Source organism: Somniosus microcephalus, chromosome 5 (assembly GCF_052327205.1).
Source record: "Somniosus microcephalus isolate GS21.2 chromosome 5, FLI_Smic_1.0, whole genome shotgun sequence".
NCBI lineage: Eukaryota > Metazoa > Chordata > Chondrichthyes > Squaliformes > Somniosidae > Somniosus > Somniosus microcephalus.
The window spans coordinates 165,707,873-165,852,051 of record NC_140991.1 but is presented as its reverse complement, the minus strand read 5'-3'; the positions used below and the strand labels follow the sequence as shown (position 1 = coordinate 165,852,051).

At 44.8% G+C, this 144,179-nt stretch overlaps 2 protein-coding genes across 3 annotated transcripts; one reads left to right on the top strand and one right to left on the bottom strand.

Annotated features, from left to right (window-relative positions):
* The first annotated feature begins 3,648 nt into the window (after positions 1 to 3,648).
* Positions 3,649 to 15,850, top strand: LOC147117428 (anterior gradient protein 3-like). Its single transcript, XM_085988412.1, has 8 exons — positions 3,649 to 3,755; positions 3,934 to 4,110; positions 4,266 to 4,329; positions 5,738 to 5,790; positions 5,955 to 6,031; positions 12,026 to 12,089; positions 12,202 to 12,285; positions 15,588 to 15,850. Exons 2-8 carry the CDS (start codon positions 3,963 to 3,965, stop codon positions 15,635 to 15,637), a joined length of 540 nt encoding a protein of 179 aa, XP_085844538.1. The 5' UTR covers positions 3,649 to 3,755; positions 3,934 to 3,962; the 3' UTR covers positions 15,638 to 15,850.
* A 26,033-nt stretch (positions 15,851 to 41,883) lies between these two features.
* On the bottom strand, positions 41,884 to 142,520 carry tspan13a (tetraspanin 13a). Of its 2 annotated transcripts, none has more exons than XM_085988409.1 (6): positions 142,243 to 142,520; positions 110,552 to 110,719; positions 103,271 to 103,351; positions 87,572 to 87,685; positions 49,934 to 50,044; positions 41,884 to 43,437 (listed from the first exon to the last, which is right to left on the bottom strand). In XM_085988409.1, the coding sequence occupies exons 1-6, from the start codon at positions 142,303 to 142,305 to the stop codon at positions 43,363 to 43,365; spliced, it is 612 nt and encodes a 203-aa protein (XP_085844535.1). In that variant the 5' UTR covers positions 142,306 to 142,520; the 3' UTR covers positions 41,884 to 43,362. The 2 variants fall into 2 exon arrangements, with proteins under 2 accessions (XP_085844535.1, XP_085844536.1); XM_085988410.1 differs by lacking the exon at positions 142,243 to 142,520 and adding an exon at positions 113,108 to 113,173.
* Positions 142,521 to 144,179: the final 1,659 nt, after the last annotated feature.

Here is a 144,179-nt window from a genome sequence, read left to right as displayed (position 1 = left end):
CTCCGCCCTTATATCCTCCGTTTTTCCCTCCCCTACTTCACGCCAACGTGGCCGACTTGCTGCTCGTCGCTGATCGGCTTACCCACCACCGTGATAGAAGGGATGATCACTGCCTGTTGCTGATGGAAGGCTTCGTGTCAGAATTCTTCCTTTGCTCTGCAGACCCGAGTCTTTTCTCAGCAGAATGATGAGGGCGGATGCCTCCTCTCGACGCCCGTTAAACTGCCTTGGATGTATCTCTGCCGCAGGGTAAGATCGTACTCGTCGCCACTGTTAAGTCTGTGTGTTATATTGAGAATTACTGCACAGACCACAAGAGTAAAATTTAACAGGTCTTTACTAGTCGAAGGTCAGGGCGGAACTGCCCAATAAATCATTACACAGCACTTATATACCGGTGTGGTCACCACCGGTATTACAGTATACAGCAGCCAAGATAAAGTAGTGCAACCCTTAAAATAGTTCTCTTAAAGGTGGAATGGTTACATACACTACAGTAGAGGGGTTTAGGGAGGGACCTTACAGGAGGAGGAGGAGGTGGAGTGGCAGAGGGGTTTAGGGAGGGACCTTACAGGAGGAGGAGGAGGTGGAGTGGCAGAGGGGGTTAGGGAGGGACCTTACAGGAGGAGGAGGAGGTGGAGTGACAGAGGGGTTTAGGGAGGGACCTTACAGGAGGAGGAGGAAGTGGAGTGACAGAGGGGGTTAGGGAGGGACCTTACAGGAGGAGGAGGAGGTGGAGTGACAGAGGGGATTAGGGAGGGACCTTACAGGAGGAGGAGGAGGTGGAGTGGCAGAGGGGTTTAGGGAGGGACCTTACAGGAGAAGGAGGAGGTGGAGTGACAGAGGGGGTTAGGGAGGGACCTTACAGTAGGAGGAGGAGGTGGAGTGGCAGAGGGGGTTAGGGAGGGACCTTACAGGAGGAGGAGGAGGTGGAGTGACAGAGGGGGTTAGGGAGGGACCTTACAGGAGGAGGAGGAGGTGGAGTGACAGAGGGGTTTAGGGAGGGACCTTACAGGAGGAGGAGGAGGTGGAGTGACAGAGGGGTTTAAGGAGGGGCCTTACAGGAGGAGGAGGAGGTGGAGTGACAGAGGGGTTTAGGGAGGGACCTTACAGTAGGAGGAGGAGGTGGAGTGGCAGAGGGGGTTAGGGAGGGACCTTACAGGAGGAGGAGGAGGTGGAGTGGCAGAGGGGGTTAGGGAGGGACCTTACAGGAGGAGGAGGAGGTGGAGTGGCAGAGGGGTTAGGGAGGGACCTTACAGGAGGAGGAGGAGGTGGAGTGGCAGAGGGGTTTAGGGAGGGACCTAAGCAGCTGAAGGTGATGCGCAAAAGGTCAGAGTCAGAGGAACAGAGAGTTCTGGGAAAAAGCTTGTAGGGCTCGAGGAGGTTACAGAGGTAGGATGGGTCAAGGCCGTGAAAGGATCTAAATATAAGAATGAGAATTTTGAAGCATTGTGTGACCAGGTAACAATGTAGATCAGTGAGCAGGGTAATGGGTGAACGGGACTTGTGTGGGATAGAATACAGGCAATAGACTTTTGGATGAGAGGCCGTGTGAAAAAAAAATTGCGGCCAAAGGGAAACAGCAAAAAATGTTATCAACAAATTAGGAAAAGAGAATCATTGAAGAGGATTTGGACCATCTCAGAATTGAACATAGGTAGATTATGATGGTTGAATGAAAAAGTTGATTAATGAATACTTTGCTTCAGTACTTAAAGAGTGAAGGAAGTCTTCAAAGGCATGCAGTTGAGGAGGTTAAAATTGCAACCAATTGATATATGTATTAAAAAATAATAGGGGACTGGTTCTTAATAGTCTGAGGGCCATTAAATGTTCAGGACCAGAAGGTATGTGTTCCATAATACTGAAGGAGGTCACTGAGAAAATAGCAGATGGACCAACCACGTTTTTTCAAAATTCATTAGAAATAGGAGCTATGCCAAACGACTGAAGGGTGGCAAATATCACACCTCTGTTCAAAAAAGGGGGGTGAGATAGTCAGGTAATTAAAAAAAACAGTTAACCTTGCATTAGTGGTTGGAAATTATTAGAGACCATTATTAGATAAAATAATTAAATAATTGGAAAAGCATAGACTGGTCACAGATTTTCAATATGGATTTGTGAAGGGTATGTTGTGTTTGACTAGTCTGATTGAATATTTTGAGACAATAATGGAAAGTAAAGATGAGGGAATTCAGTAGATGTAGTTTTTGTAGACTTTCAGATCTAGTTGATAAAGTGCTGCGTAAGAAATTGGTTGAGAAAATTAAAACAGAAAATGGCAATATGGACAAAGAGATGACTGAAATCAGATAGCAAAGGGTTGCATTAAATAAATGCTTCTAAGGCTTGGGTCAGTAGCTACTGGAGTTCCCCATGGATCAGTATTGGGACCACATTTGTTTTTTACGTATATAAATGATCTGGACGTAGACAAAGATGGGTGCATCTCAAAGTTGGCTAATAATGCAAAACTGAGAAGAGTAGCAAACTGTCAGAAACATTGCAAGAGACTACTAGAGAACATAAACAGGCTGGGCAATGGGCAGATAAGTGCCAGATCCAGTTTAATAGAGAAAAATGTGAGGTAATATAGTTTGGGAACATGTATAGAGAATTGAAATATACCTTAAATGGTAAATTTCCCAATGCATTGGAGGAGAATAAGGATCTAGATGTACAGATAAAACATCCTTAAAAGTGGGTGGACAAATGAAATTTTAGGTTTATATTGAGGGGTCATATTCTCAAGATATGCATTGGGAGTAGGAGTTTAGAGGATATTTTTGTATACAAAGAGATACTGGAATGTGGAATGCTTCCTCACAAGTGGTACACATTGCTAAATTGATTACAGCATTCAAAAGGATAGTAGGTAATCACTTGAAGAAGAATATAAAAGGTACGTGGAGAACATAGGACAACTGGACTGTAAAACCAATCCCTGAGATCGGTCTAAATTCAGCACACATAGGGAGAGCCAATTGGCCTCCTCCTGCACTAAAATATCTATGTTTCACCATACAGAGGCATTACAACAATGCATGTGGATAAACTCCAACCATAGGCAAAAGAAGACACTGAAACCAGGCCTGAATAAATGCTTAATGGACCCCAGTTGTTGGCTTTAGAAACCATTAAGTGAAAATAGAAAATAATTTTTAAAAATACTTTTTGTTTAAACATAAATATTGTATTTGTCAAATAAATTAGATTTTCTGTAACAAAATATATAATAGATCCATAAATATTAGAGAGGCAATATTGGGGTGTTGCCACTGTTCATTTGAAACCAGATCTAAAGTTGTGAATCAGCACAATAGTCAATTGGAATGTAATTTTTAAATATTAGCATGCTGCCTGTAAAACTTTTAGCCAATAGCAGAAAGACCAGTCAGCTTTCAGAGCAATCAACAGACACTGATTTGAATTGCCCAATGATTTGAACAGGTGCCAAGTTTTCTAAATAATTCACTATCTCTGTTTAAACTTGCAAAACTGCACCTAAGAAACTTTACTTTGAAAATTCTAAGCTCAAAAGTTATAAAATGAACATATCTACTTACAGAAGTGACGATAAATAATCTAAACAAAGCCCATTCTTCCTGCATTCCCAAATTGGGGAGGGCGATGAAAGGATGGTGACCAATGGGGTGGCGAACATTCAGGTATATATTTGGGAACATAACACCACTGAATCACAGCACGGTTTTAAGAGTACCCAGCTCGGAGCCACTGTTAAGCCGCCGCAGGTAAGCAGGAGATACAGCCTTCACTTTTGATTTTTACTCAAAAGGGGAAATCATTTTTCACAATCTAAAAGATTTGCTAAACTTTTTTTGTCTCTCTTTGGAATTATTCAGTCGCGACTTTACGTTGCAGAATTGTCAGAACCCATTATTTTGCTAATTCTGCGTTCTGTGTCTCTAGTAATCTGCTTGAAGTTGAATCTCCTCAGGATGGCTGGTCTTCCGCTTTCCCTTCTGGTGCTGCTGGCGGCTGTCTCGTGTTGTCTGGCCAGAGGTACCAGTGGATCGAAGACTGTGAGTCCTCCGTCTAAGAACGAGAGTGCAAAAGAGAAGGCCTGCCCTCCCAGTTTTTCCAGAGGTAAGGTCGCTGCAACTTCTCACATCGCATCGGGCTGGCTTCCATCGCTTGACTAGTATTTTTCTATCTGCAGTTTGTTCAATGCACTTGTTTCCCTCACACTTTTCCTGTGATATTGTCTACAGCATAATATTTGCATATCTTATTTATCGTAGGATGGGCCGACGAAGTTAATTGGGTTCAGACCTACGAAGAAGGGCTGTACACAGCCAGAAGGAGGTAATGAATGCAGGCTTTCTAACCAAAAGCGCTCTCTGGTGTCTGTCGGTACTGTTCCTACATCTCGGCGTACTTCTCCCTTCTCTCGATTCACTGGATTTTCATATATAAACACACACATCACATTAGCTGTATGAGTGGAATAAGGCCAGGGATGATTGATAGACAAGTGGTACAAGCGGCGGTACCTGGCGAGGGAGATCGCAGGAATGAAACTTAAACTTTGGAAAACAAACCGCACTTTTCTGGTGAGGAGGGGGGTGGGGTTAACAGAAGGAAATAGCAACAGGCGCTTCAAGGTACTGATGTGGGGGGGGGTTACATACAGAAGGGAGGAAAATCCATGAAATGTATAGTTAGAAGGGGATATTGAAGTGCCAACGGGCAACCATTTGAAGAGATCATAACTAAAACAAGGAAATGTAGCTCTTGTCCCCGCCCAAAAAACTCCGCAGAATTTGCAAAAGTGGATTGTAGGAGGAAATAAATGTGCAGAACATTCTCCGAGAAATACCAGAAGATTATGCAAAACATGAAGTGTAGCATTGTGTACCTTGATTTGTTGCTAGTTTCCTGGTCTAGGTTTTCTTAAGTCATGAAGTTTGTGCAGTGTCTTGGGAGTCTTTGTGGCACAATACACTAACAGGTATAGTTTAGCGCCCCTGGCATGGTGAATTGTACATGGTTTGTTGAAAGCACAAGTTTGGTAAGTTGAATGTTTTTTTTGTTCTGTAATGTTATGCCCCCCTGATCCCCAATTTTGTCTATTGCCACGAGGAGCTCAGAATCCCTAAAATATTAGGCCCTGCCACTCCTTGGGGAGAGAGAGTGACAGATGCCACTCTAGGATCTTCTGGCACATACTTATAGCAGTATTGACAGATGACTGAGTGCAATTTGTCTGCTGTCTCATGGCTAGGGAAAGGTGCATACTGTGGGAAGACTCCCAAAAATGGGTACAACCGACCTGCATCCTCAATCCAAAATCTTTTCTCAAATAGGAACTGATTTTTTTTTGACCCTGGAAAATCTACCGAGGTCAGGCCATGGCCAAACAGGCTGAGGCGAAGTTTGCCATAATGCAGATAACCAGGTAATCATCGATGAGGAAGGCCATTTGGCCCATCTTAATTCATCGATCCAGATAAATCTTAATTTATAGAATATGAATTTGAAGTTAAATAAGGGAAGCCAATTGTGAGAAACTATTTAGATCTCCAGTGCTGACTGAGCAACAAAAAAAAGTCAGCTCTTTCCCAAATTTAAACTTTTAAATATAAATATGTATTTCATGGGGTTTAAACATCAAAGTATGTGAAATTAATTACAGTACTCCTTAGTTTATTTGCTTCTATTGGCTAGATAATTTTGTATTCAAAAAAAATGTATTGTACTTTTCCCATTTTAGCAACCGACCTTTAATGGTCATCCACCACTTAGAAGACTGCCCATACAGTCAAGGTGAGTGATCTCTTCAACAAACAAGTTAATTCCCTATATTGTTATTCATCATGGTTTTTCAGTAAAATAGCTGCTGAAAATGTTTTGGTATGAAAAAATTCACTACCACTTCATCCAGAAAAGTTTGTTGCATTGACTTTCCTGTGACTTTTTTTTCCTAACAGCCCTGAAGAAAGCATTTGCCAAGAGTCAAGAAATTCAGAAAATGGCAAAAGAAGACTTTGTTATGCTTAATCTTGTGGTAAGTATGAAAATAAGATATTAAAAAGCACTTAATTAATAACAGCACAAATTCCAGAAACTATTAGGGGTATGAAGGTAATTATGAATGTTTTATTTTCTAAAACTATATAAACTTGTCCCCTTATCCTACCCTTGCAGTTTAACTTAAAATAATACTCCAAGATTAACTCTTTCCATACACTTTACCATTTTATATACCTTTAACATCTCCTTTCCAGATCAAAAAGCCCAGTTTCTCTAGTCTCTCATAGTGCATACTTTTGATACTAGGGATCAGCCTTGTGGCTCTTCTCTACAGTGTCCCAGTATATTTTCTTTCTTGACGAGCAGTACTGGACACAGGTGCTCCCTTCATTGTGTCTGGGCAACCAGAGCTGAACACAATAGTCAAGATGTGGTCTGACCAGAACATGGTATAATTTGATCACAACGTCTTTTTAACTTTTTGGCTTTTGAGTTCAACATCCGATTGGCGTTATTCATTGGTGTTCTACATTGCTTGAACATGTTGAGCTTTCAGACGCCTAGGTCTCTTTCAATTTCATCCTGAGCTATTTCAGCACTTTGGAGAATGAAATATGTATGTTGCTCAGTGTGCAATAGTTCACACTTGTCTGCAATAAATGTCATCTGCCATTGTTCACCTGCTCACATATATTTTGTTTAGCTCATTCTGTAATATCTGTGCTGCCTCCTTTGATTCCATTGCCTCTCCTGGTTTGGTATCCTCGGCAAATTTGACTAATTTACAATGAGTTTCTGAATGGAAGTCACTGATGTAAATTAGAAATAGCAGTGGTACAAACACTAAGCCCTTGGGCACCCTACCTCAACATGACACCTTTTTGTTATTTACCTTTCAGACAATTTCTTATCCAGTTCCAAGTTTTTCCCCTGTATCCCCCCCAGGTTCGATCTTAACTAATAGCTTTTCATGTAGAACCTTTACGAATGCCTTTTGAAAGTCTAGGTACACAGTACCGTAGGGATTAACACAATCCATTCGGGTTGTCTCTTCCTGAAAGGTGGTTGGTCAAGCAGGATTTTCCCCATCTAGAGGTGTCAGTTGCTGTTGTTGTACAGATAATCCTCAAGTGGATTCCCAATAATTGATTCTCCATTAAGACTAGGGCTGGATTTTGTCAATGGGGGTGAGTTGGGGGCGGGACTGCTGGTTGTCGGGTTTCAGTCCCGCCCCAACGACATCCAGCCAACCCCTGCTATTTTCCCTGATTGACCTTGTTAAGCTTGCCCAGCGGGCTTAGCAGGCCAATTAAGGGAAAGCTGGTGACAGAGGAAGTCAGCATATGACGTTTCATCTGTCAAATTTTTTGACAGATGAATTGACAGCTTTCAGAATCTGTCAAACACTGACCATCTCTGTTCTAAGGTGAGCCCTTGTACTGAAGGCTCACCAAACCTCTTTCCTCAGCAGAAATCAGATGGCTGCTGCATCTGAGAATGCCACAGCCATTCTGTCATCTCTGCCACTGAGATGAGGCACCTTCGGATCCCCAAGCGTTGAAGCCTGCAGGAAGAAGCAAAGGTAAGTTAAGCCCCTTCCCGCCTTGGAGATGGGTCCCTGCATGAGTCGGGGACCTGCCTCCTGGGAAGATGGCACGGAGGCGGGCTGGGAGCGGGGTTGGTACCGGCTCCCAATTTCTGCCATTTTCCCAGCAGGCCCACCTGCATACCCGCCTCCCAGGGGCTGACAAAACTCCCCCCATGGTATTTAATTACCTGTGTCTGTTTTGTCACCCCTTTTGAATATAGACCTCACATTAGCCAGTTTTCAATTTACAGGAAATTCCCCAGTGCCCATTAACTGCCTCAATAATTGTTAATGATTCACAAATAGTCCCTTGGGGATTATTGCCATCTAACCCTGGAGATTTATTTGTTTTAAGCTCCTTCAGTTTGTCTAGGACTTCCTTCTCATTTTAAATTAAAATCATTGGTCTTAGGTCACTGGTCTTGCAGTCAGAATCAGGGGAATTTATAATGGGGAACAAAGAAATGGCAGACCAATTAAATACATATTTTGGTTCTGTCTTCACAAAGGAGGACACAAATAACCTCCCAGAGATGTCAGGGAACATAGGGTCTGATGAAAGGGAGGAACTGAAAGAAATCAGTATTTGTAGGGAAATGGTGTTAGGGAAATTGATGGGATTGAAGGCCGATAAATCCCCAGGGCCTGATAATCTACATCCTAGGGTACTTAAGGAAGTGGCCCTAGAAATAGTTGATGCTTTGCTGATCATCTTCCAGCATTCGATGGAATCTGGAACAGTACCCATGGATTAGAGGGTAGCTAATGTTACCCCACTATTCAAAAAAGGTGGTAGTGAGAAAACGGGGAATTACAGACCAGTAAGCCTGACATCGGTAGTGGGGAAAATGCTAGAGTCCATTATAAAAGATGTACTAGCAGAGCACTTGGAAAACAGTGACAGGATCGGACAAAGTCGACATGGATTTACAAAAGGTAAATCGTGCTTGACTAATCGACTGGAATTTTTTGAGGATGTAACTGGTAAAATAGATAAGGGAGAACCAGTGGATGTGGTGTATTTCGACTTTCAGGAAGGCTTTTGATAAGGTCCCGCATAAGAGATTAGCGTGTAAAGTTAAGGCACATGGGATTGGGGGCAAGGTATTGACTTGGATAGAGAACTCGTTGGCAGACAGAAAGCAAAGAGTTGGAATAAACGGGTCTTTTTCCGAGTGGCGGGCAGTAACTAGTGGGGTACCGCAGGGATCTGTCCTTGGGCCCCAGCTATTCACAATATATATTAATGATCTAGACAAGGGAACTAGATGTATTATCTCCAAATTTGCAGACAACACAAAGCTGGGTGGGCGTTTGCTGTGAGGAGGATGCCGAGAAACTACAGGATGATTTGGACAGGTTGGGTGATTGGGCAAAAGCATGGCAGATGCAATATAACGTGGTTAAATGTGAGGTTATCCACTTTGGTGGCAAAAACAGGAAGGCAGATTATTATCTGAATGGCAATAGATTGGGAGAAGGGGAAGTGCAACGAGACCTGGGTGTCCTTGTGCACCAGTCGCTGAAGGTAAGCATGCAAATGGCATGTTTGCATTCGTAGCGAGAGGGCTTGAGTACAGGAACAAGGATGTCTTGCTCCAGTTGTACAGGGCCTTGGTGAGACCACATCTTGCGTATTGTGTGCAGTTTTGGTCGCCTTATCTGAGGAAGGATATTCTTGCCATGGAAGGAGTTCAGTGAAGATTCACCAGGCTGATACCTGGGATGGCAGGAATGACATGAGGAGAGATTGGGTCAATTGGGCTTGTACTCGCTGGAGTTTAGAAGAATGAGAGGGGATCTCATTGAAACTTATAAAATTCTGACAGGACTGGACAGACTAGATGCAGGAAGGATGTTCCCAATGGTCGGGGTCCAGAACCAGGGGTCACAGTCTAAGGATAAAGGGTAGGCCATTTAGGACAGAAATCAGGAGGAATTTCTTCACCGAGAGAGTGGTGAACCTGTGGAATTCTCTACCACAGAAGGCAGTAAAGGCCAATACATTAAATATATTCAAGGAGTTGAATATATTTCTTAAGGCTAAAGGGATCAAGGGATATGGGGAGAAAGCAGGGACAGGGTACTGAATTTGGATGATCAGCCATGATCGCATTGAATGGCGGAGCAGGCTCGAGGGGCCGAATGGCCTACTCCTGCTCCTATCATCTGTTATCTCTGAGGGGGGCATGTTGCTCATGTTTTCCCCTGAGAATACTTTAAGAAAAGAATAATTTTGAATGTTTGCTATTTCATAATGGAAATATTAAGTGACAGTGAGAACAGGAAATAAGGTTTTGTGCAGTGTATGCAGAGGTGAGATTTGTAATACGTTACATATTTTGTGTGTATATAAATGTTTTGCATCTGACACATCAGTGGAGTGCGGGAAAGTCTTGATATGCAGAAATATTTATAGGGAGCAAAGCATTCTGATTTGTCTCATCAGCAACTAATCAAAAAACACTTATCTCACTGTCCTTGAGCACATCTCTTTCAGAAGTTGCTTCCAAGTCCTTTCAGTGGCCGAGATACTTACTCATCCAAACCCCTCTAGACCCCCTAAAAATACAATTTGACATATCAAATACCTGAGAAAATTATAGAAATATTAAATGAGTCCAGAAACTCCCCATACTATCTTCAAATGCTTGCCAGACCCATCAACCTCCAACCCCGCCCCTTTCCTCTAGGGCCTATACTATACTGTTCCCAGTGCTGCAGTTTTCCATCTGGACCTTCCCTCGATGACTTTCCTTCTTCCATGCATGCACAGAAGTGCCTGTTTTGGAATGTCACACACCCATGGAATATCTATTCCCTGCACTACTGTTTTCTATATTCATGAAAGCCATGCATTGATTCACACCCTCTCCAAAAATGCTCCCAGTACTACCCTTCCTGCTTGAAAATTCTCAATGCCATTTTCATCTAAGGTGACTTTCCCCAACACCCAGCTTCATATTTATATTTTTTATACCTCAAAATTCTCTACCATCCCAAACATACTGTGAGTTGCAGTTTTGATACCCATTTCACAACTGACTTTTTCTTTCTCTGCTATGTAGAGATAATTAGAGGTTTCAATCTGCCCTTCCAATTTCTCTTTCTGCAGTAATAGTAGGCTTCAATGGTACTGACATTTCACACGATGGAAGAACAGAATGATAATTAATAGGATTGTGCTGGTTGAAATGCGAAAGAACAGAGAAAAACATTTTCGATGCCAGTTCAGACAAACATGAAAATTTTGGTAGCTAGAGATTGGCAATGTTGACCTTTACCTTATACGTCATACAGCACAGAAGGGAACCATATACGTCATACAGCACAGAAGGGAACCATATACGTCATACAGCACAGAAGGGAACCATATACGTCATACAGCACAGAAGGGCACCATATACGTCATACAGCACGAAGGGAACCATATACGTCATACAGCACAGAAGGGAACCATATACAGCACAGAAGGGAACCATATACGTCATACAGCACAGAAGGGAACCATTCAACCCATTGTGTCTGTATGAGGATTGGTTCCCCACCCCCCAACCCCCCCAGGGTTTTGGGGTGGAATTTCCATGGGTTGCTTTGAGTATATAACTGTGATTTCAAACAATAACTAACATAGATCTTTGTTTTTCAAATACTAAATAATAGTGTAATGATAAGAAACCTTCCTGAAGTTTACTTTTGAAACCAAAGCCATGCTAACATCTTGGTTAGATCGGGTCCACAGTGCAAGGCTGCCCCATATGCACTTTCTATGTATGATTGTGGGAACGGTGGAAAATGTGAGGGGCAAGCAAAATAAAAAGTACAGTAATCAAGACTCTATTTTGAATAGAATTGCATTGTTCTCTACACACTGACCAGTTCACAGTTTTTGGTGCAACCTACTGGCTATAGAACTAGCATGTCATAGTCTTCAGTAGGGCACTTGTTGGAATCTCAGTCTCCGGTGTATTTTTTTTTAAATTTGCTTATGGGACCTGGGCATTGCTGGCAAGGCCAGCATTTATTACCCATCCCTAATTGCCCTTGAGAAGGTGGTGGTGAGCCACCTTCTTGAACCGCTGCAGTCCGTGCGGTGAAGGTACTCCCACAGTGCTGTTAGGGAGGAAGTTCCAGGATTTTGACCCAGGATTTACATGTGGGCTTCCCTGTGTGAATTTTTCAGTCAGCTGGGCCATTTGGGGAATAAAAGAAAACCAGACGAGGAGGTATCCATTCATGCTACATCTCTTATGCATGCCCCAGCACATTGATTAAAGAGCAGATTGGTGCTATCTACAGACCGGTTTATAAGTTGCATCCTTTTTTTTAAATATGTGCTTTAGTATTGTTTGCATTACTGATTGACACTGCTATATGTAACTTTTGATTCTAATTTATGACAAAACTACTACTGCAACTAAATCTTCATTTTCATTACAGTTTGAGACAAACGACAAAAATTTGTCCCCTGACGAACAGTACGTTCCCAGGATAATGTTTGTAGGTAAGAATTGTAAACCTATTTTGTTAATGATGGATATTGGTATGTTGATTAGTATTCCAGTATTTAACTACTGTATGTGTAAGTATTGAGTGTCTTTTTTCTTTGAATACAGATCCTTCCTTGACCGTGAGAACAGATATCGTAGGGAAGTATTCCAATCGTAAATACACTTATGAGCCTGATGATATTGACCACTGTAAGTTTAAGTTGCTTCTATTAAACAAATGTAAATATATTTGTTGTCACAATCCTTAATGTTTTACACCCAGTTATCTCTTTTCAATTCTGAAATGCACACTGGGCATTTTTGAGAAGGTTAGTGTCTGTAAATATTATTTAGAGGTACTTTTCTGAAATTGCATTCCCGGCATAGAGCCTCGCTCACAGGAATGCACATCTCTCTTCTCGCGCCCCCCCCCCCCCAACAATTTTCACATATCACACCCAAATTCCCAATTATACCCTTCCAGCAGGCAAAGCTCCATGCTGGGAGCTCCGTTTCATCAAATTATCCCTAAGGTTTACAACAGTACTCCTAGCTAAGTGTATTTGTAACGGTTAGTAGTGAATCAGTGTTATTGCATAAGAGTAAATTTTAAAATTAGTACTCCTGGTGTAGAGCTGCACCAATTGGGAATTCAGGTGAGGTCAGTGGACCTTCCCAGATTTTCTAACCATTATAAAGAGTGGATGAAAAATCTTATGTTGTCTGCAAGCTTAAAATTCCGATATGTAAACACAGCAGGTAAAACTGCATCGCAAGCACAAATAACCTCTACCCTTCATTTTCATGTCTGCAATATGTTTACTTCCTATAATGGCTGCTTTTACCTGATGAGGTAATTAGTCACCTTAAGCCACTCGGTGTACCTATTTTGAGTTATATAATTCAGATGGATTCTGGGTTTGACCTTTGGTTTCAGACCTGGTCTCTGCTTGTTCAGCCAATTTCAGCTGGAGTGGTAATTGGGATGCTGCAGTTTTAAGTTTCCTTGGGTTATAGAAGGTAGAAAAAAAATCCAAGGTACCTGCTCCTGCTCCTGATTGTTATTCAGTAATTATTGTTGGCAGTGTAAATTTAAGGTGATTCAGGATTGGTCTTAGCTGTGATGTCTACTGGCAATCACCGCTTCAGTTTGCACAAGGTACTAGAGGATTACTAGTGCCTGTGGGACCATGTCCAAATGGCACAAACCAGACATAAAATTGTGGGGGACACTTGTGATTTCCTGATATGTGCTTCCAGCAGGCAATGCGCCAAGCTAGGAGTGCACATTAGGAACGTTGACCTTCTAGGTCTTCCTCAATGGAGTTGCATTATTTGGTCAACTCCTCAGGGTGCATTATAACCACAGTTTTTTTTTTTGCTTGTAGAAGTCACTGGAGAAAATTGCATTATTCTTTAATTGATTTAGCAGGTCTGCGTTTTGACTGTTTAACATTTCAAAATTTACAATCTCTTGATGGCAAAAACTAGGCTAAAAGTATCCATGGACTATTTAAAGCTATTCAGTACTTTGTATTTTAAAATCTGTGATCTGTGTAGTTGCATTACTTCATTTGTTGAGATTAAAGAAACTGGGGCTCTTTTCATTAGACCAGAAAAAGTAAGAGGTATTCAAACTATGAAGGGTTTTGACAGGGGAACAAAGGGGGGGGGGGAAAAAGGTTTCTGCTGATCAGTAGGTCAGTAATTAGAGGTATACATTAAGATCATCAAAAGAACAAAGGTAGAGGCTAGAAGTTTTTTTCGTATGCAGAGGCTTGTTAGAACATGGATGCTCTACCAGAAACAGTGGTGAAAGCAGAATCCATAATAGCTTTTAGAAGGGAAATGGACAAACATCTGGGAAAAATAATTAAGAGGGTATGGGGAAAGGGTAAAGGATGAGACTAAGTGTATAGCTTGTTGAGTGAGCCAACACAGATGCAATGGGCTGAATGGCCATCTTCTGTCCTTGGCCATCTCCTGTCCTGTAAAAATTTTATGATTCAGTGATTTGGCTTCATAAAAACTGAAGAGAAAGGCAAGAAATCTAAGGCATTAGCCTTAATGCTGCAATGTCAGATTGCCATTCATTGAAAATGGGATTGAATATAGAGTGCAACTAGTGTCCAAATTCAGTACCATCTATGGCTAAACTCTTAGCTAAACTATATTGTAGAGCACCTCCTGCTGGCAGGAGTATTATCCCACCATATTACATCCACCTCATCGCAGACAATACAAAGTGGTGCTGTCAGATTTTGGGAAAAGAAACCTGTGCCGCAAACCATTCCATGCTGTCAGTTGAAGTAGAGTGCGCAAAAAAGAAAACTGGATTTGAACTGCGGTTTAAACTAGGCTTAAAAGATAGATATCTGAAATGTGGATTCTCTACCTCGTATGCCAAAAAATCCATCCTGAGTTTTTCAAATGTGATATTTTATAAACCTCTATTACATTTACACCAGATTTCTTCAGGTCCTGCATCACTATCAGTCCCATAACCAGGCTTGAGTCTCTTTCAAACTGGAGTGTGCCTTTACCAGGCAAGATCTAAAAGTAGCACAAACCAGGGGTTGAATAGAGAATCCTTATGACTACATTCCAGTTTACTGGAATATCTTGCATGCTGCCACCATGATCTCTCCCACTCCAGAAGACCAAATACATTCTATCAGATCATAGCTCAGACTATCAACAAATAGATACACTTATCGTTAAGCAGGTAAATGATCAGTACTCAGTACCTGTAGCATATTTATAGTAATTACAGACATTACTACTTTCCTCACTATATCAAAACAATAAAGGTGTTTCACCTGCACTGACCCTCAACATCAAATTGATCCTGGAAACATGATCACCACTTCTTACATAGTAGAACACTACTATGGAATCTTTGATTAGTTTCATACCCCTGATGGTCTCAGAATGAATGAGTGACTTCCTGTTGCAATGTAGCCAAAGATTAACCACATTTCTATGATGATATCCCAGAATAAAGGGAATTAAAAGCAAGTTCTTCTAATAACTACATTTTGGTGGTCAGACATTCACGGGATTTAAAATGGTGTTTTCCCCACATCAATACAACCACCAGACAATCGTACTGTAAATCGTCCACAGAATGCTTGTAATTAATTGGAATGGCTTGACTTTTCTGCATGAGAAACTCAACTACTTAGAATCCTGAAATCACAGGTTAATCAAACACTTGCCCAGGTAGTTATCAGGGATATTAATTGAGCCTGCAGTCAACAGATGTTAGCATTATTAAGCTGCCCTTTTGTTCCACAAGAACAACCATTAGGCTCACATTGATGCCGATGGTCTACAAGGCTGGGATTTGAGTTCTCTACAGCCTACAGAAATAACAAGCTGTAACCAATTTAACAGAGATCAGAGAAAGAATCCAATAAGTAATCTGCCACAGACAAAAATGCTTCATTTTTTTGTCACAACATTTAAATTATACAAAATATCTGAATAACTTATTTTCTTTTTATCTTTAGTGATTGCAAACATGAAGACGGCCAAAATACTGTTGAAACATGACTTATAAGAAGTTGAAGTCATCTATCTACCATAAGCGTTATTAATTATTTCTGTTCAACACTTGTAACCATAACAAGCTCATTGTGTAGAGTCATTGTATGTCATTGCCCCAATATTGTACTGATGTGTGCAGAAAAGGTGTAAATACGTTCTCCCAATATTGGGCATTTCAACTTGTAAGCAATGACATTTTAATAAATCTTTTTTGATACCAATGCGAGTATGTGCACAGCTTCTATCATTCTTAAGTGAAAAGACTAAGGCCTAGAAATTCACTTGGGCGCGGGCAGCTCGCTTGCGCCCAAAAGTTAGCGCTGGGCGGGGAGGCATTAGCGCACGCCGTATATTCGTCTTCTGCGCCCCAATTCAGAAGCGGGCGCTATACCAGGGTGTGCCCGCCTCCGTTTGGGGCGCTGCAACTGAATATCGGCGCGCTAGTTGCCGCAGCGCCACCCGATGCGGTGCGGCAGGCTGCGGTACTGCAGGCCTCCTTCTCTTAAGGGGGAGGTGCCTGCAACGGCCGGAGCCACGACCGCGAGAGCTGGCAAAAGAGCCCGGCACAACGGAGAAGTGCCGGGCTCCACGGAAACCAGCCGGCAATGCCGCGGGGGGGGGGGGTGGAGGAGGCCGGGGAAGGAGGTGCGGGCAGGCGGCCGCCGAAAAAGCGGCCGGCCGCACCTTCCGCTTTAAAGCGCCCCACTATGGCAGCAGGACGGCCCCGTTTTCTGGTCGCTGTTTGCGCCCGCTTCGGAGGAGGTGGCCGCAAATAAATATGGGGATCGGCGCCGTTACGGGCCACCGCGCACACCGATGACGTCATCGGTCCCGGCGCAGCGCTAACGGCTACCGCCGCCAATACCGCTGTACTCAATTTCCGCGCTACCACCCCGCCGGCGCAAAAGACCTCTTTAGGCGCTAAGTGGGCGCAAGGCCCACTGAATTTCTAGGCCTAAGAGTTTCTATTATGTGATTTTGTGGTCTATTTACAGTTTAAAATATGAAAAAAAACTTGCATTTATATAGCGCTTTTCATGACCTCAGGATGTTCCAAAACATTTTACAGCCAATAAAGTACTTTTGAAGTATAGTCACTATTCTGTGACATGCCTCAAACTGATAACCATTAATACTTGTTTTTAAAGATGGGTTAGCAAGTAATGCTTAGTGATTCATGATCCTTATAATGGAGAATACAATTACAAGATGATTACATTCTTTAATAGTTAATTTTTGTACATCACATTGCAAATAATAATTTGTTTATTTTCCTCAATTACCCATCCCTTTTAGCAGGTATAATGCAGCTTTTAATATTTTGGATGTTTTCTTTTAAAACATTTTACTAGATAGTGCTTCCTAGTGTTTAAGTCAGATATCAAATGGATACCTGACTGAAGAACCTAAATTATGGAACAAAAGAAATCCTATATGATTTTTCAGTTATTAATGCATCCCAATGTATTTAATCTCCTGTAAAATTAATTGCTACAGATGAGATTGGAGAAACTGGAGCTCCACTAATGGTGGAGCAAAGGTGGGAGGGAAATGATTGGATATGCCTTCCAACTGTCACAGTGGTATGGCAGCAAATTAACCTTGAACAACCTCTCGGGTTACCGAGCGAGTTCCCTGAATAGCAAGAATAAAAGAATCGATTGATAACTATACTATGCACAACAATACGCCTCCCAAACAAACTATTATATCCACAATTGTCCTGGTCAAGTACACACATAATTCCAGCATCACACAAACAAGGCAGCTCCCTGATATTGTTACTGTTTTCTATGGCGTTTATGCCAAATTTCCTGGGGCCTAGAAATTGGGTATAGCCCCGCCAGCACGTTTGCGCCGAAAATTTTGCGCCCGCCGCAGAGCCAGTTGTGCCCGCCCCATATTCACTTTCAGTGCCCCAAAGCGGAACCGGGCGCTGGTACAGGGTGTGTCCGCCCCGCTTGGGGAGCTGAAAGTGAATTTCAGCGCTCCCGGTCCCGCTGCGCCACCCGATGCGGTGCGGCAGGCTGCTGTACTGCAGGCCTCCCCCTTCTCTTAAGGGGGAGGTGCCTGCAACGGCCGGAGCCCCGATTGCAAGTGCCGGCAAAAGAGCCCGGCACAACGGAGAAGTGCCGGGCTCCACGGAAACCAGCCGGCAATGCCGCGGGGGGGGGTGGAGGAGGCCGGGGATGGAGGTGCGGGCAGGCGGCCGCCGAAAAAGCGGCCGCCCCGCACCTCCACCTTAACTTGCGCCGCTAAGGCTGCAGTAAGGACCCGGTCTCCCGATGTTGTTAGCGCCCGCCACGGAAGAGGCGGCCGCTACTGAAGATGGGGATCGGCGTGGTTTCGGGCGGTACCGGGGCACTGCGCACACCGATGACGTCATCGGTGCCGGCGCAGCGCTACCGGCTAACGCCGATGTTAGGGCCCACCTAATTTCGGGCACAACGCAACTTCCGGCGCAACCCACTCTTTCGCCCCTAATTGGGCGCAAACGCAACTGAATTTCTAGGCCTGGGACTTTGCAGCTCTTCTGAAAAAGTTGTAAGATTATTATTTTTGTTTGCCCCTACATTTAGGGAAATACCCCTATTACTAGTTCTAACCTTGAGTGGAGACAACAACCATAGAAACTGGTACTAAGCACTTTATGTAAGGAACAGCTATTAGATTCATAGATGAAGTTTGACTCTTAGAACAGAAATTAAACTGCAGTCAGGAACAGATGGGGGAAGTGTCAGCAAGGCCAATTAACAAACGCCAAAATGATAAGGTCATAAAATGCAAGGAAACATGGGAAGATCACACTAGCTAGACAATACGAAGCCATAAAATGCCCTTGAAGAAACTTGACAAAACATTCTTCAAAGAGGAAAGGCCTCGGCAGCCATGCAGAAAGAGAGAGATGTTTTCCCGCATCACACTTGGGATATAGATTAAGTATAGGTGACATTAAATAAATCACGGCCCACCGAAATAACTATAAATATAGAGGGCTGAGAGCAGAAGTCAAACAGTGAGGGGGGAAGGCTTCTTCGAGGTGGAAATCAATGCTGGCTCAGGTCTAACACCTTGACTAAGTTTAGCCTCTGAGGTGGATCAATGCTGGCTCATGCCTAACACCTCCAACAGCCAGGGGGACGAATCAGCAGAGGTGACTGCTGTTGCTGACTGCAGAGACTTGCTGACCCAAGACCTCCACGCTGCCTCATCAGACATCCAACCAACCGTCCATCCAGTCGTGGCGTTCCACTTCAGGAGTCGTAGATCACTTTCTACTGTCACGGGTTGTATGTCTATTATACTCCGCTTAAACCATATATAATACCTGATTATGCTTTAAAACTGTAGCTCTTTAATAAGAGCCTTACAACTTCTAAGCCCTGTTGGGTAATCTGTGTGAGCCTGTGATCCTAATCTTACATTTATTCAATTGCCGAACGACAATAAACAACAAATCTAGATAAATAAAACACAGTTCAGAACACAGGGTGACCAAACCATTTTGTTCTGAAGGAGGGAGCCCTGGAGTGTCTACCGATGTGATTCTTTCTCATCTTCATCTTATGCCTCTTCATGTTGCCTTTCCTTGATGATTGCCTCTCCTCTCCCGAGAATAGATCACTTTGTTCTACTTTTTATACAATTTTGAAGTAACCTAAGCAATAACTAAATAAGGAGATTTTCTTTGTCTCAGCCTTGTGACTTCTGGCTAGCATAAAAAAAGGTTTCTTCTGCCCTCCTGCTGATGGCAATCTATTCCGGTTTCTTATCAGCAGAAAAAGGACTGTGGAATGTGGCTATCTGAACAACATTGTCTGTTCAACAGCTTACTGTTTTATTTCCATTTAGCCTACTAGTCCAAGGAGTCTTTGGGGGTTATTTTGGTGAAAGGGTGAAAACAGGTGCTAAATGGGTGCTGTGTTAATAAGTCATTCCTGTTTGAAAGTCTGGTTTTAGCACACAATTTTGGTCCTAATTGCTGATTACCATAATTTGAACTTGCCTGGAGATGCTAAATCAGACACCTGCAGGTTTAGCACTCGAGTGCTGATTAGACACAATTTTCGTGGAGCAGTATACGTGGGCTCCACGCACCCACTTCCACTGAAGGCGTGGAGTGGGCAGGCTAACACACGGCCACACGTTTCAGGATGGCTCACGGGTCGAGGGAGAGGGCGCACAGGTTCTCAGATGCGGTATTGGAGGTCCTGGTGGAGGAGGTCCAGAGAAGGAGGGATGTCCTGTACCCACAGGGGGGAAAGAGTCCACCGTGCCTTCCTGTCCCTCTCTCTTGCAGCAGCTGGTGCTGCTCTGCTTGGCCTCATGTCCTCCTCCCATTCCTCCTGCAAGCCAAGGGAGGCCCCTGGCAAGATGCCGATGACCAAACACTCCCTTTTTCCTGGTGACTCTAAAGTGCCCAATAAGGTAGTGTAGCACAGCACTCACTCTTTTTAGCTGAAGTCATCAGAGAATTTCTGTAATAAGTGTTGATAGAGTGTTGGTGAAGTCGTGCCAAAGTGTCCCAGAAAGTCTCCCGATGTGTTTCAAACGTCCTCTTCAAACCACCAGCAGTAAGTGAAAGGTAAAAGGTGATATACCTTTAAGTAGCGCTCGAAATCCTCAGCAATGCCTTGTTTATTCCCAATTAGCTGGCCGCTGTTAGGAGAGGATGTTCGGTCAAGCACTAGCTACCAAAATGCTGTGCAGCCTCCTTAATGAGCACTAGTAGGCAATTGAAGTGGCAATCAGCCCCTTAACAATCCTCTGGGTGGCCGTTCCTAGGACAAGCTCAACTCCTTTACTAAGATGGCGTCTTGTGCTAAACATGGGCTAAATCGCCCTAAGATTCTTACAAATTGGCCATGCTAACGTTCACCAAAAATCCTGCACCCTACATGGTGGACGAACAGGAAGATCCTGTACAGAAATTCACCCCCTTGGGATCAATCTCATTCCCCTTCTTCACATCACCTTGGATTGCTTTCTTTGTACCTTGGTGACTAGAACTGAATGCAGTTTTCTGGACATTTTGTGCTTTCATAAATTACCAAGATTAATGTTGTGAGATTCCCATGCTACCAACTCTACATTTATTATACCCATTATAAAGATATGAAATGAAAATAATCTAACACACTGCTTACAAAACATTGAGCTGAATAATTTGATGATGAATCGGTATCCAGGGGGTTTCATAATCATAATAGAGTGGTCATCATGCATGAGACAATTTACAGGCAGACACTAGTTTTATTTAAGAGTTAATTATCTGCTTAAGGAATGGTCACAGGTATAGGAGCATTAGATCACCGAGATACAGAGGATATGCAGTGGAGAGCCAGAGGTTTACCATTGATTGACATCCACTGTATAATTCATGGATGCCAAATTCTAATATCCCAGAGGGTCACTGGTTCGAAATGATTTGAGGTTGACCCATATTGGAGACAGTGATTTAACTTTATTCCGCACAAGCAAGACTTAATACGTTACAGTATTCGAGCAGCAGTTTACAGAGTATAATTGAGACTTATATTACCACTTATACTCTAGGTAGAAGCCGCAACCATGATTAAGCTGCACCCTGTGTCTCTTGTCTCTCTTCATCTCCCGGGTGTCGCCTTGATTCTTCCTGAAATATTCTACTCTTTGTGAAATCTTCTATTCGTGAAGTCTTCTACAATTTATGGCTGTTAAGAACCCCTTACTCTCATTCAAAATCTATGGAGTCCTCCTGAACCAATCACTGGCTGACACCCAAATCCAAAATCCAATCATATTGTATGTCCGCAGCACCTTGTCTTACGCAAGTTTGACACTCGTAGGTCATCTGTTTTTGACCATCAAGACTCCTATCTGAGGTGGTTATGGCAGTACAAAAGGAATATGTCTCTTTAGGTTGAGATACGGCCCCTGCTGTTGGCCTTTGTTTTTAATTCACTGCGGATGTTATAACATTCCAACACAGTTGTAACCACACATGATCATGCTTCACAGGCTAAATGCCATCTATTCGACCGTAGCAATCTCTTTCTTACCCCAGGTTGTCTGGTTACAGCTTAATCACAGACTTTTAAGCATATGAAAAAGGGTTACATGTTATACATAATTCAGGTTATCATTGCATGCAGTTGATGATTACAAACTTCTACATTTAATCCTTACACATGATTATAAATCTATTCCTGATGATTATAAGCTATTAATGGTTATAAGATATCAAAACAAGTATTCAAAAAAAAATTAACATATAATTCATAACAATCTTACAGTCCCTGCCTCTGATCTTAGTCTCTGGAATTCCATTAATTCTTTCAGCTTTTCCCACAGACAGGCTATCAGCTTTGCTAACAAGGCTTGCTGAGGTCTGCATTTTTAATTTAGTCAAGGAAAGCCCCGCACCCTGCTTTCTTCCATTTTAAATCTAATCGGGTCTACCCAAGGCAGATTACACTAGATTAAAGCATGATTATTCAAGAATCGCCGCGCATTGCCTAACAGTTACATAATACAAACTTAAACCTATAACTAATAATGCTTACTTCATTTAGTCCATGTTAGGGGGAATCTGAAATGTAGATTTCTTAGGATTCTTACAGCAGGGTTCAATACTAATGGTCTTTTTTCCATGAATTACTGGTCCCAATGTGTATTCTATTGATATAATACAGGTTGCATACGATTAATATTTGTTTAAACAGTTTTATCGTAGAGTAGAATGCAATTTCTGAACACACAATCTGTTCTGAGTTTGAATAATAATGGCCCAGGTACAGAACAAGAAATAGAGGGAAAGAAAGATTGGATTAAGAGAGAGAGAAAAATGAGACAGAAAAGAAAAGTAAGATTTTTCTTTAATTTTAAATTTTAAAAATCTCTAAGAACAATTTACTACTTGCAAAAATGAGGTTCCACAGTTTCAAATGTTCCCTTTCTGGGCCGGAGAGGTTGAGTAGCATTGCAGGAACATAAATCTCATAATTAAAATAGTCCTTACACTGTTAACTACCAGCCCTAACTTTCCGTGGTGAGTGTAATTCATAATGAATGTACAACTGCAGCAATTTCTTGAAACGGGGAGATTGATGTCGAGCTGCCATTACCGCGAGGCTAACAGCGGAGCGGCGCAAATTCTCCAGCAATCTGTGGCAATTTGCAACTCACAGGATATCTCTTCCTCACCACAAATTGCTGGATGATATACACACTAATAATGGCGTGCGCATTAAACTCATCATTATTTTCCCAGCAAATTCAGGCCCAAAATTGTGAGGCCAGATGATAGAATGCAGCACATTATTCCGGCATCGGTCGGGAATTCAGAAGAAACTTCTTTTCGCAAAGTGTGGTGAGAATGTGGAACTCACTACCACAGGAAGTGGTTGAAGCGAATAGTGTAGATGCATTTAAGGGGAGGGTAGATAAGCATATGAGGGAGAAGGGAATAGAGGGTTATGCTGATAGATTTAGATGAGGAAAGATGGGAGGAGGCTCGAGTGGAGCATAAATGCCGGCATGGACTGGCTGGGTCTGTTTCTGTGCCTTATATCCTTTGTAATCCTATGATGTTGCAGGGTGAGGTTGTACTGCACACTGCAGGGGAGAAAATTCGATATGGCTGGTTCTTGGACTTGTACGCAATGCATGCATGATTTACCCGTCACATTTGGTATTCAACTGCTCTTCATATTATAATTTCTTATGCACTTTCAGGCCTTGTGAATATTCACATGACACAAGTACAGTTGAGAATGTTACAGTGATCATTCACATAAACCACCAAGTTAAAAGCCACACCTAATGAAAAAGGAAAGGTAATGTTTATAGTTAGGTGGGCCAGATATATATTCCTTACTGAAAAGATTGAAGGGATGCCAGAAGTAGACTTAACCAGCTTTGGGGCAGTATGGGACATGTCCTGGGCATTTCCAGGTATTGTTAGAAAAAGTAACAATAGGTTATGTGAAGTCAAATAAATTAATTGCCTAAAACTTACACTTACATTTCACATTTGCTGCCAGCATCAGAAAGGTAATGATATTAAGCTTACACCTTTATTTACACTAGAGGTGTAGCTGAAGGAGCAGAGATCATTGCCAAGTGCCTAAACGATTGCATTTGTTATTTGACATTTGTTATAAAGAGAGTTGTCCCACCCATACCAGTTGTAAAAGTCAGTTAAAATCAGTCTGACTCATTTCAACTTCCTTTTAGTTTTATCTAGTATGCACTTGTTCACAGGGAAGCAGAAAAAAAGGGAAAGGCAACTTGTGCTGTTCTCCTGCCATCACCTGTAGTGACACTAACAGTGGGCTGGAAGCAGATTACTTCTCCACTCTGTCGATCAGGAATTAGTGTGTACCTGTTGCCTACTATCTTCCTGTGTACCACGGGTTATATAAAAGGTAAGAGGTGAAAATCAAATATATGGATAAAGGAACATGCAATAATAATCAAGGTCATTTATTTAAAGTTTTTCTGCACAAGTGTACAGAATCACAGAACTCAATGCCCAAAATGCTGGTTAAAAAACCCATAATGCGATGCAATAAAACTGGAATTTGCCTTATTCAGTCACCTTAATAAGTAATTGGTCATAATAATATAGCGAACGTTCCATGAGAAAACATCACTATCGTTCTAAAAGAACATCTCCTCTGGCTCACCATGATCAATGCCATAGCAGATGGTATAGCAATCCATTACATATTGGCCCAGAATTTGCTGGGAAAATAATGCAGGTTTAATGCACAGGCCATTATTAGTGTGTAAATCGTTTGTGGTGAGGAAGCGATACCCCATGAGCTGTGAGTCGCTACAAGTCGCTGGATGATTCGCGGTGCTCCGTTAGCCTTGAGAAAAATGGCAGCTCGCCCTCAACCTCCCCATCAACCTCAAGAAATTGCTGCATTTGCGCAGTACATATGAATTAACTGCACTGCAGAACATTAGGGCTGATACGTAACACTGTAAGGACCCATTTTAATGATGGGATTTATGTTTACTGCAATGCCATTCAACCTGTCTGGCACAGAAAGGGAACATTTGAAACTGTGGAGTCTCAATTTTGCAGGTAGTAAACTGTTCTATATATGGGGAGAAGGCAGGGACAGGGTACTGAATTTGGATGATCAGCTATGATCTCACTGAATGGCGGAGCAGGCTCGAAGGGCCGAATGGCCTACTCTGACTCCTATCTTCTATGTTTCTATGTTTCTATGTTCTTAGAGATTTTTAAAATAAAACATTTTAAGGGGGCGAAATTCCCATCATTAGTGCCTCCGGGCCTCTGGTGGGAGGCGCTAACGGGACGCAAATGGCTTTTCACCCCCCAGAGGCGATAACCGCGCCTCTCGCAAAATTCCACAGGAGGTTAGCGGCGGCACTACTGGGTATCGCCCCAATCTTCTGCGCCCGGAGAATATGACGTCATCTCCAGGCGCAGCACCCCGTTAGTGCCTCAGGAGAAAAATTCCCCCTCACACCCCGCAGCAGCGCCAGGCGATGTTACCGACTGCTGCAGGGGTCGTGAACAGTGAGGACGGCCAATCACAGGGTGCCATTTAAAGGCACGGTGGCCGACCGACGTGAAAAAAATATTTTTTTTAAAATTCTGAGCACCGTGATCGGTCAATCCGGCACTCAGCTTGATCGCGCGGCACTCCCGCACCCCAGTGCTCCAGCAGATGCCAAAAATAATGCAGAGCTCGCAGCAGGAAGCTCTTCCATTTAATTGAGGGAAGAGCCCCTGCAATGTGGCAGCGCCATGTGTGGCCACATGTGGCGCTGCTGAGCACATCGCCCCGGATCGGGACATTTCCCGCCTCTTGCGCTCCAAGAGGTAAGTGAAGTGCTTGATTTAACGCTCCATTCCCTCTTGGAGCAAAGAATGGGAATTTCTCAAATGTTTGCAAAGGTTAGCACCTGCGCTAACTTTTCAAATGTTTTTGACTTAGTGCCCCAAATGGCCCTCCAGGGGAATTTCTCCCCCTAAATGTTTTATTTTTTTCTTGCTTTTCCTTTCTGTTTCATTTTTCTCTCTCTCTTAATTGAATCTTTCTTTCCCTCCCTTTATTTCTCTTTCTGTACCTAAGTTGACACAAATTCACCCTATTTCCTTTTCCGGCATTCCTCTATCCTTAAATCTCATTGGTTAAGGAGATAGGCTGTTGATCCCATCGTTCACCAAGATCCCTGATGCAAACTCATATGGGGTGAAATTCGACTTGGGCAGTTGCACAGAATGAGCGATAATGAATTGCTTCAATAGAAAAGAAAATCAGGCAGACTGTAAAATGGGCTGCAGATTCAATTTTTTTTTCAATTCAAATGCTTTATTGGCATGAAAGTTTACAGGGAACCATGTTGCCAAAGCTTACATAACAAAAAGTACAGGTTTCCAACATTCTGTAGGTGTCAAACATTTTTGACCCTCGTTGGGTACAGACAGTATTAATTTAAACAGTCGTTGACCCTCGTTGGGTGCATTCAGTATTAATTTAAAACAGTCGTTGGGTACATTCGGTATTGATTTAAACATTTTTAGCGTATATATGCTATGGGTGTGCTCGTTAGTCACTCAATGTTCCTCAGGTTGTGACATGTTGTTACATATTGGGCACCAAGATATGGTCTGTCTCCCTCCCCCAGGACTATTCTTAATTTTGACAGGTCATCCAATTCTTTGAAATCTGGGATTGTAAGGCTGAGCTTGTCAAAATATATGTTTCTTGTCTCGTTGAATTTTTCGCATTTTAGGAGGAAGTGCACCTCTGTCTCAACCTCGCCGGCCAGACAGTGATCACATAATCTATTTTCTTTAGGTTGCCAGGATTTCTTGTATCTTCCTTTTTCAATTGCCAGTTGGTGGTCGCTTAGTCTGTATCTGGTGAGGGTCTGTCTCTGTTTTGTGTCTCTGATGGTCGAGAGATAGTCTGCCAGTTTATATTCTCTTTTTAGGGCCCGGTAGCATTCTAATCTGCTTTGGCTTTTGGTTATTGTGTTCCAATGTTCCAGGTAGGTTTCTTTGCATTGTTTAATGATTTGGTTCACTCGGATTGGTGTTTGGGGAGCAGTGTTGGTCTGGGACTGGTCAGGGTCCGGCTGGGTAGGAGAACTTAGTTTCAGTAACAACTGACTCAGGGGACTCGTTTCTGGGTTCAGCTCTTGGGTCTGGAGGGCTTTAAAATGAAGGGTGTCTGGGGAACTAGATTTGAGGTGATTTAGAAAGTTTAGTGCTCGTTTTTGGATGTTTATTATCAGTGGGTATCTGCCTAGTTCGGCTCTACATGCACTTGTTGGTGTTTTCCTTTGGGTGCGAAGAATGCTTCGGCAAAATTCTGCATGTAGCGCTTCTATTGTGTGTTTTTCCCATTTAGTGTAGCTATGGTGATTGAGTGGGCCCCATACTTCACTACCATACAGCGCAATGGGCAGGGTTATACTATCAAATATTTTGAGCCAGATTTTGATTGGAATTTGGATGTTGTAGAATTTTCTTTTTATTGCATATAGGGCTCTTCGGGCTTTTTCTTTTAGTGCATTCACTGCTATGTTGAAGCTCCCTGATGCTGTAATGGTTAGACCAAGGTAAGTGTAGCTCATAGTGTGTCCTATGATGGTATCACTGAGAGTAAACTGGTATTTGTTTTCCTGACATCTGGGCCTTTTTTGAAAAATCATGATGTTGGTTTTCTTTAGATTTACTGTCCAATTTTGGCAGTATTTGTCGAGTAGGTCTAAATGTTGCTGTAATCCCTGTTCTGTGGGAGACAGCAGAACCAGGTCGTCTGCATAGAACGGGGCTCGTTTTGCGCTGCCGCCTAAGATGAACTTCACCCCTCTTATCTACCTGCTGTATCTGCTTCTCCTGTATGTGACACTGTTACAGGCCTTTTCAACATCAAAGGTAACATGCTATGTGACATGCAATAGCTGCTTTTTTCTGCTGAGAATATCTCACTCTGTGATTGCACAATCTGCCCAACAAGATCCCACAAATTACTCAAAATACATTCTGAATGGCTTTCTCATCTGCCATTTTTCCTCTCATTGAAACTTCTAAGTCTGAAGTAAGAGATTAAACAGAATAAAAATGCCAAAGAAATATGTATTTCACAATAACATGATTATATGTATCTGAGGATCCTCACTCGCTTGCAGCCCACCTTTGACAGCCTCATCCCCATTGGACCCTAGACACTCTCCTATTCCACTGCTTCCCTGGTACAATAGCCATCTCTTTGATGTCAAATCATTGGGCAATAACTTTTAATATACTTAGCAAGGTGTGGCTGTTCATCACCCATCATGGCACAACCATTTCAAGCTCTACCATTGGTCTCCTTGCACCTCTAAATCCACATACTACTCCAAAATCATCATGGAGAACATAAATAAATCAGGTTCTTCTTCTCTACCGTTAACTGAGCTAGATTTTGCACTATCGCCTGCCTGTTGTAGCGGCATATGTTGAATGGCCAGTAACAAGAAATGGGCAGGAGTTTTGTCTCAATGGAACTCCATCCACTTTGCACCATGGTGTAGTTTCCGAGCAGTGGGTTGAAAGGATTAGAGCATAGAGCATGTCTCAAACAGGTGGATGCTACAATTAAATATCAATTTGGATGTGGAGACAGCATGCACGCCATTTCCCAATGAGATCATGGCTGATCATCCAGTACCCTGTCCCTGCCTTCTCCCCATATCCCTTGATCCCTTTAGCCTTAAGAAATATATCTAACTTCGTCTTGAATATATTTAATGACTTGGCCTCAACTGCCTTCTGTGGTAGAGAATTCCACAGGTTCACCACTCTCTGGGTGAAGAAATTCCTCCTCATCTCTGCCCTAAATGGCTTACCCCTTATCCTTAGACTGTGACCCCTGGTTCTGAACTCCCCCGCCATTGGGAACATCCTTCCTGCATCTAGTCTGTCTAGTCCTGTTAGAAATTTATAAATTTCAATGAGATCCCCTCTCATTCTTCTAAACTCCAGCGATTATAATCCCAATCGACCCAATCTCTCCTCATATTATGTCATTCCTGCCATCCCAGGTATCAGTCTGGTGAATCTTCGCTGCACTCCCTCCATGGCAAGAACATCCTTCCTCAGATAAGGCAAGCAAAACTGCACACAATACTCAAGGTGTGGTCTCACCAAGGCCCTGTACAACTACAGCAAGACATCCTTGTCCCTGTACTCAAACCCTCTCGCTACGAAGGCCAACATACCATTTGCCTTCTTAACCGCCTGCTGCACCTGCATGCTTACCTTCAGCAACTCACAGAATCACAGAAACCCCACAGTGCAGATAGAGGCCATTTCGGCCCATCGAGCCTGCACCGACACATATCCCACCCGCTCCCCGTAACCCCTACACCAACACATATCCCACCCTATCCCTGTAACCCCATGTATTTAATCCCCCTAACACTAAGGGTCAATTTATCATAGCCAATCAACCTAACCCGCACATCTTTGGACTGTGGGAGGAAACCGGAGCACCCGGAGAAAACCCACGCAAACACGGGGAGAATGTGCAAACTCCACACAGACAGTCGCCCGAGGCCGGATTTGAACCCGGGTCTCTGGCGCTGTGAGGCAACAGTGCTAACCACTACAGCAACTGGTGCACAAGGACACCCAGGTCTTGTTGCACTTCCCCTTCTCCCAATCTATTGCCGTTCAGATAATTATCTGCCTTCCTGTTTTTGCCACCAAAGTGGATAACCTCATATTTATCCACATTATACTGCATCTTCCATGCATCTGCCCAATCACCCAACCTGTCCAAATCATACTGGAGTTTCTCGGCATCCTCCTCACTGCACACACGCCCACCCAGCTTCATGTCATCTGCAAACTTGGAGATATTACATCTAGTTCCCTCGTCTAGATCATTAATATATACTGTGAATAGCTGGGGTCCATGACCGATCCCTGCGGTACCCCACTAGTCACTGCCTGCCACTCGGAAAAAGACCCATTTATTCCAACTCTTTGCTTCCTGTCTGCCAACCAGTTCTCTATCCAAGTCAGTACCTTGCCCCCAATCCCATGTGCCTTAACTTTACACGCTAATCTCTTATGCGGGACCTTATCGAAAACCTTCTGAAAGTCCAAATACACCACATCCACTGGTTCTCCCTTATCTATTCAACCAGTTACATCCTCAAAAAATTCCAGTAGTCAAGCACGATTTACCTTTTGTAAATCCATGTTGACTTTGTCCGATCCTTTCACTGTTTTCCAAGTGCTCTGCTACTACATCTTTTATAATGGATTCTAGCATTTTCCCCACTGATGTCAGGCTTACCAGTCTATAATTCCCCGTTTTCTCTCTACCACCTTTTTTGAACAGTGGGGTAACATTAGCTACCCTCCAATCCATGGGAACTGTTCCAGAGTCTATAGAATTTTGGAAGATGACCAGCAATGCATTTACTATTATGCTCTCTCTCCTCTGAGTTCTCTAGCCTCCTATCCTCCCTTAATCTCTCCCTCCATGTAAACTCCCCAATCCATATTCACGACCATCTCTCGTGGCCTCGCTACTCCCATCGTATCAATCACAGATACGGTCATCTCTGACCACTTCCTCGTATTGCTCTCCACCCACATCCCACTCCCCGCACTCCCCCCTCCCCCGCAACCTTACTTCCTTCTGTGTCCACCCCTGGAAAAAACTCTCTCCCAACTCTCTTACAACTGCACTTACGAAATCCCAACTGTCCAGTCTTTGGCCCTCCATTCACCATGACATTTCTGTAGCTACCGATCTGCTCAACCACACCTTCACCACCACCTTTGATGCCCTAGTCCCTATTAAAACAATTACTCTCTCTCACCCTGGCCATTCCCCCGGTACGAACCTCACCTTCATTCCCTTAAGTACAAGAGGCGCAGACTTGAACGGATATGGTGAACAACTGGTTTAGCCATTCACTGCCAGATCTGGCAGGACCACATAAAGCATTATTGGGTGCTGTTCTTGTCTGGAAAAATTGCTCACTATTCCAGAATCATTCTGGAATGCAAAGATAAACCTCGGCTTCTGTTCTCTGCTGCTAACCATCTTCTTAAACCTCTCTCCCCTATCTCCTCCACCCTCACCTCCGACAACAAGTGTGAGTAGCTCATGGACTTCTTTATCTCTAAGATTGAGACCATCCATTCAGTTCCCTCTGCCACTCCCTTCCTTCCCTTAGCCCACCGGGCCAAACGTCCTCTAAGGTTCTGCCCTGCACTAGCCCTGAACTCAGATCTTCCTTCAGTTTCTCTCTGATCGCTCCTCCTGGCCTCTCCGCGCTCATCTTGTCCATGAGACCCACTTCCTGCTCCCTCGACCTTATTCCCACCAAACTGCTGACCACCCAACTTCCTTTTCTGGCTCCCATGTTAGCTGACATTGTTAATGGTTCTCTCTCCTCAGGAACTGTCACCCTCTCCCTCAAATCTGCCATCATCACTCCTCTCCTCAAAAATACAACCCTTGACCTCTCCGTCCTTGCAAACTACCGTCCCATCTTCAACCTCCCTTACCTCTCCAAAGTCCTTGAACATGTTGTCACCTCCTAAATCTGTGCCCATCTTTCCCAGAACTCCATGTTTGAATCCGTCCAATCAAGTTTCCACCCCGCCACAGTACCAAAACGGTTCTCATCAAAGTGTAAGAATGACATCCTTGGTGACTGTTATTATGTCCGTGTATAATTGAGACACGGACTGCAGGAGTTGATTATAACAAGTCTTTACTGAATGGAGACAACCTGGAAACTGAAACTACAGAAGCCTGCTAGGGCCTTTTATACAGGGGTGGTCACTGCCGGTACTGCAGTCTGAGACCCGTTATTCCCTTAAAGGTACATACACAACAACTGTGACAAAGGTAAAGTATCCCTCCTTGTCCTTCTTGACTTGTCTGCAGCCTTTGACACAGTTGGCCACTCCGTCCTCCTCCAATGCCTCTCCACCATCGTCCAGTTGGGCGGGACTGCACTCGCCTGGTTCTATTCTTATTTATCTAATCATAGCCAGAGAATCAACTGCAATGGCTTCTCTTCCTGTTCCCGGATCGTTACCTCTGGTGTCCCCCAAGGATCTATCCTTGGTCCCCTCCTATATCTCATCCACACGTACACTGACGACACCCAACTCTACCTCACCACCACTTCTCTTGACCCCTCCACGGTCTCTAAATTGTCAGACTGCTTGTCTGGCATCCAGTTCTGGATGAGCAGAAATTTTCTCCAATTAAATATTTGGAAGACTGAAGCCATTGTTTTCGGTCCCCGCCACAAACTCCATTCCCTAGCCACCGACTCCATCCCTCTCCCTAACAACTGTCTGAGGCGGAACCAGACTGTTCGCAACCTTGGTGTCATAGTTGACCCTGAAGTGAGCTTCCGACCACATATCCATGCCATAACTAAGACCACCTATTTCCAGCTCTGTAACATCGCCCCTCCCTATATTGTTATCTCCTCCAGCTCCACAAACCCGTCCCTCCCCCCCCACCCCCCCCGAGATATCTGCACTCCTCTAATTCTGCCCTCGAGCATCCCTGATTATAATCGCTCAACCTTTGATGGTCGGGCCTTCTGTTGCCTAGGCCCTAAGCTCTGGAATTCCCTCTCTAAACCTCTCCGCCTCTCTACCTCTCTTTCCTCTTTAAGATGCTCCTTAAAACCTATCTATTGGACCAAGCTTTTGGTCACCTGTCCTAATTTCTCCTTATATGGCTCAGTGTCCATTTTTTGTCTTATAATACTCCTGTGAAGTGCCTTGGGACATTTTACTATGTTAAAGGTGCTATATAAAGTTTAAGTTTATTTTTTCCCCCTGGACCATTACTGGTACCAATTAGTTTCCTGATGGGAATTTTCACCACATAAGATGCTTGGAAGAGGAAAATAATTTACAGAGAGGTTCCAGGCAGATGAGGTTGCATTAGTGAAGCTCTATTCCAATTTACCTGGCAAAGGCTTCCAATTAGCGAACATGCCTACTGAGCGTTTCCATAGACTGAAAGATTTTTGTACCCCCGATTCTGACACCTTCCCTTAACATTTCCCACGTACAATTTTCCATCCCCACCACTAGTGTGTTCCCTGCACCTATATGAATCTGCACTTGTATCTTCACAAGTGAGCAAAGCTTGGACCCTCATACCTACATCTCCAGACAATGGTGGCCAGATCTCGCTTTGGCAGGTAATTAGCGCATATAGAGACTCCTCTTCCCAAAGGGGACTGGGACAACAGACCCAATGAAACTATTAAGATATGTGACTACCTAACCACAATGTCAGATGCTTCCTCAGAAGCACATCAATCACTATGTAAAAATGTCAGTGCGACTGCATAATAAAAACGTGCCAGGTTAATCAACAGGTAGCGTACCCTGATTGAGTTGCAAGATGCTACAAATATGTCTGCAACTATTACTGCACATATCTGGCAATAATGATGAGGAATGAACTATCTCTATAGGGTGGTATAGAGGGCCACCCTCCTTGCAATCATCTCATGCAGTACCAACAACAACTTGCACTTATATAGCAGCTTTAACGTAGTAAAACGACCCAAGGTGTTTACCACCTCAACTTCTGCAAACTGGTCCTGGGCTGATTAATCACTTATCTGCAGACTTGTGCATGCACCTCTGGTTGCCTTATTCTTCATTTTCGCCCGTCACTTAAAGACACCTTCTCCTTCAGCCTGGCAAAGGTCTCTAATTGGTTGAGATGCATTCTGAGTCCTTCCAAAGACTTTCAGAATTTTGTCCCACTATTCTGACACAACCCTTTAATTGTCCCCTTAGCTTTAAATTTCACTTAAATTACAGGTTTCTGCCTCCACCACTCATGCTCCTAGAATCCATCCAAGTCTGCACTTCAGGCTTCATAAATGCACTTTCCTTAGAAAAATTGGGTACAAACATCACACTTCTATTTGAATCTGTCTAAAACCTGCCACTAGCCATTCAGGTCTAAACTGCACCCATATTAGAAAAAAAGACTTGCATTTATTTAGCACCGTTCACAACCTCAGGACATCCCAAAGAGCTTTACAGCTAATGAATTACTTTTGAAGTGTAGTCACTGTTGTAATGTAAGGAAACGCGACAGCCAATTTGTGCACAGCAAGGTCCAACAAATAACAATGTGATAACGACTAGATAATCTGCTTTAGTGATGTTGGTTGAGGGATAACTATTGGCCAGGAGACCGGGGAATACTCCCCTGCTCTTCTTCGAGATAGTGCCATGGGATCTCTTACTTTCACCTGAGAGGGCAGATGGGGCCTTGGCTTAACATCTCATCGCAACAATGCAGCACTCCCTCAGTACTGCTCTGGAGTGTCAGCCTAGATTTTGTGCTCAAGTCACTGGAGTGGGATTTGAATTTACAGCTTTCTGACTCAGAGGCAAGAGTGCTACTACTGAGCCACAGCTGACAGATAAACAGAAAACCTAGGATACTGGTTCCTCTGTCCTCGCTCCACTGCATCCTCACTTGTCCTAATGTCTCCTTCTTTGGGCTGAGTCCTGATCACTGCAATGAAAAAAGTACATCCAGACATCAATCTTGTCTGATCATGCTCTTGTGAAGCGCCTTGAGATGCTTTGCCACGTTAAAGGCACTATATAAATGCAAGTTGTTGTTGTTCTGTACAAGAGCAGCACAGTTGAAATGTAAGTCATGTTTGTGTCTTTTTACGGCTTTGTGATCTGTGTCCCTTCTCTTTGGGAGCTCCAGGTGCTGTTATTCAGCAAAACATTCGTTTTTCTCTTAGCTAATACTGCTACAGAAGCTCCAATGCCAGACATCTCTGCTGAAAATAATGGCGGTCATTTTCATTTTTAATAAGTTTATAGCTTAAAAACTCTCATCAGCAGAAAATCAAATGAACTGTCTTGTAATTGATCTGGTCTTTCTGATTGGTTGCTCTGATTTTGTTCTAGAGTCAACAGTTGATATACCATTGTAATTTACAACCATTGATCTGTAGGTTTTGTGTTCAGTTTACTGTCTGGCCAATCAACATATTGTTTTTCTTTTGTATAGTATATATATATAGAAATATATATGGCTCTGGTGCAGTTTTAATTCAGTCTATCATCGTGCACTAAACACACCTTTTAACATTTCTGTTTTGGGTGCAATCAGCAATCTGGGCACTCACAATTGCATTTGTTTTCCGGTGAAGTTATGGTTCAAGTTTCCGCTCAAATTCATTTGTACAATCACAAATGTAAAATCTTCCATGAACCAGCGCAATTGAGCCACGTGTGATAATGTCATTGTTTATTTTTTCTTTTGCATTAAAAAATATTCCTTGATATATTTAAGAGTGGTAACCTGGTGCAGTTTTATTCATACAGCTGAAAATGGGTCCACCAATTGTGAGTAACCAGATTTTAAATAACAGGAAATGACTTTAAACAAAACTATACAGAACCATTTACTAGCTTCATTGGGGTACACTAGACAGTTTTAGTAAATTAAGTATTTTTTAATATTTAAAAACTTTAAAAAGGTGCCTATTAGTGCCCTTGCGCCCAAAAAATAAAGCTTAATTTTAAGAGCCTCCTTGAAGGACTGCAAATGGGTGCAATTAACGGAAACTCGTCATGGTAATTAATTTGAGCTGAGAGAGTGTCCAGTTTTGTGGGTGGGGCCGGCTTCCAATGCAATGTTTTTCAAACCAGCGCAAAAGATTGTGGAAACTCGATTTGTGCTGGACGTAACTTGTGCTTGAAATTCCTTGATCTTTTGCGCTGGTTTGGCCGATTTCGGGCGAATTGCGCTGCGACCTCGTGGAATCTCTACCTCAATAGCTTTGACTGTCTGCTAGAAAGGCATGATCTTGATGCACCACTAGGGGTAACCAAATCAAAACCTTTAAATACAGTACAGGTTGACTATCCCTTATCCAAAAACCTTGGGACCAGCTGTGTTTCGGTTTTCGGAAATTTTCAGATTTCAGAAGGTATTATTTCAGACTGGGAAACTCTGAACATTAAATTAATTTGGTAATTAGTATTTGTATTTAATATAAATTTTTAAAGTTCAGGCTACCTCTTGCGACTGTTCCGTGTCTCATTCCCCTTCCTGCTTCTCTGTGCTGCCGCTCCCAGTCTGTTTACAGCTCCCCCTGCTCCGTATCTGGATTTGACCTTCATTACTTTGATTGTCAAGAGACTATGGGGGCTGCACTGATTCGGGGCATTGTCCTGCGCCTGCAGAATCGGAGGCAACAGAGACGCAGAGAGTGGCAGTCATGGCCAGACAGAGAAGGGCCAACAGGCCTCTGCACAGGAGACCTTACCCTCCCAGGATATTCCGGGAACAATTCTCCTACATTCATTTGTGAGGAGCAGTGTTTGCACAGGCTGCGCTTCAGCAAGGAGGTGGTCACTGAGCTCTGCCACTTGCTTCAGCCAGATCTGCAGCCTCAACTGAGGACCAGGATGTCTCTGTTGGTGGCAGTGAAGGTCACAGTGGCTCTGAATTTTTATGCCACCTGCTCCTTTCAAGCAGCTACTGGGGACATCGCCAATATCTCCCAGTTCGCGGTCCATTGCTGTATCCGTTAGGTCACAAATGCCCTCTATAAAAGGAGACGCCAGTACATCTTTCCCAATGACCCGGGCCAAACAGCATGAACGCGCACTGGGCTCTGTGAGGATAGCGGGCTTCCCCATGGTGCAGGGCGCCATTGACTGCACGCATGTGGCATTGCAGGCATTGCATGAGAATGCAGAAGTTTTCCAAAACCGCAAGGGGTTACACTCCTTAAACGTCCAATTGGTCTGTGACCACAGACAGCTGATACTCGCTGTCAATGCCCGCTATCCTGGCAGTAGCCACGATGCTTTCATTCTGTGCCAGACTGGTGTACCAGACCTTTTCCAGGCACCGCAGGGACAAGGGTTATCCACTCTGTACCTGGCTGATGACACTGCTCTGTAACCCCAAAACCCCTGCTGAACTGCAGTACAATGAGAGTCATGTCATTACCAGGAACATCACTGAGCACACAATCGGCATGCTCAAGCAATGGTTCCGCTGTCTGGACCACTCAGGAGGAGCCATGCAGTACTCGCCTGAGCGAGTCTCCCTCTTCATAGTTGTGTGCTGCATTCTTCATAGCCTGGCAATCCTCAGGACCCAGCCAATGCCACCAGGCCTTGGTGCACCACTGGAGGAGGAGGAAGAGGAGAAGGAAGAGGAAGAGGAGGAGGATGATCAGCAGCAGCAGCAAGGTGGGAGGGAGGCCCACAATGTTGAAACTGCAAGGGCCGTCTGTTAACGACTGATAACAAGCCATTTCTAGGCCCCTACTCAGGAAATGGCTTCGGGCATGGAGAACAATATGAATGAAAGCAACCCGCAAGCCCAAAGCCGGCCAAGGCAACAATTTCAAAGGTCAAACCTGTACATTTTGAATACAAAAACTTTTTTATTTTACAAACTGTGTGTGTGTCATTTCTTCATGACAAACTAATAAAAACAAACACAAAAAATCATTAATTAACATAACTGGTTCTCACAACATGGAGATAATGGCCAAAACATTAAACAAAAGTTTGAACACAAATTAATAAAAAAATTCCCAACATTGCATCACACCTCCTACTGTTTGCCCTTCAAGAGTGATCTCCTTCCCTTGCGCACTTGTCCCCTTCCCACCCTACTGCTCCTCCGTAATGGGGCCCCAGTGGCTGCAGCAAGGCTGGTGGAAGGCTGCTGATTGTCAGAACCTGAGACTGCAGATGCCATTAAAGAACGGCCTCGACCAGTGCTGGGCCTGGAGGGCCCGGCTGCAGACTGCACCAACTCTGCATGGGCGGCAGCAGTCTGGCCTACAGGTGGTGGGAAGTGCAATGGGGAAGTGACAGTGGTGGCAGCAGGAATGCTGTCATCCTGAGAGAGGACAGCGACTCCCTGCCCGACTGACACACTGGCACTCCCACGGGGCAGCACCTCAGCATCTGGAGCAATCTGCTCGAGCAGATTGCTGGCCTGCTGCAGCGCAGTGAGAGGCCCAGGGAAATGTGTCTGAACCAACGACAACGGCAGCAGTCAGTGCTTGCGTGGCCTCAATCTGAGACTGCATGAGACCAGTCTGTGATTGGATCATGGCAGCCAGTGACTGAATTGCAGCACTAAGCATTTGCGTGGCATCCGCCTGTGCTACAGCGTAGTGCTACACACTCCTTGCCAGTGTATCAGTGGTTTTTGGCACCCTTCCCACTGCACCCATGAGCTGAGTGTGCATGTCCACCGCCTGGGTGTTCATTTCAGCGATGAGCCGCTCCTCCTCTGTGTTCAGTGCAGCAGGACTCGCTGGCCTATTCTCCCTCCGGGGAGAAGGCCCCCGAGCTTCCCGAGCCACATCGCGCTGCTGCAGCCCGCTGGGTCCCGGAGCTTCACCCTCATCAGACCCTTCACGCCTGCTCCCCTCCAGGGAAGACGTGTTCCCAGTGTGGGCATGGGCTTCCTTGGGAGAGGGTGGCGCTGAGGCTCCGGTTTCCTCTTCCTCCTCGCCTGCGGCTTCGCTCTCACTGGCAGCTTCAGGGCCCGTCTCCTCAGCTGGTGAATCACCATCTGAAAGTAGGGAGGTACAAGAGTGGCTTTAGCATGAGAACAGGGGGGCAGTAAGGGAGGAAGGAGTGGAGCAATTTAGTAAGTTGGATTGAAAGTCAAAGGCTAGTGTTGTGAGGGACAAGTGGAATGAGAGAGGAAAGCTGATGACCTTGCAGTTCCGAACAGGGTTGACCTCTCCAGGGGCGACGGGACCGATCACCTGGCTTACCACAATCCTGTGGACACGCGCCTCAAGATTGCTATGGGGTTGCAGCGGAGGCCGCCCTCCACCCATCCGTTGTTGCTGTCTCCTGTTATGAGATAGCTTGGCCTGCAAGAAAAAGGACGGCGTCTGGGTAAATAATACAGCCATGGGCTTGCCTGATGTGCCTCCCATAGTTGAATAGCCCTTACTATATGCAAGGTGTGGAATGTGCATGTGTGTTTCATGAGGGGGTCATAGGTGTTGGATGGGTGTTGGGTGTTCTGCCTTATAATTGCAGGTGTTACGGTTTGTTGCCGCCAGTAGATGGTAATGGCCAGTAGGGTTACTCAACAGGAACAGGAAGTAGTATAGTGATAAGCAACAAAGAGGTCACATCAGCATGAAGTGTGCTGCAAGTTAATCTGCTGTAATCTTACATTGTTACGCCTTCGAAAGCATTGCCTGTGAGTTGAATGGTTTCATTACATATTCATGTTTAGATGTTAGTTATATCTCATGTATGTAACAAGGTGCATTTTTTTCTTTTTTCTTTCTCAGTTTTACTCCAACCCAATACCACTGATTTGTATTGTTTCATTGACCTCATGCAAGTGTGGCATCATTAAACACCGGAGCTTGGACACTACATCCTGACTGCCATGTCGTTATTGAAAGGAGTTTGGCTGGCTGTCTAACTGCATACAGACACCTACACATAGGGAGGACGGTACATTGGGGTTTTAAGGCCCTCTGGCCGTAGAGCGAGGTTGAAATGGAGGGATGGAGAGGTATTGAAAAAAAGTGAGATCATTGAACTTTTTGCGACATGGAGTATGGGTCCTGGCCACCATGCTCCTGGAGGAGACGTGCTGAGCCACCTCCCGCCACACTCTTCTCTAGTCGCGCAGCAAAGGCCTCCTGCAACTCTCAAGGTATAGATCTTCTGCGCTCCACCGCACCAACCCGAGCCTCCAAGGCCCGCTTGCTGAAGCGCTGAGCTTGTTCTCTCACCCGCTCCCTAGTCCTTGGCTGGTAAATGTAGGCACAGGTCTCTCCAGGCCGAGATTCAAGGCTCCAATGAGCAGGGTGTGGCTGGATAGCAAGATCGACCCTCCCCTTTAAGAACAGGCGGGCGCCAGTGTGTCGGTGTTCCATCGTTAACTGACATCACCTGCGCTGCACCCGCGCTTTGAGTTAGCGCCTCGCTCCTCGGCCTTTGCACCTTTAGACAGGTGCGCAGCGCCTGATTTAGTGCTACAATCACCTCCGGGGCGATAAAAGCCAAGTTTGCAGTCGGAGGCAATAATTAGTGCCAGGTGCAAAACTTTGCACCCGGCCGATAATTGCACCCCAAATGGGGCGATATCGAATTTCTCCCCCAATGAACCTGCTGTACCAGCTTACTGTTAAGGGAACGGTAGCATAGTGGTAATGTTACTGGACTAGTAATCCAGGGACTGCAGTAATGATCTGGAGACAAGAGTTCAATCGAGGCAGCTGTGGAATTTAAATTCAGTTCAAATAAATCTGGAATTTTTTTAAAAAGCTAGCATCAGCAATGGTGACCATATAACTACCAGTTTGTCATAAAAAACCTATCTGGTTCACTGATGTCCTTTAGGGAAAGAAATCTGCAGCCCTTCCCCAGTCTGGCCTATATGTGACACTTAAATGTCCTCTAAAAATGGCCTAGCAAACCACTGTTGTGACGGCACTGGCTCACCATCACCTTCTCTAGGGCAATTAGGGATGAGTAATAAATGCTGGCCTTGCCAGCGATGCCCACATCCCATGAACAAAAAAAAAAGGCTGGCTAAACTTCAGCAATACACCGGGGTGTACTTTTGGAACCCGAAATCTTGACTCATGCCAATTCAAGCTATCTTAATTTAGGGGCATGGAAAACTATGTACTCCATATTTGACGAACAGAAGCTCTACCTGTGTGTATTTTGCTTTAGAGATTGTTAGGTTCTGACACTTGTGGAAACCATTTATTGTGCCTACCACATACAGCTTTATTAACTTCATATATTCTCTATAAATTTTAATATCCTCACCTATTATTCAGACTCATACTATTCCTGTATGCCCTTCCATCATCTGAATAATTTCGTCCTGGATTGCGTTTTATCAATCACTACGCTTAGCCTCATTGAGCCAACTGTTCTCCACAATGTCCTCAATTAATTAACTCATCTACCCACACAACAGTCTAGTACTTTAAGATCACTGAAGTCATCAGCACAGTGCATCACCAGCAGAAAAGAAAGAAAATAGGATCTAGGACCATATAGTCCAAAGAATACAACACGAATCTGAAGAATTCTGAGCTTGTGCAGAGCACTGGTCTGGTCCGCCTGGAATACTTTGTGCAATTCTGATCAGTGCAATGAAAAAAATACATCCAGACATTAAAGAGGGTACAGCAAAGGGCATCTAAATTTACAGCTGAGATTAGGTGCCTGAGCTAAGAGGAGAGAATGCAGAAGTTGCAATGTTTACACTGGAAAAGAGATGGCTCAGGGCTGACCTTTCAAATCCTCAAGGGAGTAGAAAAGGTAAATGCCACAATCATAGATTCCACAAGAAAGCATAGCCTCGAATTTAGAAGAGGCAGAGTGCTAAGACAGTTTAGATTTAACTACTTTACACAGAAATAATGCAGTGTCTGCCAAGGAAGAGAGTGGGGGCTGGTGGCGTCAACAAGTTTAAGAGATGGTTGGGCAAGTACCTGGAAAAAAATTGATTAGAGAATGTGACCAAAATCATGGCAGCAGGTGATGGGGCTGCACATTTTCTGGCCCTGTGTATTTCAATGTAATGCCATTCAGGACCCACCTCATTCAGTGAGAAGAATTTTTATTATGGCAGTGTAAGAAACAGGCAAATCTCCTTAAATTAATACTGACAAACTTATTCAAAATTCCTTGCAGTGGGCTCCCTGCTAAATCCACTAGGTATTGTGCTACGGAGCCATGAAGATGTCAGGTTCATATCCTCACCTGCACTCAGTTAGCTGATCTTTGCCAGGAAAAGTAATTGTGGTCAATCTAAAGGACACACTGTGCTTTTCTTGGTGGAAGGGGGAGAAAGTGAGGCAATGTTAAAAAGTCAGCGAGTGTTCCTGCTCTTGTTTATTATCCAGTGACCCATGCTGGACAGTGCATGTGTAGATACTGGGTAATTGATAACTGTAATGCCCAACAGGAAGAAACATTTGAACCTCTGAGCCCTATGTAGCTTTTAGATGTGCATGTATTATCTATCTATCCATTTAAACTATTATGTATAGCAAATTTCCACAGCTGAATATTAAAGCAACATTAAGGAAATGCAATTAGCCACAATAAATAGTCATGCGTTCATTATTTTGTTGCAAAAATACCCCTAACAAGCAAACTATAGAAATAAACTAGTTAAACACACGAAGAAAATAAAAGAAAACAAGAAAAAGAACATTCAATTCACTCATTCACATAAGTGAAACTTTAATGGTTGGAGTCCACAATTTACCCATGGTCGCTTAAATTTTATGAATCCCATATAGTAGTAATATTCTCCACATTAGCATTTATCCCATAAGACATTTTAAATCACCGTTTTGTTTCGCTCCAATGTTGTATTATGAATGATCAATGCTTTGACCTGTACACGTGGACATACCGAGATACCAAGCTGTCAAATATCTTCAAAATTCTGAATAGTTATGCCATGAGCAAAATTGTACACAACTGCACAATGATCAATAATTTAAATAACTGAATAAAAGGAGTTTCTCAATCATGTGCAGAGAAAAACAAATATGACGAATGTGTTTCCAGATTAGCAACATTTTTAACAAACCAATTTTACTATGTGCACTGAAAGCAAAACATAGGTCTTATTAATCAAAATGTCCTTTAAAATCAGTGTTAATAGATTAAAGTATTATCACCAAATCACAACAATCACAAAAGTATATTAAATTTATCAATGATCTTCAGGGCGCTACAGTGCTACAACAGAACTTCACATTAATCACACTGGCAGGTGTAAAGGCAGGATACAAGCTTTCCAAATAAACTAGGCAAATAGTAGTCAGAAGCGATTGATTGATCAAGGAAATGAGCTTTTCACACATACCCACTAAATCCTCCAAATACTCTAGAACTCAAAAGATCTTTAAGCAGAAAGAAATGCATTTCTTCAGGCTAGTATTGCTCACAGTGGATCAAGAGATCCATGTCTAAAACCTCCTTAAGCTTCTCAATTTCTTTTGTCCAGGACAGAAAACCAATCTTGAGATGTCTTCTGAAAAATCCACAAAGTACAATGTGAAAATGTTATAATAATGAAGTGCTCCACCAAGCCATTACATAAAAAGAAAATGCATTAGAGTTCCTATTTATTTATATTCTAACTGGTTCAACATTAACCGTGGTTATCTCCCAATCAAACAAAATATCTTTAATCTTAGCTAACAATGCACTTGTGGAAAATGGAAAAATTAAAAGCTAGAATTATGTTATTAGACACCGCAATACTCTAAGGAGCTGGGATGTTAAATAATATTGTAAGTTAATTGCCTCATTTCCTTGGAAGGTAATTTTCAATGTTATCAGTGCGATGCTACTCTAAGAGTGCACAAGTAGGCAATTTTGAAAGACAGCTGTCAAAGAAACCTCTTGTGCTGACCAAATGCCTGTGACAAGGATTAGGCTACAGGCAGCAGTAATCAGCAGTGTGTTCCTCACAACTTTGAATGCTATGAGGGAACAACCAAGTTCAGTTCTCAGTTTCATTACAGAAAGCAATAACAAAGAAAACCCTTATCCCAGGAGAAAGACATGTTTGCAAGCAGGTGGAGTTAGATATAGAAAGTCTCAACAACAGCAAAAAACGCAGGTGGCTTTAGTGCAGTGTTTCAGAGGTGTGGCATTTCTGAAGGTTTCTCCTACAGGAAAGCACTTGGATTTGCTCGTGGATCTTTCTGGTTCCTGTATCTGTGTGTTAACCATACTCCCAGGATCTGAAACAAACAACACTTGCAAGTTATAAAAGCAGGTAATGTGCTAGTACAAATTGTTAAATAAAGTTAAAGTTAAATTATTCTTTTTTTAAATTGACGTTCTAGTTCCAAGAGAAATGTTAAACTTTTTGCAATACAATTACATACATATATACACAATCACACTGGAGGTAATTTTAACTTTTATTGCCGGCTGGAAAATGGGTAATAGCAAATCGGCTGCCCATTTTGCATCTCGCAGTGGAAAAGAAAATCCAGCCGATTCCCTATCACTCGTTTTATGCCCAGCAATAAAAACTAAAATTACTCTCCCTGTGTTTGGATCATTTTTACTCTGGATAGAAAAATATTGACTGAATTTGTGTACAAGTTTCACCCACGAGTGTGCAAGTTTTAAAATATACATCAAGGGTGCTTTCTCATAATGTGCATATAGGATCCAGAGCGACATGATAGAATCACACTTCACAAAGAAACGAGACCGGAGTCTGGAAGAACTGGTGTAAATTGGCTCTCCAGAACTGCAGCAGGCTCAAGAATAGTTAACTTTTGAGTCACTTTGTACAGTGCACTTATGCTCTGCATTTTATGATTTTTTTAAAATAAAAAAATATCTTTTCAGAAATATTAAATTGGTGAGGTAGTGATCCAATCAGTAGCACATTACAATGCGCTGGTTAATCAATCCCAAGTTGGTGTAATGTTGGCACATTTTGGTGATTATGGATTGTATGCCAAAGGGATTTCAAACTTTGGTTGTTTTGGAGAGTGTGATATATTATGAATGTTTATTACTCTTGGACTGAAATTCTAAGTGGAGTTGGCTGAAGAGTAACCACATTAGGAGAAAAAAAATTGCAGTTCATGTGAAACAGTGGCTAAGTTGTTTCTTTTTAAATTCATTTAGTCATTGAGTGTAACAAATCCAATAGTAATCTTATTTTTCTGATATTGCCTCTCAAGCTGTATAGTTAAGTGCAACAACTTTTCCATTACTGAGCATATCTCTGCACAAAAAAACACTGAGGCCCACAAAAGACTACGGTCCAAGCTGCAGCAAATAGCACATCTGTTACAATGCAAACCTCCAAGGGCAATAAGGTAGCAGCAAAACAGAATTTTTGGTAACAACCTGTTTTTCAACAACTGAGCTTGTCTAAAACTTTCAAGAAGGAGCAATTGGTAACTTTTTAAACTCATTTGGGGATAGAGTTCATGACAATGCTTACTGTATGGGGTCCACTGGAAGTAGTCTGATTTTTTTTTCTCATGCGATACCCATCACTTTTTGAAATCCTCCTGAATACAGAAACTATGGGGGAAATTTTAATAGAAGAAATGGGTGGGTTGGAGGCAGGGGCAAGTTAAAGTTTAAAAAAATCTAAATCCCGACCTCAACCCACCCACTTTCAACTTTTACTCAGACGGGACAAGGGGGGGGGGGGGGGGGGGGGAGCCAACCCGCTCCCAGGAGAAGGTTGGCATTTTAAATATGATAATGAGACCTGAAGCGTCTGCTTTATCCTGCTGTGCAGGTTTAACTGCAGCCAGCCAGGAATGCCGGGCCTCGGGATTCCCAGTAGCTGCAGCGAGGTGAGCACAGCCTCAGGAACAATCCCTGTGGGCCGGGAGGAGGAGTGCTTCCTCCCGGACCCCCAAACTCACCCACCAGCAGCCCGTCCCTTCCCGGGGTCAGGGGCGAGACTCTTTCTCTCTCTCTCTCTTCCCCCCCGCCCCCCCCACCAACCGCCCCTCCTGCGGGTCGGGGAATGGACCCATTGATGTGCCTCAATAATCCCGAGACTCGATGTTAGCGGAACAAAACAAGGCTTTTATTAACTTAGAAGATAACACGCAGTGGAGAGAGGTATCTTCCATCTGGAGCTCTGCAGTACTGGATATGAGGCCAGACTGAGCTGGCTTACATAGAGGCCAGGTATGGGCGGAGCCCTACACACAACACATTCCATACATTCCAATATACAATACAGTGGTGAGGAGAAACCTGAAACCAACCACAGTCACAGGCAGTGATGAATGGAATATTTCATCACATTCACCCCTTCTATAGATTTAGTCTGTTCGGGGGTTTGGTAGTCCTCTGCGACCGACGTGGCTGTTGTGGTGTCGCGGGTGTCGGCTGGGTGTCCCCGGTGGCCTCCTGGGTCTCTGCCGGGGGTGCCGCCAGGGTTGTTGAAGGGGTAGTTGGTCGATGTTCTTCCGGGGGTGATGAAAGAGTAGTGGGTGGGTAAGAGTTGCTGTGGTCGTTGTTGCTGCTATTGCCGTGGTTGTTGTCATTACCGGCTGGGGCGACGTCTTTTATTGACACGGTGTCCTCCCTTCCGTCGGCGTGCCGGACATACGCGTATTGGGGGTTGGCGTGGAGTAGGTGCACTGGCTCCACGAGAGGGTCCGTCTTATGGCCCCTCACATGCCTTCGCACGAATACCGGACCTGGGGTGGAGAGCCATGACGGCATGGATACGCCCGAGGTGGATTTCCGGGGAAAGCTAAACATTCGTTCATGAGGCGTGGCATTAGTGGCAGTACACAATAGCGACCGTATCGAATGGAGCACATCTGAGAGGACTTCCTGCCAGCGGGAGATAGGGAGGCCCTTGGTCCTTAGAGCTAGAGTGACTGCTTTCCATACTGTCCCGTTCTCTCGCTCCACTTGACCGTTACCCCGGGGGTTGTAGCTGGTGGTACGGCTCGTGGCGATACCCCTGGACAGCATGTACTGGCGTAGCTCTTCACTCATGAAGGACGCCCCCCTATCCGTGTGGATGTAGCTCGGCATACCGAACAGGCAGAACAGGCTGTTGAGGCATTTAATGACCGTGGCGCTGGTCATGTCTGGGCAGGGGAAAGCGAATGGGAACCGGGAGTATTCGTCCACAATGTTCAGGAAGTAAACATTGCGGTCGACGGACGGGAGGGGGCCCTTGAAATCTAAGCTGAGCCGCTCAAAGGGCCGTGTAGCTTTGATTAAGTGGGCTCTATCAGGGTGGGAGAACCGAGGCTTGCACTCAGCGCAAGTGCGGCAGTTCCTGGTCAGAGACCGAACTTCCTCAATCGAGTAGGGTAAGTTGCGGGACTTTATGAAGTGGAACAGCCGCGTGACCCCTGGGTGGCAGAGGTCGTTGTGGAGGGTCTGTAGCCGATCCCCGGTGGCGCTGGCACACATCCCTCGTGAGAGGGCATCTGGGGATTCGTTAAGGGCCCCTGGCCGGTAAATGATGTCATACTCGAAGGTGGAGAGCTCGATCCGCCACCTAAGAATCTTATCATTTTTGATCTTCCCCCTCTGTTTATTATTGAACATAAACGCTACCGACCGCTGGTCGGTAAGTAGGGTGAAGCGTTTGCCGGCTAGGTAGTGGCGCCAGTGGCGCACTGCCTCCACGATGGCTTGGGCCTCCTTTTCCATGGAGGAGTGTCTGATCTCGGGCCCTTGGAGGGTCCTCGAGAAGAAAGCTACGGGCCGCCCCGCCTGGTTGAGGGTGGCCGCCAAGGCAAAGTCAGACGCATCACTTTCCACTTGAAATGGAGTGTTCTCGTCCACTGCCTGTAGCGTGGCCCGCTCAATATCCTGCTTAATGCTTTTGAAGGCGGCGTGGGCCTCAGCAGAGAGCGGAAAAGAGGATGCTTTCAAGAGGGGGCGGGCTTTGTCGGAGTAGTTGGGGACCCATTGGGAATAATAAGAAAATAACCCCAGGCACCTTTTCAGGGCTTTGGGAGTGTTGGGCAGGGGCAGCTCCCGTAGGGGGCGCAATCGGTCGGGGTCTGGTCCGATTTCCCCATTCTCCACCACGCTGCCTAGTATGCAGAGGCGCGTGGTGTTGAAAACGCACTTGTCCTCGTTGTAGGTGAGGTTGAGTTTTTGTGCGGTTTTCAGGAACCTCTCGAGGTTCGAGTCGTGATCCTGCTGGTTGTGACCGCAGATGGTGACGTTGTCGAGGTAGGGGAAGGTTGCCTGCAAGTGGTGGTCATCGACCATGCGGTCCATCTCCCTCTGGAAGACCGAGACCCCATTCGTCACCCCAAAGGGGACTCTGAGGAATTGGTAGAGGCGTCCGTTCGCCTCGAAGGCGGTGTACGGGCGGTCCTCTGGTCTGATAGGGAGCTGGTGGTACGCTGACTTGAGGTCGATGGTGGAGAACACCCGGTATTGGGCGATTTGGTTCACCATTTCTGATATGCGGGGTAGCGGGTAGGCGTCTAGTAGGGTGTACCTGTTGATCGTTTGACTATAGTCGATCACCATCCGTTTCTTCTCGCTACCCCTTACCACCACCACTTGGGCGCGCCACGGGCTATTGCTGCATTCAATAATGCGCTCTTTCAGGAGCCTGTCTACCTCGGTCGCGATAAACCGCCTGTCCTCCCAGCTGTACCTCCTGCTTTTGGTCGCTATTGGCCGGCAGTTAGGGGTAAGGTTCGCGAATAGCGAAGGCGGCTTTACCTTCAGGGTAGCCAGGCCGCACACTGAGGGGCGGCTGGGACCCACCGTACTTGAGCGTGATGCTTTGGTGGTTGCACTGGAAATCCAGGCCCAAGATCACGCTCGCGCATAGATTCTTCATGATTAATACTTTAAAATTATCGTATACAGTCCCGTTAACGGACAATTGTACCGTGCAGTAACCCAGAATGGTCGATGTCTGGGTTTTATCAGCCATAGAGATGGTACCCCGAGTAGGGACCACCTTTAGGGAGAGTTGTTGTGCCAGTTCAGGGTGGATAAAACTCTCCGTGCTTCCGCTGTCAATTAAACATTTAACCCGGCACCCGTTTACCTCGATGTCCACCATTGATTTGGATAGCGGGTGGGGCCTGGTCTGGTCCACTGTGACCGATGCCACTGTAGGGCCCTGATCGAGACAAGATGGCGTCCACGCTGTCTGCTCACAAGATGGCGGACCCCACGAGGTCGGGCAAGATGGCGTCCAAGATGGCCGCTCCCACGGCGCACACGCGGCGGGTTTTGGTTTTCCGGCGGGGTTCCCTCTGCACACCTTCTTACCGCACTTAAAGCAGGTGGTGCCTTTCGCCGGGCACAGGTTTCTGGTGTGCTTTGGCTGCCCGCAGAAGTAGCAGTTGGGTCCCCGACGCGTCGCGGCTGTCGTAGGGCTTCTGGGGGGAGAGCGGGGCCCCGACGGTGTCGGGCTGCCGGGCGGGGAAGATGCCTTCCAAGATGGCGGCGCCCTTGGTGCACACGTGGCGGCGTGGACGGCGCGGGCTGAAGAGTAGGCGTCCGAGTTTCTCTGGGCCACATCCAGGGATCGCGCGGTGTCTGCAGCCTGTTTCAGGTCCAATCCCGTTTTTTCCAGCAGTCTTTGCCGGATGTAAGTGGAGCTGAGGCCTGTGATAAAGGCATCGCGAACAAGCTCGTCGGTGTACACTGCGGCTTTTACATCTCGGCACTTGCAGTCTTTGCCAAGCATTTTCAGGGTGCCTAGGAACTCCTCCACCTATTCCCCAGGTCGCTGTGCGCGAGTGGCGAGCAGATGCCTAGCATACACCTCATTCGTAGGCTGCTGGTAATGCGCCTTTAAGATGTCGCAGGCGGCCAGGTACGTGTCGGCGTCTTGGATGAGGGGGTAAACCCGGTGGCTTACCCAATTCCGCAGAATTCCGAGTTTCATACTCGCAGCGTCCGTAGCGTCTTTGACGGCTGCGGAATTGTCCAGGAAGAATTCCATACACATAAACCAGTGTCCGAAGCGTGCTGATGCGGCCGGAGCATGCTGATCCAAATCCAAACGTTCGGGTTTCAGGAGTTGATCCATTGTGTTGAAAAATAAGTTAATAAAATTGATGTGCCTCAATAATCCCGAGACTCGATGTTAGCGGAACAAAACAAGGCTTTTATTAACTTAGAAGATAACACGCAGTGGAGAGAGGTATCTTCCATCTGGAGCTCTGCAGTACTGGATATGAGGCCAGACAGACTGAGCTGGCTTACATAGAGGCCAGGTATGGGCGGAGCCCTACACACAACACATTCCATACATTCCAATATACAATAGTGGTGAGGAGAAACCTGAAACCAACCACAGTCACAGGCAGTGATGAATGGAATATTTCATCACACCCATATCCCCCCACCTCACCCCCAGGCTTGGAACCCATCACGTACCTGTTGTTGCGATGTCCTGTCCAGCCAGCATTCTCTGCCCGACTGGAAGCAAGCCTGGTCAATCAGGCTGGCTTCCTGCTGGAGAACCTGCCCATGAGGTCACATGCACGCTGTGGAATTTAAAACTCCACAGCGCATGGTCAACCTACCGGCTCCCCCGCCCCTGCCTCCCTCCCACCAGCTCTGGGCGGGCCAGAAACTGGAGAATCCAGCCCTATATAAAATAGCTTTGGAGCAATGTCATTATTTTGTTAAAAGTGTATTAACATTTTTCAAAGTTTGTATATTAATACCACTGCCCTTGTTGACTGAACTACTTTGTTGTTTTTTTTTTTTTTTTTAAGTTTTACTGACCTCAGTGAAGCTGAAGAAAAGACCTATACCACCAACAAATCTCAGTACTTCTCCAGCATAGGTTTTTAGGATCGATCCACATGGGTTGCATTCGTTAGCAGCAGCACAATGCTGGAACAAGAAAAAAATAGCAGAGATTATTTTTCTTTACAATTAACATTTCCTTCAATAGTGAAGTATGCATTTTTGAAAAGAACTTTCAATAAAACTTAAGCAAAATACTGCAGATGCTGGAAATCTGAAATAAAAACAGAAAATGCTGGAAATACTCAGCAGGTCAAGCAGTATCTGTGGAGAGAGGAACAGAGTTAACGTTTCAGGTCGGTGACCAGTTCTGATGAAAGGTCATCGACCGGAAATGTTAATTGTTTCTCTCTTCACAGTTGCTGCCTGACCTGCTGAGCATTTCCAGCATTTTCTGTTTTTATTGCAATAAAACTTGTTGACTTGTTGGGAAGGTTGCAACAGTCTACCCTCCCCTTAATAATTCAAAGCAATTGTGTGCAAATAATAGTGCATAGGGGTTAATACAATGGACATTTTGCCTGCTTGCTTGCCAACAACTTCCCAAAAGAGTCAGTGGTGACTCCAATCACCATTTGGCAAGACTTCACAACACTGGAATCAGAAACTGCAGCACAGGAGATCATTCAACGCATTTTGACTAAGCCAGTGTCCGCTTTCTGTATGTACTTATTACAAAGAAAACATTCAGATAAATATTATGAGGTCCCGTGACTCCTACAGGGCCTCACACATGCAGCTAGTGCATAATCGGAACATTCTAGAGCACTGAAATTGATGGATAAAAAATTATGAGCAGCAGCCTTCAATTTCCACTTTGCACTGGTTGCCTGCAGGCAGAGCTTTCCAAAATGTATCCTTAAATTTGACAAAAAGTCAAATCTGAAGTGGCTAAAATTTCAAACACACTGACATGTATTCGTGTATAAAACCTCACCATTATGCCAAGACACATTTACACCAAATATCACCAATAGCTTGTTCATTCAACTGAGTCCATATTTTTTGTCTACAGACTACTGAGAATTCACAGAATCAAGGGTTTCCCCAATTTCCTGGCAATGAGGTTCATTAAATAACTCAAAGAGATGCTGTTGCTGGATCCTTCTAAGTTAAATAAAACTATAAAGGGAATTATGATAAACAAACAGTTTGATTTGGCCTTCACTTGTATTGCCGTAACAGATTTAAAAAAAACTTACAATATATCTGTAATGTTAAATTCAGCTGGTTATCTTAACATTAAGCCAGTGGGGCATGAAACCAGGCTGCCTGCCCTGGTGATTTGAAGTGTTGATTAGCTCAGAATCATAGACATTTACAGCACAAGAGGAGGCCACCCAGCCCAATCTCACTTTCCAGCTCTTGGTCTTTGGCCTTGTAGGTTATGGCATTTCAAGTGCATATCCAAGTACTTTTTAAATGTGATGAGGGTTTCTGCCTCTACCACCCTTTCAGGCAGTGAGTTCGAACCCCCACCACCCTCTGGGTGAAAAAAAATGACAACTCCCCTCCAATCCTTCCACCAATTACTTTAAATCTATGCCCCCTAGTTACTGACCTCTCTGCTAAGGGAAATACATCCTTCCTATCCACTAACTAGGCCCCTCAATTTCATACACCTCTGTCAAGTCTACACTCAGCATCCTCTGTTCCAAAGAAAACAACCCCAGTCTATCCAATCTTTCCTCATAGCTGAAATTCTCCAGTCCTAGCAACATCCTCATAAATCTCCTCTGTACCTTCTCTACTGGAATCACATCTTTCCTGTAATGTGGTGACCAGAACTGCACGCAGTACTCTAGCTGTGGCCTACCTAGTGTTTTATGCAGTTTTAGCATAACCTCCCTGCTCTTATATTCTATGCCTCAGCTAATAAAGGAAAGTATCCCCTTTGCCTTCTTAGCCACCTTATCTACCTGTCCTGCTACCTTCAGGGAAATGTGGATATGCACGCCAAGGTCCCTCTGTTCCTCTACACTTCTTAGTATCCTACCATTTATTGCATACTAGCTGGAGTGCCCGGCGGTGCCGAGGCTTTTTCGAGGGCATGTGGTTGTTGGAAGAGAGAGAGAGAGAGAGAGCGCGACTGGCGGGGGGAGAGAGAGGGGAAGAGGGGGTGGCAGGGAGAGGGGGGAGAGAGAGAGGGGGGGGAAGAGAGAGGGAGGGGGGGAGAGAGAGAGGGAGGGGGGAGAGAGAGAGGGAGGGGGGAGAGAGAGAGAGGGGAGAGAGGGGGAGGGAGGGGGGAGGGAGAGGGAGGGAGGGGGGGGAGAGAGAGGGAGGGAGGGGGAAGGAGAGAGGGAAGGAGGAAGAAACCGGGCAGCCCAGACTAAAGATGGCGCTGTTCGGGCCCACATTGAAGTACCGCCATGATCAAAGATGGCGTCACGAGGAAATTGTCGTGCCGCCAGGATCAAATATGGCGCTGTGGTGTCGCTGCATTGAACTGCTGCTAGGATGAAAGATGGCCGGGCCCAGTTGCTGGGGTAACCCTCCTCCCCTCCCGATCTCCAGAGCCGGTTGCCGGGTTAACCCTTGAGAGCGCGCGGGGGGGGGGGGGGGGGCAGGGGGGAGAAAAGAGAGGGGATAGGGGGCGGGGGTAGAAAGAAAAAAAGCTGTCTGCCAGCCTTCAGGGCGGGTGCGGCCAGCCTTGAAGGTGCGTGAAGAAGCCGGCGGCCATTTTCTCATGTCGGTTGGAAGCACGGAAATTTTTTTATTCTTAATTAAAAACTGCAAAATTTCTTTACTTTTAAAAAAAAGTAGCTGCAAGTTACAAAATCGGAAATCTTCTAACTTTATATGTTCTTTCCTTAAAAACTTTCGCCTTTTGTATATCTTCTAACTTTATATCTTCTTTCGTGAAAAAACTTTCGCCTTTTGAAAACCGAAAGTTTTTTTAAGGAAAGAAGATATAAAGTTAGAAGATATAAAAACTGAATTATTTATTCTCTATCTCTTCACTTACGTTGCAATAGTTGCTGCAGTCACTCCAGTGCTCGCGAAGACTAAAGTAACTTTTATTTATTCTGTCTTATTAAGCATCAGGCCCCGCCCACACACGTGATGGTTGACCAACCTATGGCGTAATGGGGGAGACCAAAGGGGGGGGGGGGGGGGTGTGAGGGGTGGGAGGAGCTTGCCAGAAAACAATTGCCTAGGGTTCAGCATGGCTGGCAACAGACGCCCAGGCTTAGAGGCCTACCTGCAAAAACGGGGAAAGGTAGGAAAATTAATGAGATTAGATAAAAGATTTAGAAAGTAATTAACTTTTTTTTAAAAGAATTTCTGTTTTAAAAGGAACTTTTTTTTTTTTTTTAAAGACACAGAAAGCGGGAAAAAGGAAAAGTTTGGAATCAAGATGGCGGCGACTCACCTCGGTTCAGAACGATAAGGCCCGCCTCCACACGCACCGATTGGTGGACTGTCAGGTCACCGAAGCGTAGGATTGGTCAATCGTCCCGTCACTCGACCGTAGGAGGGCCCAGCCGCACGCACCAGGAACCCGCCGTACGATTGGTCGCCCTCGACGTCACTCGATGCTAATGAGCGGAATGTTGAACGATTTTTGGATACCGCGGGCGCAATTTTTGTCCGGCCGAAACGTAAATACGCTTAGGACGGTTCTGAAATCGTCAGCTTTCTTTCGACGTAACACACGTGTAGGTACGCTCTATAACTTTCGAGTTAATTCAAGACAGACGGACAGAAAGACAGACAGACGGAATGAGACACAGAAGTATCCTTTTATATATAGATAGAAGATTCCCTTGCCTGGTTAGCCCTCCCTAACTGTATTACCCACACTTCTCCAGATGCAATTCAGTTCTCTGGCACCACCCCCGTACCTAAGGAGGATTGGAAGATTATGGCCAATACTTCCGCAATTTCCACCTTTACCTCCCTCAACATCCTAGGATGCATCCCATCCGGTCCTGGTGACTTATCTACTTTAAGTACAGCCAGCCTTTCTAGTACATCCTCGATCAATTTTTATCCCATCCAGTATTGCAACTACCTCCTCTTTCACTATGACTTTGGCAGCATCTTCTTCCTTGGTAAAGACAGATGCAAATACTCATTTAGTACTTCAGCTATGCCTTCTGTCTTCATGCGTTGGTCTCCTTTTAGGTCCCTAATCAGCCACACCCCTCCTCTTACTATCTGTTTATTATTTATATGCCTATAGAAGACTTTTGGATTCCCTTTTATGTTAGCTGCCAGTCTATTCTTATACTCTCTCTTTGCCCCTCTTATTTGCTGTTTCACTTCCCCTCTGAACTATCTATATTCAGCCTGGTTCTCATTTGTATTCTCAACCTAAACACCTCCCACTGCTCTGACACAGATTTACCTTCAAGTAGCTGTTTCCAGTCCATTTTTGCTAAATCACATCTCCGCTTTGTAAAATTGACCTTTCCCCAATTGAGAACTTTTACATCCGGTCGATCTTTGTCCTTTTCCATAACTATGCTAAATCTAACTGATTTATTATCATTACCACCAAAATGCGCTCTCACTGATACCCCTTCCACATACCCAGCTTCCTTCCCCAAAACAAAGTCCAGAACTGCCCCCTCTCTTGTTGGGCTTGCTATGTACTGGCTAAAAAAGTTCTCCTGGATGTATTTTAAGAATTCTGCACCCTCTATACATTTTACACTAATTCTATCCCAGCTATTAGGGTAGTTGAAATCCCCTACTATTACTGCCCTACTGTTTTGGCATTTCTCAGAAATCCGCCTACATATTTGCTCTTCTATCTCCCTCTGACTGTTTGGGGGTCTATAGTACACTCCGAGCAGTGAGAGTTCCCCTTTTTTGTTCATTTCAACCCATATGGCCTCATTTGATGATCCTTCTAACATATCATCCCTCCTCCTAGCTCCAATTGTTTCTTTAACCAATATTGCGTTCCCCCGCTCCTTTTTTATCCCCCTCTCTATCTCATCTGAACATCTAGTAACCAGGAATGTTGAGCCGCCATTCCTGCCCTTATTTAAGCCATATTTCAGTAATAGCTAATGATATCATACTTCCATGTGTCTGTCTGTGCCCTCAGCTCATCTGCCTTACTCACTGGACTCCTTGCACTGAAGTATATATTAAGCACTGCCAAACCCCTTTGTTGTCTATTTTCTAGCATTTGTTACCTCTGCTTTCCAAACTTGCTTACTAATTTTCTGCCTTCCATTTTCAGCTTTGCTTCTCTCCCTTCTAAATCTACAAGTTCCCATACCCTTGCCAACCTAGCTTAAACCCTCCCTAGCAGCACGAGCAAACCCCCAACCTTCCCAGAGAGAATGTGCCAACTGAGATATGCCACTATTGATGTTGTTTAATTATGCAAGTTTTTGTGACTATGAAGCAATGGAAAGACCACAGGAGTTCAGTCAGTTGAAATGGCCAGTTACTAACAAGCATCTTAGGCTATCAACAATGACTGTTTTCATTCAGTGTTGATAGTTAGTTATTCTGGGCTAATTAAACAACAAGGCGAAAGGTCATCGACCTGAAACGTTAATTCTGTTTCTCTCCACAGATGCTGCCTGACTTGCTGAGTATGTCCAGCATTTTCTGTTTCTATTTCAGATTTCCAGCATCAGCAGTGTTTTCCTTTCATGTAAGATATGTTATTTACCCACTGTACTAAGGGGAGGCCGAATCTGGAGCCCTTGATAATTGACAGTTCCGCAGGCCAAATCCCCATCCACTTAAGGCTGACGAGAAGGAACTCGCTCGCTTTCTCTCGGACAGTATGGGGGAAGGGCCTTAGCAAGCAGTAAAAGAATAGCCAGGAAGAGCCAACGTTGGAACAGCTTAGCTTGAAATTAGGCCCATGTCTAAGGAATCGGTAAGGTTGCATCTTTACTATTTTTTGATATACAGGTAATTAATTGTCTGTTACAATTGTATTAATTTATTCATGAATTTTATGTTAAATAAGCCAGATAAGAGCGCTTTTCAGTCTGCCTTCTGGACATTGTGCAATATGTCAGTAGCTGGTATATGGAGCAGGAGTTCTATGTTCCTATCCCCAGATCATGTTATTGTTTAACTAGATATTGGGCAGAGAAAAAGTACCTTCTAGTTCGTAGGGCAAGCGACATCTGGTTGCACAAATGATTGGGGCTGCCGAACCTGAGAAAATATCTATCACAAAACCCAAAAATTGTAACAACCAAATTTATGCTGAAATTTGTAGCAAATTCATCCCAAAAATCTTGTGGTTTATCAGAAATCAGATTGTGACCACCGCCTGAGTGGTGATTTCCAGGCTACCTCCACATCCATTTTCCAACAAAATACAGAATAAGCTTATGAATTCTTATAAATGTGATCACTATCATTTAGAAAATGGTTACAAATATAGACATCTCAATTGCCACAGGTCAAAGAAATCAACTACCAAAACTTTGCAATTGCTTTTAATGGGCCTTTACCTCTTATCTATACTTCAATGTACAGTACTTTTATAAAGTGAAAACATATAAAGAGAGCAATGCTTTGAATATTTAAAGGGTAAAAGAAAGTATCTTTTAACACTCCTTTTAACAGCTCAGGCTCAAATGAAAATATCAATGCAAATTAGAAGATGGTAATTGTTCTAAGGGAGTAACATGGAAATGCTCTGGAGCGTCATTATTGCAAAATTGAAAAAAGTAAGAAAAACCATGGAATTACTGAATAAACTTTTTTTTATTCATTTATGGGACGTGGGTATAACTAGCAAGGCCAGCATTTATTGCCCATCCCAAATATCCCTCAAGATGGTGGTGGTGAGCCAGCTTCTTGAAGCACTGCAGTCCATGTGGTGAAGGTACTCCCATAGTGCTGTTTGGTAGGGTGTTCCAGGATTTTGATCCAGCGACAATGAAGGAACGGCGATATATTTACAAGTCAGGATGGAAACTTGGAGGTGGTGGTGTTCCCATGCACCTGCTGCCCTTGTCCTTCTAGGTGGTAGAGGTTGCGGGTTTGGGAGGTGCTGCCAAAGAAGCATTGGCAAGTTGCTGCAGTCCATCTTGTCGATGGTACACACTGCAGCCACAGTATGTCGGTGGTGGAGGGAGTGAATGTTTAAGGTGCTGGATGGGGTGCCAATCAAGCGGGCTGCTTGGTCCTGGATGATGTCGAGCTTCTTCAGTGTTGTTGGAGCTGCACTCATCCAGGCAAGTGGAGAGTATTCCATCACACTCCTGATTGGTGCCTTGTAGATGGTGGAAAGGCTTTGGAGAGTCAAGAGGTGAGTCACTCACCACAGAATACCCAGCTTCTGACCTGCTCTTGTAGCCACAGTATTTATGTGGCCGGTCCAATTAAGTTTCTGGTCAATGGTGACCCCCCCAGGATGTTGATGGTGGGGAATTTGGCAATGGTAATGCTGTTGAATGTCAAGGGGCAGGGGTTAGATTTTCTCTTATTGGAGATGGTCATTGCTTGGTACTTGTGTGGCGCAAATGTTACTTGCCATTTATCAGCCCAAGCCTGAATGTTGTTCAGGTCTTGCTGCATGCGGGCACAGACTGCTTCATTATCTGAGGAGTTGCAGTGAACATCCCCACTTCTGACCAATGATGGAAGGAAGGTCATTTATGAAGCAGCTTAAGATGGTTGGGCCAAGGACACTGCCCCGAGGAACTTCTAAAGTGATGTCCTGGGGCTGAGATGATTGGCCTCCCACAACCATCTTCCTGCCCAATTTGACAGAAATGATTACTCTATCAAAGTACAGAAATGCATAAATTACCCATCTTCATTTGTCTAAAGTTCTTTAAATCAGTATTAATGACAAGAGAACCTAATGGGGAGAGTTATTGAGCCAGACGCTAGAGAGACAACAGTAAATTGCTACAGAATTCTTCAGCAAATCTGTAATTTCAACTCTCAATTCAGTTCCATCATGCTGCGGAATTCACTAACTTTGCCACTCAATGTTCTCAATCAGGTTATTAATTTTGTTTGCTCAATTAATACCATCAATAATAAGCAGGGGAAAAGATGTTGAAGCCAATTTAATTGCTGTAGTCCATTACATGAAATTCACAGTTTAATTCAGATTTTACCTGGAAATTCATATTTATTACAAAACAGTGGTTTAAGAAAATATTGCAGAATAAATTGTGAACTTGTTACTATGATGGTGGTTCAAAAGTAAATCATAGCTCCTTATTAGATCCGGAATTACCTAAAATATGTAGGACATTATAAATACAGTCATAAAAGAATGAACAAACCTGGCTTTATATAGCACCTCATCATTAATGGGGATGTCCCAAAGCACTTTGCAACCAATAGATTATTTCTGAACTGCAATCACAGTTATGTAGTCAAACGCAGAAGGTAAGAAGGGCAATAGGAACTCCCGACTCCACTTCAGATAATACCACAGACTCTTTTACTTACAGTTGAAGAGGCAGGTGGGATCTCAGTTTAACGTTTTATCTGAAAGGTGGCATCAGACAAGGTATCACTCCCTCACTGCTGCACTGAAGTGTCAGCCTATATTATGTACTCAAGTCTATAATGAGGCACGAACATTGAATTAATGGCAAGAGTGCTTCCACTGAGCCAAGTGAGGCAAGATTCCCTCTGTTCACTATTTCTACTGAAACTGTAAACACCGTCTGAATTTATGATTTTGAATTTGAAATTCTAAATTCACAATTTTGCATGAAATAGAAACATAGAAGATAGGAGCAGGCCAGTCGGCCCCTCGAGCCTGCTCCGCCATTCAATGTGATCATGGCTGATCATTCAAGTTCAGTACCCGGTGTGGTAAACCACTTTTACCGTTTACTATCGTTACACTATAGTTATCACTGTTAGATCGTTTCCCTATAGTTATCACTGTTCACATTGTTGTATCACTGTACGAGGTCGCCTCTTGTCACGCTGCTATACCTGGGCTGACCACTACCGACTCCGCCCATGGCTCCACCTACCCGCCCGGGTATAAAGGTGGTCGACTGGCTGGTATTCCTCCTTCTTGGATCCGATCACCCACGAGGGTGGGCTCTGTTATTTAGTCAATAAAAACCTATAGTTACTTTCTTAACTCGTCGCTTTTCATTGGACGAATTGATAGGTATATCACCCGGTCCCTGCTTTCTCCCCATACCCCTTGATCCCTTTAGCCTTAAGAAATATATCCAACTCCTTCTTGAATATATTTAATGAATTGGCCTCTACTGCCTTCTGTGGTAGAGAATTCCACAGGTTCACCACTCTCTGGGTGAAGAAATTCCTCCTCATTTCTGTCCTAAAAGGCTTACCCCTTATCCTTACACTGTGACCCCTGGTTCTGGATTCCCCGACAATCAGGAACATCCTCCCTGCATCTAGTCTGTCCAGTCCTGCCAGAATTTTATAAGTTTCAATGAGGTCCCTGTTACGTCCGTGTACAATAAGAAACGGACTGCGGAGAACGGTACAATAGGTGTTTACTCAACGTGGCTCAAACTGCAACTGATCTGTACAGATTACTACTCAGCGTTATATACAGGTGTGGTCACTGCCAGTACTACAGTATACATGAGCTGCAAAAATTAGTTCCCCCCCTTAAAAAGGTACATACATTACAATTCCTCCCCTTTTAGATTAACAGTACCATAAACACTCATTTAACAATTAAATATCAAACTAATTACAATTAACACTTTTAACATGCAACATTAGCTGAAAATAGTCTTTATAAATTCAGTCTTTGGGGAGGCTTCCTGATCCTTTCTGGATAGCGCCTTTCCCGAGTGTCTTGCTCTTGGTGCGGAGGCGATTCTGGCCCCCTGTCGTCGGTTGGTTCATCAGCTTCCGATGCTACTGTTTCTGGGGTAGATGCTACCTGTACGTCGGGTTCATCACCAGGTACGTAGGGGTGAGGCATGGGGTTGACTTGTTCCTGTGACTCTAGGATCTGGTCAGCATGGCATCTCACGATGCTCTCCCCAACGTCCACTGTGTACATTAGTGGGCCCTGCCGTGTGCATATCGTTCCTGGCTGCCATTTTTCTGTTCGGTAGTCGCGGGCCAAGACTGGTTGCCCTACACTGAAGCTCCTTGTTGGCTTCTCGTGGATGTGCTGGAATTGCTTGCTCTCAACATCTCTTCGTACGTTTGGTCTGAGCAAATCCAAGCGAGATCTTAACCTTCGGTTAAAGAACATCATGGCTGGGACCTGGTTGGTGACTGCATGTGTCGCATTCCGGTAGGCGAACAGGAAATTGTCCACCTTGTGCTGCAGCAGAATGTTGTCATTATACATAGCCTTTATTGCCTTCTTAAAGGTTTGTATGAACCTCTCAGCCAATTCATTTGTGGCTGGATGATACGGGGCGGATGTGTAATGCCGTACCCCATTCTTTTTCAAGAACCTCCGGAACTCTTCGGACACAAACTGTGGTCCGTTGTCGGAGCAAATCTGTTCGGTGAAGCCATTCCTGGCAAAAATGGTCCGTAGGACTGCAATAGTTTTCTCCGTGGTGGTGGAGGACATTTTGATGACCTCAGGCCATTTCGAGTGCGCATCCACGGCTGTTAAAAACATTGAGTCCATGAATGGACCAGCAAAATCAATATGCACCCGTTGCCATGGAGATGAGGGCCACTCCCATGGGTGTAGAGGGGCCTGTGGTGGTGCATTTTGGACTTTCTGGCATCCTGAGTAACTCTTGGTCAGGTCCTCGATTTGTTTATCGATTCCCAGCCACCACACAAGCCCTGGCTAGGCTTTTCATTTTTACCCCTCCCACATGACCCTCATTGAGCACTCTATCCCTTAACGGGTGGAATTACCACTCGGGATCCATACATCAAGGTCCCCAGGCACACTGACAGCGGTTCTCTCCTTGTCGAGAATGCTGGCAAGTGAGTCGCCATGTGCTGGCCATCCCTTCACCGTCAAATCATATACCCGAGACAGTGTCGGGTCATTTCGGGTTTCCTTTTCGATACAAGCGTTAGTTACTGGTAGATATTAAACTATAGTCGAATGGAATATTTCGACAGGATCCACTGCTGGTGCTTCCTCCGCAGTAGGCAGTGGCAGGCGTGATAGCCCATCAGCATTTCCATGCTGTTTCGTGCCCTTATATTCAATCTCATAGTGGTGCGCCCCTAGAAAAAGTGACCATCTTTGTAGGCGTTGCACAGTCATCACCGGAACGCCCTTCTTCGGATTAAAAATGGAGACAAGAGGCTGGTGATCAGTCAGCAAGGTGAATTTCTGCCCGTGCAGATAGTGATTGAACTTTTTCACTCTCCACACTAGGCCGAGTGCCTCCCTGTCAATCTGGGCGTAGTTACGCTCGGCTGAGGTTAGTGATCGTGACGCAAAGGCTATTGGCCTCTCTGAGCCGTCTGAGAATTTGCGCGACAGCACCGCTCCAATGCCGTAGAGTGACGCATCACATGCCAACCGAATTGGTAATGCTGGGTTGTAATGGGCCAATACCTCTTTCGATGTGATTAGTGTTTTGCTCTTCTGGAAAGCTCGTCTACATTCGTCACTCCACTTCCATGGCACCCCAGTTTGCAGTAGGGTGTTCAGTGGGTGTAGTATTGTAGACAAATTTGGCAAGAACTTATGGTAGTAGTTTACCAGCCCGAGGAACGACCTCAGTCGTGACACATTTTCCGGTGCTGGAGCCTTGACTACTGCCTCAATCTTCTCTGGGGACTTATGTAACTCCTCTTTATCGATAACGTGGCCACAATAAGAGATCTGTTTTCTAAAAAAACTCGCATTTGGGGCGGTTAGCTCGGAGCCCATATTCCTGCAATCTAGTGAGCACCTGCTCCAGGTTGGCAAGGTGATCACTGTCATTTTCACCCGTGACCAGGATGTCGTCCAAATAACACTGGGTCCCTGGGATCCCTTGCAGGACTTGTTCCATTGCCCTCTGCCAAATAGCCGGAGCTGATGCTACCCCGAATACCAGCCGGTTGTATTGGTAGAGACCTTTATGGGTGTTGATTGTGAGGTGTTTTTTTGATGCCTCTTCTACCTCCATTTGCAGATATGCCTGGGCCAGATCCAGATAGCGAGGAGAAAATATCTTCAATCCGCAGATGTGGATATTGTACGGTGTGAAGGACCGGGTTCACTGTTACATTAAAGTCCCCACAGATGCGAACCTTCCTTGGTTCCCCAGGCGTGCTGCTCAATGACTTTTTCATCACAGGGACGATGGGTGTAGCCCACTCGCTCCAGTCTACCTTGGACAGTACACCTGAACGTTCCAGACTCTCCAGCTCTGCTTCGACGGCTGGGCGGATCACATAAGGTACCGGTTTGGCCTTAAAAAATTTTCGGCTTGCGTTTTCTTCAATTTTAATCGTCACTGTCATGCCTTTTAGTGTTCCGAGTCCTTGCTGGAACACTTCTTTCGCGTCAGTTAGGATCTTTGACAGTCACCCAGGTGTGACGTCGTCATCCTTTTTGTCAGCCACAGTCAGTGCCTGTATGGAATGCCAATCCAGTTGTATTTTCCGGATCCATTCACGTCCCAGTAATGGTGGTCCTCCATCTTGCAATACATACAGGTTCAGTTTTGGTGTTTCCTTACCGTTATATATAACGGTCACCCTTATTTTTCCTTTGGGGTAGACTTTTTGCCCCGTGTACGTCTTCAAAATAATTCCATTTTTACCTGGACTCCTGCTATCTTGAGAGTGACCCAAATGGTTCGGTGATCCTCCGTTGTGATCACATTATGTAGTTTCAGACAACTCAGTTCCCTGCTTTCGGAGTCGTTATCACTCTTTTGTTCGTCTGAACTATTCTCCGTCATCTTATGTACCTTCTTGTACTATTCTTTGGTAGGTTTCTTATTGCTGGTTTTCTTTCCCGACCTGCAGACTCGTGCTATGTGTCCTACTTTTCCACACTGTCTGCACACTTTGTCTTTGAACCAGCAATCATTCTGGTCGTGTGTTGTTCTGCCGCAGCGATAGCACTTCTGTTCCATATGACATTTCTTTTGTGCCATATTCTTGCGGTCTCTGTTGTATCTCTGCAGCGCCCCGTGCTGCTGCTTCATATACCGCAATGCTGAAAGCCTTTTCCAGCATAAGGTCCTTTTCAGATAAAAGCCGTTTCTGGGTTCCTTCACTTTGAAGCCCACACACAAACTTGTCCCTTAAGGTATCTGCCAGTCCCGCTCCAAACTGGCAGTGTTTCGATAGTTTGCGCAGTTCTGTTAAATAATCAGCATTGCTTTCATCCTTATGCTGGTTCCGTTTGTGAAACTTGAATCTTTCTGCTATCATCATTACTATGTCTTCAAAACTCTTTTCCATTGGCTTCGTTGGGGTTACTAGATTTCGTAATAAACCATATGTCTTTGCACCCATTAAATTTAACAATACCGACGCTTTCTTGTCATCTAACACCTCATTTGCCTTGCAGTATACCTCTATTCGTTCGACATATGTCGTCCAATCTTCGACTTCATTGTCAAATGCGGTGATACTGCCACTCTTCGGCATTTTGGGTGTGGTTTAAAATGGCGTCTCCCAATGGCTTAAAATGGCGTCTCCCGCGCTTTCCTTCCTCCACCGCTGCTGCCGACGCCGCTCCCGGCGGTTCTCGTGGCAATGGCGGCGCCCTGTAGGTTCCTGCGCGTCTCTCTCTCCCCGACGCTGCTCGGCCCGAACACCGGCTGCGCCCTGTGCGCTCTCTTCTCTCTTCTCTCTCTTTCTCCCCCCCCGTCGACGCTGCTCGGTCCTTTGCTGTGCCGCTCGGTCGGGCTCTAACCCGCCGCCGTCCGGGAAGGGTCTGCGCACTACCTGTTGCCAGCCCGTTTCGCTGGACCACCTCGACTGGAAAGCCAAGCCTGGCTCTCGACAGCCTCCCCCGCAATTCTCGAGTCTCTGCTGGATGACTGGGCAGTTGCCCGTGGTCGACGCCCGAGTCTCTGGCCTTGACCGCCAATCCACTGATCTCCAGGAACGAATCCCTGGGAGGTGATGCAGAGTTGCAGGTAGGTTCGAACCTGCCTCGCCGCCAATGTTACGTCCGTGTATAATAAGAAACGGACTGCGGAGAACGGTACAATAGGTGTTTACTCAACGTGGCTCAAACTGCAACTGATCTGTACAGATTACTACTCAGCGTTATATACAGGTGTAGTCACTGCCGGTACTACAGTATACATGAGCTGTAAAAAGTAGTTCCCCCCCTTAAAAAGGTACATACTTTACAATCCCCTCTCATTCTTCTAAACTCCAGCGAGTACAAGCCCAATCGACCCAATCTCTCCTCATATGTCATTCCTGCCATCCCAGGTATCAGCCTGGTGAATCTTCGCTGAACTCCTTCCATGGAAAGAATATCCTTCCTCAGATAAGGCGACCAAAACTGCACACAATACTCAAGCTGTGGTCTCACCAAGGCCCTGTACAACTGCAGCAAGACATCCTTGTTCCTGTACTCAAACCCTCTCGCTATGAAGGCCAACATACCATTTGCCTTCTTAATCACCTGCTGTACCTGCATGCTTACCTTCAGCGACTGGTGCACAAGGACACCCAGGTCTCGTTGCACTTCCTTCTCCCAATCTATTGCCATTCAGATAATAATATGCCTTCCTGTTTTTGACACCAAAGTGGATAACCTCACATTTATCCACGTTATATTGCATCTGCCATGCTTCTGCCCAATCACCCAACCTGTCCAAAACATCCTGTAGTTTCTCGGCATCCTCCTCACAGCACACACGCCCACTCAGCTTTGTGTCGTCTGCAAATTTGGAGATATTACATCTAGTTCCCTTGTCTAGATCATTAATATATATTGTGAATAGCTGGGGTCCAAGGACCGATCCCTGCGGTGCCCCACTAGTCACTGCCTGCCACTCGGAAAACATAGAAACATAGAGATAGGAACAGGAGTAGGCCATTCGGCCCTTCGAGCCTGCTCCGCCATTCAATGAGATCATGGCTGATCTTCGTCTGAGATCATAGCTGATCTTACCAGTTCAGTACCCCGTCCCCGCCTTTTCTCCGTAACCCTTAATCCCCTTAGCCTTCAGAAATATATCCAATTCTCTCTTGAAAATATTTATTGAATTAGCCTTCACAGCCCTCTGTGGCAGGGAATTCCACAGGCTCACCACTCTTTGAGTGAAGAAATTCTTCCTCATCTCTGTTTTAAATGATTTGCCCGCTATTTTTAGACTGTGGCCCCTGGTTCTGTGCTCCCCGGCCATTGGAAACATTCTCTCTGAATTCAGCCTGTCCAGGCCTGCCATAATTTTATATGTTTCGATGAGATCCCCTCTCAATCTTCTAAACTCCAGTGAGTACAAGCCCAAACTATTTAATCTCTCTTCGTAGGTCATTCCCGCCATTCCAGGTATCAGCCTGGTGAATCGCCGTTGCACTCTTTCCATGGCAAGAACATCCTTCCGCAGATGGGGCGACCAAAACTGTACACAATACTCCAGATGCGGTCTCACCAGCACCTTGTACAGCTGTAGTAAGGTATCCCTATTCCTATACTCGAACCCCCTTGATATGAAGGCCAACATACCATTTGCCTTCTTGATCGCCTGTTGCACCTGCATGCTCTCCTTCAGTGACTGGTGCACAAGAACACCCAGGTCCCTCTGCACTTCCCCATCTCCCAATCTATTGCCATTTAGATAATAATCTACCCTCCTGTTTTTACCCCCAAAGTGGATAACCTCGCATTTATCCACATTATAGTGCATCTGCCACGTATCTGCCCATTCCCCCAACCTGTCCAAATCGCACTGCAGCCTCCTGACATCCTCATCAGAGCCCACCCCTCCTCCTAGTTTAGTGTCGTCAGCGAATTTGGAAATATTGCATCCAATTCCCTGATCCAGATCATTTATATATATTGTGAACAGCTGGGGTCCCAGGACAGATCCTTGCGGCACCCCGCTGGTCACTGCCTGCCACTCCGAAAACGAGCCGTTTATTCCAACTCTCTGTTTTCTATCCGCCAGCCAGTTCTCTATCCACGTTAATACTTTGCCCCCAATCCCATGAGCCTTAATTTTGCACGATAATCTTTTGTGTGGAACCTTATCGAAGGCTTTCTGGAAGTCAAGGTACACCACATCCACTGGCTCTCCCCCATCTATTTTACCAGTTACTTCCTCAAAAAATTCCAGTAGATTAGTCAAGCACGATTTACCTTTTGTAAATCCATGAACACAACTAAAAGTCCATTAACATTACAAGTTAAGCAATTGTGCTGTGCAGTTTCCTCCAAGGAGTTCCACTTCACACCATGTGGAATCCCCCAACTCCAGATTTATACTATAACTTTAGTACCAGTGCAAAACCAAAAAATGCTTTGCACTGATACAACAGCTGTAATGTGAATGAAACCCAAGATCATAGAATCAGAATGGTTACAGCCCTGTCACCTTCAACGATTTGTGCACATAGACCCCCAGGTCTCTCTGTTCATGCATCCACTTTAGAATTGTACCCTTTAGTTTATATTGCCCCTCCTCGTTCTTCCTATCAAAATGTATCACTTTGCACTTTTCTGCGTTAAAGTTCATCTGCCACGTGTCCGTCCATTCCACTAGCCTCTTGAAGTCTATCACTAACCTCCTCACTGTTCACTACACTTGCAAGTTTGTCTCATCTGCAAATTTTGAAATTGTGCCCTGTACATCCAAGTCCAAGTCATTCATATATATCAAGAAAAGCAGTGGTCCTTGTACCGACCCCTGGGGAACACCACTCTATACCTTCCTCCAGTCTGAGAAACAACCGTTCACCACTACTCTGTTTCTTGTCACTTAGCCAATTCCATATCCATGCTGCCACTGTCCCTTTTATTCCATGGGCTTCAACTTTGCTGGCGAGACCTATTAAGTGGTACTTTGTCTAATACCTTTTGGAAATCCATGTACACTGCGTCAACCGCATTATCCTCATCAAAAAACTTGATCAAGATGGTTAAACACGATTTGCCTTTAACAAATCCATGCTGGCTTTCCTTAATTAATCCACCCCTATCCAAGTGACTGTTGATTTTGTCCCTGATTACTGTTTCTGAAAGATTCCCCACTACTGAGGTTAAACTGACTAGCCTGTAGTTGCTGGGTTTATTTTTATACCCTTTTTTGAACAAGTGTGTAACATTTGCAATTCTGCAATACTCTGGCACCACCCCCATTTCTAAGGAGGATTGGAAGATTACGGCCAGTATCCTCTGCGATTTCTTCCTTCACTTCCCTCCGCATCCTAGGATGCATTCCATCTGGTCCTGGTGACTTGTCTATTTTAAGTACAGCCAGCCTTTCTAGTACCTCCTATCAATTTTTATCCCATCCAGGATCTCCTCCTTCACTATGTCTATGGCAGCATCTTCTTCCTTGGTGAAGACAGATGCAAAGTACTCATTTAGTACGTCAGCTATACCCTCTGTCTCCATGTGTAGGTTGCCTTTTTGGTCCCACCCCTCCTCTTACTACCCTTTTAATATTTTGGATTACCTTTTATGTTGGCTGCCATTCTATGCTCATACCCTCTCTTTGCCACTCTTATTTTCTTTTTCACTTCTCCTCTGACCTTTCTGTATATAGACTGATTCTCAGATGTATTTGCAACCAGACATCAGTCATAAACGCTCTTTTTCTGCTTCATCATATTGGCTATCTGTCTCATCATCCAGGGAGCTCTGACTTTAGTGTGCCCTACCTTTCCCCCTCGTGGTAAAGTACCTCAGCTGTACCCAAACTATTTCCTCTTTATAGGCAGCCCATTGTTCCACTACTGTTTTACCTGCCAATCTTTGATTCCAGTTTACCTGGGCCAGATCTGTTCTCAGCCCACTGAAATTGGCCTTCCCCCAGTTAAACATTCTTACTCTGGATTGCTCCCTGTCCTTTTCCATAGCTAATTTAAATCTCATGATACTATGATCATGGTTCCCTGAATGTTTACCTACTGACAATCACAAAGCGCCGAGAGCGGGAGCAGCGGCACAAAGAGTGCCGAGAGCGGGAGCAGTGGCACAAAGGGCGCAGAGAGCGGGAGCAGCACCGGAAGGAGTGGACCAGGTGTGAACACAGTGAGAGCGAGTAGTTAAAAGGAGCAGTCCCGAGCGGCAATAACTCAACAGAGGCAGTTTATGAAAAAGTGACAGAGTAAGGGCCTCTTTCTGTGCTGTATAACTCTTTAAAAAAAAAAAAAAGTGACGTCGGCACAAGGGAAAGAGCTGATTGGTGAGTAGCTGGGGAGTGTTTTTTGTTAAGCTTTAAGATTATTTCTGCTGGGTTAATTCTTAGTCTATTAAATAGAGGCATGGCAGGGCAGCTCAGTCCCGTGGAGTGCACATCCTATGCCATGTGGGAAGTCCTGGACGCTTCGCATAGCCTGAATGACATGTGCAGAAAGCGTCGCCAGCTACAGCAACTCGAGCTTCGGGTTTCGGAGCTTGAGCGGCGGCTGGAGTCACTGCGGTGCAACCACAAGGCTGAGTGTTACGTGGATAGCATGTTTCTGGAGATGGTCACCCTGCAGCTTAAGAGTATGCAGGCAGAGAGGGAATGGGTGACCGCCAGACAGAAGAGGAGGACCTCTTTCTGCCTATGTCATTGGTACCGATATGGACAACGACCTCTGGCTGTTCACCCTCCCTCAGAGTGTCCTGCAGCCGCTCAGTGACATCCTTGACCCTGGCAGGTAGTGCAGGAGTCCTCCGAGTGCATCGCGGTCTCCAACCAGTATTCTGTGGAGTACTGGTGAGGGCGATGGTTCCTCTGGGGAGTGCAGCCAGAGTCAAGTCCACGGCATCACGGGTGGCTCAGCTGCACAGGGGGGAGGGAAGAGGAAAATGAGTGGAAGTGCAATAGTGGTAGGGGATTCAATAGTTAGGGGAGCAGACAGGTGTTTCTGCAGCCGTAGACGTGACTCTAGGATGGTATGTTGCCTCCCTGGTGCCAGGGTCAAGGATGTCACTGAGCGGCTGCAGGACACTCTGAGGGAGAGTGAACAGCCAGAGGTTGTTGTCCATATCGGTACCAAAGACATAGGCAGAAAGAGGGATGAGGTCCTGCAGGCAGAGTTAGGGAGCTAAGAGAGAGATTAAAAAGCAGGACCTCAAAAAGGTAGTAATCTCCAGATTACTCTCGGTGCCACGTGCTAGTGAGTACAGGAATAGGAGGATAGAACAGATGAATACATGGCTGGAGAGGTGGTGCAGGAGGGAGAGCTTTAGATTCCTGAGGCATTGGGACCGTTTCTGGGGAAGGCAGGACCTGTACAAGCCGGACGGGTTACACCTCAACAGAGCCGGGACCAATATTCTCACGGGGAGGTTTGCTAGTGCTGTTGGGGAGGATTTAAACTAGCTTGGCAGGGGGATGGGCACCAGCATATAGGAGTTGAAACAAGGAAGAAGGTGCATAAAAGAGTGAGTGCGTTGGCTAGTACTAGAGAAGAAAGTTGTACTGGAGGTGGAAGGAGTACTACATTAGATAGGAGCAGAATAAGAAAGACAATGAAAAATTAAAAAATGAGTCCAGAATGCATGTATGTAAACGCACAAAGTTTGGTGAATAAGGTTGGTGAGCTACAAGCACAATTAGCCATTTGGCAATATGATGTGGCAATAGCAGAAACATGGCTTAAAAACAGTGAGGACTGGGCACTTAATATTCAAGGGTACAAGGTGTTCAGAAAAGGTGGGGAAGGAAAAAAGGGAGGTGGGGTGGCAGTGCTGATTAAGGAAGACATTTTAGTGTTGGAAAGGGAAGATGTTCTTGGAGGGGACAAGGACAGAATCCATTTGGTTATAGAGTTGAGGAGCAAAAAGGGTATGATCACGCTATTGGGGGTATTCTATAGGCCTCCAAACTGAGAGGGAGGTAGAGGAGCAAATCTGCAGGGAAATCGCAGAGATATGCAAGAGCTATAGAGTGGTGATATTGGGGGACTTTAATTACCCAAATATCGATTGGGATAATGCTAGGGTAAAGGGAAAGGAGGGGGAGGAGTTTCTGAAATGTGTTCAGGAGAATTTCTTTGACCAATATGTTCTTGGCCCAACTAGGAAGGAGGCATTGCTGGATCTGGTGCTGGGGAATGAGGTGGGCCAGGTCGACTAAGTATCTGTGGGAGAACACTTGGGTATGAGTTATCATCGTATCATAAGATTTAGATTAGCAATGGAGAGGAGCAAGGGACAATCTAGAGTGGAACTTCTAAACTGGAATAGGGCTAACTTCAATGGGATGCGAAAGGATCTAGCCAAGATAAAATAGAACCAAAGACCGACAGGAAAAACTGTAACGGAGCAATGGGTGATCTTTAAGAAGGAGATGTTCCAAGTACAGGCTAGGTACATTCCAACAAGAGGGAAGAGTAAGGGAACCAAAGCAAGGGCTCCTTGGGTGATGAGGGAGATGAGGGAGATAGAGAAGATGATGAAACAAAAAAGAGGGTGTATGATGCATGTCAGGTGACTTCTTCAAGGGAGAACCAGACCAAATACAATAAGTTGAGGGGATGTGCATAGGTCCCTGAAGGTGGTAGGACATATTGAGATAGTGGTTAACAAACCATATGGGATCTTGGGCTTCATAACTAGAGGTATTGAGTACAAAAGTAAAGAAGTAATGCTGAACCTTTATAAAGCGCTGGTTAGGCCACAACTGGAGTATTGCATCCAGTTCTGGTCACCACGCTTCAGGAAGGATGTGAAGGCCCTCGAGAGGGTGCAGAGGAGATTTACCAGAATGGTTCCGGGGATGGGGGATCTTAGCTACAAGGACAGGTTGGAGAAACTGGATTTGTTTTCATTAGAGCAAAGGAGGTTGAGGGGTGATTTGATAGAGGTGTACAAGATTATGACAGGTTTGGATAGGCTAGACAGGGAAAGGCTGTTCACACTAGTTGATGGTACAAGGACTAGGGGACACAGATTTAAAGTTTTGGGCAAGAGATACAGGGGGGATGTGAGGAAAAACTTTTTTTTAACGCAGCAAGTGGTGATGACCTGGAATTCACTGCCGACGGAAGTGGTGGAAGTGGAGACACTCAATGTTTTCAAGGGGAGACTGGATAGGCACTTGAGGGAAATAAACTTGCAAGGCTATGGGGATAGAGCAGGGTAATGGGATCGACTGGATTGCTTTAGTGAGCCGGCACGGACTTGATGGGCCGAATGGCCTCCTTCTGTGCCGTTACGACTATGACTCGCTCCATTTGACCCACCTCATTCCCCAGAACCAGATCCAGCAAAGCCGCCTCCCTCGTCAGGCCGGAAACATAATGATCAAAAAAAGTTCTCCTGAACACTTCAGAAATTCTTCACTTTCTCTGCCCTTTACACTATTACAATCCCAGTCTACATTAGGAAAGTTGAAGTCCCCCATTATTACTATCTTATAGTTCTTGCACCTCTCTGCAATTTCTCTGCAGATTTGCTCCTCTATATCTTTTCCACTATTTAGTGGTCTATAGAATACACCTAGTAATGTAATGGCACCTCTATTATTTCTTAACTCTAGCCATATAGATTCTGTCCTTGACCCCTCCAGGACATCCTCCCTCTCCACCATCAACATTTTCTTCAGCGAATACTGCCACACAACCTCCCATCTTTCCTTCCCTATCTTTCTTGAACACCTTATAATCAGGAATATGTAATACCCAATCCTGCCCTTTTTTGAGCCAGGTCTCAGTTATTGCCACATCATCATATTCCCATGTGGCTATTTGTGCCTGCAGCTCATTTACCTTGTTTACTACACTTCATGCATTCACATACATACACTGTAAATCTATCTGAGACCATCCTGTATTCTCTCTTAGTTGGACCCCCTAATACGTTACTATTTCTTATTTTATTGCTCTCTACTTCTACCAATCCTTTGAGCACTTCATTTCTCCTTTCTAATATTACATCCTGGTGCCCATCCCCCTGTCAAATTAGTTTAAACCCTCCCCAACAGCACTAACAAACCTCCCCGCGAGGATATTAGTTCCGGCCCTGTTGAGGTGCAACCCGTCCGGCCTGTACAGGTTCCCCTTCCCCCAGAACCAGTCCCAATGCCCCAGGAATCTGAAGCCCTCTCTTTTGCACCATCTCGCCAACCACGCATTCATCTGCTCTATCCTCCTATTTCTATACTCACTTGCGTGTGGCACCGGGAGCAATCCGGAGATTACTCCCTTTTGAGGTCCTGCTTTTTAATCTCTTTCCTAGCTCCCTGAAATCTGCCTGCAGGACCTCATCCCTCTTTCTACCTACGTCGTTGGTACGAATATGGACCACGACCTCTGGCTGTTCACCCTCCCCCCTCAGAATGTTCTGCAGCCAGTTACATCCCTGATCCTGGCACCAGGGATGCTGTTACATAAGTATTCCCTCTGAAATTCCAGCATACATGCATCCAACTGGTCACTTAATACCAGCCAGGTAATAGAATCGGAAACCATTTTGATTACTAAAAAAAAAACACTAAGTTTTTGGGCTTGTGGTTCTATCAGAGCCTTATTTGCATGGTGTCAAAACAGAGAGCACACCATGGAGTGAGGTGTGAACCAAGTAAAAACAGTACTTCCAGAGCAGGATTTTAGGAGCAGAGGGGGAGGGAGGAGCTGAAATTTATATAGATGAGAATATAAACTTAACTAACATCTATATTAAGAATGGCAGCACAGGAAGGGTCAGTAATGTGTGGTTCCTGCATTATATTTCAAGTAGCAGGTGTTAACTCGAATAAACAGATATGCGGGAAGTGTCTTCAACTAACATTACTTGAGCTCAAGATCTCAGAATATGAGGGAGGTTTCTGGCGGTTTCAGAGGGCAATCACACCACCGCGAAATAAAGAGCTGGCAGTGGTAGCGGAAGGAGTTACTATCCACAAGTTAGGGAAAGCAAGGGGGAATATTTTAAAGTAGGACAGCTCAGAGAAAATTACTCTCTCTAGAAAGTTTGAAACACTGGCTTCCTGTGGGGAAGATGAGGACTCTGGGCAGGACCATCAAATGAATTACAATGGCACCAAAAAACTTGTGCAAGGGGAAGAGATTAGCCATTCAGTTAGGAATGCAGCAGCAATAATAGACTCAATAGAGAGGTGGACACTATCTTTTGCAGTCCAGACCAATAGCCCTGGATACTTTGTTGCTACCCAAATGCTCAGGTAAGGGACATTTTGGAAAGACAAACAAATTATGGAAAGGGAGAGAGAGCAGCCGTCATTGTGGTCAGTGTGTGGGTCAACAATACTGGAAAGGAAATGCATGCAGTCCTGCTGAAGGAGTGTTAGGAGATTAGGATGCAGGTTTAAGAGCAGAAATTCAAGGGTGGTAATCTGTGGATTAAAACCCCAGTCAAGGGCTATAACATGGAAAGTTAGGTAGATTAGGAAGCTCAATGTGCAGTTAAAGGGGTTTCCATCTTATGGGGCATTGTTAGCAGTTCTTATGAAGGCGACAGCTATTCTACAAGGATGAGCTACATCCGAACAGGAAGGAAGCTAATAAACTAACAAAACAGATAAAAAGGGAAGTGAAGAGTCAATTGCACTAAGGAAGGGTACAGGGAAAATAAAAGTAATCAGAAAGAGCAAGTTAAAGGAGGTAGAAATAGATGACAAATATGTAAATAAAGAATTTAGCAAAAAGGATAGCATTCAAAAGAAATAAAAGGGAGTAGAGATGGAAAATCAAATCAACCAGGTACAAGCCAGGAAGAGATTTAAAAAAATGTGTTGGCTCACACAAAGAAATCAAGGAAAGGGAATTGCTTCAAATATGAACAAAAAACAAGTACGTGTGTTAAAATGCTCAGTGTGGGAAATGAAATGAGGGAATTAGAAGCCATTAAAGCGCAAGATATATATTTAATAGCACCAAGAGATATAGTACAAAAAAACATATTGGGGGCTAAATTGGATAAGGCCCGAAATAGGCTCGGGGATCGCAATGTGCGATCTGCCTGCGCCGGTTGAAAGTAGTGCAGGCAGCACGTGAAATTCATGCTGCTTGCTCATTACAAGAACAACTTGTATTTATATAGTGCCTTTAACATAGTAAAACGTCCCAAGGCACTGCACAGGAGTATTTTAAGATTTAAAAAAGACACCAATCCACATAAGGATAAATTAGGACCGATGACCAAAAGCTTGGTCAAAGAGGTAGGTTTTAAGGAGTGCCTGAAAGGAGGAAAGAGAGATAGCGAGGTGGACAGGTTTAGGTAGGGAATTCCAGAGCTTAGGGCCTGGGGAACAGAAGGCCACCAAAGGTTGAGCGATTATAATCAGGGATGCTCAAGAGGGCAGAATTAGAGCGCAGATATCTCGGGGGGTTGGGGGGCTGAAGGAGATTACAGAGATAGGGAGGGGCAAGGCCATGGAGGGATTTGAAAACAAGGATGAGAATTTTGAAATCGTGGCACTGCTTAACCGGAAGCCAATGTAGGTCAGTGAGCACAGGGGAAATGGGCGAACAGGACTTGGTGCGAGTTAGGACATGGGCAGCCGAGTTTTGGATAACCTCAAGTTTACGTAGGGTGGAAAGTGGGAGACCAGCCAGGAGTGCATTAGAATGGTCAAGTCTAGAGGTAACAAAGGCATGGATGAGGGTTTCAGCAGCAGATGAGCAGAGGCAATGGCGGAGACGGGTGATGTTACGGAGGTGAAAGTAGGCGGTCTTTGTTATGCTGCAGATATGTGGTCGGAAGCTCAGTTCAGGGTAAAATATGGCACCAAGTTTGCGAACAGTGTGGTTCAACCTCGACAGATGTTAGGGAGAGGGATGGAGGTAGTGGCTAGGGAATGGAGTTTGTGGCGGGGGCCGAAAACAATGGCTTCGGTTTTCCGTAATTTAATTGGAGAAAAATTTTGCTCATCCAGAACTGTATGTCAGACAAGTAGTCTGACAAATTAGAGACTGTGGCGGGGTCGAGAGAAGAGGTAGTGAGGTTAGAAACATAGAAGATAGGAGCAGGAGTAGGCCATTTGGCCCCTCGAGCCTGTTCCGCCGTTTAATGAGATCATGGTTGATCATCCAAATTCAGTACCCTGTCCCTGCTTTCTCCCCATATCTCTTGATCCCTTTAGCCTTAAGAAATATATCTAACTCCTTCTTGAATATATTTAATGAATTGTGTGAGAGAGAGAATTCCACAGGTTCACCACTCTCTGGATGAAGAAATTCCTCATTTCTGTCATAAATGGCTTACCCCTTATCCTTAGACTGTGACCCCTGGTTCTGGACTCCCCCGCCATTGGGAACAGCCTTTCTGCATCTAGTCTGTCTAGTAATGTTAGAATTTTATAAGTTTCAATGAGATCCCCTCTCATTCTTCTAAACTCTAGCGAATATAAGCTTAATTGACCCAATCTCGCCTCGTACGTCATTCCTGCCATCCCAGGCATCAGTCTGGTGAATCTTCGCTGCACTCTCTCCATGGCAAGAACGTCCTTCCTCAGATAAGGCAACCAAAACTGCACACAATACTCAAGGTGTGGTCTCATCAAGGCACTGTACAACTGCAGCAAGACATCCTTGCTCCTGTACTCGAATCGTCTCGCTACGAAGGCCAACATACCATTTGCCTTCTTAACCGCCTGCTGCACCTGCATGCTTACCTTCAGCGACTGATGCACAAGGACGCCCAGGTCTCGGTGCACTTCCTTTTCCCAATCTATTGCCGTTCAGATAATAATCTGTGTTATAAATCTCATCAAGAAACTACTCCTGAAATAACGCTGGACGGCGAGCTGCTGGCGCCATCCAAGGAGTATAAATACTCGGGCGTGGGCCCAGCTTGTCAAGGACATTTTGTAAGACAAGGAGCTAGTGAAGTACAACTAGACCTCCATGTTCTGAAACAAGTTGATTAAAGCCTTGCTTTATACTCAAACCAAGTGCGTAGTGAGTTTTATTACGTCAATTTAATCAACTTGATACCGACTCCACGCCTTGGGCGATTTCAGGAACAGCCAGCTACGACTCGAACCATAGAAGGGAACTCAGACAAGTAATCGATCCATCATGGAGAAACTACTCAGACCCGCCCGTCTCGACCTGGACCCAAATTCACTTAAAGTTGCTAAGGTATGGAAACACTGGTATCGTACTTTCAGCAACTTCCTCAGGGTGTGTGGTGAGAATGTTCCCGATAAATTAGAGATACTTGCTAATTATGTATCCCCTCATGTGTTTGATTATATCGAAGACTGTGTAGACTATGATGCCGCTATCCAAATACTACAGCAGCTATATGTCAAGTCCCCAAATGAAATTTTTGCTCGGCATCTACCGGCCACAACTGGACAACAACCCGGGGAATCACTTGACGAATTCCTTCAGAAACTTCGCAGGCTCAGCAAAGATTGTAATCTTAAAGCTGTTACAGCTGAGCAGTACCAGGAGGAGTTAATTCGTGATTCCTTTATTAATGGGATTGCGTCTCCCTTCATACGTCAGCGTCTGTTGGAGAATAAAACCCTCAAGTTACAGGCTGCCTATGACCAGGCATGTTCTCTGGACTTAGCAAAGAGGAATGCAGATACCTATCTTTTACCACGTGCACGGGCTGCTGCTATCACTTTTAGTGACTCCTTCGATAAGCCTCGGGCAGAAGCCCTCACGGATGACTCCTCCAACCTGGTTGATGACAACCCTACCCTAGAAACCTACACTGATGATGACCCTGCCCTAGCGGCATCTTGGCAATCTGGAAGGAAGTGTTTCTTCTGTGGAGGTGCGTTCCATTATAGGAAATTTTGTCCTGCTCGTAACGCAACCTGCAATCATTGCAGCAAGAAAGGTCACTTTTCTAAGGTATGCCAGTCAAGAGCCGCTGTTAGTAAGAAAGGCCACTTTTCTAAGGTATACCGGTCGAGAACTCCTGTTAGTTTTGCAGCTACCATCTATAAAACTGCTCCTCGTCCAAGAGCCACTACTAAGGTTACAGCTGTCAAGAGTAAAACTGCCCCTCCTCCCATCACAGCTGTTTTTCCCCAAAGTCTATCCCATGCAGCCACGAAGGTTTCGGTAAATGGACACATTTTGAGTGCACTAATCGACTCATGCAGCTCTGACAGCTTCATTAGTGAGCGGGCTGACAGCAAGTTAAAACTGCGTATTTACCCCTCGGACAGGGAAATTGCAATGGCTCTGACGACACTGATCACCAATTCTTCTGGATTTTGTCTCGTCGACCTTATTCTCAATGGCCGCACTTATTCCTCCACCCGGCTCGGGGTGCTCAAGAACCTATGCAGTGATGTGCTCCTGGGACAGGATTTCCAGAAACACAAAAGACGCACTTTCGAGTTTGGAGGGTCAAAACCGGAGCTTACTATTTCCAAAGTACCGTTTTGTGCGCTTTCGGCGGCTTCACTCAACGAGCCCTCGTTTGCCAATCTTTCCCCCCGATATAAGCCCATAGTCACTAAATCATGACGTTTCAGCCAAGATGATCGATCCTTTATCGAGGCAGAAATCTCTCGCCTTCTAGCCGACGGTATCATTGCGCCATGTTCATCTTCCTGGCGGGCTCAAGTAGTCGTTGTCAAAAATCCTTTGAAGCAACACAAGAAACGTCTTTGCATCGATTACTTGCAAACTATTAACCAGTATACCGATCTGGATGCCTACCCACTACCATGCATCGATGACATGGTCAATAACCTTGCCAACTACAAGATATTTTCAACTTTTGATTTAAAGAGTGCATACCATCAAGAACCGTTAAAGGACTCTGACAAAAAGTATACGGCCTTTGAGGCCAATGGTCGGATTTACCAGTTTTGTCGCCTTCCATTTGGGGTCACCAATGGGGTGGCCATCTTTCAATGGGCAATGGATAGCCTAGTCAAACAGGAGAACTTAACGGACACTTTTCCATATCTGGATAATATCACCATTGCTGGTCATGACCAGAAGGAGCATGATGCCAACCTCCAGAAATTTTTTGACGTTCTCCGTCGTCACAACTTAACCTTAAATGAGTCCAAATCTGTGAAATCAGTACCATCAGTCAACATCCTTGGCTACTGGGTGGGCAACGGTGTCATCAAATCGGATCCGGAGCGACTTTGTCTGCTTCAGGAGCTCCCTCCCCCTACGAATCTCGGCTCTCTTCGTTGGGCACGCGGCATGTTCGCCTATTATGCGATGTGGATACCCCACTTCTCCGACAAGATCCAGCCCCTGCTTCACGCAAAATCATTTCCATTGGAGGCAACGGCTATTTCAGCTTTCAACCTCAAGCGACAACAGGAAAAAGCCACGCTTCGCTCCATTGATGAAAATCTTCCTTTCGTGGTCGAGTGCGATGCATCGGATGTGGCGATCTCTGCTACCTTGAATCAAGGTGGTCGACCCGTTGCATTTCTGTCCAGAACTTTGCAGGGTAGCGAGCTCCATTATCCTCCTGTCGAGAAGGAGGCTATGGCCATCATCGAAGCTGTACGTAAATGGAGTCATTTTCTCACTCATCGCCATTTCACACTTATAACCGATCAGCGCTCCGTGGCCTTTATGCTGGATAACCGGAAACGCACTAAGATCAAGAATAACAAAATACAACTCTGGAGGATGGAATTGGCTGCCTTTTGATACACCGTACATTATTGACCCGGCAAAGAGAATGTGGCCCCGGATACCCTCACCCGGGCATTCTGCTCTTCTATGTCAACTTCGAATCTTGCGAATCTTCATACTGACTTATGCCATCCTGGCGTTACCCGTATGTCGCACTTTCTGCGATCTAAAAATCTCCCATTTTCTACGGAAGATGTGAAAAGAACATGCTCCACTTGTAGAAGTTGTGCGGAATTAAGACCGCATTTCTTCCGTCCATCGGATGACTCGCTCATACACGCTATGCAGCGACTCAGCATTGGCTTTAAAGGGCCATTGCCTTCCTCAACGCGAAACACCTACTTACTGACTACGGTGGATGAATATTCACACTTTCCCTTTGCTTTCCCCTGTCCCAATATGCTTACTTCCACAGTGATCAAATGCCTTGATCAAGTCTTTTCCCTTTGCGGTACGGCCAATTTCATCCACTCTGATCGGGGTCCCTCCTTCATGTCAAGCGAACTCAGAAGTTCTCTCTCCCAATGGGGAATCGCCACAAGTAAAACGACACCGTACCATCCCATCGGTAACGGACAGGTTGAGAGATACAACGCTATCATTTGGAATGTTGTTCGTCTTGCGCTGAGGTCACGCAACCTACCAGACCAGCAGTGGGAAACTATGCTCCCTGACGTGTTGCATTCCATCAGGTCTCTCCTTTCTACGTCTACCAATGTCACACCTCACGAGCGATTCTTCAGGTTCCAGCGTCGCTCCACCCAGGGGACGTCTCTACCGTCATGGTTGGCAGCTCCCGGCCCCGTGCTGCTCCGAAGATTCGTCCGATCGTCTAAAAAAGATCCTCTCGTCGACGAGGTAGAACTCACGGACGTCAACCCCACGTACGCGCAAGTGCGGTACCCTGATGGCCGGGAGTCCACCGTTTCGCTCCGGGACCTGGCTCCCTGTCCAGCCGGTTCCACAGACTCAACTGATACAGGGACCTACAGGGATGATGCCGACACTCTGCACTCCCCCAAAGAGGACACCCTATACCTGGGACATCGAGAGATCTGCCAGCTGCCCCACCGGAACACTCGGGGAGCCGAGCGCTCCCTGTGGGATGGCCACCCGAGGCCAGGACGCCGGTCAATCCCCGGCTATCAAACAGGATGAAGCCAGTTCTGCGCCTGTGGGGACCCGCACCCGGAGTCACGATCTCCCCAGCCTCCCTCGGGTCGATCCACCGGTACGGATCAAGCGGCCCAGGGAGCAAGACACGGTCTGGGGAGACGTGCCTTCTAGCCATAAACAAAAATCTAAAAGACTGCGGCTATTCGTGGTCCGTCTAATCCGTTAAGAGGAAGTCGTCGGACTTCCAAATCTTTTAGGCAGGGAGAATGTTATAAATCTCATCATCATCAAGAAACTACTCATGAAATAACACTGGACGGCCAGCTGGTGGCGCCGTCCAAGGAGTATAAATACTTGGGCATGGGCCCAGCTTGTTAGGGACATTTTGTAAGACAAGGAACTAGTGAAGTACAACTGGACCTCCATGTTCTGAAACAAGTTGATTAAAGCCTTGCTTTATGCTCAAACCAAGTGCGTAGTGAGTTTTATTACGTCACTGTCTTCCTGTTTTTGCCGCCGAAGTGGATAATCTTGCATTTATCCACATTATACTGCATTTGCCATGCATCTGCCCAGTCACCCAACCTGTCCAAATCATATTGGAGTTTCTCTGCATCCTCCTCACAGCACACACGCCCACCCAGCTTTGTGTCATCTTCAAACTTGGAGATATTACATCTAGTTCCCTCGTCTAGATCATTAATATATATTGTGAATAGCTGGGGTCCTAGCATTGATCCCTGCGCTACCCCACTAGTCACTGCCTGCCACTCGGAAAAAGACCCGTTTATTCCAACACTCTGCTTATCTGCCAACCAGTTCTCTATCCAAGACAGTACCTTACCCCAATCCCATGTGCTTTAACTTTAAACGCTAATCTCTTATGCGGGACCTTATCGAAAGCCTTCTGAAAGTCCAAATACACCACATCCACTGGTTCTCCTTTATCTATTTTACCAGTTATATCCTCAAAAAATTCCAGTAGATTAGTCAAGCATGATTTACCTTTTGTAAATCCATGTTGACTTTGTCCGATCCGGTCACTGTTTTCCAAGTGCTCTGCTATTACATCTTTTATAATGGACTCTAGCATTTTCCCCACTACCGATGTCAGGCTTACCGGTCTATAATTCCCCGTTTTCTCGCTACCACCTTTTTTAAATAGTGGGGTAACATTAGCTACCCTGCAATCCATGGGGGCTGTTCCAGAGTCTATAGAATTTTGGAAGGTGACCAGCAATGCATCTACTATTTCTCGGGCCACTTCCTCAAGTACCCTAGGATGTAGATTATCAGGCCCTGGGGATTTAGTGGCCTTCAATCCCGTCAATTTCCCTAACACCATTTCCCTACAAATACTGATTTCCTTCAATTCCTCCCTCTCATTAGGCCCTGTGTTCCCGACATCTCTGGGAGGTTATTTGTGTCCTCCTTTGTGAAGACAGAACCAAAGTATGTATTTAATTGGCCTGCCATTTCTTTGTTCCCCGTTATAAATTCCCCTGATTCTGACTGCAAGGGACCTACGCTTGACTTCACCAATCTTTTTCTCTTCATATATCTATAGAAGCTTTTACAGTCAGTTTTTATGTTCCCCGCAAACTTACTCTCATACTCTATTTGCCCCCTCTTAATTAATCCCTTTGTCCCCTGCTGAATCCTAAACTGCTCCCAATCCTCAGGTTTGCTGCTTTTTCTGGCCAAATTATATGTCCTCTCCTTGGATCTTACGCTATCCCTAATTTCCCTTGTTGGCCACAGTTGAGTCACCTTTTTTGTTTTATTTTTATGCCAAACAGTGATGAAAAAAAATTCTGTAGTTCATCCATGCGATCTTTAAATGCTTGCCATTGCCTATCCACCGTCAACCCTTGATTTGGGTGTCGTCAGCGTACATTTGGAAACTGACACTTTTCGGATGATTTTGCCAAGGGGCAACATGTAGATGAGAAATAGGAGGGGGGCCAAGGATAGATCCTTGGGGGACATCCAGAGATAACGATGCAGGAGTGGGAAGATAAGCCATTGCAGGTGATTCTCTGGTCATGATTGGATAGTTAAGAATGGAACCAGGCGAGTGCAGTCCCACCCAGCTGGACGACGGTGGAGAGGCATTAGAGAAGGATGGAGTGGTCAACCGTGTCAAGGGCTGGAGACAAGTTAAGAAGGACGACGAGGGATAGCTTACCTTTGTTACAGTTACAAAGGATGTCATTTGTGACTTTGAGAGCCGTTGAGGGGCAAGGGCATAATTAACATGATTGGAGCAATGAGCCCAGCGTTCAAGAGGGCCCAATATCATAAGAAGTCTGCTCTCTATTTAAAGGCTGCCTGCAGAGTGAAAGGCTGTCTGCACTCTTAAAGGGCAGGTGCTTTGTGAGAGAAGTACCTCATTGTAACTGGAGATGGAAGTTAGTAATGTCTCAATCGGGCAGAAAAAGAGCACCTCGGTTCTCTGATGCAGCACCGGAAGCCTTGGTGCAGGGGGTCTATAGGAAGAGACAGGTCCTCTACCGACAGGGGGCCAGGCGGCCTTCCAGACACACTGTTCGAAAGTAGTGTGAGGAGATCGCTGAAGCTGTCAGTGCCACCAGTCTTTCCCCCAGAACATGGATCCAAGTGCTGGAAGAAGTTTAATTACCTCACACAAGTTGTCAAGTTAAGTGAATGCATCTTCAAATGCCATATCCCACCAACTGCACCACTAGCCTCAAACACTGCTTAATGCACCACACCCTCATCACTCACCTACCAACAGTCACGACTCATACCTCACAATCATAGCTTCACCTCACCCTCACATTTACTACTGCTGCAAGCCTCACATCCCCATCTCACACATTGCACACAATGCCAGCTATTCAACCATGACAGGCACATCACCCAAACACATTGCACCACACTCACTGACACACTTCCATTTCTCTTGCAGGCCAAGGTGGCTCACAAATGGCACGAATAAGGGCAAACAGGTAGGGCAGGTACAGCTGCAGAACCTGACCCAGCGAGAGGAAGCAGTGCTGGAGAAAATTGGAGGGGCCGTCACCGAGGCTCCAGCGATCGGCGAAGCTGAAACCATTGATGATGGTATGCTCATACCTAATCCTTTTTCTCACATCCCACTTCCCTCTCATCCCACAATCTCTTCTCACTTACAAGCTGTTGATGGTGTAAGCATGCACATCTTGCTTCCCCTCCTCCCACCACCATAACCCGACCCTTGTGCCTTTCTCCTTTCAGATACCAAAGAATTGCCACCAGCCCATCCTGTGCAGGAAGAAGTAGTGGAGGAGAGTGATGGAGAAGAGGAGATGTGGAGAAGAGACACCATCACTTGATCTGACATTCCCAGGCATCAGCTGAGAAAATAGCACTGCACTAACTTTAGAGGGTAGTATAGAGGCAGAATCTGCATGTGGTGAGTCGCCGGGTACAAGTGGGCTGCAGCCAGGCCAGGGGGAAAAGGGTAGCGCAGGTGCCAGCTCCCCGAACGGAGAGTTCGCCCACAAGATCTACTACACAGGATTCAGATGAGGACTTCGATGGGGTAGCCTTCAGAAGAGGGGTGCTTGGCATGCACACAGAATGCTTGGTGCAATGGCAGGCCTGCCAGAAAGCCCCTTGTCACGGTCAAGGAGCATGGAGGAGTCTGGCCCCTACATTGCACAGGGCTCTGCGTGGAACTTGGGGCCCATGATTCCAGGATGGAAGTAATGGGCAACTCTATTAGATCACTTGTGGACCCAACCATGATGCTGGATGTGATGGGCGATGTCGCAGCTTCCATTGCAGCACAAGCGGAAGCGACCCAATGTCCGAGTGCTGCTGTAGAAGCTTAGATTGTTCTCATGCAGACTCAGCTTGCTGCCATGCAAGATCAGACTGCTGCCATTATGGCTGGGTTTACGAATATGGAAAGGGGCTTGCAGGGTCTCACAGCAGTCCAGCAATCTGTCCTCCAACAGATGGCTAGGAAATCTGAGGCGCCGCCTCAGGGGATTGGCAGTGGCTCCGTGGAGCAAGAACCTGCTGTTCTCTCTCAGCATTTGTACTTCCACCACTGCTACTGCCAGTGCCATTGCAGTTGCCAGTTTGCCCACACTGCTGCTGCCCATGCTGAGGTGGTGCAGTCTTCAGCCAGGCCTTCTAAGTCCAGAGATGCGCGAGGTCGCCGTGCAATGCCATTTGCAGTGTCCCCCATGGAAACTCAGCAGCTTTCCTTCCACCAGCCATGCTGCAGCCACTGAGGTAGCACTTCGTAGGAGCACTAGAACAGGCAAAGGCAAATGAAGGACAGACACCAAGGGAATGCACAAGGGTGATTAGTTGACTATGTAATACGGGTTGAGCGTCCAAAATCCGAAATTCCAGAATCCGGGACGATTGGTGGCAGGGTCATCTGGAATCCGTAAAATGTTCCGGAATCCAGACACCCTGTCAAACCGCAACCTGAGCCCAGGCATTTCCGGACTCGGAACGTGTTTCTGATGTCCAAAGTCCGGAAAACGCCCGAGCCCAGGTTGCGATATTTCCAGACTTTGGACATCAGAAACACGTTCTGAGGTCTGGAAAAACACGAAAACCAGCTCGGCCTCGAGGTTGCCAGATTCAGGATGCTCAACTTGTATTGGAATTAAATCATTTAGAAATTATGTTTGGAATGTTTGTTTTGTGGTGGTTTCATTTCAGCATTGTGCCTGTTGTGTCAGTACCTTTTTACCTAGACACAATTAGAACTCAGAGATTCAACATGAAGTGCTTTATTCGAAGGGGAAGGGAAGTTCTGGAGAGTTCCAAACAAAGAGAGCTAAACTTAACCAAGAGAGTCCAAAGATGTGCGGGGTTAGGTTGATTGGCTATGATAAAAATTGACCCTTAGTGTTAGGGGGATTAAATACGTGGGGTTACGGGGATAGGGTGGGATATGCGTTGGTGTAGGGGTTACGGGGATCGGGTGGGATATGTGTCGGTGCAGGCTCGATGGGCCGAAATGGCCTCTATCTGTACTGTGAGGTTTCTGTGATTTCTGTGAACACCAACCATTTATCTGCTGTGACAGCGCCACCACAGGGAGGAGAACACACAATACATAACAGTGCCCAAGAGGAGTCTGTGATGTTCCGTGACAGAGTGATGGTAAGGTGGGGAAGTGTCGAGCAATGGGGATCTGGGGTTTCATTCAGGGGAACCAAAGTCTAATGACGCGCGCACGGACAGCCCGTCCAGAATGTGGATTTGTAGGCTGCCACCTCCTTTCCTCCTGAGGTAGTCGTGGAATCTGTGGTGGCAAGGGCTGCTCCCTCATGATGGCCAAGTTGTGGAGGAGACCGCCACAAATTGGGACACCCGCTCCGGCGAGCATGAGAGCGCTCTTCCCGAGCAGTAAAGGCAGCGGAGCCGTTGCTGGAGCACCCCGATGGTCTGCTCGATGACGTTCCTCATGGCAGCATGGCTGTCATTATATGATTACTGGCCACAAGTGGTGGGGTTGCAGAGGGGAGTCATCAGCCAGGTGTAGAGCAGATAGCCCTCGTCTCAGAGCAGCCACCCTCAGGTTCGACATGGTGGTTGGCACAGTGGACTGGCACAGGATGAAGGCATCATGACTGCTGCCAGGATACTGGGCATTCACCATCATGATGTGCTGGGCATGATCGCACACCAACTTCACAGAGTGGTAGCATTGATATGCGGCACCCTCAAAGCCACGAGTGTGCAGTCGATGGCACCCTGCACCATGGGGAAGCCGGATATCCTGGCAAAGCCATGTGTGTGCTCCTCCTGCTTCTCTCTGTTTAGAGAGAAGACAATGAAGTCCCTTCTCCTAGAGTAGAGCTTCTGGGACCTCCCGGATGCAGTGATGGACGGCGAACTGCAAGATGTTTGCTATTTCACCTGTTCCAGCCTGGAAGGATCCGCTGGGGAAACAATTCAGGGCCACAGACACCTTGAGGACCACTGGCAGTGCTATTGTCACCCTACTCTGAGGCTGCATGTCTGGTTCCAAGAGGTGGCAGAGTTCTGTGGTCATCTTCTCGGTGAAGCAGAGCTGCTGAATACACTGCTCCTGGCTTCGGTGCAGGTAGAAGTGCTCCCTGAAGACCCTAAGTGGGTAAGGGCTCCTGCCGAGAGCCTTCCTCCTCCTCCATCTGCGAGCAGCTTGTCTTTGCTGCCTCTGCTCCATCTCCCGGTTATGTTGCAGCACAAGTTGGACTGCAACTTGAGCCCCCATGACTGGGAGCAAGTAGCGTAGTCAGAGGCCTTCCAGTTGTAGCCAATGCCTTCCCAAAGTCCAGCAGCACTCCCTGCACACTTTACCAAAGTTATAAATGTCTTCTAGCAAGCCAATATTGATATAAACTCTGCAAGAGTCAGTACAAGAGAAATAATCAACTTACCTGCCAGTTGGATGTATCCCTTTAAAAATAGCGCTGGCAAGGGTGTCTCTCGTGCACCTGAACGCATGTTCAGCTGTGTGTGTTTAGGAGATGACGTTGATTGGAACAGCGACGTCCAAAATAGTAGGTCGAGCATCAAATCAGTGTTACACACCGATGGACGTCACAATCTGCCTACTCTGCATAATGCCGGTGCACGCACGTCCCACCCGCACTATCGCCCTCGCCAAGACTGCGACCAGCAAGGGCTGCGCCGGAACTGGGTGGAAGTGAGGCAGCCACCATTTTTTTCTCGAAACCAGCCTTAATTGCCAGCACTAAGGTGCCAAATATCATGGCGTTTAGGTTATAATATTTTTAGGAGGAACTTAATATGCAAGAAAGGAGAAGCAGTGGAAATATTGGCAAAAGAGGAAATACATGCTATAGAGAAGACAGAAGAGAGGTTCAGACAGAGAGCATACATAAACAAAGATATTGTGGGTGGATCATTAAATTGTGGAAGGGAAATGGAAGACGAAATCTGTAGACAGGTCAGGAGCAGAACAACAAAATTATTGTGCAGGAGATTTTAATTACCCACACATTGATTGGGGCAGGGATGAAGTAAACACAGAAAAAGGAATGGAATTCCTAAAGTGTGTGCAGGTCTCCTTCCTCAACCAGTGTGCTTCTATGTCTACAAGGGGAAAGGCATTTCTTGATCTAGTTATAAGTAATGAGATAGGTCAGGTAGATGAGTTAAATATGGTTAAGCACCTCCGGAGTAGTGGCCACAATACAAGGTTTAAAATCCACAGACAGGTAAAAAGATGGTACAAAGATTTTTGAAAGATGAGGAGTGAGGTAGAAAGAGAAATTTCCACACACAACTGTAGATCAACAATGGGACATTTTCAAAAAGGAGATTGCAAAGTTGCAAAATAAATACAAAATTAGATTACCTAAAATTAGTTATACTGCAGCTACTGGTCTCAGATTGACATCTATGGATTTCTATGAGCAACTGACACACTTGCCGATTATGCATCGCTCACACGGAGATCAGCAAAATAGGAGGTCTGTGGATGTTTGTTTGGACAAGTACAGAGCTTTGCTCCCTGACTGGTCAATTTTTTTAATATTGTAGAGCTTTGGTAGAAGCATCTGTTTTCTCCAAACATAGAAAAAATAAGCTTATAAAGTTTTTTTTAAGTTTTTTTTTTATAAAAGGCAGCTTCTCACTGGGCTGGAACTGTATTTTCACCCAGTGTGAACTGTTAAGAAGGAGTCTTGGAGGGGTGTCGCAACATGGGGCTTTAGTGCTCTCAGAAGTCTAGAGACCTGACTCGGAGTTATGCTGGTACGGTCACATTGATGCTCAGCTGGAACAGCTCTGCACTGGCCCAATTGTTTGCACAGTTTAGTGCTGAATAAGTCTAGTTTGAAACCGACAGAAATTAATTTGCTGGATTCAAACATTTTTCTCCAAAAGGAAAGAACAGCTAACAAGATTGGCATTGTACAGTACTTCCATGCTCTAATTTACATTTTGTGCACTTACAGCTTTGCAGGTTTCATTTTGGCTCACTTCATTAAATCCACAGCAGTTTAAATATCCCTCCACATCCCCTCTGGTTTCCACAGATTTGTTCCATCCCACTTCCAGAAAATGGTTCTAAAAGAAAGCAATAATGTTATTTTGTATTTCAATGCAGCAATTGGTAAAGAGAGTTTACATTTATACAATGCTTTATTAATCTCTCCGAGCATCACAAATTATGATAAAACAGGCAGAGAGGGCCTCAATTTAATGTCTCCTTCAAAAGACAACACCTCCGCCAAGTTAGCTTGTTCCCATCCTAATTTTATGTACTTAAATATCCTAGTTATAAACAGAGGATAAGGATAAGACAATATGAGAGAGTTCAAAGTTAAAGTCTGAGGCTCTGTGGTGGGATAAAGTTCACTTGTAGATAGGGTGGAGTCAGCTTGGAATATTGAAGAAACCAGTTTTGCTGTCTGTTATGATCATAGAATCAAAGAATGGTTACAGCACAGGAGGCAGCCATTTGGCCCGTCGAGCTCGTGCCAGCTCTCTGCAAGAACACTTCAGCTAGTCCACCTCCTCTGCCCTTTCCCCGTAGCCCTGCAAATTTTTTTCCCTTCAGGTACTTATCCATGAAGTGGATTTTTAGAAATCACACTTAGTAGAAGCATAGCATTATGGGTAAGAATAAGCAGTCAAGGCATTTCTGCCTGACAACAGCAAGTTAAAAGCATATAGGCTTTGCACACAGCTCAGCACGTAACCACAAAAAGGGACAAAGACAGGAAAAGCAGAAGGAGACGTGCTGAGATACAGAAAAGAGGTAGCGACTTGACAATAATAGGTCAAAAGGACTCGCTGGATTGAAACTAGCCGTTGGGAGATTAGGGAAGTCACCAGGTGGGCAACTGATGGTTAGGAGAATGTGGCAAGAAATAACTTGAATAACAAGTGACGCGAAAACATGTGAAGTCACGCGAAAGTATGAATCATTGTGGTTTTAAGACATAAATACGGAAAGCTGTAAGCGTTCGGGGAGTCAGCCAGGAATGAGTTGCGGGAACTCTAAGCTGTCGCCCTGATCAGCATCTAGGTACCTTCGCGGACTGTATGTAACCTCCACGGTCTGTTTGTATTGTACTGTTGAATAATTTTGTGTTTTAAATAAACTGCTTAGCTATTTTACCATTTACAGACTAGTGTGCGGATTTAATCAATTTTATTTCGCCACAACATTTGTCATAGTCGGCAGGATACGTCGGAACGTAGATGAACAATGGCCAAGAGGACACAAGAGGGCGAGTAGATTTGGAATACCACCTGGAAATTGCGTAATTCAGGCAGTCTCTCGTCTGTCTGCGGAACGAGTATCCGAATCGTGACAAGTCTGTGAAACGGTAAAAGGGCGGACGCGTTTGGACATGTAGTGAGTATGATCTTAATGTAATAATACGCGTAAACATTAGTATTGGAAGGGACACTGCTGTTGCGATAAAAGACGGTCAGACTAAGAGATTAATTGTGCGAATTTTGACATTGAGTCTTTGTTAGGTATTGTGTCAATACTGGGTGATCGACACGGACAAGGGCGATTAATTATCTCAAACACCTAGCGGACTGAGCCAGAATTAAGAGGACGTAAGTCCCACGTGAAGGCCAGAAAGCAAGGACGTAGAGAACATACGTTAATCACAGGATTGTGAACCCGGGATTGGGATATTTTAGTGTTGTGGAGAAGCCGAACGGACATAACTCAAGTAGAAGTTGTGTGTAAAGCCGGGAAGGTCAGACCACAAGATGGCGTCGGGGAAAAGAATTAGACTGGGGTGCAGAAGGAACCCTTACTAGATTCTATGCAGACGACCGGAAGGGCTTAATCGACAAAATGTTAAGAGATGGATGGGATCCAAGTCAGGACCCCGCCATTCAAAAGACTTGGTGACAAAGAGAGAAAAATACACCCAAAAGGCCGGTGTAATAATAGTACGACAGCTTTTACAGTGTACCCTCAAACTGAAACCAAAAATAGAGGAACTAAACACAGCCAGAGCAGAAATTTAAAAATTGAGAGAAATTCAGGAGAGTCAGAACGAAAAGGGACTCTTTGGCCCCCCAATCAGGTATACCTACCGCTCCACCACCTCCCCCGTATAATGATAGTGGAGAGGAAGAGGTTCGCGCTGCCGCACCTTTGACGGTGACACAAGGAGCACAGGTAGGGAATAATAAACATAGATATAAAGCATTTAGTCCCCTAGAAAAACAAGACATCTTGAAATCTCTGGGCACCCTGAAGACCCGGAGTAAAAATATTGAATTCTGGAAAAATTTACAGGAAATGTATGGTATCCACGATATGCATGAAAGAGATGTCCATCAACTCATACGGGCTAAATGTCCTCGAGGCAAGTGGAACACCCTGCCAGATGGGACAAAGGGCAGGACATGGTGTCCCGCCAATAATGCAGATCGGGATGCCCGACAAACTGCGTATGACCCAATTTAAAACGCAGATACAAGATGCACTAGGATTCTCTCAGCCCAATTGGGGATTAATTATGTTGATAAAACAGAAGCCAGGGAAGAAGCAGTTAGTATAATAACTAAGGAGGACATTAATATAGTAAAATTGCACAGGGATGTACGGGACATAGAGAAGAAAGAATGGGAAAGGTGCGGAGCTGCACCAGACCAGGACTCCATCTGGAGAAAAGAGGGAAGGGGGTCAGCCCCCACATGTATACGGAAAATGCTCATGGAATTACATCATGGCATGAGCCATGCGGGGCGAAATGCCATGATCAGTAATATCTCTAGGGATTGGTGGTGGCCAGGCTTAGGACGAGACATTGCTAAATGTTGTCAGCAATGCATTACATGTTCCCGACATAATCCAGGAAAGGCCATTAAAATAAGAATGGCTCATCAACCATGGCCGCGAGGGCCATGGGAGAATATCCAAATTAATTTCACGGGGCCACTACCAAACTCTCGAGGAAGAAAATATTGTTTAGTGATAATAGATTTGTTCACCCAAAACTGCACTGCAAACACAGTAGCCCGAATTTTAGCTGAGGTGGTGATTCCCCGATGGGGCATCCCCACTCAAATAGACTCCGATCAGGGAACCCAATTCACTGGACAAGTGATGAAAGTACTATGCACTATATTGGGCATTAAACAAAAATGTCACATCCCCTACCACCCGTAGAGTCCGGGAATGGTAGAACGGATGAATCGGACAATAAAGACAGCCCTGTCAAAAGCCAGGCAAGAAACTGGACAGGCTTGGGCTGAACTATTACCTGCTATCCTCATGAGGCAAAGGGCAACCCCTAACCGGACGTCAGGATTAACTCCATATGAACTTATGACTGGTCGGGCGATGCGACTGCCCAAAGGTATAATCACAGGGGGGTCTGATGTGGGCCCACTACAGGATCAAATAAAAAAAGATATGTAATGGAATTAAGTAGACAACTTAAGGATAGGAGACAGGAAGTAAGAGAACAACAGGCAGGTAGAAATGGGCAAGAGGAAGTAGCATTCCCGTCAGATCTTCCCCAAGTGGGGGAAAAGGTAATGGTTAAGGGATTACCAGGGCGGACCGGGTTCACGCCGTGGTGGTCAGGACTATACCAAATACTGATCAGTGGTGACACATGTGCATATGTGGATATGAATGGAGTAGGGCGATGGAAACACTGGTCACAATTACAGCGATGCGGGAATGGGAAGGAAAAAGGAACCCGTAGAAACACAATAAAAATGGGTCACCCTGAAATGGCGCCATATGAGGAAAGTGAGGATTGGCGGTTGCGTTATCAGGCACGAGAACGAGAGCTGTGGCTCGCTTGCCTAGGAGGGGTACTCATAATATTAATAATAATCGGGATAGTATACCTCTTTTGGTACATATGGAAGCGCCATCATAGATGGCAGACGGAAGAAATGCCACCACACCTTATGGTGGAATTAGTAAGAATGGGATGACTAATAAGACTGGTGACAACCAGCCCCTTTATATTTTGCAGGAACTTTAAGATAAAAGAATGAGGTGGATCCTCACTTTTACTCTCATCGAGATTGTGTGGCTAAATAAAAAGTCACCTGTAACAAACAGAATATGTGTGAAACATTTGGATGCATACCCTGCAACCAAACCGAACCATGTAACGGCACTGACAACGGAATTTACGATGCGAGCTCTGACACGGGGTCAGGATTAGATGCTGCCAAGTGCAGTAAACCATATTTGAATGCTTTGCCCGCAGTAACTTAATGCACCAATCGGACTTTGTGTCAATGTACTCCAACTACCACCCCATTAACTTGCCCAACGATGGCAGACAGAGCCAAAGGGTGATTGGTTATAAGAAAAACACAAGGTGAGATGTATTTTAGTGTAAAACTTGCCATTAATATGAGTACTTTTGAAATGCCCGCAATGTGTAATAATCATACGAAGCAATTGTGGAACTCCCTGTGGGTAAAACAATTAGAGGGTCCACAGGGAAAATCTAGCTTACAAGACGCAAGAAACGGGGAATATTGGAAATGGCTGGAGCAGGGTATGCGGCCGAATTACCAACAGTTAACAGTTTTGACATAGAAGGAGTAAGTGAAAGAGTAGGAGACATAAACAAAAATAGAGAAGTTATTAAAACAAGCCACTGGAAACAGCCAACAACCAGCACTAGCAGGAGAACAAACGGCAAAACAATTGTTGGGGGTGGAAGAGATAGTAACCCCCCCCCATGCAAAAACAATTAATACAATTATTGATCAGATCAGCAATGCATCACAACAAACCCATAAGGATGCACCATGTATAGATCATGGCTATTGTCAAATGCTCAGCATAACATGAAACAAATAAATAATGGACAGATCCCTGACTGGATTACTAATAAGGATCTGGAACCCTGGATTGACACAAATAAAAGCCTATGTAAAGGGCGTAAAATGGGACAAGTATACCGGGCAGGCAATTGTCTGACCCCATGGACTAAGGTGATTGGCTTTGTATTGACCATCCCACAACTCCCAGAAGAGGGACAGCCCCTGTATGATGTGATTAATATAGGAGAGATACAAAGGGAGAGTTGGGTTAAATATCATGAGGTCCCTACCAAGGCAATTTGGGAAAGGGACGAAGATATTGGCCCAGAAATTCCAGAACGGGGCTTGCAGCGCATGCAAGCCCCGTATTTACACTTACCCCGCGCTACTGCCGATCAGCTCCAGGGACGCCTGGAATTGGTGTTTCCAGAAGAAGAATCCCGGGCAGCGTATGACGTCACGCCGCCCAGGAGTGCAGCCAGCGCGAAGCCTGTAGCGTGCAGTGCAAGTGAGACACGCCCCTTGAGGTCTCAGTTTCACTGGACACGCCCCCAATGTTTCTGTCAAGCTGCTAACCATTTTTACATGCAAAGCAGCAGTTTAAATAGGTTTTTGGAAGTTTTTTGAAGATTTTGGTAACTTTTATAAACTTTTTAAAATGTTTACATTATTTTGAGTAATCTGAAGTAGTTTTAAACAGAATTAAAGCAATTTAAAGACTTTTAAAAGCCCTAAAAGAATTTTTTTAATTCCATTTATTTATTTAGCAATGTCGTCGTCATACGTGTCTTCACACTGTTCCCTTTGGGGAACTGTATGAAGTGGTGGAAGGATTTATGGCCATGATTAACGCTCATTCCGTGACCATAACCATCTTTGAACCAGCCATTAGGGCGGTTAGTCCTATGGCGGGAGGGTTTTATGGGCTCCCACAAGCTATACAAGGAGGGGGGGCCACCCACACCCACGGACGCAAATATCCCACTGGATGTCAACCCAGAATTTAGAGCCGGAGCTCCGACTCCACTTGCCGGGACTGTCTGGAGCGGGGTTCGAAACCCTACCCTGATCTGGCCCAGCGGCGGGGATCCTACCGCTATGACAAAGGCCCAATCCGATTAGCAACGTGAAATGGCAGCATAGGGCTCCAGTCACGGGGAGGGAAAAGGCGCAGGAAACGTATGGGTGTCACCTTTTGTGCGGAGTGGGCCTTTTGCGTAGCAGTAAGCATCCCCGCCGCTGGGCCAGAAGGAGTAGGGTTTTGAACCCCACTCCAGACAGTCCCGGCAAGTGGAGTCGGAGTTCCAACTTTAAATTCTGGGTGGACATCCAGCGGGATACTTGCGTCCGTGGGTGTTGGTGGCCCCCCCCCCCCCCTCAGATGGGTTGTGGGAGCCTGTAAAACCCTCCCGCCATAGGACTAACCACCCTAATGGCTGGTTCAAAGATGGTTACGGTCACGGAATGAGCGTTAATCACGGCCATAAATCCTTCCACCACTTCATACAGTTCCCCAAAGGGAACAGTGTGAGGATACGTACGATGATGACCTCTTGCGCAATGCACCTCCTTGGACCCTCAGTCGCAGATGCGAGGGGGCAAGTCGTGCAATTGTTAAATTTTTCATTTTATTGACATGTAAAATGTTGGCCCAGTAATTCCCTTCCAAATGCGCAAGTACAGTCGGGGTACTTACGCATCTGGCTGGATGAAATGCCGGTTTTCAGCATGCACAGTACATGTGGGGAAAACCGGCATTTCCTGTCCTCTGAACGAAGGGGTTCAGAGGCAGAACGCGTGCGACTGCACAGGCAGCGCGTGCGCAGTATAATTCGCCGCTTTCATTAATGCTTTCAGTGAGGTCCAGTCATTACAACTTACACATGAAAAAAGCATGGGTACAGTTGCTCCAGAGGCTGCGGAGGAAGATATTTCTTATCGTGGAGCTTCTGAAAGTATGTATGTCTGTATATATTCCTTTGCGTGTTATGTATATTCCTTTACTTATGTGTATGAATGTATTATTTAATTATGACTTTCAGAGAAAGTAACTTATTGGAAAATCATAATTAAAAACATACATTCATACACATTAGTAAAGGAATATAAAACATACATACATATACGTAAAGGAATATATGTGGACATACATACATAACTCATTCTCACATTCCATTCACACAGCCACAATTGCTCCTTCTACCTACCGTTCTGAAAACCCTTTTTAAAAAAAAAAAAAAATTTTAACTTTAAAACTTACTTAAAATTTCTTAAAATAACTTCCCTCCCTTTCCCAAACAAAAATATTGCATTTCAGAAGCTCCACGATAAAATGTTTCTTCCTCCGCAGCCAATGAACCACTTTACACTTGCTTTTTTTACGTGTAACTTCTGAGGACTTACCCTCACGGATTTCATGAATGAAATCTACGAAGTTCACTGCGCAAGCGCTGCCTGTGCAGTCGCACGCGCTCGAGGTCTGGAAATGCCGGCGTTCCCCGCATGCGCTGTTCATGCTGAACGCCGGCATTTCCAACGGCCAGATGCGTGAGTACCCCGAGCGCACTCACGCCTTTGGCCGCGAATTTCTGGCCCAATAACCAGAGGAATGGGACCTTAAGGAGGGTGGTAATGGACGGGTGCCACCACAAGGGAAGGACTTGAGTGTGCACACACCTCCCCACCGAGGGAGACACAGCAGAGAGTGTGAGTTTACCAAAACCACCAATTGCACCCTTGAGGTACACCCAAGGAGGATACACCAAACAAGGGTAGAACCAAAGAATAACGAGACATTTTGTGTCACCACAGCTGAACAGAAATATGAATACCAAGATCTGACTTGTCCCATTCCCCAGCCAAACTTTTGTTTCAACCCAAAGATACCGACACAAATAGGACACCAATATATACACCCGCCCAGACCACGCGAAGAGAAAACATGGGCGTTGAATAATACAGAACTTAATACTGTAAAGAGGTTGAAACTTATGTTATACTGGAGCCCAAGGCAATTCCTAAATTACAGGAGCAAGAAGCTTGGAAGAAATTACAGTGGGAAATAAAGGACAATACAGAACATCATAGAATAGAAGAAATTTTAAAGAAACAAGGTCTGGACATTAATAAAACTTTAGCAGAAATTCTATGGTACAATAAAATCTGGAACTGGGGATTAAATGTTAATATCCACCCGTGGATACGTATAATATCACATATATTCGTGGCAGCACAGCTAATTTTGGTTCTTGGATACATTTTTATGTTTTGCTCATCCTGCAGAAGACGCCGGGCAAGACGCCTCGCCCAGCAGATAGGAAAGGTACTTGAGGAAAGGAAGAACCTGATTAGCACTGGAATTTAACCACTGACATCAGACACCTATTCCTCCCTAACCCATCGGCTGATCACCGAAGAGGGGGCAGGATGAATTGGTATAATTTATAGTGTGGTCTCATGGGCTGGGGTAGCCATGGACCAAAGGGGGGTTTGGTGGATTTTTAGAAATCACACTTAGTAGAAGCATAGCATTATGGGTAAGCATAAGTAGTCAAGGCATTTCTGCCTGACAACAGCAAGTTAAAAGCATATATAGGCTTTGCACACAGCTCAGCACGTAACCACAAAAAGGGACAAAGATAGGAAAAGTAGAAGGAGACATGCCAAGACACAGAAAAGAGGCAGCGACTTGACAATAATAGGTCAAAAGGACTCGCTGGATTGAAACTAGCCATTGGGAGATTAGGGAAGTCACCAGGTGGGCAACTGATGGTTCAACCGCCACCTAGACTGTTAGGAGAATGTGGCAAGAAATAACTTGAATAACAAGTGACGCGAAAACATGTGAAGTCACGCAAAAGTATGAATCATTGTGGTTTTAAGACATAAATACGGAAAGCTGCAAGCGTTCGGGGAGTCAGCCAGGAACGAGTTGCGGGAACTCTAAGCTGTCTCTCTGATCAGCGTCTAGGTACCTTCGCGGACTGTATGTAACCTCCGCGGTCTGTTTATATTGTACTGTTGAATATTGTGTTTTAAATAAACTGCTTGGCTATTTTACCATTTACAGACTAGTGTGCGGATTTAATTAATGTTATTTCGCCACAACATCCATTTCCTTTTGAAAGCCACGATCGAGTCTGCTTCCACCACCCTTTCAGGCAGTGCATTCCAGATGTTAACCACTCGCTGCATAAAAAAGTTTTTCACGTCGCCTTTGGTTCTTCTGCCAATCACCTTAAATCCGTGTCCTCTGGTGCTCAACTCTTCCACCAATGGGAACAGTTTCTCTCTATCTACTCTGTCTAGACCCCTCATGGTTTTGAACACCCATATCAAATCTCCTCTCAACATTTCTTTGCTCTAAAGGAGAACAACCCCAGATTCTCCAGTCTATCCACGTATGAAGTCCCTCATCCCTGGAAAAATTCTTGTAAATCTTTTCTGCACCCTCTCTAAGGCCTTCACATCCTTTCTAAAGTGCGGTGCCCAGAATTGGACACAATATTCCAGTTGAGGCTGAACCAGTGTTTTATAAACGTTCATCATAACTTCCTTGCTTTTGTACTCGATGCCTCTATTTATGAAGCCCAGGATCCCGTATGCTTTTTAAACCGTTCTCAACCTGCCCTGCCACCTTCAACAATTTGTGCACATATACCCCCAGGTCTCTCTGTTCATGCACTCACTTCAGAATTGTACCTTTTAGTTTATATTGCCCCTCCTCGTTTTTCCTACCAAAATGTATCACTTCTCACTTTTCTGCATTAAATTTCATCAGCTACGTGTCTGCCCATTCCACCAGCCTGTCTATGTCCTCTTGAAGTCTATCACCATCCTCCTCACTGTTCACAACACTTGCAAGTTTGTCTCATCTGCAAATTTTGAAATTGTGCCCTGTACATCCAAGTCCAAGTCATTAATATACATCAGGAAAGCAATGGTCCTTGTACCTCCCCCTGGGAAACACCATTGTATATCTTCCTCCAGTCCTAAAAACAACCGTTCACCACTACGGTTTCCTGTCACTTAGCCAAATCGTATCCATGCTGCCACTGTCCCTTTTATTCCATGGGCTTCAACTTTGTTGGCAAGCCTATTATGTGGCACTTTATCAAATGCCTTTTGGAAGTCGAGGGCAGAGTATCAGTGGACGCACTGCTGAAGGTTGTCCAGTAGAAAACAGAGGGCCGAGGATGAGTGGAGAGTCAACCAAGAGCCAGCAGAGGTGACCCAAGGGTCCAGCGGAGGTGCACACTGGCCTCAGGTGTTAGCAGTGTGCACCAAGAAATCTGTTATACCAGAAGAGCAGCGAGGTGCAGTGGGAACAAAACCCAAGAACCAAGAGCAGTAAAGTCCAGGGAGCCAGTGGAGGGCGAAAGACAAATTCATGGGATCAGTACAGATGAGGGAGCTGGTACAAGGAAAAGCTGTAGGGAGCTGAGGAGCATACAAGATCAGGAGCAGCAGTAGAAAGCTTGAATAACTGATCCAACCCAGTCCAGCAAAAGGTGACTGAAAAGGAGGGAGTCAGCAACCATTGGAAGCAAGCAGAAAGTAGAGGTCATTCAGCAATAAGGGAGCAGAACCCAGAGTAGGATAGGAACTAGCAGAAACAGATCAGACCTCTCTCAACGTAGATTGAAAAATTCCTAGTGGTGGATCAGAAAACTGAATCTGCAGAAACAGATCAGGTACAAGAATAGATGCAATCCAGCTGAGAATAAATAGTCTTGTAGAAAACAGCAGTGAAGGGCAACATTACAGCAATGCCCAGAAGCCAGTGGAAAAATAGATTTCAGCTCAGAAATGGATTTCTGGCCAGAACCCAACACAGCAGCAGAGTAAAGCTGAGAAACCAGCAGTGCACTGAACTATAGCCCTGAAAAATTAGGTTTGGGGTGGTGTGGATTGTAGGAGGTGCTGGGCAGGTCGATGCCAGCAGATAATGGGCAGCAGGCCTTGACTCAATGCTGCGCCACCATGGCAGTTTGAGAGATGATCAAAAAAGTCAACAGGCAAGCTAGGGATGGTAAGTAGAAGGCAGGAGGCAAGCGGCCCTGGGCTAACTGTGGGGCCATGGCTTCATTTTGGAGGGTGGTACAGGGCCAGATAAAAGGCAGCGAGGAAAAGAACAATTTTTACAAAAAATTGTGGGGGGGAATTACATTAAAAAAATTGAAGGCCTAGATAAATGGAAAAATGCTTGCAAAAAGAAAACAATTGGTGTGGGCATGGCTACCTTCCAACACAGTGCCACCAATGGTGGGAGGCTCACACCTGCACTGTGCCAGGCATCTGTTGACATCAGAATTTCCATTATAAATATTTTCATCGTAATTTTACAATGTGGGCCTAAAAGCAGTACACAAAAAATCTGATGACAGGAAGAAAAGTTTGTAGACAGGACATGCATTCCACATGCAAGACTTTTGAAATGTATAGAAATAAAATACTAGCTGTCTAATGGGATTAACTTTTTTGCTACAATCCATTAGAACCAAATACATCAAAGGAGAAGGGTTAATTATTGTCTGATACAAAAGCAAAATACAGCAGATGCTGGAAATCTGAAACAGCAGAAAATGCTGGAAATACTCTCCACGGATGCTGCCTGGCCTGCTGAGTATTTCCAGCAATTTCTATTATTTTTAATTTTGTGAATAAGATGAAGGATGTTACCATTGGAGAATGGAACACTTCCCAATTTCCAATATCCAGTGTTACTATTAACACTCTCAAATTAGATACAGCATAGCCAACAGTTAAGCTCCCTCTACTACAACAGTGTGACCTTTCCATTTCCAATATAGCCATCCCTGTAGCCTCTGAATGACACTGCCAATTAGTACTAATTAGAGAGAGTTTTATATTGTGGCCCTTTGCCTACCCAGAAGCGAGTAGAGACTGTTCTAACTCATTTCATAAAAGATCCTTACAGCAGAGAAAACAGACATCCATCAGTTAGTGCTAGATTTGAATCCAATTGAAGAGGTGAAAGGACAGCAAATGTAATGTGCCACATACTTCTTTGGAGATATAAATGGCAAAGATAAATACCACGAATAGCAAGTCCTTATTTCTGGATCAGTCCCAGGCATTTAGATTATTTTATAATTCTGAAATACATTTACTTGGCTCCTCCATGAAACACTGGGTTAATTCATTTCATCAAGCAAAAAATAGAGCAGATGCAAGACTTTATTCTTTTTCTAGAATCTCTCTGGTGACTAACAAATAACACACAATTAATGGAACCACAATTAAACTGCTCTGAGTTTCCCATGACTATTTGTCTGTGTGTATCCCTTCTAGTCCACCTGATAAAACAGGCAAATAAGGTTCCACAAGACAACCCAGAAATGTAATTTTAAAAAAGGGATCAATAAAAACTATGTCTAATCTGTAGGTTCTCTTTCCGCACAATGGCTCACTCCACAGTTCAACGGTTAACTGTCTCAGCCAACACCATGCCCAACTTTATTACAGCAATCAAGATATAGGCAATGAAATCTACTGTGCAGCTTTCTGAAACCAACCCATACATCAGCAGGTCTAGATCAAGACATCATTTCAGAGAATATAGCTAATTCTAGATTTCATTAGCTAATTCATTCAGCATTTTGTTCTTGTGCAAAACTAGACAGTGCAAAACTAGACATAAAAGAATCAAAGATACAATTATATTGGGTTGACTTTTCTTTCCTTTGTCTTTTGTTATACTTTGCAGTTAAACCAATGAATCTACATATTTATGATTTGAAAGCTGCAACATTTATCAGGCTGGATAGGATCAGGGGCTGACAGATTGGAAAAAGACAGAAGGAGCAGCACACATCTGACCATCACTACTGCAATTAATATCCATAGAATGAAAATAGGAACATAGTTGGCGCATTCAGGTTTATATTTTATATTTATCTAAACATTCATGTGCACTTCTATATGTCAATATGTAAATCTATTAACAGCAATTGTCTGCCTAGTTGGTGTCTTCCATCTTGTTTGCCTTATTCCAAACTTCCAAATTTAGCTTCTGCTCCGTTTCAGTTTTACTTTCTTTTACTTCCTTTCCTCATTGGTTTGCAAATATGGACAATTGTTGAGCAAACAATACAAATAATTCATTGTTATGGATGAGATTTCACCTTGGATGGAATCTTAATTTTTGTGGCTTTGCATTTACATCTAGTCTTGGATGAGCAGAAATTTCCTTCAACTAAATATTGAGAAGACTGAAGACATTGTTATCAATTCCTGCCAAAAACTCCATCCCTCTCCCTGGTCACTGTCTGAGGCTGAACCAGACCGTTTGCAACCTTGCTATCCTATCTGACCCCGAGATGAGCTGCCAACCACATATCCACTCCATCAACAAGAAATATAAACAAAATATTAGCAAAATAAAAAGTGTAACCAACTATATAATACAGAAGCAAAATACTGAGGATGCTGGAAATCTGAAATTAAAACAGAAAATGCTGGAAATACTCAGGTCAGGCAACATCTGTGGAGAGAGAAACAGAGTTAATGTTTTAGGTCGATAACCTTTCGTCAGAACTGGAAAAAGTTAGAGATGTAACAGATTTTAAGGGGGGGGGGGGGGTGAAGGGGGCGGGGATGGGTCCCCTCTCTGACCCCAAACGGTCAGTCCTCAGCAATGGTCCGAGCTTCATCCACTTGCATCCCCATCTCAAAGAATTGTGAGTTCGGCACGATGCTGAGCTCTTTTTCCATTGTCTTCATCTCCGTGCCCACTTCTTTGGCCAGGAGTCGTCCCCCAGCACAATGGGCCCTTTCTCCAGTTTTCAGAATTCTCGTTCTACCTGGACCCCTCCCTCTGGCCTCTTAGCCTCTCTAGATTTTTTCTATCCGAACTGCCGGCGTGACATCAGCCGTCTCAATTTCTCTATTCCCCTCACTCACTCCAACCTAACTCCCTCTGAACTTGCAGCATTCCGTTCGTTCAGATCCAACCCCAACATCGTCACTAAACCTGCTGACAAAGGTGGCGCTGTTGTTGTTTGGCGAACCGACCTCTACCTTGGGGAGGCTAAACGCCAACTCTCAAACACCTCCTCCTACCTCCCCCTGGACCATGACCCGACTACCGAACATCAAGCCATCATTTCCAATACTGTAACTGATCTCATCTCCTCTAGAGATTTTCCCTTCATGGCCACCAATCTTATAGTCCCCCAACCCCACATAGCCCGCGTCTACCTCCTTCCCAAGATCTACAAACAGGACTGCCCTGGTAGACCCATTGCTTCAGCCTGTTCTTGCCCCACGGAACTGATTTCTTCCCATCTCGACTATTTTTTCTCCCCTTGTCCAGTCTCTTCCCACCTACATCTGCAACTCTTCCAACGCCCTCCGCCACTTTAACAGTTTCCAATTTCCTGGCCTCAACCGTCTCCTTTTCAATATGGACATCCAAAACCTCTACACCGCCATCCCCCACCAGGATGGCCTGAGGGCACTCCGCTTCTTCCTTGAACAGAGGCCCAACCAGTCCCCATCCACCACCACCCTCCTTCACCTGGCTGAACTTGTTCTCACGTTGAACAACTTCTCCTTTGACTCCACTCACTTCCTCAAAATAAAAGGTGTCGCTATGGGTACCCGCATGGGTCCTAGCTATGCCTGCTTTCTTGCGGGGTGCATGAAACATTCTTTGTTTCAGTCCTACTCAGGTCCCTCCCTCTTTATCCAGTACATTGAAGACTGTATATGTGCAGTTTCCTGATCTTGTCCTGAACTGGAATATTTAATTCACTTTGCTTCCAATTTCCAACCTTCCCTCATCTTCACATGATCCATCTCTGACTCTTCACTTCCTCAACTTCTCCATCTCCATTTCTGGGGCTAGGCTATCGACAAACAAACATCGACTTTAAACCCAGTGACTCCCACAGCTAACTGGACTAAACTTCCTCCCACCCTGCTTCCTGCAAGGATTCTATCCCATTCTCCATCACAACTGTTCTGATGATGCCACCTTCCATACTAGTGCTTCCGATAGGTGTTCATTTTTCCTCAACCGAGGATTCCCCCTCTACCATGGTTGATATGGTCCTCGACCATGTCAGTTCCATTTCCCGCACTTCTGCTCTCATCCCTTCCCCTCCCTCCCAGAACCACAATAGGGTTCCCCTTGTCCTCACCTTTCACCCCACAAGCCTCTACATTCAACGGATCATCCTCCGCCATCTCCAGTGTGATCCCACCACCAAACACATCTTCCCCTTCCTTTCAGCATTCCGAAGGGAGCACACCCTGGTTCACGCCTCAATCACCCCGAACCCCTCCCCTTCCCACCACACCTTCCTACCACACCTTCCTGTGCAAGCGCAGGAGATGCAACACCTGCCCTTTTACTTCCTCCCTTTCTACTGTCCAGGGCTCCATATGTTCCTTCTAGGTGAAACAGCGATTTAGTTTTACTTCTAGCAATTTAGTATACTGTATTCGCTGCTCACGATGCGGTTTGCTCTACATTGAGGATCACGAGCTTTCGGTCGCCTGTTACTTTAATTCTCCACTTCACTCCCACTCTGACCTCGGCCTCTTACACTTTTCCAATGAAGCTCAACGCAAGCTCAAGGAACAGCACCTCATCTTTCTATTAGGCACTTTGCAGCCTTCTGGACTCAACAGAGTTCAACAATTTCAGGCCATAACCTCTGCCCCTATTGTTTTCAGATGGCCGCTGTTGATGATTCTGCTATACACACATTTACATCTCTTCCAATGCATAAATCAGGTCAGCAGCTAAGCAGAACAAAAAAAGGTTAGTTCAGATCAATGCAATGGGAGAAATTAAGGAACATTTCTGAACTTGCAAAATAATGAAGCACTAAACGTTCTCACCTGTTGATTCTCATTGAGCGCGAGGCTTGCACAGGAGATTGAGAACTGGACTACAAACACCATGAACAAAATGATCATATACTAATAGTCAGTAGTCAAGGAAGATATTAATAACTTTAAATCTTTTGCTGATCTTATGGCATACTGTAATATGCAACTATCACATCAGAATATTTCTGACCTTAATAAAAATCATCAAACAAGGTTTTTTGGCCATTTTTCTGTAGATAGGATTTGAAAAAAAAGTTACTTTCAATTTTATGTTTTTTAAGCCATGTTTATTCTCCAGTTTAAGAAGGTGGTTTCTATACCAAATTCCTATTCGTATGCTGGAAGTAGTATTCCCCAGATACTAAACGGTAAGCAGTTTGTTAGTTTGTCTAAGTAATTGGAAAACACCTCACACCTATTATATTGGAAAGTCCTTCGATCCCCATCTGTCTGTGAACAGATTGGAGTTAGAGAAAGACAAAAGGAGAGAAGGAAAGACAAGAGAGAAGGCTGTGGGAGCAGTCAAGTTTGTTAAAGAGAAAGCTGTGAAGGCCATTGCTAAGGCAAAGAGGTTAGAAATACTGGAAGATAGTTAGAATACATCTTATTTATGCCAAGTAAGATGACCTACTGATGAGGAAATTTGGAGGGTTCTTTATTTTGCATAATTACATGAAGGTAAGTTGGACTGCTTGAACTAAGCGAGTCTGATCTTAATGCTGCTCTGTAATTTCACCTCACTTTCATCTTAGCAATTCATATCAAGCCTCGTCTCTTGGTCCATATTCAGAAAGAATGAAGTAGCACATGGACTGGATATTTGTATCTTTTGCACAAGTCACAAATGGGGTATTGCTACATTGCTGGGTTAAGCTATCTTGCAAGTAGATATAGAGCATTAAAAGTCAACTTCCGTAAAAGAAAGATGTTCGGACCACTTATGAGGCAGCCAACACTAACGAACCCAAGATGATAATTATGGCAGACCCGAGTTTGTAGCACTTGCCATTTTTTCCCCAGTCCAGTAAAGAAATCAACAAATTTTTATTAGCAAAAAGTTATGGCACTTCAATTCTCTATACCATTCTATCTGGTTCACAATTAGAAATATATTATCCAGACTTTAATTTTCCACATTTTTAAATCATTCAAATTTTAGACAATGTATTAAGCGAACATGTAAACGGTGATCTAAATTAGTTAATCCTTTGAGGGATATTGGGCAATTTTTGGATCTTTAAAAGTAGTTGTGTGTCTCAGAACATGTTGGGGGGAAAAATCATCTGCACAGAATTCTGATTTAGTCTTTTTATATTCATTAGATTTTGCAGGGGATTGGACAGAGAAGCAACAGGCAATTTAGATATAACAACAGAAAATGCTGGAAAAACTCAGCAAGTCAGGCAACATCCGTGGAGAGAAATTTGAGTTGACGTTTCGGGTTTGACCCTATTTTGGCAAGTTCAGTGTCCATAGCAACTGGTCTAATTTAATTAACTGGTTAATTTCAAGCAGAGCAAAATCCTTAATTGTGTACTATAATGGAGGATATCTCTCTCCTTTTCCCCTTTGGTGGATAAGGCAAAATGGTGGATAATCAACAAATCTCAAAACTCCTTTCAAAATGTGTTTTAAATGAATGTAATGAATTTCTTAGTTTTACTTTAAAGTGAAACATTTGTTTTCTGCTATTCTAAAAAAATTCTGGCAGTCTCAAATCTCACTGGTCTCCTAATCCAAAACCCCAATTTGCATGAAGATGCTGGCAGTAATTCAAGGGTGTGGATTATGAGATGGTGAATAGTTAAAGATCCACTGTAATACATTTTAGTAAGTAAATGTAAGTGAGTTAAAAAATTGATACACAGTGATAAAATCATTTTTCTACAATAGTTTTATGAAGTAAAATTTCTGTAGAACATATACATTTCTAAGGAACACAAGTTTGTGAATTCAGGTATTAAAATTCATGCAATTACAGATAAGTAAAATAAACATTTAGTGTTTCTTTTTGCAAGGCAACTAGAGGCAAACAAAAGGAAGTATCTTTAAAATGGATCAAAATAGAAAAAAAAACCTTGATCTTTATTGCAAATGTATAGTTTGAACTTTTAAAAATCCAGTTTGATTTCAATTATCATCGCTTCAGTCATTAACAAGAGTACAGCAGACAGGAGAGAAACAATGAACCAATTCTCGAACTCCATCCAAACTGCAGCTGCCATCTGCAGCTAAGCAGTGTAATGTTAAATTATGCAAACAATGCGTCATTGTGTTCCTGAAACAGGTGCCTGCTTAATGTTAAGTATCAATGATTAATTATTTACATTCTTACTCATACTGTTGTTCATCTATGTACTTTGTTGAAATAATGCAAATTCCACAAATAGTCCCATGGCAGATTATTGGCCTCAATACTTTTAAACAGTCCAAGAGCAGAGTAGAAGCCATTTAATCTGCGCACACACTGGTAGAAACTGATCTATCCTAATTATCCCTATTGTTTGCATGCCTCCTTGACACAGCCATCTTCCCAAACTACCTGTTGCTCAGTCAGCCCAGAGACACACAGCTGCTCCAATTTTCCACATCACTGCCCTGCCAATTCTTTCCCAACTTTTAAATTATTTTCTCTTTTTCAATTACATAGAATTTTACAACATTTTCTCTCATGACAGCTGTTGATGATTCTGCCAGGCTATTTATACCTCTTCTAGACTCATCTTTTGTTTCTTTACTTGTCCCATTACCATCTCCTTCTGCTTTATACAATCATACCTTTTGTCATTTAATAACTCCTGCCTTGCACCCCATCACAGACCTTCCCTTTTGTTCTTTCCTCCTCTCCCCCATTTCCTGCCCCTGCACTTGCTTAAAATCTGTTACATCTCTAACTTTTTCCAGTTCTGACAAAACGTTACCAACCTGAAACGTTAGTTCTGTTTCTCTCCACAGATGCTGCCTGACTTGCTGAGTTTTTCCAGCATTTTCTGTTTTTATTTCCTTTCTTTCCTTCCCCGTCTGTCCTGAACAATTTAGATCAAGGAATATTTAGTACGCAATTCTGCCCATTTTTGAGCCAGGTCACTGTTATCACCACATCATCATATTCCCATGTGGCTATTTGCGCCTGTAGCTCAACAACCTTATTTACCACGTTTCGTGCATTTACACACATGCACTGTAAACCTATCTTGGACCCTCTTATATTCTCTCTTAACCTGACCCCACCTAATACTCTACTATTTCTCACACTAATGCTATCTGTCTCTCCCAATTCTTTGTGCACCTTGTTTCTCCTTTCTAATGCTACATCCTGGTGCCTATCCCCCTGCCAAATTAGTTTAAACCCTCCCCAACAGCAATAGCAAACCTCCCCGCAAGGGTATTGGTCCCAGCTCTGTTGAGGTGCAACCCATCCGGCTTGTACAGGTTCCAACTCCCCCAGAACCGGTCCCAATGTCCCAGGAATCTAAAGCCCTCTTTCCTGCACCATCTCTCCAGCCACCCATTCATCTGCTCTATCCTCCTATTTCTATAATCACTAGCTCGTGGCTCTGGGAGTAATCTAGAGAATACTACTTTTGAAGTCCTGCTTTTTAATCTTTCCTAGCTCCTAAAATCTGCCTGCAGGACCATATCCCTCTTTCTACCTATGTCGTTGATAACGATATGGACCACAATCATATGGATCTCAAACAAGCGTGCTAAGCTTGAATAAAGGAGACTATGAAGGTATGAGAGCGGAATTGAGTAGAGTGGATTGGGAAAATAGATTAAAAGGGTAAGACGATACATGATCAGTGGTGTACATTTAAGGAGTTATTTTACACCTTCCAAAAAATATATATTCCACTGAGAAGAAAAGGGTGTAAAAAAAAGACAGCCATCCGTGGCTAAGTAAAGAAATTAAGGATAGTATTCGACTAAAAACAAGGGCATATAAAGTAGCCAAATCTAGTGGGAGGATAGAGGATTGGGAAAACTTTAAAAGACATGAAAAAATAACAAAAAGATTGATTAAGAAAGGGAAGATAGATTATGAAAGTAAATTAGCAAAAAATATAAAAACAGATAGTAAAAGTTTTTATAGTTATATAAAAAGAAAAAGGGTGGCTAAAGTAAATGTTGGTCCCTTAGAGGATGAGACCAGGAAATTAATGGTGGGAAATATGGAGATGGCAAAAACACTGAATGAATATTTTGTATCAGTCTTTACAGTAGAAGACACTAAGAATATCCCAACACTGGACAAACAGGGGGCTATAGTGGGGGAGGAGCTAAACACGATCAAAATCACTAAGGAAGTGGTACTCGGTAAAATAATGGGACTCAAGGCGGATAAATCACCTGGACCTGATGGCTTACATCCTAGGGTCTTGAGGGAAGTGGCGGTAGGGATTGTGGATGCATTAGTAATAATTTTCTGAAACTCCCTGGACTCAGCAAAGCTCCTGGCAGACTGGAAAACTGCTAATGTAACACCCTTATTTAAATAGGGCAGTAGACAGAAGGCTGGAAACTATAGACCGGTTAGCCTAACATCTATGGTAGGTAAAATTTTGGAGTCCATTATTAAGGAGACAGTAACAGGACATTTGGATAATCATAATTTAATAGGACAAAGTCAGCATTGTTTTATGAAGGGGAAGTCACGTTTGACAAATTTGCTGGAGTTCTTTGAGGAAGTAACATATAGGGTGGATAAAGGGGAACCAGTGGACGTAGTGTATTTAGACTTCCAAAAGGCATTTGACAAGGCGCCACACAAAAGATTATTGCTTAAGATAAAAAATCACGGGATTGGGGGTAATATTCTGGCATGGATAGAGGATTGGCTATCTAACAGAAGGCAGAGAGTTGGGATAAATGGTTCATTCTCAGACTGGCAATCAGTAACTAGTGGTGTTCCGCAGGGGTCAGTGCTGGGTCCCCAACTCTTTACAATCTATATTAACGATTTGGAGGAGGGGACCGAGTGTAACATATCAAAGTTTGCAGGTGATACTAAGATGGGAGGGAAAGTAGTGAGTGAGGAGGACATAAAAAACCTGCAAGGGGACATAGACAGGCTAAGTAAGTGGGCAGAGATTTGGCAGATGGAATACAATACTGGAAAGTGTGAGGTTATGTACTTTGGCAGGAAAAATCGTAGAGCAAGTTATTATCTTAATGGCAAGAAACTGGAAAGTACTGAAGTACAAAGGGATCTGGGGGTCCTGGTGCACGAAACTCAAAAGGTTAGCATGCAGGTGCAGCAAGTGATTAAGAAGGCCAATGTTGGCTTTCATTGCTAGGGGGATAGAATATAAAAATAGGGAGGTATTGCTTCAGTTGTACAAGGTATTGGTGAGACCACACCTGGAATACTGCATACAGTTTTGGTGTCCATACTTAAGAAAAGACATACTTGCTCTCGAGTCAGTACAAAGAAGGTTCACTCGGTTAATCCCGGGGATGAGGGGATGGACATATGAGGAGAGGTTGAGTAGATTGGGACTCTACTCATTGGAGTTCAGAAGAATGAGAGGCGATCTTATTGAAACAGAAGATTGTGAAGCGGTTGGATCGGGTGGATGCGGGAAGGATGTTTCCGATGGTGGGTGAAACTAGAACTAGGGGGCATAGGCTTAGAATAAGGGGCTGCTCTTTCAAAACTGAGATGAGGAGGAACTACTTCACTCAGAGGGTGGTAGGTCCATGGAATATGCTGCCCCAAAAAGCTGTAGAAGCTACATCATTACATAAATTTAAAACAGAAATAGACAGTTTCCTAGAAGTAAAGGGAATTAAGGGTTACGGGGAGCGGGCAGGAATTTGGACAGGAGTCTAGGTTCGGATCGGACATGGCCCTGTGGGTAGCGGAGCGGGCCCAGGGGCCGTGTAGCCTGATCCTGCTCCTATTTCGTGTGTCTAATTCTGTTAGATTCAGGAGATGGTTCTGTGATAGTAGATTGGCGGTTAGGATCAGATCAGCCATGATCTTATTGAATGGCGGAGCAGGCTCGAGGGGCCGATTGGCCCACTCCTGCTCCTATTTCTTATGTTCTTACAACCTCTGACTGTTCACCCTCCCTCCTCAGAATGTTCTGCAGCCGCTTAATGATATCCTTGATCCTGGCACCAGGGAGGCAACATACCATCCTGGAATCACATCTGCAGCCACAGGAACGCCTGTCTGTTCCCCTAACCATTGAATCCTCTAACACTATTGCTTTCCCGATCTTCCTCCTCTTGCCACCCCGTACCGCCATAGACTTGGCTCTGCTGCACTCCCCAGAGGAACCACTGCCCTCACCAGCATTCAGTACTGAATGACTTTCTTCTAAATATTTACTGCAATTCCAATGTGTCTCAGCCTCATCAGAAGAGCAACCATGAATTTAACCTGTGTGATATTTCCAAACCAGCCATTCTGTGGTTTCAGAATTAGATGGCCAATTAGAGGAGTCTTTTGTGCTGTGAACCCATTCCCCTAGGAACAGGATTGAAACCATGCAAACTCAATACAGGAAACTTTGGTTTATCCGGAGGTTATATGTCCGGAATACTCGATCTAACAGCAAAAATCAGGAGCCGTTTTCTGTAAGTTTTTTTTTAGTTCTCGTTGCTTTTTTTCCCCCCCCAGTCAGGCACTGCAAGGTCTGTAGCTATAGCAACAGCTTCAGCTAGAGACGCTTGCAGCTGCAGCCGACTGTTTTGAAGCTGTTGCTAAGCAACAGGGTTTGTTGATTCACACGGAGCTTTTCAGTTCCGTATCTCTCAACATTAACGCTGGTATGTCCGGCACTTTTGATGGTAGGGCACCAGCTCGGTCCCGTCAGTGCCGGATATCAGAAAGTTTCCTGTATATGAAAGAATTGTACACCCAGCAGACTTTAATCCCATTAATCTCAGCTGGAGACTTGAACTCTGGTCCCAAAGAAAAAAGACTTGCATTTATATAGCGCCTTTCACGACCACCGGACGTCTCAAAGCGCTTTACAGCCAATGAAGTACTTGGAGTGTAGTCACTGTTGTAATGTGGGAAAAGGTGATTGGCCAGCACCTAACCCCAGTACACCACTCAAATCAATGTTAAGCCCTGTTTGCTCATGGTTTCACGGTCATCTTTTGCACAAAAGCATAACAAAATAAAAATTCAATAGTGTACTATAAGATGTACACTTCTATTTACATTGTACTATATGATTCTCTTTCATGCTTCATTAAAAACCCATTGTTTTGAACAATCTATGTCTCAATGATCTCAGTAAATATTAGATCATTATTTTTCTGTTCAAAGGATACGAAAAACAGTAACACTTGGTGGTGCTTAATGGCTCCCAACAGTCCAATCAAAGCAATGAGGAAAAGAAAGATTCCCACTCCAATCACTCCTGCGACAACAGAGAAGCTTGTAACGAGTCCAAAGGTTTTACCCCATGCTGCAATTCCAATCAGCAATAGACTCACCAGCTGTGAAAAGAAAGGCATAAATTTAGAATTAGACACCCGTCGCTTCACCACTGACCGCAACTTCCTGGCCCTTAGAACGGCTTCAGATGATCATATACACATGTTCTACTGCATTCTCGTTATCTATCAAATCGGTCATTTCTTCAAAAGTAAATTTGTCAAACACAACTTGCTTTTAACAAATGTGTGCTGACTGTCCTTGATTAATTCAACTATTTCTGAATGTTTACAAATCTTCTCAAATGATGGATTTGAGAAAATGTGTTTTTTTAAGCTGCACAACTGTAAAATCAGTGAGCTGAATTTCAAGGCTAATGTTCAAGCCCAGGGCAACACCTAGTTCCTTTTCATTTAACATGCACTTCACGGGTACACTAGCAGTAAATATAATTGTACAGCTATGACTTTTAATAATATAATTTAACTGATATAGATTTGTTTGCTACCAATTCTTCTAGAGATTACAAGAATGGATAACAACTGGCCTCAGAGCAGTACCGTTACTTCTAATGGAATAATGAAGTGCAGAGAAATTTCTCAGTCTTCAAGGAGAAGTCATTGATCAAACAGAGAAGGAAATTTAAAATCATAACAAAAATCTTTGCGTGGAAGTTTTTGCAAAAAAATTCCCTTAGTCTTGATGCAGAAATAGTCACATTGTTTCTCTCAAAGCATTACGCACACTATTTACAGCAGTTTTGCTTTGACATTATAAAAAGAGATCATTGTTATCTGGTTTGCCACAAGAGATGAAGTACAAAAGGTACCAAGCAATGCCATGTGATAATTCATCTGCAGACTGTGGGCTCAAATAACAATGTACTGCATAGTACGATTAAGTAAACGGTCAAGAACTTTAATGCATAATTACTGTTTTATTTAGTTTTGGTAAAATTAGTGATTATATTGTGTTTATTTAGAAAAAGTCGTCAATAAATTCAATGCAAGAAATACCTTCTGGGTATTTTATCACTGCCAAACTATTAAATGTTGTCATCTGAAATGAACATTTGTCAATATTTGAAGCAAGAAAAATCTTTTTGGCAATTATCATGTTTTAAAAAAAAATTATGGATTAAAGCATAGGTTCAGTGGTTCTCCAAAGACAGATGATGAAGGGAGGGGTGGGAAAGAGGCAGGTGAAATAATTAGGTTCCTTTTGCTCATTACTAGTGGCCAACTAAAAGACAACATTGCCAGAGCCCTGGAAAAAGGTGGTCTTATCCACCATCTCACTTAACAAATGGGTAACAGCGGGTGCACGGAGGGAAAGTAAGATAAGAATGGAGAAAAAAAATCAAAATCAAAAAAGAGCTTTCAGCAAGAAGCTTACTGAAAGAAACTGTCAACTAAGGAGAACTTTACCATCTAGCACAATGGTTTGGGTCAGTTTATTGGTAGAACTGGATAACACAACAACAGCATTTATACAGAAAGTTTAATGCAGGGAAACATTTGCAAATGCTTCAAAACAGGGAGGGGCACAAACACCAAGCAGAGATTAGGGGGTAGGGGAAGAGCAATGGGAGGGGAGTGCAGGTGCAGGTATGGTTGAAGAGGTAGGTTTGGAGGAGACTTTTGAGGATAGCGCAAGATGTAGCACAGCAGAGGGGATTGGGAAGAGAATTCCACAGTACACAGGTGTGATGGCTGAAGTCTTTGCTACCTATGATGGAGCAAGAATTCGAAGAGCAGAAGTTATAAGATGAGATATTGGGCTGGAGGAGGTTGCAAAGTTAAGGGTGAGCATAGAACGATTAGAGACAAATTTGCTTGTTCTGTTCCAAGTGTTACAGAATGAGTTCACGTGTTGGCACAAAAGCCAACACAAACACATTGCAAAAGGGTTAAGGGGGAAAAGCATTACATCATTTTTAAAAACAATTATAATCCTGTCCATGGAGTTAACAGCTGAAACAAATACAATGCATTCAACATGTTTAAATAATTACACATTTCAGTGAAAGGCGTTCATCCTTTGGATCAACGTTGGAAATCCGCAGTAATGGATCGCAAAAAATCCTACATCCCATCTGCATCAATGAAGTGAAACAAGCAGAACAAGGAGACTTTGCAATGGTTTGATCAGAATTAAAGAAGCCATCATCATTTAAATAAAATGTTATGACATTCTAGGAACATGTGATGTAAACAACATAAGGGGGGGGGGGGGGCATTACTGATGTGTGTCTCTATATTGGAAACTGCTTTTACCACTGCTAATTTTACCCAAGATTTATCTCTACAGGTAGAAAGTGCACATATTCGCAGTGCCCAACATAAGTATATTTTTAAGCAGTCTCCGAAACATGCTCCTTGTTTATTTTAACCTATTTATACTTACTACAAGCCACATTATAGCAGAATTACAGAACGGGAAACACTTACTTGTCTATCTATGACACTCCCCTGATCATCAGCTTTCTTTTGATATAACATGTGTAGGTACGCTCTATAACTTTTGAGTGTATAGCGGACAGACACAGACAGACAAACCAACCACTATTATATACTAGCTGGAGTGCCCGGCGGTGACGAGGCTTTTTCGAGGGCATGTTGTTGTTGGAGAGAGAGAGAGAGAGAGAGAGAGAGAGAGAGAGAGAGAGAGAGAGAGAGAGAGAGAGCGCGCGACGGGGGGGGGGGGGGGGGAAAGAGCGCGCGCGACTGAGGGGGGGGGAGGGGGAGCGAGCGGGGGGAGGGGGAAGCGGAGAGAGAGAGAGAGAGAGAGAGAGAGAGAGAGAGAGAGAGAGAGAGAGAGAGAGAGAGAGAGGGAGGGAGGAAGAGGAGGTGGGGGGAGGGGAGAGAGAGGGTGGGGGGGAGGGGAGAGAGGGTGGGGGCAGGGGAGGGAGGGAGAGAGTGTAAAGCAGGGAGAGACAGGAGGAGAGAGGGTGAGGGAGGGAGAGCGTGAGGAGGGGGGAGGGACAGTAAAGCAGGGAGAGATGGGGAGGGAGGGAAAAGAGAGGGGGTGGGACAGGGAGGGAAAGAGTGAGGGGGTGGGACATGGAGGGAGAGCTTACCTTCTTCCTTCCTTCGCAGGGGTCCATCGGGCCACCTTCCCCCCCAGTCGCTCGCTCTCTTCCCCCCGTCGCTCTCTCTTCCCCCCAGTCATATGTCATGACAGATATACCAATCATAGAAAGGGGGTTAGTGTGTTAAATGACATGCCAGGTGCTTAATGGAAAACGGATTTAAACGATCCTAAGATGAGAAGTGCACACAAACAAAAGCATGACAAAATAAAAGGAAAATAAAAAGAGGGAAGAGGGAAAAACCTACATGCAAATACAGCAGATAATAAACTTAAAATGAAATGGGGGTTCTGCCAGTCATGAGAAGAAAAAAGGCCCAAACTACAGACACAGAACCCCTCCCCCTCAGCCTCCACAAACAGTGCTGTGTTTCAACCCAAGTTGTAACCCACCTCTCCTACCCCAGTGACAGACCTTCTTTACATCACAAGCACCCATCTGCAGTGAAGAAAACAATGGGTATAAAGTCTGAAGTTGCTAAAGTTCAAATCAGAAGGTTGCAGAGTGCCAAGCATAAAGGCAAGGTACGGTTCTTGAAGCTTGCATTGAGCTTCAGTGGAACACTGGAGGAGACTAAAGATGGAGAAGCTCAGTAGAAATGGGAGGGGGAATTACAGTGAGTCAGAGACACTCTTGGTGATAGAACTGGGACGTTGTGCAAAGTGGTCATGTAATCTGTATCTGGTCTCCCCAATGTTGTGGAAACAGCAACGTCATCAGCATTTTACGAGCAAGCTCGACTGGCACTTCTCTTGGTGAATGTATGACCGGTTGAGTCTCTTGCTTTAGTGACTGCATTCATTTTTCTAATCAATCTTAACCGCTGGTATACTCAAAATCCAAGAATGGGCTGCACTTGCTGTAGTAGAATTTGAAATTCAAAATGTTGGTATTTGTCTTTATATTCATACACCACTTTACACACTCCTATCAAATTGATGTTGTGGAAAGAGTACATAAACTTTGTATTAGCCTTCCTCAATTTTGTATTTTGTTTCTTCTGAATTGACTGTGGCATGACATTACATTGGGGTCCCATGTCGAGGTTAGAACAAACAGAGCTGTCATTCATTCGTTCTCCATTCCATAAGTGTTCTTGCTGTGTTTTGCTCCTCAAGCAATACCAACAGTTTTCTGTAGATATAGGATTGTTTTTACTTAGTAATCTGGCTATGACTTGATCATCTATCAAAATGACTACAAGCCAGGCTTTAATGAGGCTATCAATTCAATTCAATTCAAATCGCTTTATTGGCATGACAAATTACATCTTATGTTGCCAAAGCATCGGAAAACATTCATGTTTGTTCACAAAAATACAGATCTATCCATACAGTGTATAAACAGATATATCCCAGAGTGTATAAATATACTTTCATGTAATTTATATATACTCTTTTCTTATATTTAGTGGTTGTCCCTGTTTATGGCAAGCTGTAACATAGTGTGCCGCTACTGTTACGCAATTTCTCTCTTCCCCTAGTAGGTATGGGAGTTTTTGTTCGTCATTCAAATTTCTGAATTCCGGGCATATTTTTGTAAATTTTGGGTAGAAATTCTCCCTTATGCCCTGATATTTTCTACAAGCTGTGAGGAAGTGCATCTCTGTCTCCACCACTCCCTGACTGCAGTGAGAGCATATCCTGTTCTCTCTTGGTAGCCGGGTCTGCCTGTGTCTATCTTTTTCGATCGCCAGGCTATGTTCACTAAGTCTGTACATTGTCAAGATTTTTCTCAGTTTGCTGTCCTTTACCATGGTCAGGTAATCAGCTATGTTGTATTGTCTGTTTAGGGCCAAGTAGCAATTGAGTTTGCTTTGGGTTTTTGTTGTTTCTGCCCAATATGTCAGATATTTTTCCTTTTGCTTAGCGACGATTGTGTTGGGTCGAATTCTTTGTGTTACACTGTCACTGTCCTGGGGCTGGTTATTGTTAGTAGTGTTAGTAGTTACTTCACCGAGTCCCAGGACTAGTTGACTGAGGGTATTCTTCTTTATGGTCATCTCTTGGCATTTCAGGGTGTCGTAGTGATAGCATTGGGGGTTGCTCATTTCTAGGTGTTTCCAAAATTTGGTGGCTCTTTTTTGGATAGTGATTATTAATGGATATTGGCCTAGTTCTGCCCTGCATGCATTGTTTACGGTTTTCCTTGGAGTCCGGAGGATACTTTTACAGAATTCTGCATGTAGGATCTCAATTGGGTGTTTGTCCCATTTTGCAAATTCTTGTTGTGTTAGCGGTCCCCACACCTCACTGCCATAGAGTGCAATTGGTTCAATTAATGATTTGAAAATTGAGCCAAATGCTAATTGGGATTTCTATTTGGATTGATCTTTTAATGGCATAGAAAGCCCTTCTTGCTTTCTCTTTCAGTTCATTCACAGCCAGTTTGTAGTTTCCTGTAGAACTGATTTTTAAGCCCAAGTATGTGTAGTTAGTGGTTTGTTTAATTTTGGTTGTTCCTATTGTGAAATTTATTTTGGGTCCCTGATGTCTGGATCTTTGCTGGAACACAAGGACTTTGGTTTTTTTGGGATTTATTGTCAGGGCCCAAGTCTGGCAGTACGACTCCAGCAGATCCAGGTTCTGCTGTAGACCCTCCTTAGTTGGTGACAGCAGAACCAGGTCGTCTGCATAGAGGAGGAATTTAACCTTGGATTCATATAGGGTGAGGCCGGGTGCTGTCGATTGTTCAAGTAGTTTTGCCAATCCATTTATGTAAATATTAAAGAGTGTCGGTGAGATTGGCGAGCCCTGCGTCACCCCCCGCCCCTGTGGGAAGTATTGTGTTTGTTTGTCTCCAATTTTAACTGCACATTTGTTGTTTGTATACATTGATTTAATTACATCATATGTTTTTCCCCCTACCCCGCTTTCGATAAGTTTCAGGAATAAACCGTCATGCCAGATGGAGTCGAAAGCCTTCTGGAAATCTATAAACCATGCGTAGATTTTGCTTTTGTTATGGTGAACGTGTTTGTCAATTAGGGTCTGTAGGGTGAAGATATGATCTGATGTTCTATAGTTTGGCAGGAATCCAATTTGGCTTTTATTCAAGACATTGTGCTCCTCAAGGAAGTTTATGAGTCTTTTGTTTATGATGCTACAGAATACCTTCCCCAGGTTACTGTTTACACAGATGCCTCGATAGTTATTTGGGTCGACTTTGTCCCCACTTTTGTATATGGGCGTTATGAGTCCTTTGTTCCAGATATCAGGGATTTGTATTTGGGTTTGTATTCACATGACCTGGCCTCCTCCTAGTCCCTTCCCTTGGTCACCTCCAGACTCAGAGGCCGGAATTTTGTTCGGGGAGGTGTGTTGGGGGCGGGGGCGGTCCTCGGCAGGCAGTTTTACTGGCAGGGGCTAATCTGAATGGGAGGCCTCGGTTTCCCATCCGCAGCCAACCAGCTTGATAGTCTGGCTGGCTGCGGGCGGGTAGGCCTCAGTCCAGCATCAGGATCGGTGGGGTGGCAAAGAGAAGAAAGAGGATCGACAGGCGATGGAGGGGGGTGGTCAGGGTTTGGCAGGCAAGCAGGGATCACGGGGATGGTCGGGGTCGGAAAAAAAACCGGGGATCACGGGTTAGAGAGGTTTGGCCGGGGGTGGGGGGGCCCCAGAGGATCACGGTTGGCCTCATCATCATCTTTGGGGGGGTGGGGGGGGAAGACTGAGAATGCGATCGGAGGCCTCGTGGGGAGGGGGTTCTGATCGCAGGGGGTCGGCTAGGCAGGGACCTTGGATCCAGGAGGTAGGTATAAATCCACTTACCTCCTGGATGCAGCAGTCCCCATCTCTGTTTAACGGCCGAGTTTCACGAATTGTGTGAAACCCGTCTGTGGTGTATGTGCCTTTAAGAGCAATTATGGTGTATGTGCCTTTAAGAGCCCCAGGTGTGCGTAATGCTGGTAATTGCCACTTGGGCTATATAAGCCTGTGTATTGTGTATATCCTTTAGAAACCCCCCCCAGACTTGCTTAGTAAATACCTATGAACCAACTCCTGTCTTCAGTGTCTTTATCTACACACGGACATTACACCGTCCACTGGCAGTTAAATTCAAAATGGAGGGGAAAAATAGAGGCTTCCAGCCTCATTATATTTATATTAACATTCCGCCCTCTGGGAGCGGGTTGGTCGCTCGCCCCCCACCCCCCGCCCATCCCACCTCCAGCAAAACCGGAAATGGGCAGAATCAGGCCGGGATTCACATTTTTAACAATTTAACTGCTCACAATCTTTTTTGTAAAATGGGAAAATTCCAGCCAAATACTCCAATGCTTTCCCAGCCTGCCTCCTATCCTCCAGCCACTGTAAGGGTTAGTTTATCCAAAACTCAGCTGTCATACCTGTGGTGTATGTAACCTGTACCACCTTAAGAGACTACCTTAAGAGATGGACTACTTTCTCTTGGCTACTGTATATTGTAGTACCGGTGGTGACCACACCGGTATATAAACTCTGTGTAGTAATTTGCTAAGCAGTTCAGCCCTGACCTTCGATTAGTAAAGACCTGTTTTAGTTATTCTTGCTGTCTGTGTCCAGTGATTTATATTAAGCATATCTGGAACACTCAGACTCAGTGGCGACGAGTCCGATCTTACCCTGCGGCAGTTTGCATCCAAGGCAGCTTCATCCCCAGAACGGGCGTCGAGAAGAGGCATCCGCCCTCATCATCCTGCTGAGCACCGCATTCGCACTGGAGGCATCGAGAACCCGGGGAAATTACTGACCACGAAGTCCTCCATCAGCGACCATCCTACTACCACGGTGGTGGGTAAGCCGATCTAGCGACATGGGCAGAAAGTCGGCCGTGTTGTCAGTGGAGAAGGGGAGGGAAACCGGAGGAAAAAGGGCGGAGAACTCGACCGCAGCCGGTGAAAAGGACCGGGCTGCAATCGGGGCCGAGAGGCGCAGCGACAAGGGCAGCGTTAAGGCCACGAGAACCACGGAGAACTTGACCGCAGCCGGTGTGAAGGGCCGGGCTGCAATCGGGGCTGAGAGGCGCAGCGAGGGAAGCGTTGAGGCCCACGAGAACTGCGGGGGAGCAAAAGCAGCGTCGGGGGAAAGTAAGAACCGCTGGGAGGCGAGAACGGCAACAGCGCGGTCAGCGCCATTGTAGCCAGCGGGGGAAGAAGACAAGCGCGGGACAAGCCGCCAAGCGCGGGAAGCCACCATTGTAGTCGGCGGGGGAAGAAGACAAGCGCGGGAAGCCGCCATCTTGGGAAAATAAAAAAAAATTAAAAAATTCAAGAATGCAGCACGGTGGCATAGTGGTTAGCACTGTTGCCTCACAGCGCCAGGGACCCGGGTTCGAATCCGACCTCGGGTGACTGTCTGTGTGGAGTTTGCACATTCTCCCCGTGTTTGCGTGGGTTTCCTCTGGGTGCTCCGGTTTCCTCCCACAGTCCAAAGATGTGCGGGTTAGGTTGGTTGGCTATGATAAAATTGACCCTTAGTGTTAGGGGGATTAATTACGGGGATAGGGTGGGATATGTGTTGGTGTAGGGGTTACGGGGATCGGGTGGGATATGTGTCGGTGCAGGCTCGATGGGCCGAAATGGCCTCTATCTGCACTGTGGGGTTTCTGTGATTCTGTGATTCTGTGAATGCCTAAACACGGTAACATCACTGCTTTTGATAGCGATGTTGAAGATTGGGCCACGTACGTAGAACACATTGGAGTTTATTGTACAGCAAATGAAGTACCAGATGATAAGAAAGCAATAACATTATTAAACTCAATGGGGGCGAAGACGTACGGGTTATTGAAGCATCTGATAACACCAGATAAACCGGCGGATCAGACTTTCGCGAAAATTGTTACGATCCTGCAAGAACATTTAAACCCCACGCCGCTGATGATAGCGGAACAATTTAAATTTTACAGCAGAACGCAGCTGAAAGAGGAAAGCAACGCTGAATTCTTAATTGAACTGCGTAAGCTATCAAAGTACTGTCAGTTTGGTACAGGACTAGCAGATGCTCTGAGAGATAAATTCGTGTGTGGATTATTAAAAGGAACACAAAGCGTCTGCTAGAAGAAAAGGACCTTGCGCTTGAGAAAGCTGTCACCATTGCAGCATCGCACGAGGCTGCAGCAAGAGGCACCGCGGAAATGCAACTAAGGTCATCGGAACTCAGCACCAATCAAATGGCATTGGGTGCAGTAAAGTGTTATCGTTGCGGAAGGACAACGCACGATCAGAATCAGTGCTGGTTCAAAAATCAGGAATGCAGAAAATGTGGCAAGCTCGGTCACATAGTTAAAGTATGCCAGTCAGGTAAGAAGACCAGCAGCAAAAAGTCACCGCAGGAAAAGTGCAAAAAGGTACACAAGGTGACAGAGAACAGTTTGGATGAACAGAAGACGGATTCAGACTCCAGCAGTAAGGAACTGGGTTGTCTAAAAATACAGAATGTGGGTAACACAGCAGACCACCAAACTATCTGGGTCACACTTCAGATAGCAGGAGTCCAAGTGAAGATGGAATTGGACACTGGATCAGCATTGACGGTCATGAGTAAGCAAGATTACAAAAGGTTATTTCCACACATTCCCTTAAGGGATATGGAGATTGTTTTGAAAACATACACGGGGCAAAGAGTATACCCCATTGGCAAGATAAAGGTAAAGGTGGTCCACAAGGATAAAGAAAGCCGAGGAATGGACTTATGTGTTACCTGAGGGAGGTCCACCATTACTGGGACGGGAATGGATCAGGAGAATAAATATGGACTGGCATTCCTTAAAAGCACTAACTGTAGATTCTGGCAAAAAGGAAGATGTCAAACCTAAACGACTGTCCAGAATATTGGACGATGCTAAAGAGGTGTTCCAGCAGGGACTGGGAACACTGAAAGGAATTACGGCAAACATCAAAGTTGAAGAACATGCAAACCCGAAATTTTTCAAAGCCAGACCGGTACCTTATGCGATACGACCTGCTGTGGAAGCTGAGCTGGAAGGACTAGAACGGTCCGGAGTACTGTCAAAGGTGGACTGGAGTGAATGGGCCACGCCCATTGTTCCCGTCATGAAGCGTTCATCGAGTAACAAACCGGGGGAACCGGGGAAGGTTCGCATCTGTGGCGATTTCAAGATCACTGTTAATCCGGTGCTTCACACGGTGCAATATCCGCTTCCACGGATTGAGGATATCTTCGCTTCGTTGGCTGGCGGGAAACACTTCACCAAGATAGACCTGGCGCAGGCGTATTTACAGATGGAAGTTGAGGAAGCGTCACGCCAGTATCTCACGATCAACACGCATAAGGGCTTATATCGGTATAATACTGGTTTTTGGAGTGGCATCGGCTCCAGCGATTTGGCAAAGGGCCATGGAGCAGGTATTACAGGGAATTCCAGGCACACAATGTTACCTGGACGACATTCTGATTACAGGAAATGATGATGAGGAACACCTTGCAAATTTGGAACAGGTGCTCAACAGATTGAAAGAATATGGACTTCGAGTTAATCACCAGAAATGTGAGTTCTTTCAGAAGCAAATCTCGTACTGTGGTCACGTCATTGACCAGGAGGGGCTTCACAAGTCACTTGACAAGATCGAAGCGGTTGTGAAGGCTCCCGCTCCGGAGAATGTATCCCAGTTGAGGTCGTTCCTAGGGTTGATTAATTTTACCATAAGTTTCTGCCAAATTTATCCACGGTGCTACACCCGCTGAACGCTCTTTTGCAGAAGGGAGTGCCATGGAAGTGGAGCGAGGACTGTAAGCGGGCCTTTCACAAAGGCAAGGCATTGATCACCTCTAAGGAAGTGTTGGCTCACTTTAACCCAACGTTGCCTATTCGGTTAGCTTGTGATGCTTCTCCATATGGTATTGGGGCAGTGCTCTCACATAAGTTGCCAAATGGCTTGGAAAGACCAGTCGCATTCGCATCCAGGTCATTGACCTCCGCTGAGCGCAACTATGCTCAGATAGATAGGGAGGCTCTCAGCCTTGTGTGGGGAGTAAAAAAAATGTAATCATTACCTGCAAGGGCAAAAGTTTACGCTGCTGACAGACCACCAGCCGTTGGTTTCCATTTTTAACCCTAAGAAGGGTGTTTCGGTGATGACAGCGCAGAGGCTCCAGAGATGGTCCCTTTTCCTAGGGGCACATCAATATCAGATAGAATTCAAAAGGTACAAAGCAACATGGTAATGCTGATGGGCTGTCGCGCCTGCCACTACCTACAGCGGAAGAGGCATCGACAGTTGACCCTGTTGAGCTATTTCAGTCGACCATCATCGAATGTTTACCAGTCACCAATGCAAGTATTGAGAGAGAAACCAGGAACGACCCGACACTGTCTCGGGTCTACGAATTGACAGTGAAAGGCTGGCCAGCTCATGGTGAACCACTGTTACTGGCATTCTCAGCCAGACGAGAACAGCTGTCCGTCTGTCAAGGAACATTGATGTATGGAACACGGGTGATTATTCCTCCTAAATTAAGGGAGAGAGTTCTAAAGGAACTGCATGAAGGTCATCTTGGGGGGGGGGGGGGGGGGGGGGGGGGAGTCAAGATGAAAAGCCTTGCTAGGGCTTATGTGTGGTGGCCAGGCATCGACCAACAAATAGAGGATCTGACTAAAAGCTGCTCAGGGTGCCAAAAAGTTCAAAATGCACCTCCAATTGCACCGCTGCATCCATGGGAATGGCCTTCAACCCCATGGCAACGTGTACATATTGACTTCGCAGGTCCATTCATGGACTCCGTGTTTTTAATTGTGGTAGACGCACATTCTAAATGGCCAGAAGTGATTAAGATGGCGACCACTACCTCGGAAAAGACGATCGCAGTTCTAAGAACAATATTCGCAAGAAATGGACTGCCAGAACAAATATGTTCAGACAACGGACCGCAGTTCATGTTAGATGAATTCCAGAAATTCATGAAGAAGAATGGGGTGAAACATTATACCTCTGCTCCATATCATCCGGCTACAAATGGGTTGGCCGAGAGATTTGTACAAACGTTCAAAAAGGCGATAAAGGCCATGAACGAAGACCAGATTCCACTACAACACAAGGTGGACAATTTCCTAATGGCATATCGAAACGCCACTCATGCAGTGATAAATCAAAGCCCTGCCATGATGTTCTATAACAGGAGGTTGCGGTCCAGGTTGGACTTGTTAAAACCAAATGTGCGGAGGGAAGTAGAAAACAAACAGTTCCAGCACATAAATAACAGGACCACTCGGAGTTTCGAAATAGGACAACCAGTGTTAGCCCGGGACTATAAGAATGAGAAATGGCAGTTGGGAACAATTCGTGCCAGACAAGGACCCTTGATGTACACGGTACATATTGGTGAAACCGTAATACGACGTCATGCTGACCAACTTGTAGAATCGAGAACAAGGGTCGAACCCATGACTACGACAGAGACACCAGTAGAAGAAGTTAGTGAACCTGAAGCATCTACCTCAGACGCCAATGTATCTGATGATGTCCAATCCATAGAAAATCAACTAGATGAGTCACCCCAGCAACGAGAACCAGAGACCCCTGAAAGGAGTTATCCAACTCGGATCAGGAGGCCTCCTCAGAGACTGAATCTTTGAACAGTTTTGCATGAAGTTGTATATATGTTATCCATGTTATGTTTAAATGGGGATGTACACTGTTAAGCTAAAAAGGGAGGAATTGTGGTGTATGTAACCTGTACCACCTTAAGAGACTACCTTAAGAGATGGACTACTTTCTCTTGGCTACTGTATATTGTAGTACCGGTGGTGACCACACCGGTATATAAACTCTGTGTAGTAATTTGCTAAGCAGTTCAGCCCTGACCTTCGATTAGTAAAGACCTGTTTTAGTTATTCTTGTTGTCTGTGTCCAGTGATTTATATTAAGCATATCTGGAACACTCAGACTCAACAATACCCTAGCCAACACCAGGTCCTGCCCACCTATCACCCCTGCCCTCGCTTACCTACACTGGCTCCTGGTCCTTCAAAGACTCAAATTTAAAATTCTCATCCTCGTGTTAAATCCCTTCTTGGCCTTGCTTCTCTTTATTGCTCAACGTTTTCCAATCCTTCAAAGCCACTCCCCCAAACTCTCCATTTCTCTCACTCCAGCATATTATGCATACGCCCTCTCTTTGCCGCACCAGTTGCAGCTGTGCCTTCAGCTATCTAGGTCCCGCTCTGGAATTTGTTCCCTAAACCACAAACTCTCGCTGCCTTCAAGACTCTCCTTACAATCCATGTCTTTGACCAAGCTTCTGGTCATTTCTAATAGCTCCTTCTTTGCTTTGATGTCCATTTTTTTCTTGCGCCTCGGGATATTTTTGCACGCTAAAGGCATTATATAAATGCATGTTTTGTTGTTCTATTAAACACTTGTCTTTTGTATATAATATTCTTGTGAGGTGCAAAATGTTCCTCAAACTTGTCATTTAATGCCTTCAGGTTGAGTTTATCTTTTTTCTCAACATGGAAACAATATATCCCTCTCACTTCTTCACCTATTGCATACAGGCCTGTCATTTTTTTCTTCCACCTAGGCCCTTTTCTAGTACATATAAAATCAATTTTTCCCCATGCTTCCAAAATATTGTTTCTAGTCTTGTATAATCTTGGAGTTTTAAACCTTCAATTTCCACTGCAGTTCTGATACCAAGAAAATGTCTGTTGCCTATGTGAATAATTCAGGTGACTGCAACACATCGAGCTTTATTTTAAATTGTGCGCTTCTTTCTCCGAGTGCATGATGTTTACATATCAAACGCATCTCTAGCCAACAGAAGTCTCTATACAACTTATCACATTACACCTCCTCCAGCTCCAACCCACAGCTATAGTGAAGCATCTGTAGTCAAAATAAACAATGGTCTACCAACATGTCTGCGATCGATACCAAAGTAAAGCTGCTTCTGAAAGTATGTGTCATTTATAACTAGTCTAAAACTGGCTCAACAAGCCCAGTGGTTAATGCTGGAATGTGATTAAAAAAAATTAAGAAATTACAATTATGAGGACATTTCACCCCTTAATTATTGGTTAAATTCTATCTTGGGTATTTCATCAGTAACTGTTACTGCCCATGATTAGATTTCAATGCAAGGTATAAAACATAGTGAATCCAAACAAATTTTAATTACGTGCCAATGTAATGTTTTGCACCAATTAGTAGATCTGTCCAAACAACTTCACTTCACAAAAACTAGATGCTTCAACAATCATGTAATTTCAACTGGGTATATAACATGCAGATGAGGAAGAAGAGGGTGCCAAGAATAGATTTTGAGGGCCTCGAGAAGTGACTGCACAGGGATGGGAAGAGAAGCCATTTCTGGAGATGCACTGACTACGATCAGATAGACAAGAGTGAAAACAACCACGAGCGTACCCATGGAGCTGGACAATGGAGGAGGTCTGTGTCGAAGACTGCAGAGCATTCTGTTGAGTCTGTGTTTTCCAAATGTAGTTATGCTGAATAACTGGACACAGACAACAGAATACTTACAGGTCTTTAGTAATTGAGGGTCAGGGCTGAGCTGAAATACAAACTGCTCCACAGGGTTTATATACCGGTGTGGTCACCACCGGTACTACAATATACAGGAGCCATCAGAAAGTAGTTCATCACCTTAAGGTAGTCTCTTAAGGTGGTACAGGTTACATACACTACAATTCCTCCCCTTTTAGCTTAACAGTGTACACCCCAATTTAAACATAACATGGATAACATATATACAACTTTCATACAAAACTGTTCAAAGATTCAGTCTCTGAGGAGGCCTCCTGATCCGGGCCGGATAACGCCTTTCAGGGGTCTCTGGTTCTCGTTGCTGGGGTGACTCATCCATTTGATCTCTTATGGATTGAACATCATCATGTACGTTCGAGTCTGAGGTAGATGCTACAGGCTCAATAACTTCTTCAACTGGTGTCTCTGCCGTAGACATGGGGTCGACCCTTGCTCTCGATTCCACAAGTTGGTCAGCATGACGTCGTATTACGTTTTCACCAACATCTACCGTGTACATCAAGGGTCCTTGTCGGGCACGAATTGTTCCGGATTGCCATTTATCATTCCTATAGCCCCTGGCCAACACTGGTTGTCCTATTTCGAAACTCCGAGTGTCCTTGTTATTTACGTGCTGGAATTGTTTGTTTTCGACTTCCCTATGCACATTGGGTTTTAACAAATCCAACCGGGACCGCAACCTCCTGTTATAGAACATTATGGCAGGGCTTTGATTTGTCACTGCATGCGTGGCGTTTCGATATGCCATCAGGAAATTGTCCACCTTGTGTTGTAGTGGAATATGGTCTTCGCTCATGGCCTTAATCGCCTTTTTGAACGTTTGTACAAATCTCTCAGCCAACCCATTTGTAGCCGGATGATATGGGGCAGATGTATAGTGTTTCACCCCATTCTTCATGAATTTCTGGAATTCTTCTGACATGAACTGTGGTCCGTTGTCTGAACATATTTGTTCCGGCAACCCATTCCTTGCAAATATGGTTCTTAGAACTGCGATCGTCTTCTCAGAGGTAGTGGTCGCCATCTTAATCACTTCTGGCCATTTAGAATGTGCGTCTACCGCTATCAAAAACATGGAATCCATGAATGGACCTGCAAAGTCGATATGCACACGTTGCCATGGGGTTGAAGGCCATTCCCACGGATGCAGCGGTGCAATTGGAGGCGCGTTTTGAACTTTTTGGCACCCTGAGCAGCTTTTAGTCAGCTCCTCTATTTGTTTGTCGATACCTGGCCACCACACAAGCCCTAGCAAGGCTTTTCATCTTGACTCCCCCCAGATGGCCTTCATGCAGTTCCTTCAGAACTCTCTCCCTTAATTTAGGAGGAATAATCACCCTTGTTCCATACATCAATGTTCCTTGACAGACGGACAGCTGCTCTCGTCTGGCTGAGAATGCCGGTAACAGTGGTTCGCCATGTGTTGGCCATCCCTTCACTGTCAAATCGTAGACCCGAGACAGTGTCGGGTCGTTTCTGGTCTCTCTCTCAATACTCGCATTGGTGACTGGTAAGCATTCGATGATGGTCGAGTGAAATATCTCGACAGGGTCAACTGCCAGTGCCTCTTCCGCTGTAGGTAGTGGCAGGCGCGACAGCCCATCAGCATTACCATGTTGCTTTGTACCTTTGAATTCGATATCATATTGCTGTGCCCCTAGGAAAAGGGACCATCTCTGAAGCCTCTGCGCCGTCATAACCGGAACACCCTTCTTAGGGTTAAAAATGGAAACCAACGGCTGGTGATCTGTCAGCAGCGTAAACCTTTGGCCTTGCAGGTAATGGTTAAATTTCTTAACTCCCCACACGAGGCTGAGAGCCTCCCTATCTATCTGAGCATAGTTGCGCTCAGCGGAGGTCAATGATCTGGATGCGAACGCGACTGGCCTTTCCAAGCCATTTGGCAACTTATGTGAGAGCACTGCCCCGATACCATATGGAGAAGCATCACAAGCTAAACGAATAGGCAGCGTTGGGTTAAAGTGAGCCAACACTTCCTTACAGGTGATCAGTGCCTTGCTTTTTTGAAAAGCCCGCTTACAGTCCTCGCTCCACTTCCATGGTACTCCCATTTGCAAAAGAGCGTTCAGCGGGTGTAACACCGTGGATAAATTTGGAAGAAACTTGTGGTAATAGTTAATCAACCCAAGGAACGACCTCAACTGGGATACATTTTCCGGAGCGGGAGCTTTCACAACAGCTTCGATCTTGTCAGGTGACTTATGAAGCCCCTCCTGGTCAATGACGTGACCGCAGTACGAGATTCGCTTCTGAAAGAACTCACATTTCTGGCGATTAACTGAGTCCATATTCTTTCAATCTGGTGAGCACCTGCTCCAAATTCGCGAGGTGTTCCTTATCATCTCCTGTAATCAGAATGTCGTCCAGGTAGCAGTGTGTGCCTGGAATTCCCTGTAATACCTGCTCCATGGCCCTTTGCCAAATCGCTGGAGCCGATGCCACTCCAAAAACCAGTCTATTATACCGATGGAAGCCCTTATGCGTGTTGATCGTGAGGTACTGGCGTGACGCTTCATCAACTTCCATCTGTAAGTACGCCTGCGCCAGGTCTATCTTGGTGAAGTGTTTCCCACCAGACAGCGAAGCGAAGATATCCTCAATCCGCGGAAGCGGATATTGCACCGTGTGAAGCACCGGATTAACAGTGATCTTGAAATCGCCACAGATGCGAACCTTCCCAGGTTCCCCCGGCTTGTTGCTCAACGAACGCTTCATGACAGGAACAATGGGCGTGGCCCATTCGCTCCAGTCCATCTTTGACAGTATTCCTGAACGTTCTAGCCCTTCCAGCTCTGCTTCCACAGCAGGTCGTATCGCATAAGGTACCGGTCTGGCTTTGAAAAATTTTGGGTTTGCATGTTCTTCAACCTTGATGTTTGCCGTAATTCCTTTCAGTGTTCCCAGTCCCTGTTGGAACACCTCCTTAGCATCGTCCAATATTTTGGACAGTCGTTTAGGTTCGACGTCGTCCTCTTTACAGGAATCTACAGTTAGTGCTTGTAAGGAATGCCAGTCCATATTTATTCTCCGGATCCATTCCCGTCCCAGTAGTGGTGGACCTCCCTCAGGTAACACATACAAGTCCATTCCCTGACTTTCTTTACTATTGGAGAGCACCTTTACCTTTATCTTTCCGATGGGGTATACTCTTTGCCCCGTGTATGTTTTCAATACAATCTCCGTATCCCTCTGGGGAATGTGTGAGAATAACCTTTTGTACTCTTGCTTATTCATGACCATCAATGCCGATCCAGTGTCCAATTCCATCTTCACTTGGACTCCTGCTATCCGAAGCATGACCCAGATAGTTTGGTGGTCTGCTGTGTTACCCACATTATGTATTTTTAGACAACCCAGTTCCTTACTGCTGGAGTCTGAATCCGTCTTTTGTTCATCCGAACTGTTCTCTGTCACCTTGTGTACTTTCTTGTACTTCTCCTGCGGCGACTTTTTGTTGCTGGTCTTCTTTCCTGACCGGTATACTTTCGCTATGTGACCAAGTCTGCCACATTTCCTGCATTCTTTATCTTTGAACCAGCACTGGTTCTGATCATGCGTTGTCCTTCCGCAACGATAACACTTTACTGCACCCAATGCCATTTCATTGGTGCTGAATTCCGATGGCCTTTGCTGCATTTCCGCAGTGCCTCGTGCTGCTGCCTCGTGCGATGCTGCAATGCTGAAAGCTTTGTCCAGCGTAAGATCCTTTTCCTCTAGCAGTCGCTTCTGGGTTCCTTCCTTTAGTAGCCCACACACGAACTTATCTCTCAGAGCGTCTGCTAGTCTTGTATCGAACTGACAGTACTTTGATAACTTGCGCAGTTCGATTAAGAATTCAGCGTTGCTTTCCTCTTTAAGCTGAATTCTTTTGTAAAATTTAAATCGTTCCGCTATCAGCAGCGGCGTGGGGTTTAAATGCTCTTGCAGGATAGTAACAATCTCCGCGAAACTCTTTCCTACCGGTTTATCTGGTGTTACGAGGTGCCTTAATAACCCGTACGTCTTCGCACCCATCGAGTTTAATATGGTTAGTGCTTTCTTATCTGCCGGTACCTCATTCGCTGTACAGTAAACTTCAACGCGTTCCACATAAGTGGCCCGATCTTCTACATCACTATCAAAAGCAGTGATGTTACCCGTTTTTGGCATCTTGTTGAGTTTCCTTTATTTTATTTATTTTCCAAAATGGCGGCTTCCCGCGCTTGGCGGCTTTTCCCGCGCTTGTCTTCTTCCCCCGCCGACTAAAATGGCGATTACCGCGCTGTTGCCGTTCTCGCCTCCCAGCGGTCCTTTATTTCCCCCGACGCTGCTGCTCTTGTTCCCCGCCGCTCCCGCGGCCCTCGTGGACATTAACGCTTTTCTGGCTGCTGCGCGTCTCTGCCCGATTGCAGTCCGGCCCCTTACACCGGCTGCGGTCATGTTCTCCGCCCTTTTCTTCGGTTTCCCTCCCCTTCTCCCACTGACAACTCGGCCGACTTTCTCTCCGTGTCGCTAGATCGGGCTTACCCACCGCTGTCGTAGAAGGGATGCTCACTGCCTGTTGCTGATGGTGGACTTCATGGCCAGCAAATCCAAACCGGGTTCTCGATGCCTCCCGTGCGATGCGGTGCTCAGCAGGATGATGAGGGCGGATGCCCCTTTTCGACACCCGTTCTGAGGACGAAGCTTCCTTGGATGCAAAACTGCCGCTAGGTACGATCAGACTCGTCACCACTGTTGAGTCTGTGTTTTCCAAATGTAGTTATGCTGAATAACTGGACACAGACAACAGAATACTTACAGGTCTTTAGTAATTGAGGGTCAGGGCTGAACTGAAATACAAACTGCTCCACAGGGTTTATATACCGGTGTGGTCACCACCGGTACTACAATATACAGGAGCCATCAGAAAGTAGTTCATCACCTTAAGGTAGTCTCTTAAGGTGGTACAGGTTACATACACTACACATTCAAGGAGTATGAATAGAGAAGGACAATGCACCATGAGCACAGACAGAGAATGTCATTCATAACTTTGGTTAGAGGTGTTTTGGTGCTGTGAGAGAGGCAAAAACCTGTTAGAGGGAGCTGCAGGAGAGGCAAGCATGGATCTGGAGGGTGACAACAAATTCAAGGACTTTGGAGAGGAAAGTGAGGTTGGAGATGGGACAGTAGTTAGGAAGGGGTAAAGGAAGGGATTTTTTGTGGAAGGGAGTGACGATGTTTGTTTTGAAAGGTAGAGGACCAATATCTGGAACAAGGACACCATTTATAAGATCAGCTAAAATGAGGGCCAGGAAGGAAAGTTGGGTAATCAGGTATTACTGTAAATTGGGTCAAGGGAACAGGAAGGAGTTCTCATGAATGAGATAAATTTGGAGAGGGTAAGAGGGGGGAAAATATCTAGAGAGAATCAAGGTTTCAAGGCTAGCGTGCATATGGGACTGAGGGTAGGTTTGTCTTAGTGGGCAAAGGGAAGTAGCAGAGGCTGCTGAACAGATAGTCTCCATCTTGGAGACTAAGAAATCCATGTGCTCTCCACACTTGTTAGGAGGTGAGGGTGGAGGGAATAGGGGAGGACAGCTTGATTTGGTGGTCAGTAGTAGAGAAAAGGAGCCTATGGTTACCTTTGCCCTTCAGGATGATCCTAGAGCAGTACACAGTTTTGGGAGAGCAAAGTGAGACTCAGTGGAGCTTGATGTGTTCAAGGCAGATCTAGCAATCGATAGCTAACTGCAGGTATGTTCCAGTTTGCACCCCTTGGAGTTGATGGACCGAAGATGGCTGCAATAGCAGGGAAATGACCAGGATGGGAAATGGTGAAGATTTTGTTGGGGACAAGGGCGTCAAAGATTGAAGCAAGGGAGTAAGCAAATCAACAGTTGCAGAGGTATCATCACAAATGGAGGGCCAAAGGATTGGCACTTTGGAGCTTGTGGTTATAATTGACTTGGGCAAGAGTTTGTGTTTTGAGGAGAATATGCAGAAGGAAGTGGGACTGAAGGTGGAGGATACAAGGAAGTGGTTGGAGATGGCCTTGTCAGTGATTGAGAGAAGTAGAGAGACCATAGGAGATGATGTAGTCAAGGGGGTAGCCATTTATATGGTTAGGAGAATTTACATGGATGGAGAGGTTTAGATGACAGGAAGGCAGTTAATTCAGGAGAGGACGAGGATCTGAGATGGAGATTACCTATAACAAGGAGTTGTTCAGTGTAGAAGATGAGAATAGGGATCACACCAATGATCTGTATCTGACTCCTTAGGGCAAAGCAACACCAAATGCCACAAGGAACTGTTATTACTAGTATACAACCAAGTTATTTTATAACTGGAGCCTGTAAGGAATTTATATACATTTAAAATTAGGATGGTATGCCTCTGCATGCAAGTCCTGTTAGCAGATTTAGCTGAAGGAGGAGAAATGAGTGGGAGGGGTCAGGGCTGTTTCCTGATCCATGGACTGGAGACGTCATGCATGAACATGTACTAAATCAATCTCACTCCACCTGTGTGAGTCATAAGATTGAACTGCTAAGCATCAACAAGGTGAAAGCAGAGAAACCAGATGCAAAGAATAACCCACAGATTACATGTGGAGGAATCAACTGCAATCAATTTGTGTCCTTTTAAATTCTTGGAACATGCCCCAATAATGCATCCTTCCGCAGCAATTCAAGTTATCTCAGTGGTTAATTTTGTTAATTGTTAATCTGAAGATATAACAAACCTCTTGTACACTATTCAGAAAATATTTTATACCTCTCCACTTTGTGCTAAATAGTTGAGCATCATATAGCTGTTGAAAATTCTGAATCACTACAGTGCACTTAACAGAACATCCAGTACTATGAAAATTGGTAGATCAATTCATGGCTTGCCTCTGATAAGCAGCAAATCACTCAGTTGATTACAGTAAAAAAAAGTTTTTAAAATCTCAACAGCATTTCTTGCACCATTTGATGTAAAGCTCCAAATGGCAGCAACATTATTAAAATGACTCAGTCATGAAGAAAAAAAAATGTACAAATTTCAAGAATTTAAGGCGTAATCTGAATGTGAGGGAGACTAATGGTGGGAAGGAGGGAAAAGAACAAGGCCTCGCACTTCCTCCAAGGCTCAACAAGTTTATCTAGTGTGTAACTGAGCCATTCTTACTGTGAAATCCCAGATACAATCCTTGGTCTGTACAGAGTTAGTTAAACTTAGCCAGGACAGCAGGAGAATGCGACAATTGGCCTGAGTAGTCTCGAGTTAGGTACGTGAAAAATGGCCAGAATTCCCACTTCTGATTGCTATCCAGCAACTTCTGCTGGAAGTGCATGCCTGGATGTTGAACGAGGACAGCATCAAGCTTGGCTGAGGTTGAACAGCCTGCTGAGACTTATCAAGGCTCACACATGAATCATGTGGCCACTTGTTTGAGGTGAGACAGTGCCTTCAGGATAGACAGAGAAAATTGGGGATAGGCAAAAGCAGAACTCTTTACTTTCATTCAAGCAATTGTTCTTTTCTTCTCATAGTATCCTACCACAAACATTTTTAAATTAGATACTGTACATCTTTTCCTACAATATATTCATGGTGTGGAGATGCCGGTGTTGGACTGGGGTGGACAAATGTATGAATTCACACAACACCAGGTTATAGTCCAACCGTTTTATTTGAAATCACAAGCTTTCGGAGCGCTGCTCCTTCATCAGGTGAAGTGGAGAGATGCATAAAGACACAGCTTATATAGTCAGAGAAAAATGCCAGATGATTACAGGTAATCTTTCTAACTGCCATTTATCACACCTCGGCAGAGAGATAATCACAGCAATCAAAGGTGTGAATGGTGTCCAAACAGGTCAGTCAGGAAAACATTACATCAAAGAACAATGAGGTGGGGTCACAAGGGGTCAAATGTTGCAGATGCTGGGGTCTGTATGAAAAACAAAAAAAGACAAAAAAACATTTTCTTTGCTGGAAATCACAGCCGGTCTGGCCGCATCTGTGTAGAGAGAACAAGCCAACGATGACTCAAGGCTGGATGACCCTACATCAGGTGGGGTTACATGTAGCGTGACATGAACCCAAGATCCCGGTTGAGGCCGTCCTCATGGGTGCGGAACTTGGCTATCAGTTTCTGCTCAACGATTTTGCGTTGTCGTGTGTCTCGAAGGCCGCCTTGGAGAATGCTTACCCGAAGATCAGAGGCGGAATGTCCTTGACTGCTGAAGTGTTCCCCGACTGGGAGGGTATACTCCTGCCTGGCGATTGTTGCGCGGTGTCCGTTCATCCATTGTCGCAGTGTCTGCATGGTCTCGCCGATGTACCATGCTCCGGGGCATCCTTTCCTGCAACGTACGAGGTAGACAACGTTGGCCAAGTCACATGAGTATGTACCATGTACCTGGTGGGTGGTGTCCTCACGTGTGATGATGGTATCTGTGTTGATGATCTGGCATGTCTTGCAGAGGTTGCCGTGGCAGGGTTGTGTGGTGTCGTGGTCGCTGTTCTCCTGGAAGCTAGGTAATTCCAACATGTCATCGATGACGACGAACACCTCGCTAAGGCCATCCCCATGCCTCCACTACTCGCCTTCAAGCAGCTGCCTAACCTCAAACAGACCATCGTTCGCAGCAAATTACCCAGCTTTCAGGAGAACAGCAGCCACGACACCACACAACCCTGCCACGGCAACCTCTGCAAGACATGCCAGATCATCAACACACGTGAGGACACCACCCACCAGGTACATGGTACATACTCATGTGACTCAGCCAATGTTGTCTACCTCGTACGTTGCAGGAAAGGGTGCCCCGGAGCATGGTACATCGGCGAGACCATGCAGACACTGCGACAATGGATGAACGGACACCGTGCAACAATCGCCAGGCAGGAGTGTTCCCTCCCAGTCGGGGAACACTTCAGCAGTCAAGGACATTCAGCCTCCGATCTTCAGGTAAGCATTCTCCAAGGCAGCCTTCGAGACACACGACAACGCAAAATCGTCAAGCAGAAACTGATAGCCAAGTTCCGCACCCATGAGGATGGCCTCAACCGGGATCTTGGGTTCATGTCACGCTACATGTAACCCCACCTGACGTAGGGTCATCCAGACTCAAGTCGTTGTTGGCTCGTTCTCTACACAGATGCGGCCGGACCTGCTATGATTTCCAGCAAAGAAAATGTTTTTTTGTCTGTTTTTTGTTTTTCCATACAGACCCCAGCATCTGCAACATTTGACCCCTTGTGACCCCACCTCATTGTTCTTTGATGTAATGTTTTCCTGACTGACCTGTTTGGACACCATTCACACCTTTGATTGCTGTGATTATCTCTCTGCTGAGGTGTGAAATGGCCGTTAGAAAGATTACCTGTAAACATCTGGCATTATTCTCTGACTATATAAGCTGTGTCTTTATGCATCTCTCCACTTCACCTGACGAAGGAGCAGCGCTCCGAAAGCTTGTGATTTCAAATAAAACTGTTAGACTATAACCTGGTGTTGTGTGACTTCTTACAATATATTCATTTATAAGTTTATGGTTCAAAATAAAGCTATAGTGTAGCTGGCAAGAATCACACTAAGTGCAGCTGTGCTTCAGGTTCCTGGGTCCCACAGCCGAAGGCACATTCAATAGCCAATATGTTGAATGCTCAAGAATGCATGCAAACTGTGTAGCTGGTGTACAACGCCTGTGCAGTGAATGTGCGCAAGGCTCATTAAGGCCCCCTTTTTAACGTAAATAAGTTGAGCTCCCGATAATGCATTTGAAGCGACTGAGAAGCCCTTCAATTGCTCCAAGCAGGGGCTGCAGAATATAGTTTAATTTGTTTCCCTGGGTGACCGTGGCCTTCTCAGAGCCACCTATTAGTGTACCCGCTGTTGACTTTGGCTTGCTGCTGGCTCTGCGTTCCAGCAGCACAAATTGCATTATCTACCCCACTGCATCATTTTTTGCAGACGTCCAAGCTTTGCTTATTGCAGCAATTATCGTTCACTATTAAATTAAAAAGGCATATAAATTAGCCGACAGATTAAACATCATCGCTTGTACAAATCTTGCACATTTTTGTACAAGTACATTTCTCAAATCTACACCCACTTTAAACATGCAAGGATGCTAAATAGTTTCAGAATCAAGAACATTGATGGAGTTCAAAAGAATCATTTTTGAAATGGTGCACAACTGCTACTCGTGGCACTTCAAATGGCCTTCAGTGGAAGTTGCAATATATTTTCTCATTTAACTTTTCCAGTAATGAAATTGATTATAGCTTGTAAATAGTTGTCAGTAATATGCACTCTATGGTAAATCCAACCATAATTTAGAATCTAATCCTAAAACTTCAACTCTATATTCTTGTGCCAATGTGCTATTATACATCTGCACAACTCTTCAGGTGTGTTGAGAAACAAACACCAGGCCCAATGTCCACATGACTTGCATCATGTGAGCACCACCTGACTGAGCAGAGGAATAAAAACATCAGCAAGGATTCCTACTCCTAAGCGCTACTCAGTGACCCATGCTGGAAGTCACTGTTGAGGACAAGATGCAGCCCTCATAGTAAAACAACTTCCAAATAGCTACCATCAACCTTAAACTCATTTTTCTTTTCTATTTCAGTGTTTACAACTTTATACTTACCCACAAGCATTCTAATGTACAGTTATTTTCTGGTAATCAACTGCACACTAACCCCCAATCCTGCAGTAATTACATCACAAAACCTGAGTGAGGAAAGCATCACCATTCCAACTACATAAAGTATCCTGGCTGATGTATACCACACAATCTAATACTGTGAAACAAACATTTCACAGAAATTCAGGTTATAGCAGAGTTGCTAAATTACTATTTTGCATCAATCTATACTCCTGTAGATGATGCTTCTGTTCCTTTTGGAAGTCAAAATACAGCATGTCACAGAGCTTACCACAGTCCACTTGGGATATTTTGCGCGCATCCTCAACTTCAAGCCTGTTTGCATATTTTAGTTATCACCTCTTTTCCGACTACCCTGTTACTATTGTGGAAGTGATTTTTTTTTTTTTTTTAAACTACAGTATTATGCTTCAACTGCTATGCTTTTTTTTCCAGATCTCTCTGCTCATCTGATCGTCCTTTAAACATGTTTCTGCATTTTATTGTATTCACCTCAGTAAGCCCCTTCTCCGTGCAAGATCTGTACAACTGTTTCCCTCTTTATCTCACTCTTAATTTGTTTATGAATCCATTGAGGACCAAGTTTGTTTCTTCTGAGATTGTATTTTATTGGGATGTCCTGCTTGCTCAGCATTACACCTTTAAAAAGCATTCCACTTGTCTTCCACTGAAGTGTTGCTACTGAAGTGTTGCTGAGCAACCTCTCCCAATTTACTTTAAGTATTCCCTCATTTCATTGAATTTAACCGTTGTAAAATTATGTCCCTGGCTCCTGGCCTTTGGTGTTTCTGATTCCTAGATCATGATAAACTTTACCATTCTGCGGGCTCCATTTCCTGGTAGTGTGATGACCTCCATTTTCTGGGTGTTTAACAAATACCACATCAAGATAAGCATAGCTTCCTTGATACACTAGGTCAAGAAGCAGTCATGCATTGACTCTAAACCACTTGGGTTTTTCCAGTTTATATTAGATTTCATTCTCTCATTAAAATAATTTTCCTGTTTTCATTTCCCCTTAGAGTCATAGAGTCAGAGTTTTTCAGCACAGAAAGAGGCCCTTCGGCCCATCGTGTCTGCGCCGCCCATCCCTCCCTGCCCAGTCTAATCCCATTTTCCAGCATTTGGTCCATAGCCTTGTATGCAATGGCATTTCAAGTGCTCATCCAAATGCTTCTTGAATGTTGTGAGGGTTCCTGCCTCTACCACCCTTTCAGGCAGTGAGTTCCAGCTTCCAACCACCCTCTGGGTGAAAAAGTTCCTCCTCAAATCCCCCCTAAATCTCCTGCCCCTTACCCTGAATCTGTGCCCCCTTGTTATTGACCCCCCTACTAAGGGGAAAAGTTCCTCTTTATCTACCCTATCTATGCCCCTCATCATTTTGTACACCTCAATCAGGTCCCCCCTCAGCCTTCTTTGCTCCAAGGAAAACAACCCCAGCCTGTCCAGTCTCTCTTCATAGCCGAGGCGCTCCATCCCAGGTAACATCCTGGTGAATCTTCTCTGCACCCTCTCCAAAGCAATCACATCCTTCCTATAGTTCCCTTACCTATTCTTAAAGAAAATCGTTCTCCTTATGCTGACCTGATGACCAATAGCATACCCCTATTGTTAGCTTATTTCTGAATTAAAAATGTATCTCCAGTGGTTCATTTTGTAGTTCTTTACATCCTACACAATCAACTTCTTTTACCTCCCAGGTTCCCCGACATGTAGGGCTACATCAACTCCTGTTTTGTCCACTCTCTTTTCTAAACACTCTATATCCCTTCGAATTATATTAATTTCCATCCTCGGGATTAAACCACGTTTGCGATATGCCAACCATATCCTAATTCCCTACTGCCACAACAGCCGCCAGTTCCGATATCTAATTTCTAATGCTCCTAGTGGTTGCATATATACATCTTACTATCATTTTTCCTCCTCTTCCATTCACCAGTGTCTGCCTATTCCTGCTTACATCTAGTTCACATGTCTCCCTCAGGGTATATGTGTACATAGCTAGCCATCGACTGCTTCTATTCTACAATTCATCCCATCTGGGATTCTGATCCCCACCCACCAACCTGTCCAGTTTAAATGATTTTCTATTGATGCCTCAAATGCTCCTCATACGTCTTTGTCCCTACTTGGTTTACGTGTAGCCTCCTTTACCAGTCCTTTTTATTCTAGAAGGATTCAGTTATTCATGAACATGACACTATTGTACACTCACCATTCTGCCAGCCACTCCTTTACCTCCTCAAATTTTCAGGTGAACTCCCTTCCTTTACCAAATACTAGAATTATGCCAAAGAAAATTACTTTACATCCTTTATCAATGCATTTTGAACCATTCCTCATATGGCTTTTAAGACCAATAAATTATTTCTCCCCATGTCATTTAGCCCTACATAGACAACCAACACTGAGTCTGTACCTGTCCCCTTCAGTATCCCTTCTAACCTTTCCTCAAGATGTACTGCTCTAGCTCCAGGTAGACAACTCATCATTCTGTATATATAGTCCGTACAATTTACTTACTTCCCTGAGCAAAGCATTACCTATAACCATAATCTAACTATGACCTGCAAACTGCATCTTTGCCCAGACTGCCACCTCTGGTTTTCGAACCACCTTTTCTTCTGGTAGATTATCTTTTACAATGTTGAATAGTGCTAGGAATCTGTTGATAATATAATCTTGAAAGTAACTATGGAGGGTTTTATACCAGTCTTGCTTCTTTTACCAATATTAATCCATCCAGTGCCCCTAATTACTCGGCTTCCTTCAGCACGTGTCCTGCTGTCATGACAACACTGTTCCTGATTGTACTGGTCTCCAGCTCCAATGCCCGATTGTTCAATCATGGTCTGATTCTAGACTGGTCATAGCACTTACCAGGGATGACTCACTTATTGACTCGAATACAAATGCTCACCCTCAAAAATCCCTTCCTTTCTGTCTGTCTTTGCAAGTCCCTGTACCTTGCGTATTAAAACCATACTTTAAGCTTTCACAGTCAACAAAATTAAATAAAATTGCACAACAGTAATATAATTTTACTGCAATTTCTGTACATTTACCAAAATTTCCAACCACATCCAAAGCATGTTGCACCATGTTTATACTAGCTGGGCTACTAACAATCACTTCATTGATTTAATTTACTGTTACTTGCCATTTAAAAAATTCAATAATTGACTAATTCCTATTTTACAATAATTACTTTTCACTGAATAGCTGTGTGCACTGTTTCTATAGCAATTTCAAGACTAGATAGCACAGTTACTTCCAGATGCAAGCATCTCGCCAAAGGGAAGTGACAGGAAACACAACAGAAGTCTTTAAACAAACTGCACACAGGAAGAAAGTCAAAAGGAGTGTCAATTTCTAATGCCTGATTTCCCATCTGTCTTCAGAATTAAAATCACTGAAACCTTTGCAGGAAATGTTAATTTTAAGTGGTGGACTTCCCTTTCCTGAAGAAAGAAAATGAGGATGTTAATCCCTTCCTTAAATAAAGCTGTATGATAGTTACATAAACTGCCAAACATGCAGTCCGAATTGATTTCCTTGTACAATAAATCTCTGTGTGATATGGATAAAAATCTGGTTCAACGTGTTTCAACTACTGCAGTGGAAACTGATGTGACATATAGGGAAAACAGACAAAACTAGATTTGTTTTTTTAATCTTATAATCGTTCCAATTCACAAAACCCAAAAGTTCAAACTAAGTTAAGAAATAATGATGTACAATGGACATACACCTTCTCAGTAAGCAACTGGGAATTTTTTTCCCCCTCACTAAATCTGGAACAGTAATGGAAATAATTAACTCTTATATATCATTTGCTGAGAACATGGAGTGTACCAACTGTGGACACAGCCACAAAACAAATCCTCTGAACACAAGATTGAGACAGTATACCAGATTCCAAAGAGAGTGATTTAAAGACCATAAGTGAACCACTGGCTTCACACAAGACAATTACAAGCTGTGCTCCTGGCTTGTGGCGTTTATCTGAACCCTGGGTTATGTTATTCTCTATAATAAATATAGATCACTCTGGTTACTTGTAATGGATTAAGCAACGTAATCCAGAATATGCTGCAAAATCAGGGGATACAATTTCTCATCTGCCTTAATTATTCATAAAATAGACCATCATTGCTGACATGGGATATGGTGCTGTTTCTACTCTTTAATCCTAACTAATATTCTGACAGCTGTCCGATAAATGTACAATGAATTACCGACTTGCTAAATTTTTCAACACTTAATGCAAAATACCTGACAAAAAATGAATATCCCTCCAGAGGTTAAACTTGCCGGTACAGTACTGCAAGTACTGAATGGTAAAGGTACACACCCAACCAGAGCTTCCTGATTATACTCCATGCAAATTTACTTCTACACGGTAATGGTAATACAACACATATGTTTACCAGTAAAAAATGATCATGCAGCATATTTAGAATAGCTTTACAAAAGCCAGAGGGAATCTAGTGTACAACAAAACAGATCCTTGGGAACGTAAAGCATCTGGTAGATCGGTAGCTAAAAGACAGATTAAGCGGTGAATGCACAAGACCACCTCAACATATGAAGCAGGATCGCAATTTAAAAAATCTTCCATGTAACAAATGTGTTTATAATATAAATGTGACTGTAAACAAGTATCAGGCCACAATTCAAACGTTATCATTTACAAATCAAAATAAGCATACACAGAATTATATCTGGGGTGCAGGGGGAGGGAAATGATATTTTCAGTCATTCCCGTCATCTCCAACCCCTGCAGGATTGCTGCCATATGTCTCTCTGTCTGTCTCTCCCTCTCTTGTTCAGATACTCGGTGTAGAGCAGGTTGCCCCTCTCCCAGAAACGGTATAGAGCAGGTTGTCCCTCTTCCCCCCCAGGTACTCACGGTGTAGAGCAGGTTGTCCCTCTCCCCCCCCCCCCGGGGTACTCACGGTGTAGAGCAGGTTGTCTCTCTCCCCCCCCGGGTACTCACGGTGTAGAGCAGGTTGTCTCTCTCCCCCCCCCCCGGGTACTCACGGTGTAGAGCAGGTTGCCCCTCTCCCAGAAACGGTATAGAGCAGGTTGTCCCTCTTCCCCCCCAGGTACTCACGGTGTAGAGCAGGTTGTCCCTCTCCCCCCCCCGGGTACTCACGGTGTAGAGCAGGTTGTCTCTCCCCCCCCCCCCCCGGGTACTCACGGTGTAGAGCAGGTTGTCCCTCTCCCCCCCGGGTACTCACGGTGTAGAACAGGTTGTCTCTCTCCCCCCCCGGGTACTCACGGTGTACAGCAGGTTGTCCCTCTCCCCCCCCCCCCCCCGGATACTCACGGTGTAGAGCAGGTTGTCCCTCTCCCCCCCCGGGTACTCACGGTGTAGAGCAGGTTGTCCCTCTCCCCCCCGGGTACTCACTGTGTAGAGCAGGTTGTCCCTCTCCCCCCCGGGTACTCACGGTGTAGAGCAGGTTGTCCCTCTCCCCCCCCCGGGTACTCACGGTGTAGAGCAGGTTGTCCCTCTCCCCCCCGGGTACTCACGGTGTAGAGCAGGTTGTCCCTCTCCCCCCCCGGGTACTCACGGTGTAGAGCAGGTTGTCCCTCTCCCCCCCCGGGTACTCACGGTGTACAGCAGGTTGTCTCTCTCTCCCCCCCCCCCCCCCCCCCGGATAATCACTGTGTAGAGCAGGTTGTCCCTCTCCCCCCCCCCGGGGTACTCACGGTGTAGAGCAGGTTGTCTCTCTCCCCCCCGGGTACTCACGGTGTAGAGCAGGTTGTCCCTCTCCCCCCCGGGTACTCACGGTGTAGAGCAGGTTATCCCTCTCCCCCCCCCCCGGGTACTCACGGTGTAGAGCAGGTTGTCTCTCTCCCCCCCCGGATACTCACGGTGTAGAGCAGGTTGTCTCTCTCCCCCCCCCGGGTACTCACGGTGTAGAGCAGGTTGTCCCTCTCCCCCCCCGGGGTACTCACGGTGTAGAGCAGGTTGTCCCTCTCCCCCCCCCGGGGTACTCACGGTGTAGAGCAGGTTATCCCTCTCCCCCCCCCGGTACTCACGGTGTAGAGCAGGTTATCCCTCTCCCCCCCGGGTACTCACGGTGTAGAGCAGGTTGTTCCCCCCCGGGTACTCACGGTGTAGAGCAGGTTGTTCCCCCCCTGGGTACTCACGGTGTAGAGCAGGTTGTTCCCCCCCCCCGGGTACTCACGGTGTAGAGCAGGTTGTCCCTCTCCCCCCGGGTACTCACGGTGTAGAGCAGGTTGTCCCTCTCCCCCCCCCCGGGTACTCACGGTGTAGAGCAGGTTGTCCCTCTCCCCCCCCCCCCGGGTACTCACGGTGTAGAGCAGGTTGAGGACACACAGCGAGTTCTTGGAACAGGTGAAGCCACCGCAAACCATCGTCACAATCAGCGCTCGCGCTCCAGCCACTCGGCACAGCCCGCGAGCTCCGGGACTAACGCGGCCGCTTGATTTCACTCTTTTCCAAATATTTTACAAGCTAATGCTATTGGCTTGAAAATGCCGCAAAAAACACCAGCCCCTGCCGCTTCCTCCGGCAAATTGCAGCAGGATCTCGGAGAGAGAAAAAAGACCAAGCAGGAACTGCGATTAGTGCGCAGGCGCTGACGTTGGCTTCATCTGGCATCCAACCTGCGAGCTGATCAATGTGCAGGCCCACAGCCAGTCATCAGTGTCGGGGAAATGTGTGCAGATACAGTTGTGATCAGCAAAACTAGCAGTAGATTGCAAATCTATTCCTTTAGATTGGAAACTTGCACACATATTTAAGAATGACAAGAGAGGGAAACCAGGGAATTATACAACCAGTTAGCCTAACATCTTTGTCGGGAAATTGCTAGAATTTATACTTAAGGGCAGGGTGACTGAACACCTCAAATTTTCAGTTGATCAGAGGTTTTATAAAGGGTAGGTCATGCCTGACAAACCTGATTGAATTTTTTGAGGAGGTGACTAAAGCAGTGAACATGGGAATGTCTAGGGATGTTATTCATATGCAGTTCCAGAAGGCATTTGATAAAGTCCCACATAAGAGATTGTTAACTAAGGTAGAAGCCCATGCAATTGAGGGCAACGTTAGGAAATTGGCTGAGCGGCAGGAGACAGAGAGTAGGGATAATGGGTAGGTATTCAAATTGGCAGGAGGTGACTCGTGGTGTCCCGCAGGGATCTGTGTTGGGACCTCAACTATTCACAGTATTTATTAACGGCTTAGATGATGGCATAGAAAGTCATATATCCAAATTTGCAGATGACACAAAGATACGTGACATTGTAGGCAGTGTAGATGGAAGCATAAAATTACAAACAGATATCGATAGATTAAGTGAATGGGCAAAACTGTGGCAAATGGATTTCAATGTAGGCAAAGGTGAGGTCATCCACTTTGGACCTAAAAAGATAGAACAGGGAACTTTCTAAATGTTGAAAGGCTAAAAACAGTGGATGTCCAAAGAGACTTGGGGGTCCAGGTACATAGATCATTAAAATGTCATGAACAGATACAGAAAATAATTTAAAAGGCTAATGGGATGCTGGCCTTTATATCTAGAGGACTAGAATACAAGGGAGTAGAAATTATGCTGCAGCTGTACAAAACCCTGGTTAGACTACTGCTGAAGCACTGTGAGCAGTTCTGGGCACCACACTTTAGGAAGGATATATTGGCCTTGGAGGGAGTGCAGCATAGGTTTACCAGAATGATACCCGGACTTCAAGGGTTAAGTTACGAAGCGAGATTACACACATTAGGGTTGTATTCCCTAGAATTTAGAAGATTAAGGGGTGATCTGATCAAAGTTTTCAAGATATTAAGGGAAACAGTTAGGGTAGATAGAGAGAAACTATTTCCGCTGGTTGGGGATGCTAGGACTAGGGGACATGGTCTAAAAATTAGAGCCAGACCTTTCAGGAGTGAAATTAGGAAACACTTCTACACACAAAGGGTGGTAGAAGTTTGGAACTCTCTTCCGCAAACGGCAATTGATGCTAGATCAATTGTTAATTTTAAATTGGTGATTGATAGCTTTCTGTTAACCAAAGGGATTAAGGGATATGGGCCAAAGTTAGGAGTTAGGTCGCAGATCAGCCATGATCTCATTGAATACAAGCTCGAGGGGCTGAATGGCCTACTCTGTTCTATGTTCCATTTAAAATGTATAGAATTTTGTATTATTTTAATATTTACATGCATCAAAATAAATTACATTTTTTCAATCAAAGGTCAAATGGGTACTACTTGTACAGCATCTACA

Excerpts from the sequence above, each read along its gene's own strand:
- tspan13a (XM_085988409.1), bottom strand. The coding sequence starts at position 142,305 with ATGGTTTGCGGTGGCTTCACCTGTTCCAAGAACTCGCTGTGTGTCCTC. Across the intron at positions 110,720-142,242 it reads TCCTCAACCTGCTCTACACC|CTGGTGAGTCTATTGCTGAT; the intron begins GTGAGTACCCGG and ends TTCTTTTCACAG. Across the intron at positions 43,438-49,933 it reads TTTTCTTCAGCTTCACTGAG|ATCCTGGGAGTATGGTTAAC; the intron begins GTCAGTAAAACT and ends TGTTTGTTTCAG.
- LOC147117428 (XM_085988412.1), top strand. The coding sequence starts at position 3,963 with ATGGCTGGTCTTCCGCTTTCCCTTCTGGTGCTGCTGGCGGCTGTCTCG. Across the intron at positions 4,330-5,737 it reads CTGTACACAGCCAGAAGGAG|CAACCGACCTTTAATGGTCA; the intron begins GTAATGAATGCA and ends TTCCCATTTTAG. Across the intron at positions 5,791-5,954 it reads AGACTGCCCATACAGTCAAG|CCCTGAAGAAAGCATTTGCC; the intron begins GTGAGTGATCTC and ends TTTTCCTAACAG.